The sequence below is a fragment of the Acipenser ruthenus genome, chromosome 1 (genome assembly GCF_902713425.1).
Source record: "Acipenser ruthenus chromosome 1, fAciRut3.2 maternal haplotype, whole genome shotgun sequence".
Taxonomy (NCBI): domain Eukaryota; kingdom Metazoa; phylum Chordata; class Actinopteri; order Acipenseriformes; family Acipenseridae; genus Acipenser; species Acipenser ruthenus.
Genome location: NC_081189.1, coordinates 90292996 through 90437174, shown reverse-complemented (window position 1 = coordinate 90437174; position 144179 = coordinate 90292996). Strand labels below are relative to the sequence as shown.

The following is a 144179-nucleotide window of genomic DNA, read 5'->3' as shown; positions in this document are numbered from 1 at the left end:
AGTAATAAAATAATGACTTGGATAGCATTATTGAAGATGATTTATCAGTATGCACTACTATGAAGAGATATGTGATAAATACAGTGAACAAGGGGTGGGGCAGTACTGAGTGTCCTGTTGATATGCAGTGCCTTTTAAATAAAATACTGTGAATAAAATTACTTTTAAACAGCATGTGTGAAAATAAATTGGACCTGGCGCACCTGACAGGCGCTGAATAAATGGACCGCAAAGGGTTAATTTATATTCCCTCTCTGAACTAAACTCAACCCGAGTGAGAGATCCCTGCCTCTCTTATGCAGTTGTTCCTGGGCTCGATTGCTTGTTAATCATTCAATCGGGCCCCGGCACATTCTGCACGTGAACTGTTTTGGCAGGGAAGGCAATTAATCCTTCCCTGCTGACTTAAAACACCCGTGCACACATCAATTTTAAACAATAATAACACAATAGACAATATATAAAATGCACACGGGTGGGGTGTATACTGCCATAATGTCTTAAAGAAAATATATGGGTTGTCAATAGGATTTATTAGATTAAGGCCGCTGATTCAACAAAAAAGCCTTTGAAATACTATAAGCTACAAATGACAAGAAAATAAAAGCAGCCTAAGGGATTACCATGTTTATATAATAATACATAATTGGAAAATGTATTCAATTTTTAGTTATTGGGGAGGCCCTGTTTTCTGCTGCAGTGCCCAATTTTAGCACAAACCTCACGATTTGATGTTGTGCGGGCTATGTTTTGCCCTGGTTTTGTTTGGTGTGTTTCAATGACAACTTGACAGACACTGTCAAACCTGAGACCTAAATCACTTGGACCAGGAAGGCCAGGTTGGGTAGCAGTGGCCCTTTTGATCCAGGACATAGTGGTCAGAAGAAATTCTGATAAATGAAAACCAATACCAACACGTTTGTATTGCAGTAGGAAGAATTAAGTGGATTTTTTTTTTTAAACCTGAAAAACGCATAATAAAAGGCTTGCAAACAATGATGTGTTGATTTCCATTACACGAGAGTAGATGTTAAAACTTCATGCTGATTTGAACTCGGCTCTCGCCAAGATAAGCACCAACTAAGACGTAGCTTTACAGTAAACTAATGTGATCCATATGTGTCTCCATCCATTTACGTTTCCTTCCATATGATGATGTAGATATCCTTCTGTCTGGTGTTAATGGCTGAAGTGTAATGCTGGCTCCAGGGATCAGCTTATTTTGCCTCCCTGGCGCATCAGCACACACAACGGCTGCGATGCTGGCTCCGGGGATCAACCAAAGTGCGGCCTCCCCAGCGCATCAGCATGACAACCGTCTGGATTGAGCTAAGTAGGGTACATCTCTGGGGTTTTCAAGTGGGCACCTTCCATCCTCAGTGTTTCGTCGACTAGCCCACGACACCTCAAGAGGGCTCGACGGTGATTCTGGCGTCCCAGCATCACCCCCCTCCGTCCCCCACTCAACTCAGCCCAGCTTACTTACCTGTCCCCAGCCAGAATCTTTCCGTCTCAACCACAGCCAGTTGCTGCTCCTCTCTGCTGCTTCAGATAAGTTCTTCACTGTGCGACGCAACTCTTGGCCACTGAATCCGACGTCTCTGAGAAACCGGGTTGTAGAGTGTGCCACAAATCCTCGACAACCCACTTCCACTGGGTAAACCCGAACTCTCCATCCTCGCTGTTCCGCTTCAGTGGCTAGTTGAGCATACCGCAGTTTCTTCCTCTCATACGCCTCATCTACAGCATCCTCCCATGGCACTGTTAACTCTACCAGGTGAACAAGGCGTGCTGATCCAGACCACAAGACAATATCTGGTCGAAGGTTAGTGGTGGCAATCTCAGGTGGAAAAATAAGCCGTTGACCAACATCTGCCAGCATATTCCAGTCTCTAGCAGCTTCCAGTTGTCCTGGGCGAGGATTGGTTTTAACACCTTTTCTTGGTGGTTGCTCTCCTGGGCGGAGGAATGTTGTCTTTTGTGTGTAATGTTTTGATGGAACAGGTGGCAACTTATTGGTCTTGTTACGCTTGTCTTCCAATGCTAAGGCCAAACATCGCAGCACCTGGTCATGGCGCCAAGTAAACCGTCCTTGGCTAAGAGCCACCTTACATCCTGTCAAAATGTGCCTTAATGTTGCAGGTGATGAACACAAAGGACATGAGGGATCCTCTCCTACCCAGAGGTTTAGGTTCTGTGGTGATGGGAGAACATCATATGTTGACCTGATGAGGAAACTAATCCTGCTCTGTTCCATTGACCAAAGGTCTTGCCAGCCAATCTTGCGTTGTTCCACACTCTCCCATCTCATCCATTCTCCCTGTTTGGCCTGGGAAATGGCCTTTATACACCTCATCCTCTCCTCCTGCTTTTGCACCTCGTTGACTACCAGCTTCCTCCTTTGAGCTGGGGCCGCCTTGTGCCATGTAGGAGGAGTTGAACTGAAACCAAGACCCCCTCTTCCATGCTGAACTTGCCCCATGATATCACCAATTCGAAGGGCAGCCTTTGCATCTTCCACAGCTTTCTTTGCCGCCCACTTTCTTCCAGTTTTCAACACAGGTGCTGCCTCCCTTACGCATTTATCGCGTGACTCTACTAATGTCATTTCCAGTCTGACCTTGGCGCACTTAAACTCCTCCGTTAGAGCAGAGACTGGTAGCTGCAGTATTCCTTTACCATAAAGTCCCACTCTGCTGAGGCAGCGTGGAACTCCCAACCATTTCCTGATGTATGAACTGATTAAAGCTTCCAGCTTCTCTACTGTTGTCAAAGAAACCTCGTACACAGTCAGTGGCCACAGCAACCTCGGCAGTAGACCAAACTGAAAGCACCAGAGTTTTAGTTTACCTGGTAGAGCGCAGCTGTCTATGCTCTTCAACCCTTCCACTGCTTGTTGTCTAACTTCTCCCACACAAACTGTGTCCTTTAGATTCCCGTCGTACCATCTCCCAAGACTCTTCACTGGCTTCTCAGACACTGTTGGTATTGCCTCACCATTAATGAAGAATGTTTTATCTACTACTTTGCCTTTAATTATAGAGATGCTCCTTGATTTAGTGGGCTTGAATTGCATTCGTGCCCATTCAATGTTATTGGTTAATTTGCCCAATAATCGATTAGTGCAGGCTACTGTTGTAGTCATGGTTGTCATGTCATCCATATATGCTCGAATTGGTGGTAGTCGCATTCCAGAAGCCAAGCGCTCTCCTCCTACTACCCATTTTGATGCCCTAATGATTACTTCCATTGCCATGGTAAAAGCCAGTGGAGAAATGGTGCATCCTGCCATTATTCCAACCTCTAGGCATTGCCATGTAGTGCTGAATTCTGAAGTTGAAAAACTGAATTGCAAATCTCCAAAATAGGCTTTCACTAAATTTGTTATTGTCATCGGTACACTGAAAAAATCAAATGCTGCCCAAAGTAGTTCATGTGGCACTGAACCATATGCATTAGCCAAATCCAGGAATGTCACATGGAGCTCCTTCCTCTCCTTTTTAGCTGATTGAATTTGTTGCCAGATCACATTGATGTGTTCTAAGCAACCTGGGAAACCTGGAATGCCCGCTTTTTGTATTGAAGTGTCAATGAAGCAGTTCTTTAATAGGTAAGCTGACAATCTCTGAGCAATAATGCTGAAGAAAATCTTGCCTTCTACGTTTAATAGGGAAATGGGACGAAACTGACTGATGCTTGTAGAATCTTTTTCTTTAGGTATAAAGACTCCACCTGCTCGGCGCCATGCTCTTGGTACAACCTGTTTTTCCCATGCCACTTTCATCAATTTCCACAGAATTCGTAGAACTCCTGAAGCACTCTTGTACACTCTGTATGGAACTCCATTAGGCCCTGGAGATGATGAAGCCCTTGCTTTTTTCACAGCTTGCTCTATTTCTTTCCACTTAGGTGCACAGTCCTCCATTTGGTATTCTGGTGGATTGATAGGTGGGATGTCTGACGGAACTGACATAGGCTCCTGCCTTTTTGAATCTGTATGTGTTTCCTCCAAATATCTCTCCAGCTCAACCTTAGATGCTTTTAGTGTGCCATTCTTCTCACTGGTGAATAACTTCTTTACAAATTTGAATGGGTCTTTATAAAAGTTAGCTCTCGCACGCTCCTTCTTTTTGTAGCGTTTCCGTAGGCGCTCAGCTCTGCGCAATGTTGCAAGCTTATCTTTTATGACCTTTTGTAAGAGATTGAGTCCCTCCTTCTGACTTTGTTCTGCTCTTCTCCATTGGTTCCTCAGCTGTCTCCTTTCTCTAACTAAGCGTTCAATCTCCTGCTGCCGTCTAGACTTTCCAGGAATAGTTTGTACTTTTTCCTTCCTTTTTTCAACTCCAAACCTCTCACTTCCATATGCGTAGATGATGTCCCCAAATTTATCCAGCTTCTTTTCAACTGTTCCACTTAATCTTTCCAATGCAACGCAGAGATCTGTGTTTACTGTGTCCCATGCAGTTTTCTCACAAGCTCTTGGCCATTTAACTCCAGGCTTGTGCCCGTTGAGGTTCTTTTCTCTCTTATGCTGGTTTGTCTGACCGGGTTCACAAGGATCATTAGGTTCATCACTAACTGTGTCCATGCAAGTCCTCCTCACATCTATGACAGGGGTGCTGATATCCTGCGAACTGTGGTTTGCTTCCTGTCGCTGGATTTCATTCGACTGACTTGACTGACTTCGTAAGAAGTACTGATCAATGCGAGGCCCTTGTCCCTTCTCCCTCAAGCATTTCATTCTCCCTTGATGAATCTTCAAACCCCTGACCGTTGTCGCCTTGCTCCAGCCGCAGACACAAACCTGGAGTTCCATGTCTTTGTTAACTGCAGATCTTGAACTAGTCTTTTGTGAAGTACTCTCCATACTCATATCCGTTTCCGTTCCTAAGTCGTTAACCGTGTTGTCCAACGTTGAGTCATCTTCCGCCCCCGCTCTCGCAGACTCTAGGGGTATTTTTCTCTTTAATTTCTTAGAAGCCTTGGGCGGGTGTCTCCAGCATCCTGTAAACACAGAGCTGGATACTGCCGACAAGGGTAGCTAACCCTTACCAGCCCCAATGGGGTCTCTTTCCTCCTGTCAGCTGTCTCTCCAGGCTGTCACAAGGTCTTTCCCTTGTTGCCAGCTGCACTATTCACAGCAGTCACTGGACGTATCCAGATCTTCATGATTTCCATTACACGAGAGTAGATGTTAAAACTTCATGCTGATTTGAACTCGGCTCTCGCCAAGATAAGCACCAACTAAGACGTAGCTTTACAGTAAACTAATGTGATCCATATGTGTCTCCATCCATTTACGTTTCCTTCCATATGATGATGTAGATATCCTTCTGTCTGGTGTTAATGGCTGAAGTGTAATGCTGGCTCCAGGGATCAGCTTATTTTGCCTCCCTGGCGCATCAGCACACACAACGGCTGCGATGCTGGCTCCGGGGATCAACCAAAGTGTTATCAGTACTTATGCAGCTTACTACAGGAAAACCTACTTGATCTAAATGCTCTTTTTTGCACCATATTTCTGACATTTTTCCATTGCAAGCTAAAAAAAATGTTGGTCAATTTATATGTAGCTGTGTAGGAAGAGGACATAATTATTTTGAACATTTTGTGAGAAAGAAAAAAATAATTGAACAGCCTTTTATTAAAACATCAATATTTATATACTTAAATGTAAATATATACCCAGAACATTAAAATACAAATTGTAATATACTTTTTTTCAATAATGTATTACAGCCAGGACCTGCAGTAAATGTATGTATGTCCTAATGCAGCAACATTAAACATATACAAAAATGCAATATACAATTGAACTTCTGATGTGTACAATGTTTAATGGAGAAGTAATTTTGGTAGTCTTTTAAACAAAATAAAGCTCATCTAGAGTAACAACCTCAAAACAATGCTAAAGATTTGCTGAAACATTTAAAACAGTTACTGTAACATACACAGATTTGTAATGTGCTTAAAGCTATTGACTGCATCAAATTTCAGTCCCGTGCATTTACACAAATGTTTGTGATTTTAGAAAGGAACAGCAGCGGCCCCAGCTGTGCTATGGCATGTATGATTTGGTGAGTCAATGAGGCTAGCACACAAAGGGGTAGATGTACTAAGATGGGCCAGTCACAGCGCAAACATACCGCAATTTGGATTTTCGTTGCGACAATTTGCAAAGTACACATTTTGTGTTATGTACTAAGAGAAAATATGTTCATGAAAACAGACGCAATATACTAATTTAAATATTTGTTGCGTCTTCTTAGCAAGATCTCTAACATTATACATTGCGAGAGTCATGTGACATTGTTAAAATAAATAGCGGGAGTGGAGCTGTGTTTTGCTGCAGCAGAGGGTGCACGAAGGATAACATCTATACATGTAAGGGTGCAAGAATCAAAATAACATGGCGTTTACATTGTTAAATGTAAACATCATCTGTACAATGCATTCTGTTCCGTCTTCATTTGACCTATTTTATATACTGTTATATATGCACGCTACACTCTCCCCTCCCAGCCTCAAGTCCGCCCTGGACTTGCTACCCAGGCTACAGTCCGACGACTGCGTACCAGGGTACCTGCATCCCACTCTGACACCAGGAACCAGCGTTCCTGGTTCCCGCAGGCAGGCGCATCACACAGGGCGAGGCAATCCACACACAGACGGAGGGCGGGCACGAACCCTGGACCTCTCGCACTAAAGCATAGTGCCGATACCGTTGTACAAAGGAGCCAGCTCCCTTGCAAGGAGCGCATATCGGGCTTATGTCTTTGTGTGCGATTATGTCACCTACCAGCCCTACTGCTGCCTTCCCCCATGCACGCTACACTACAGTAGCATCTCACTAACCCGGACATGTTTGTCCGATCCGACATAAAGAGTTATCGGGTTTAAAAACAATACAATAAAATTGCACGCGCATACATTTACAGTTCTCAGTTTTAAGTATTTTAAATATAAATCATTGCACTGAAATAACACTAATGTGTTTTGGGTAGGCTACACATTACATTATGTAAAAATATAAATCTGTACAGTAGGCCTATACAGTATACAGTACAGTAGTAAAACCAAATGAATACCTAGCACACTTTCTTTTTACTTTAGCCTACCGGTAACACAAAATAAATCATGCTGCTGCATTTTACACATTGATGTACAATGCAAATAAAATATTATTTTAAATTGAAACTAAATGATTTTGTTTTTTTTATTTTATTTTAATTATTATTATTTTTAACTTGGCCTACTTAACAACCTAGAGAATTAACACACAGTAGATCATGGTCCTATACAGATGCTGAGAATGAGCTGGAGGGGTTAGTGGCACATGTGTGCAGTCTATTGCTCCCAACATGCTGGAAAAACCAGAAACGTCATAGAAATTTGTTTTCAAGGCTTGTAAGTACACCCTGACTAGTTAAAATTAGGTAATTAGGTGTTCGCCTCAAAAATGCATTGAGCACAACTGGCATGAGAAAAAGCGAACTGGGAAATGCCAGCAACAACTGCGACTTTTTAAAACATGCTTTCAAAAGTGTCACAATTGTCTGCAGTTTTAGTACATCTCATTATAATATTTGAGAACCCTGATCACCCCCTTTTTGCGAATTTATGCAGGAATGCCCATAATTACATATTCATCTAAGGCTGAACTGCAAAGAAAAATTGCTGCTGCAAAGCATTCCCTAAAAAGTCGCTAACAGCATTGCACTTGTTTAGTACATTTCACCATAGACTTCCAACTCGTTTGTAACTGGTTTGCAACTAATGCGACAGGCGCCACACTTTAGTACATCTACCCCAAAGTGTCTTGGCTTGCCACCTGAAATGGACTAACTCTTAGCATTTCTTCACAGTTCCCTTCTACACAGTGAGGCAGAAACTTTTAAAAACTATAAACTCATTTACCCAAAGTTTAATAACAACCTTGGGCTGAGAGACAAAGTGAGGCAGCTGATTCTGCAACTAGTAGCAACTGTTATTTCAATCATGTTTCCTATAAGAGTGTCCGGGCCCAATTTTGATCAATGTCATTAGCACCTGATTATGGGGTGCTAGATGGGCGCAAACGAGCACAACCAGACTTTGCCTTGTGAAGTGATCTTTGTACCATGTTTTGCCCCAAGTTTCTACACCTGCGCTACCGCAAGGTGTTGACCAGCAACTTAAGGTACGGCTTTTAAACTTTTCCAGGCAAAATTGTATTTGTTTTTGGTCAATTTGCATGGCTTTTTAGCTTGAAGACGATTTACCCAACCTTTTAATTCATGCCATGTTTTGGCCGCACACTTCCTATAGCATGTAGAATGTGTGCGATATGCGAGCTACGTCACATTCCTACGACAGTTGAGAGAGAATTTGGAGTTTCTAAACTGCATGGGATCCCCGCCACTGTGTTTCTCAAAAAAAGTCACAGTATCAACTTCATGGATCATCTCAGCCTACCAACTATTTATTATTATTATTATTATTATTATTATTATTATTATTATTATTATTATTATTATTATTATTATTATTATTTTTATTTATTTATTAGCAGACGCCCTTATCCAGGGTGACTTACAATTGTTAGAAAATATCACATTATTTTTTACATACAATTACCCATTTATACAGTTGGGTTTTTACTGGAGCAATCTAGGTAAAGTACCTTGCTCAAGGGTACAGCAGCAGTGTCCCCCACCTGGGACTGAATCCACGACCCTCCAGTCAAGTGTCCAGAGCCCTAACCACTACTCCACACTGCTGCCCTATAAGCATAGCTTTCATTATCCTACTACACATGGCCTCTAAATTTAAACCTGGCTTTGGTGTACCAGAGTCTGATAAAACCTTGAAACACTCATTTTAGTCATGACTTAGTTAATGCAACCAAATTATATCATAATTTTTAAAAAAGGGTTCCATACACACTTACATATACATAAATGACAAACAAATGAGTTAAAATCTATCAGAGCAGGCATTGTCTTAAATTATTTGGCAAAAGTAAGGCCTGCTGTGTCAGATAGTAATGCCCTTAGAGAATGAAAACCTTAAAGAAAGGTCTCAGTAGTTTATCTTCTTCTGACATTTTTGATGATGAATACTTTTTTGTGAGCTACCTTTTTTGCTTTTGCCTCAGGTTTTCCTTTTTCTCATTTCATTTCATTTTCACTTTTTTTAATATCAGATGCTTCCCAAATCCTGTAGTTAGGTGTCAAATAGTGTCTACTCCGTATTCAGAACCATGGCTTGAACACCTTTTTCATACCAAATCTGTAGCAAGGTTTGTGAACCCCTGCTTAGCAGTCTCTTAGAAGGAATCGCTAACCAAGTTGATGAACAGTCCTGTGGGATCCTGCTTTTGAAGGATGGGGCTAAGGGAATTGAACATAGCTGATGTAGGCTGCAATGGGGTTAAGCAACTTCAGTAAAGAGTACATCATTTCTTTGCTTGATTTTCTCATATAACTCGTTAAAATATATCCTCTTTACAGACGCCCGCCCGCTTAGATTGAAGATGCAAGATATAGAAGGGGCGTACCTCCAACAATATGAATATTTAGGTTTAAACTTAAAATGTGCATAAGACATTGTCACACTTTGTAACCTAGGCAGTCAAATCTGCTGTCCATCTAAATGCTGTTGTTTCTTAGCACGTTCTCGCTTAAGGTTTTATTACTGGCTCTTATTCCACCCTAACCCACCAAAATAATCGATGTATTTATTTATTGCCGTTATATGGGTCTTGCCATGCATATTCGTAAACCTGTTCTCGTCCCTCTCAACATGTCACGGAGCGAGCAGGTAGGACAGATGAACCGTTAGAATATTTTCCTCTGACAGTTTATGGCCTTGGTATGCCAGGACGGCAGTTCCCCAGATAAGAGGAAATATTCTTCCAATTGACTTTCAAAATAATCAATGTGGAAGTTAGTTGCCATGGATTAGTACTCAATTGTTAACTGAGGGAAGAGTAGCTTTTCTTGTTTTGAAATCAACACATTATTGAATACCTGCCGATAAATACTTCTTATAAAGGCAATTCCGAGCACAAGTTTCTGCACACCCATATTGTTTAAATTACTTTTGCTGGATGTATAAACTTTCATCTGTTCATCTGTTTCATCTGGCCACCTCTAATAACACAATAAAGAAATGGTGGATGAAACAGGGTAATAAACTACACATTCTCACAAGACTGAATAAACAGCTAGTGCTCTTACGTTTTAGTTATAATATATAATTCCGCTACTAAGAACATGTCCTGCAGTGCTACAGAGCCTTCAAGTTTTCATTCCACCTTAGCTTTCAACTACTTAAATTAATTGATGGATTAATTAGACCAACTTAAAACTTTTTCTCAACTCTTATGCTGTTGATTGAGAGACCTATAAATCTACTTAACTGTAACCTTGCAAGACTGAAATCACTGGGACATTTATAGATTACCATTTATACAGTGGTCAAAACCATAATTTTGACTATGTACAAGTGTACACACACACAATACATTAATTGCATCAGGAGAATCTATTTTTGTGATGCTATATTTTTGTGATCCTACAACTTAACTTAAACAAATCTGTTTACAGCAGAGGACCCCAATCTTGGTCTTGGATGACCGCAAACCAATTTTACCCCACCCAGTTCTGATCAAAAGAGACTTAGAAAACCTCCAGGACCAGGATTGGGGACCCCTGGGGCCATGTGGCAGGGCAAAGTTGTCTTGCCCCTTTAATGGAAGAGGTCACGTGATTGGCGACCATTCTGGCTCTGGAGTGGAGCTACAGACCAGAGCTGGAATGGCCGCCAATTAAACACATATGATCCCAATCACCAAATGGAGGATTGTATTATTAATTGTTTAATTGGCCCAGCTGGCCAATATAAAGCGGGCTATGCTGCAGCACGGGAAGGAGGAAGAACAAAGGAGAAACACTGAGGTGCTGGGGGCGGTGTGTTTGCTCTTTCCATGACTGTGAGTTTTGTATGTTTAGTTTAAGATATTTCTGTTTTATTTAAATCTTTGTTTTGGCCATTGTGCCCTTTATTTTGCCGTGTGGTGTTTCTTTGTTTTATTTATGTTTTGGTTTATTAAAAATAACCCCCCATTTGCTAAAATACTCTGAGTCTTGAGAACGCCAGTATCCTCTGCCATCTTGTCACAGGCCAGCAGTGACATTTTCTGAAAAAACAAATCAAAACGATCCAGATAAAATAAATCTGGAACACAAAATATTGGAAAACAAAATCCGGATCACTGTTATCCAGATTGAAAGTTTTGAGAAACTGGCCCTTGGTATACATTCTTACTCCAGGAACAGCAAAAATAAATGAAAATTACAGTCATCATAGAAATTTTGTCAAGACATTGATGAAGATAAAATTAACCTTTCTTCTTTTACACACTTCCACAAAATTGTTTGATAGTCGGCTCCCTTCATTATTTTGAGCAGTAAAGTTAAAGACAGGGCAGTGGACAGTTAAGGACCTCAACAAATACAAATAAATGAATATTTTCAAATAAAACACCATTCCCACCATATTTAACCATGTGGGACTATTGATCACTGTTCAGAGTTTGTTTATTTTCTGTAATCTTCAGCTGCTTCTCTCTGTTGCACTTCTTCCTCAAGAGTCTCTTTATGTCTTACACTGTCAAGGATGAGAATTTAGAAGTCACATGCCCTGGAAAAACAAAACAAAACCAAACAACATGTAGTCTCTTCAAATGCATTGCATTCATAGCCAAACTGCAAAGAGCATTTTATAACATTTCACTGTTCCTTTTACCCTACACAGTTCATTACAATGCAGTGTTTTGGCGTTTCATCAAAAATGGTAAATTAATTAACTAACAATCTTAATCTTTAATCAGCATTCGCCTGTTACATTTTAACCCTTAAATCTGGTTTATTGTGTATACATACCGATTATTGCATCAACTTTTTCTGGATCCAGGGGTGGTTTGGATTCCAGCTCTCTATGCTCTCCAGATTTCCGGCCAGTTAGACTTGATTTAGCTAAGGTTTCCTTCCCAAACACCAGGACAGCCACATTACCAATGTACTCCGAGGGGCTTGAGCTTTTCAAGCACTTCGGTTTACATGCTGGGATGCATATTTTGGAGCCTGGTTGCAAAGGTACCTTAAAATAAATTTAAAAAATAACAAAAGATTAGCTTTCCTCCGATCAATAAATTAACTAGTCACTCTTAGAAATGTGAATGTAAAAAAAACAATGTAGATATTCTGTGTGGACGTTTTAAAATCAGTAACTGGTCCCTAATACTGGAAAAAATGCAATCACATAATTAAAAAAAAAAAAGATCACAATAGAGCTATGTCAAACGATTAACTGACTATTAGGATGGTGTTTTCTGGGAGGGGTATAGAATACATTTGCAATTCAAGAACAGCTACAAGTGATTGTGTTGATTAAACAGCAAAAATAAAATGAGGGAAACTGATTCACCTGGCAAGAGAGGAGAGGAATTCTTCAGATGACCATGACTTCAGGGTTTATCTTTCTCTCTAATATAAGGTTAATAATAAAAGTTTCAAAACAAAAGTATATCATGCATATTTTTACTTAAAAGTTACATCTTAAGATCTCACATAATTTGCCCTCACACCAAGGGCACAAGGGCATGTAACCGGTGTAACGATAATATAACTGCCTTTTCTTTACTTTGATGCCATTTCAGGCTCTCGGTAAATGTAATTTAAATATTTTTGTTTTTTTTTGTTAAGACTGATATAAGCACACTTTTTTTGTTAGCCATTTCAAGAACTTTGGTAATAAATTGTTCATTAAAATTGTCATGTCTTTTTTGTAACATAAAGAACAAACCCCCAAAAATGCCCACCATAGTAAGGATAAAGATCACTTTTAGAAACCAACTTAATTGATTTGTAGACTCTACTAAAAGGTTGGCATGTGACTAGAACAGTAGAGTTTGACATGGAAATCGACATGAAGTAATATCGTCAAAAATATCAATGAAACCTGAGTAATGCTGGAACTAACTATAAAAATATTTATGCCATTAATGGAATATTTAGCAAGTATACATAATACTACTACTGAAAGATCTAATGCAACACAAGATTAAACACCATGACCTGAAAGTAATGGAGGAAATTAGCATTGCTAAAATACCTACAGTTAATACATTTACATCAGTTTTTATTTAAGCAGCCCATATGGTTCATGTTTAAACGGTTGCTTAAATAAACCACCCTGGAACATGAATTGCCAAATGATGTAATTCCTGAGGTCTTGGTTGACTTTGGCTACCCTTTCTTCCTTGAGTCTTTTATTTTCTGTTTTAAGCTTTTTAACCTGCTGTTCTAGACTTCTCTTCCACCTTGCATCATCCTTGTCTTCTGAATCCAGGTCATTGGAAGACTAAAATACATTTTAATTTAAACCATGGGCTAAGGGGGTACCCATTAAGCCTAAGTACCAATTAAGCCCATCTGCTCTTATTATTACTTCTCCAAAAATGAATACATCATATTTTCTGTTCTTGATAACCTTGATTAATTCACTAGACTGATGTACTCAAGTTATTTTTAATTTGAAGCTGATCAGAGCTTTTGTTTTTGATATATCAATGACAATGTGCCTTCTCTTCCTTGAGGTCATTTTCAAAGACACCAAAAAACTTCAATCCTTGGACAACCCAAGAAAATAACATTGTTAATATTTTATAATGGATCTGAAGGTGTGTTTCATGTTTTTTTTATTGTAAAAATAAGGGATTAATGTTATATTTCTCAGTCAGGAAATATGTGTAATTAATACTTTTAGAAAATAAATGGCCAACTAAAGTTTTTTTTTTTTGCTTTTTAGGAAAGGCACATATGTTCGACCTGAGGGTAGTTGTATAAGTTTTAATTTGTTTATACTGTAATCTTTATATTCTGATTACTTTTGTCCTACTTTATCATGAAATGTAAATTATATTTTAATGATTTTACAAAATGTACCCCCCCCCCCCCCCCAATTGTATGCTTTTACCAATTCTTGTATTGGGAGACCTTCTTAATAATTGTACTGCACTTTTTTTTTAATGAATTATACTTACTGTATATTCCTTGTTTTAATAGTCGGCTAATGACTTATTATATGCAAAAAACAATGTATGTGTATGAACTAGTCTTGTATTATGTTAATAAACGTGGTTTTACTTACAGTATGTAATTGGACATTTATTTGATCTAATAACGACCAAATTATAAAGTGTGGATTAAAAATAAATAAATGGGAGTGTAATTCATTTAAATCATTTTACTTGCAGTAAACCCGAGCTTCATATTTATTATTATAAAAAGATTTTATGAGCTTAAAGGGTACACTTAGCTACATTATCAGTTTTGTATCAGTATCATAGTAACAGTGAAAGCAACCTTCTGTAAATACTGTATTTCTATGTTAATACTTATTGCATAAACACCACATTAAATATAAACACCTATGTAAATAATGTAGTGTAAAAGTCTGTAGATGGTACAATAATTAAAAGAATCTACTTTTTAATACTTCTAACATTTAAAACTACAGCAAATATCAGATGTAATACAGCTCTGCATTACAGCTATCGCTTTCCAAATATGAATGCTGTTATAATATATTTTGCACTCAATTTATATTGTATTCTACACCGTCCTACACCGTAGTACACTTTGATAATTATGGCATCTTTATTGCATTATGTCATTTACTCATTCTTTCCACATCTTTTAATTCAACATTATAGCATTGATAATTGTAACTGTCACAGGAGCTGCCCCTGTATAAATATCCACAGAGAAATTAGCAGCCCAACGTGATTTAACCCCTTAAATACACTGTTACTTATTCAACTATAATACATACTTTGGCATGTGTGCCATGTTTGCCAGCTGCTTTGACCCTGAAATCAGTGTTGGGCTGAGCAAAAAACAAATGAATATTGAGCTGCCCATCTATGAATATCCAAAGAGGAATTAGCAGCCCAACGTTATTTAACCCCTTAGATACAAAGCCAATCATTCAGTTTAGAGAAGATCAAAGTCTGAATAAGAAACAGCGAATAAGAAACAAGCGAATAAGAAGCCAACTTCAGCCTTGTAGAACCTTTGCTATTTAGTAAATGAACCACTTCCAGACTTCTTGCTACTTCTGGCGCTGAATTCGGCAGCCATCTTGTACCCAGCCGTCGTTGTCGAGTTCTGGACATTCAGTTACTGATTTGCTGATTTTTTTTTTTTATCTTCATCATTTATTAAATCGGTTCTTCCAACCTCCACCGACTTGTGTTGAAAGTAATACAAAGCAAACGCCATATCACACATCTTTAACACAAGGTGCGTGCTGGAGTGTTGTGTGTATCTAATACTAACTGCCACTTCCGGCGAATCTCACATACCTGCGCCTTTAAAAAGTATTAGCCCTTATTATTATTCTGAATTATTCTTGAATTACAATTATGATAAATATTAATAATAATGGATTTATGTATTATTATTGTTATTATTAATAAAAAGTGCAGGTCTGAGTGATTTGCTGGAAGTGGCAGGTATTCATTAGTACTAGATTCGATACCACAGTGAATGTGAAACAGCAAGATAGGTGATATGAGCAAAGATGAGTCAAAGAAGAGGACCATACAAAAGATACCTGGCCCATCCTGTCTGTGTAATTCTGTGAAGAACAAAGTGTAGATGGAATAAAAAAGATAAGTGGCTTGACATATTGCACTCATTTCATCAGAATTGAGACCATTGGGTTATAAATGGAATAGTCTGGCCGGGCGCCTGCAGCTTGCCTGTAAGCTGCCCAGAGCGCTGTTGTCCTCCGACGGTGTAGCTCTGGGTTGGCTGCATGGCGGGCCTGCTGACTGAAAAGAAGTGGTCGGCTGACGGCACACGTTTCAGAGGACAGCGTGTGTTCGTCTTCACCACTCCCGATTCAGCGCGGGGGTGGTAGCGGTGAGCTGAGCCTAAAATACAATTGGCCATTTCAAATTGTGAGAAAAAAATGGGGTAAAATCAATTGCCAACTACTAAATTAAAAAAAAAATGTGTATCCTCACCTGTAACTATATAAATATGGATAAAAAAAAGAATGAACTTTCTGGGGTTCAGAAAAGAAAAATAGCAAAAGCTGAAGAGGACAAAAGAAAAAAACTTGAAAACAGACATGGTGAAGTGGCTTTGCCAATCAACTACAACTAATAATGAAGATAGTGGTAGGCCAGGCCCTGCGCCTGCGGTTACAGTAAGAAATGCTACCTGCTGTCAACGTGGTCCAGGGTGAGTGTTCGGTGCAAGCAGGCGGTGGTGAAGTATCCTCTGATTCTCTGGAACTGTGACCCCAGAACGAAGATATTATCAACACCACGGATCCTTCAGACTGGCCCTCTCCGACCAATGTAAGTAATTCTTTCTACCTCAGTATGACAGAGCAGGGGCCTATACAGTGTCCAAATGGGCCGTTTCCAAGGACAGGTAAAAACAAAATATGTTTTTTCTGAGCATATTGCTATCGGAGATTGGCGAATGGGGAAAAAAGTTGAACGGGACTGGCTTATGTATTCAAAGAAATCAAACAAAGTGCACTGCTTCTCGTGTATGCTGCACGGAGGAGCGACAGAACAGGGAAGCCGTTTAGTGAAAGGTTTTAATGCCTGACATCATTTGTCAGGTATTCTTCAAAAACATGAGACTGGAACCAAACACACACAAGCCTACCTGGCTTGGAAGGAAACTGAAACAAGACTGAGACTTGATAAGTGCATCGCCAGTCAATTGCAGAATGCTTTACAAGTAGAGAAACAAAGATGGAGAGCAGTTTTAACAAGGGTGCTAGATTGCATTTTATTTTTAGAGGAAAGAACTGTTGGGTCGCTATGATAGTGTAATGGCTGATCATCTGCAAAAAACAATTGCGAAGAAAGGTGCAACAACTTACTTATCGTGGTGTACGCAGAATGAATACTTCAAAAGCATTGCAGACAGTGTAATGAACAAAATCTGTGAGCAAGTGAAATCTGCCAAATGTTATGTCATTGAATTACATTGCACACCATATATATCGAAGCAGGAGTAAGCTTCAATAATTGTCCGGTACGTAAACATTGATGAGGGAAATAAAGAAGCCACAATTGAAGATTCTTTCATGGAGTTTACTACAGTGAGTGACATGACTGGTAAAGGATTAGATTCGACGCTTATAAATATGCTTCACAGTCAAGGAATCGATACATCAAATTGTCATGGCCAAAGTTATGACAGTGGATCAAATATGCGCGGAATACATTGTGGGGTTCAGGCATTGATACTTCAGAAGAATCCCAAAGCTTTATTTTTACCTTGTGCAAGCCACAGTTTAAATCTACTGCTCTGCGATGCAGCTTCATCTAACAGGGCATGTATGAATTTCTTCGGCCCAGTCCAAAGGTTGTACACAATATTTGCCTCATCGGTTAAACGTTGAGAAATTTTGAAAGAATATGTAAATATTACATTGAAGCTACTGAGTGAAACAAGGTGGGAAGCTAAATTGGACTCAGTTAAACCACTTCGAAATCAACTTGATGATGTAGTTAAAGCTGCGGTTAGGCAACAGGAGAGCAGTATAGAAGAAATACATGATGCTGCACCGGGGTGCAGCGTGGGTGATAGTCTGGCCTTGACCGCGTACATCTCTCCTCAGTACCCTTGGTGCTTGCACCCTCAGTGCTTGGCATCCTCAGTGTCTCGGTGCCCACGGTGTACCCTCAGTGCTTAGATGCTCCATGCCTTGGTGCTTTGGCACCTCGGCACTTCAGTACTCAGGCATTAGGTGCCCCCGGTGCTTCAGTGCACACAGGACCTTAGACCCTTGGTGCCCTTGGTGCTTCGGTGCTCCTGGTGCCCCGGTGTTGCGCGCCTTCGGTGCAAACGGGCCAGTAAGCTACAGCTCCTGTATGCACATTTAGGACGACGACAGGTTATCGTTACGTACGAACCCCGCATTCCTCCCTAAAGTGGTTACAGCTTTCCACTTAAATCAGTGGAGCTAGAGGCTTTCCATCCCCCTCCTTTTTCTTCGGAGGAGGATAAAAAACTAAACTCACTCTGCCCAGTTTGGGCATTGAGATGTTATGTTGACAGGATGAGAGCTCTGTGTCAGTCTGACCAGCTCTTCATCTGTTATGGTATAAGGACCCTGGGTCAGGCCCTCTCAAAGCAGCGGCTCTCTCACTGGATTGTGGACACAGTATCAACTGCATATACTAATGCCAACCTACCCCCAATTGGGTGGGTGGCCGTGCACTCTACCAGAGGAGTGGCTACATCATCGGCCCTCTTTAGAGGAGTCTCATTGTCTGACATATGTACTGTGGCTAGCTGGGCTACCCAGCATACTTTCACCAGGTTCTACAGACTTAATGTGATGAATCCTTCTATGCCTTCATTAGGCACAAGGGTCCTTGAGGTTGCATGATCACACCGCTAACCGTGGTTTTGCAGTCTCGAGACACTCCGTTCAAGCTCCCTCGCGATGGCTTTTGTATACTTTTCCCAAAAGTATTGTTGGTGGTCGTCTTCAAATAGAAAGGGAACTTAAGGTTACGGATGTAACCCTGGTTCCCTGAAAGAGAAGATGACCGCCTTTGCAGGGTTCGATGGAAACAAGGAAGTGAGCTCCGTGGAGTGACTATTTGATCCCTCGGGAGGCGGGACCGAGGCCATCACTCCCCGAAGGGGCCTATCGGCAGCTCTGATATCGTCGTCTCCTCTTTCAGGGAACCAGGGTTACACCCGTAACCTAATGTTTTCAACACTATTTGTTAGTTTAGTTAGTTTGTTACTCATATATTTGGATATATATACTGTATGTATATATACAGTGCCTATAGAAAGTCTACACCCCCTTTCAAAATGTTCACCTTTTGTTGCCTTATAGCCTGGAATTAAAATGCATTAATATATATATATATATATATATATATATATATATATATATATATATATATATATATATATATATATATATATTATTAAATTATTTAAAAAAAAAAAAAAAAATAGTCGCAAGAAGCACTGCTCGTGTAAGATATTAACATGATTTCATAAATCAGCATAATTTCCCAGACTATGTCTCCGGTCAATGTAGTACCTTTATAGCTTTCCATTGGTAACTGTAGGACCCATCTATAATATACTTGTTCCCATAAAACCCTTGCTGTCACTTTGGCAGTTGCTGCTTCAACCTTTATTTTGCTCTGTGAGCTTTCTTTTTTGTATTTTTTGAATACATATGTGCTCTGGCACTTAAAACTGCAATCTACCGTCTCTGACCTTCTTGTTTGTATTCCACCACCGGTCTTGTCATACATGGTGTCAGAGTGGGACGCAAGCGCCAGTTGGAGTATTACTGCAGACAGTTTAAAAAAAAAAAATGGAATGGAAGGAATCTGTGTACAAGCAGCAGTGCCGGTTGGAGGCAGAAGGCGCTCCGGTGTTTAGATCATGTGGGGGCTTTGGGCACGGCTTCCAGGGGTGCTCACGGGGAGACCCCCTACTTCCACAGGGAGGTGGAGTCACCGAAGGAATGACTGCGCCTGAAGGACAAGACTGTGGGACAGTAGATAACATGAAATACCAGGTTGAAATCCTGGGCAAAGATCCACCCCATGCAAGCAATATAAATATTCAAATGAAGCAGAATCATATGTGCAAAGCACAGTGGACTCGTTGATACAGCAGGGTGTTATCAGTCCATACCTCTCCTCAGTACGCCTCCAGATTGCTGATTCGGTTGAGCAAGCTTTTGATCCTTACACCAGATACCATACTGGGTTTGCTATGCATTCACAAGAGCAGGACTCACTATATCAGTGCCCACCTAGTTATTCAGCACAACGGGCTGAAGTTGAAACAGTTTTACAAACCTTGATTACACACAGTGGCCCTGTTAACATCTATTCTGATTCAGCATTTGTGGTTAATTCCCTCACTGAGTATCTCCCTATTGAAAATAAAGGGGAGGGGTTACAGCAGATGGAGAGCCCAGTGTATATGCACCCACACTGCAACACATATGCTGAAAGTAGGTCAGTAGCATTTATCAAAATTAAAGTTTACCAAAAGCCAGGCTTATCAAAGGAGGCTGATGGTAATATTAAGGTGGATGCATTAGCCAGGGAAGCTGCTATGACTGGAACACCATACACCTCCCCCGTCTGCCTGTATCCTACTGCTGCACTACAGCCGAAGGATCCCCTCTGTATTGCTGCCCTTCCCCGCACAACAGCACTCCCTTCCTCTTATTCTAAATACTCCACTTCCCTACATATCCAGGACTCCATTCTCTTTTACAGTGGTTTGTTTGTCGTGCCTCATGGGTTGCGCACAGAGCTCTTGCATCACGTGCACAACCAGGGGACCACATGGGTTATTCTAAACCTATTGAGAGACTAAGCAATACAGTATGGTGGTCCAATATGGATAAAAATAAACAGGAATACTGCACCAACTGTTTAGTATGTATACAGATGAACCCAGGAACATACACAAGGCTCGGTTAAAACAGTTTGTCTAGCAGAAAGTCCATGGACTAATCTCCAAATTGACTATGTAGGACCACTACCTGCAGCAAAAGGTGGTTATAAACATCTCTTGGTCATAATTGACACCTTTTCAAAATGGGTTGAAGCATTCCCTATTAAACAAAACAATCACGTGCCACAAAATCAAAAGAAAATCCTCACCCAAGTAAAAGTATTATAGTGAGCTTGAGCCCTACACAGATGCATGTCTCTCCCCCCAGCTGCTGTCCCTTAATGGGGCTTTTAGCTCTAATATCATGTGGCTGTTTCCAATTAGCACAAATTATCAAATTTGGGAACAGTCACATTCTAGGGATGGGAATTTTAAACATTTAAACGTATAAACTCTAAAGAAGTGGTAAGATATTTGACACATGTCACAAAATGCATATTTTGTTCTGCATTAATTTTAGTATTTTATCATCAGTAGTCCGTCGTGTATGAGACTGCTCTAGTGCCACTGTAAGGGCGGATAGTATAAAAAGGAAAGGGTTTGGCAATTGCCTCCAAGTAGCTTTCCTAATTGGTGCAACAGAAAGATTGACACTGGGCCGGTGTGGCGAAGTGGTTTGCAGAGTACAGGTGTAGGAGTGATGTGGTGCGCAAGGAAGAGACAGACAGTGATAATCCAATCAGAAAATGATTTATTTTGTAATCCAGGTCTGGTGACCTTTAACAATAATCCCAGGGAATACCCAGCAATATGTATTGCACTGTTCTATAAAACGGGTTTGCAGTCCCAAATGATAAACACAGTTATTACATCCACAATATACAAACACGGTCACCAGTCCTGGGTGAGTGCTGTATTGCTCATGGTGCAAATACAATATATCGTGCTACAGGTGTCTGGGTTCGTGCTGGCCTCTGGCCTCTGGCCTCTGGCCTCTGGCCTCTGGCAACAGCTCCGGAACGTGTTAGCCATCTACTAATAACAACAAGTAACAATTAGTGACGAACAAACAAAACACTCACGAAACGATACACAAATACTGGTCCTTCCAGGTCGTTCCTTAACCATAAACAAAGGAACAGATCACGTTGCTCCATCCCCTATTTGTACCGTCACTCATGACCCCTTGGTTAATGATTGCAACCACTCCTCCAATCCGTGGCTGCCACATCGTTTCCCTTCCGGGTCGATGGTTTAGTGTACCGGAGCTCCGCCCCCTTTCTAGATGACCGACTTCCTTTTAACCTGGGGAATTAATTGTCAGGCCATCCAGTCCAGGGTACTCTGTTCCCTTTACTTAGCGCCTTCACAGGTCAGGAGGGAGATTTACCACCAAGAATCATTCTGTTTCTGTCACAGGCAGGTTTTATTCTCGGTCGATCTGGCGCTTCATTGGTGCACTGTGTGTGTGTGTGTTCATGCCTGTAGTAGGTGTGGTATGGTATCAATTCCATGGCGGGGTAATATTGTTAATGACAAGTGTTTTTTCTCAGTTTGTTCTATATTTAAAATGGCATCACTAAACAAAGGAAGCCAAACGTTTGGAAGTATTTTGAGGAACCGGATGAGAAAATCATGGTATCTAAATAATTATGCCAAACAAAATTGCCATACCACAAAAACACAAGTTCAGTGCTCACATTTTTAAATGAAAACATTCAGAATTATTGTGGATGGAGCTACTGATGTCAATAAAAAGCAAACATCCATAACAACATTTGCTATAGATTTGGCTGAACAGGACGTGATCACGTTATCCCCTATGAGGACAGTTCGTGTGAATCGTGAATGCAGCAGTTTTGAAATCGATATAAGATTATCCCAATACTGTGCCGACCCATAAAACAATAACAGCGAGGCTGGAAAAACTTACAGAAAATGCTGCAGCTGTTTATACAAAACTTTCAAAAGAAGAAAAAGTTGCAATTACCACAGACTCGTGGACCCCATTCCCCAATCTTCCCACAGGTGGAAGGCTTTTTTCACTTGAAATTGTTCTGTAAGCTTTTTGACCGAACGGCCGTTTATGTTTAGTACAATTTTTATTTGTATGTTGGAACTACTGCACTAACGTAGAGCACCACTGAGACACACTTCAAACAGGTAGGCCAGGCATTTCTTTTTACAATTGTATGTAAAGTTGTGTGGATATTTAGTAATACTTGACCATATACAATTAACTGTACAAGAAGGCAAACATTATATTAATTACTTAATATATTACTTGATTGTGTGTTAGATTGGCATTTAAAATAGGACTTGTGGCAATGTTTGGGAGGTTTATGTACACAAGTACAGTATGTAGAGGAGAGTGGCATTTGATTTGGGTACTCGGAAATTGTAATGCTCAAAAATCCCACCGCTACTATCAAAGACCGCAAACTTTTAAATCTCTGAGGCAGACTTTTTAATATCAGTCACAGTGCTCATTAACATTCCAAAATACTGTGCTATTTTATCCCTGGTAATTACTTTTTCCAGAAGTGAAAGTATTTCCAACTTTCTTTCAATTGTAAGCACAACTCGCTTTCGCTTTCCTGTAGCCATTTTGCATTAGCACTGTACAGTGGGTGATGTTTGTCTCTTTTTAATTTTTTTTTTTTAAAGCATATGATTTTGGGCAAAGTTACTTATAAAAAAAAAATAATAGGTTCCTGCTTTTTTGTTGTTAAATGAACCTTTAAGAAACACACTATTCTAAAAACATTATACTATCCGGAAATTACATCTTTGCATAGAAAAGTCTTACACGCTGGCAGCGCAATGCTGACATCAGCACGGGGCACTACGGCAGTGGCGGTGTTGGCGGTGATGCGGGGCACTCCGGCAGGGGCAATGCTGACAGCATCACGGGGCACTCCGGCAGGGGCAATGCTGACAGCATCGCGGGGCACTCCAGCAGGGGCAATGTTGACAGCATCGTGGGGCACTCCGGCAGGGGCAATGCTGACAGCATCGCGGGGCACTCCGGCAGGGGCAATGCTGATAGCATCGCGGGCAGTTGACGCCAGCAGTGCGATACTCTGCACTCGGGCAGGCAGCACCTTCCTCTCTGGCACTCAGGCATACAGCACCTTCTTCTCTGGCACTCAGGCATGCAGCACCTTCATCTCTGGCACTAGGGCAGGCAGCACCTCCCTCTCAGGCGCTGGAGATGGTACTGGCTCCTTTGCTCGCCTCCAGGAACGGCCGCTCCTCCCCTTCTTTTGTTTTGGGGAAGGCAGTTCCGTCTTCTCCAGCCTTTGGGCAGGCAGCTCCTCTTCCTCTTGGAGGGGGCAGCACACCACCCTGTGCCCGAACTCCATGCAGGCAAGGCACCAACCTTGGTCCTGGAGGCCACTGAGGAGGTCCTCCAGTCTGCCATCCCACCAAGTCTGGGATGTGTCGGGGTTCCATCTCTCCGTCTCCTATCGGCTTGTTTCACGCTCTCGGGCTCAAACTATATCCCAGTACTAACACCAACATAGCATTTCGCAAGAGGCAGAAAACAGGAGAGATGCTTGGTTCTTTTCAAAGCTGTATTTTGTGGTTCTCTCACACACCAGAGTCCACAGCTCTGTCAGCAACTCAGGATTCAAACAATGACAGACAGTGACACAGATTACTGGGCATAGCCCTTTTTATACACTTAGCTCCACCACTGTATGTAAAACAGGGTGTGGAGCTTACACACATCTCAGTGGTCCTCGGCCGCAAACTTTGGACCAATGGGAATACACACAGACAGGACCAATTACAGGGATACACAGAACACAACAAGCAGGGCTAGAATTACACATCAGAGGTAAACCCAGCAGTGGCTGGAATACAGAGAGGGAAACACAAATACAGGAGCAAATGTATTGTGCTCTTACAAATATAAATGAATGGTAATTGGTAAAAAACCATAGAAAAGCAATATGTTATTTCCTATCTGGCCCACCCTTATGTGCCATATTGCCATTCTGTAAAGATGTCATCTTCCCTGTTTGTTACCTTGGTAACCAGGTTTCCTGAATTATTCATACATTTTCTCTATAACCTGTACTTTTAAGCTTATAATATAACTGCTTTCCTTTCCCTCCAAGGGACGAGCCTTAGAAAATAAATTCTGCTTGTCTGCCCAAACTTTGTCTGGGTTTCCCTTTTAATCTCCCAAGAGGGATCTCTTAGAATTGAAGTAATAATGGATTTGTTTTTATACATTGCACTGTAGCAGAGGATGGGCCTTGGGCCAGCTGAAGAACGTGGCCTGAATGGTCAAGTCCTTCTTCGTTCAGGTACTGCATAATCAATTCATCACAACTGATCCAAAGCAAATAAATTATTGTTGTTCGTTTATTCCTTATTAAAGAAAATAAATGTGACTTTAATTACTATGGACTAGAGGCAGGAATTGAAATTTGTGCTGATGTATTGCATTTAGAGAAATGTTATGACTTGAATAACATTATGCTAATATTGATGTGCCCTTGCTATAGTCTGAAGGAAGTGTTTCCTTGTGAATGGAGAGTTTTTCAGTGGGTATCTGTATTTTTTTTAATGGCAGGTTAATCTTTGATGAGTATCTGCCTATATGAGCTGGCTACAGAAACACTTGTAAAATGGATTTCTGTTTTTTTCATTCAGACCAGTCAGTGCTTTGATTTTTAATTAAGAAGAATTTGTACAATTAAGATATAATGTAGTTTTGTTTTACTTATTTATTGTGCAGTGTATCCTTCTTCTTTCCACCTGGATTAGTGATTTTGACTAATAGTATAATATTTTGTTAAGTCACAATGAATAGACTTTACATTCTGGAGCTGTCAGCAAATTCAATCATTAACGTCTTGGTGGAAATACTATAGGCCTAATAATAAAAAAAAGTGCAGGACATTTTTGTAAATTTCAATTGCATGTTGAATAAAGAATGACTTTGAGTTTGCTGTATTCGATTCTCTCCATCTTTGGCAATGTAGCAATATCCAGTTATAATTTATTTAATTGATAATCTGTTCCAACTCTCTATTTCAAAAACTATATAAAATAACAGACATGCCCAGCAGCATAGAGCAGTCTTGTAGGGCTTACAAATAAATTAACTACAAATAATCTTGCATCAAAGGGGCTTTTTATTAGATCAAATATGTACATAAAATATTAATACATTACTGGCTATGTGGGATTAGAATAAACCTGTGTGATCTTTTAAAAGGGGCAGTAGAATGGTGATCAGAACAAGTTAACTCTTCTACCTTTCTCTGTATCAGTTTAGAAGATGAATCAACATTTGCAGGCAATAAAAAAATACAAACCATTTTGAATGTTTTGCTTTTATGTAAAGCATGTTGCAGTCAAAAAATATTGGTTAGTGAAGACCTGTGCAACATTGTTTGCTGAGCAATGTTAGAATAGTTGACATTTATTATTTCCTACAGCAAAAAACTGTAGACTGTAATAGACTTACGATAAAACTGCAACATGTTCAGCTAAAAGAAAGCATCATAACTAATTTAAATTTCATTCCACTTTTTTTTCACTAAGAAATGTTGAATATAGAATAATAGGTAAGATACCAGTGAGTTGGAAACCAGGCAGTGATTTCCTCAAGGGCTTCCACTGACGCCATAAACATGGAGGGAAACATAACCTTTCCTCAGAGATACTGTTTACATTCTCTAAATCTTTTAGGAAACTTGGAGATGGAAATCTGCTGCACAGCTTCTTCTCCCAAACAGCGAACAAAGTGATTGCTTTTTTAGCAAATATTCCTCTTCAATTTGGGCACGCTTGGATGCTAAATGACCTGCCACTCAAGTGCTTTATATCTGCTAGATTTTTATAATGGTGACTAGAACTGACTTGCAACAAGGATAGGCAGCTTTTACATTAAATAATACAAGCCAAGGATGTGCATGACAAAAATAATCTGTCCTGTGAAGGGAATCTTATTTATACAAAAGTTAGTGTTGTATATCATAGGAGTGTTTTGTCCATCTTTTGTAGATCTACAGCTGTTTAGATAAATTAAAAAGTATATAAAACCCATGTGTAACATTGATGAAGGAGAGGTTATCATGCACAAGCATACAGTATGACAGTCTCGGAGAACAGATACGGTTTATTATTATTATTATTATTATTATTATTATTATTATTATTATTATTATTATTATTATTATTATTATTATTTCTGATGTTATTTACCAGACAATAAGCTGGCAGGGAGCAAATTATCACATTGGTTTGTTTTTTGTGAGTTTCTGTATTCAGCATAAGTTGATCTGACGGGTTTGTCATTTTCCTGCCTGGAATTCTAAACCTACAAACAGATGAGATTAAATATTTGCTGTAACAGATGGGCAACGTTTTAAGGTAAACAGGGTGACCTTTTTGAATAAGCTTCCTAATACTATTCTCTGCATAATAAATATTTGGGCATATGGCAACGGTTTTCATCTTTGTCATAATACATGTAAGCAAGATGTGTTAAATGAAAGTAAAATGTACACGTTTATACATATAAAAGAAACTGCTTCAATAATTACACTATATAATGAATGTATGTACTGTACCTGGATTTTGAAATGTACAGCTCTACATTAACAGAAAAAAACATAATAATATATTATACAGCACTCTTTACAAGTAGTTTAATATGTTAGTTATATAATTATTGTTTTGGTCGTGTTGTCAAGCAGCTTTTTTTTTTTATATAAATTTAGTCGTCGCCAATTATTTTACCCCGATTTTCACCCCAATTTAGCATGCCCAATTATTATCTGTATCCCCGGCTCACCGCTCGCAACCCCCCCGCCGACTCGGGAAACGGAGGCTGGAATACGCGTCCTCCAAAGCCGTCATTTTTCGCACTGCAGATCCACAGCAATGCCACCGTAGTGCCGGAGAACAACACAGATCTGGCGGCTGCAGAGCCACAGGCGCCCTATCGGCCACAGGGGTCGCTGATGCGCGGTGAGCCGTGGATTCCCCTGCCGACCTAAGCCCTCCCTACCCGGGCAGCGCTCATCCAATTGTGCGCCGCCCCCTAGGAACTCCCGGTTACGGTCAGCTGTGACATAGTGTGGATTCGAACCTGCGATCTCCAGGCTATAGGGCACATCCTGCACTCCGCGCGGAGCGCCTTTACTGGATGCGCCACTCGGGAGCCCATAATTGTCAAGCAGCTTAAACAGTTTTCCATGTTTAAATTCCATGCTCTGGTTTCATCTATCTTGGTATTTCTAACTATGCCTAACTACGCATCCAGTATATGTATGCTATGTTCTGGTTTTTCTGAACTTCTCATTTGAAATATAGCGACGACTACTACAGTACAACTAATAATAATAATAATAATAATAATAATAATAATAATAATGATAATAATATGCACATTCTTATTAATCTCCATCAATAGTTTCCTGATCAATTTATTTCAATTATGACTAAAAGTAAAAACAAAACAAAAAAAAAAACATCTCTGTGAACCATTTGTCATTAAACTTGTATTGTTTCTTTGTATTTCTGAGTGAAATTGCTGCATTTTAATATTTTATTATTACTTTTAAATTATGGTTTATCTAAATATAGGTGTGTTGTGCATCATAAACTGTTTATGTTACAAAATTGGTCACAAACAAAAAAAGTATTTTGAGTCCTTTTGTTAATGGTTTTGTAAAAAGTAACAATCGTATTTTCCTTCAGCAAAACATTGCACTATGGTCGGGAGTAAAACTGGTTCTGCTCCAGGAGGAGAGAGTGGGGGCTGTATACTTTCTAGTCTCAGGGCCCAATATGCCCACATCTGACCCAGGAGGAACATCAATTACTCCCATAAAACTGTCTTCAAAGCAAGAGTAGGAGGGGTGGGTGAAATCACTGTATTTTATCTGGTGCAGGCTGTGGTGGGGGATGGTTTCGGGACTTGTAGAATAATTAAAAAGTACTGCATTGTTCATTACACAATACAAATATGTATACAACTTGCATACAAGTTTATTCTTTTGTGTATTGCAACACTGTGCCAGTCATAGCCATTTTACAATGTTGCATCCGATTTGAATTTAAGCATGGGGGTTGGGTGTTAAAAATTACTGCATTGGTCATTCCAAAATACACAGGCCTCTATTCATCAAAGTGTTGGTCCAAACATTCCTTACTAAGGACAGTTCTCTGACTGTTCTCTGACTGTTTTTTGTTTGTCTAAGCTTTATTTCACATTTCCGACTGCCGTGTGACATCACTTAGTTAAAAAAGCGACTGTTTTTCACGCTCAGAAAAATCGCTTCTACCACACGTTTGCCTCATTTGTTTACATTGACTACAGCAATCAGAAATGGGACAATTTTTACAGTCGGAGTTAACACTGCCTCTGACCTCTTATAAAAGAGTCACATAGCTCACATCCAGGTATTTTGATAAAGGCTTATGACCGAGTTGCAGCTGTTACTGTGATAGGAAATATAATTAAGAAATAGTCAGCTCCTGTATGTTGCACTGGAATCTTTTTATTTATTTATTTATTTATTTATTTTGTTTTTACTTGAGAAGATACAAAAAAGATATCTTAAACTTTTCAATGAGCTCTCTTTCACCACTCATGGACTAGCCCTACCCTACTGTACCATGTGTTCATATGTTCTGTAATAAATATGATAAATCTGCTTGGAAAAATCCTGCTTTCTGATTGGTTAGCTGTGTTCTATCAGCCATACGTTAATCCCACACAACCTTTCAACAGACACATCACCTTTGATTCAAATTCCTCTGCCACTGAACTGTCCTCATTCTATAACATGTAATATCTGTAAGTATCCACTAACTTTAAAAAAAATCACACAGAATCAAGATTTGATCTTTTTAATGGAAAAACTGTTGAAGAATGGTACGAAGATGAATTTCCTGAACCAGACAAAGTACCAGCAATTCAACTTTCTTTAAAAGAAGAACAGCACAGTTAAATTAACGGAACCAGAACTGAACCAACTCGAATTTGAGCGAAATGAAAAGAAAACACAATAAAGGCTTCAAAATGGGCTGTGAATATCCTGCAAAACTGGCTCCAAGAAAAAAAGTGGAGCTCTTACCTTTCATTTACTTTCTAAGGACGAGTTGAACAGTCTCCTCAGGGGATTTTATGGTTCCATAAGGAATAAAGATTGAGAGCAGTACAGCATATTAAGCTTTATAATTCTACAAGCTGGTATGAATCGCTTTTTGAATGACCCACCGTACAGCAGAAAAGTGAATTTAATGGAAGACGCAGTATTTAACAATGTTAGCAACATATTTGTGGCAGTAATCAAAAAACTAAGATGAAGTTAGGGTTAGGGTTTAACATACAGCTTAATACAGCTTGATCACTGCGGTAGAGAAGGTCAAAGAGAATGGACACCACCTTCCTTCGTAATAAAAATTAACGGAATTGGATATGCCACAATGACTTTCAACTGAAAAACTATAAATTACAATAACTATCTCAAGTTAAACTGAGAGAACCAACAAGGTTACATGTTGGCATACCCAAGTGACCAATTATGCCCCGTTAAATGCCTTAAAAAGTACATTGAAAAAATCCCTATCGATGCCCCAGCATTTTACTTATATCCCAGAAGTATTGATCCAGCTCTTGAAGCACAATGTGTCTGGTATTCCAGGGAGCCCATGATGCTGCTTCTCAGTAAACTGGCCGGACTGTCTAACCAGTACACCAACTATTCAGTGCGTAGTACTGCTGTGCATCTTCTCAAGAGCACGATTCAATTAGAAACAAATCATAAGTGTTACAGGACATCAGCAAGAGTCTTCCTTGAAAAACTACTGGGCCCCTTCTGAGAGCAATAAACAGACTTGTTTGAAAATCCTGACCTGCAAAACTTAATGTGACACAAGTTCCCGCAAAGCACAAACCGAGCCCCCATTGACTTTGCTGCTTTCACCTGTAACAGCATCCCTTCTGGCAGTACAGCAAGTAATGCAGTTAAAATAACTCCAGCCAGAGCTATTGCAGCCTTGGGGGAAAGCACAAAGTCAGACGACTTATGTTGCTTGATCCCTGGGAAGGGACGACCTGAAGCCGCCGGTTTCATGTGGGGCACAAGGCCACATGTAACAAACAGGCTGCGGTGCACGACATACATGTAATTAGTAAAAACTAGGACTGTCAAGTGATTTAAAAAATTAATCACGATTAAAAAAAATGTATCTTAGCTAACCTTGGTTTTAATCGCATATTTAATTGACACAATTACTGCATCCATCTCATTCATTTGTTTTATTACTGATGCTATTATTATTATTATTATTATTATTATTATTATTATTATTATTATTATTATTTTAAAGTTCTTCTTATTACCTATAAGGCCTTACATGGTCTTGGACCTTCTTATCTTCAAGATCTGCTGACCCCACATGCCCCTGGTCGTTCCCTGAGATCGGAAAATGCTAATCTTCTGACAGTCCCTAAGATTCGTTTGAACTCTGTCGGAGCCGGGGCATTTAGTTATAATGCCCCTCGCTTTTGGAACTTGCTCCTGATTCATATCAGGAATGCCAGCACAATTTAATCTTTTAAATCCCGTTTGTATTAGACACAGGCTTTTTTATATTTATTTTGTAAAGCGCCCTGGAATGCTTGCATGAAGAGCGCTATATAAGTGAAATTTGTATTATTATTATTATTATTATTATTATTATTATTATTATTATTATTATTATTATTATTATTATCCAAAAAACAACCCAGCATAAAAAAGAAACCGTTTTATTTAATTACTTTCTGTGCTTTGCAAAGGGCTTTGTTTATTTATGTATTTATTTATTTTTCGCAAAGGGCTACTGTAACAGAGTGATGTGTTACATGTGTGGGTCGTCACTGAATAATCATGAGGCAGACACAGAGCATTGGCGTTGGCGCGCTGCACAGGCGCGCAGCTTTAATTTTAACACAGGTGCTGACACTAGGGTACCAGCAATGGTAATACTAGTGTCACATTTTTAATAAAGAAACGAAAAGAAAACAATATTAAGCTAATGGCCCCACTATACGAGACGTCCCGCTCCAGGAACCTACTACTCTACGGTAACCCTCTCTATACTGTTATCACCATCCCCTAAACTGACCTACTACTGTTGCTTACAAAGGCTCGGCCTCCCAGCGACTCCGTGCCGTTCCAACGGTCCTGACTGGGCAAGCGCCTTCACACGCACCGTCTTGCAGTCAAGGGGTCCCGTGTAGTTCCTGCAGAGCGGACGCTGTCCTCCTTGATGTAAATAAACACGCTTCCCATCAGTGCCCGTCTGTGCAGCTTCCGTGGCCCGTCCCCCAGCCAATCCGGACCTCCTGATCTGCTCAGCGATGGCGAGCCTACTGCCCAATCGATTGCTTAGCAACGCTGCACACACCTGCGCAGGAACCAGCAACAGGGCTCCCTGTCACAGCTAAATTTTAATGTTTTTATTTGTAGTAGCTTTAGTAGTTTTTTATAACCTTGTGTAGTGAATTAGGTATACCATTTATTTAAATATAAATTAGTCTGTAGTCGCCTTGTTTAAGAACGTCAAAATGTAAGAAATGAGACATACCATATTTAAGTTCTGGACCATGTAGAACTCGGATTCCCTTGGACAATAACCGACATTCATACAACGTGTCAGAAATATAAAACAATAGTTTATTTAAGAATAAACAGGGGTGCACAACTAATCTAATATTACAGAAAGGAAAGGTTATTTGTTAGATATATGCATGAATATTATACAGTTCATTGATTGCATAGTCAAACGATTACAACAACCATAACATCATTAGCATACATGGTTAATATACTAATATTAAATATGGCTTATCACTCAAAGTGTCTACTTTGCATTAGTATTTTCAATACCTGTTTCTCGTTGTAATCGATCATGTCAATATGCACAAGAATTAATTCAACTTCCCATTCAGAACGGAATCCAACATTCCAGTACGTAATTTAGCAAATTAGTTTTACTGTGTTAATTTAGTTTAGACGTGATGTACCAAACTAATAATATGTTATCAACCTCAGTTGATTATATATTCAAATTAACTCAGAAATGGGGCATTTACGAGGCAACTCCTTTGAGTTGCACATTTCAACAAACAAAATACATTTCATACACACTCTAAAACAGGAAGTTATATTCTATTCCTAGAATAGTTTATCCACTAACTTGATACCATTTACTACAGTTACATTCTCGAGTCATAAAGTATTTAATATTAGATATGTTGAATACTTATAGATTTCCATATAAAGAAGTCAATCTTTGTAGATGAATACTGCAGCTCTATGGATCTGAAATTCCAATGAAAGAAGACGGTACTTTGCTGTATGCATTGTATTGCGTAGGCTCGCAATAAACAAATAGTTATTTTCAAATGGAGATCGGCGTGTTGATCTCCAAGTCTTGCAACATGATCTTTGTTATAGACAGTTTTTCAACTGGGAATAGTTCCGTTGGTCAGACATAACTCAGTTCAGATAATGCGTTGCAATTGAAAAGTTATATAGTTTAAAGGAGTTTTCTTGTTGCAATTCTCTCTGGATCTTCCAAAAGCATAACTGATGGCTTCGCTGCATTTCGTTTTGTGCAGCTACATGGAAACAAAAACCCGCTTTCTGATTTATGCAGTATCCTGTTTACTGATTCAGTCTCTCGTAGGACAGACGGCAGGGCCCTTCCTCAGAAGATGATTTTAGCCATTATTAAGAACATTGGTTCTTCCTTGTCTTCCATGGATTTGAGCAATTATGCTCCCATGACTTCAGTAACTTTCTTCAGAACAGTTCAGCTTCCATTTCTCCCTCAGCACTCCTTCTGATTGTCAAAGTTCAAAGACTTGTTCCTTGTGTGGAGAGCGCTCTCTCTTGCCTGGAGCGCTGTTCCTTCTGTGGGGCACACTTCTAGTGCAGGGAGCATGGGCAGCACGTGTGGGAAGCTCTCAGTGTGGGGAGTTCATGGGCAGCACGTATGGGAAGCTCTCAGTGTGGGGAGCTCATGGGCAGCACGTATGGGAAGCTCTCAGTGTGGGGAGCTCACGGGCAGCACGTATGGGAAGCTCTCAGTGTGGGGAGCTCACGGGCAGCACGTGTGGGAAGCTCTCAGTGTGGGGAGCTCACGGGCAGCACGTATGGGAAGTTCTCAGTGTGGGGAGCTCATGGGCAGCACGTATGGGAAGCTCTCAGTGTGGGGAGCTCATGGGCAGCACGTATGGGAAGCTCTCAGTGTGGGGAGGTCATGGACAGCACGTATTGGAAGCTCTCAGTGTGGGGAGCTCACGGGCAGCACGTATGGGAAGCTCTCAGTGTGGGGAGCTCACGGGCAGCACGTGTGGGAAGCTCTCAGTGTAGGGAGCTCTCTGTCTTGCCTGGAGCGCTGTTCCTTCTGTGTGGCACACTTCTAGTGCACAATCTGTTACTTAGATCTTTTGAACTCTCAGATGTTGTAACAACTCTTTTCTGCTTCATATGGTACATAGTATGCTCCTTAGGAGGACAGCTTGCAAAATTACAGAGACTACATTGGAAATCTCCCCTTAATTGAGGACCAGAGATATTTGGAATGCACAAAAATGCCAACTTGGCTTTCCAGGTTTGTGATACATTTATCAAGCTTTATTAAAACTCCCCTTGTAAATTGAAAATTTACAAGGGAAGTAATTGTATACTTTTAATAATACTATGGATAATTGCTAGAAATTCAATAATCAACTCGTCCCTGCTGTGTTTTTAAAGATTTACAATAGTTTTAACAATCACGTTCCTGATCAATGGGCCAATGCCCATTACCTGTGTGATTTGCAGTTAAGTAAATGTTTGATATGCAATATATGATGGTGGGTTACTTAATTGAGGTGGCGTGAAAATACTGTAGCTGGAGCTGGTAGATGATGAAACTTCAGTCAATTAAGCAAGTACAGATGTTTACATATCTATATTCTTTCCACTGCAGCAGGACCTGTCAACCACCTCAGAATGCCTTACAGGAGGCCTCTGCTACGTAGCTTAGCATTCAGTAGAAGTAAAGGCAGAACAGAATAATACATTCTGACAGCATGACATGCACTTGCGTGATACCTTCCAGAAAGAGAAAAGCATTGCACGCACCACATTGCTTTTGCCATTTGGATCAGCCTGCAGGAGGAAACAAATAAACTCATCCTTCAGCATTAAATATTGTATGGTTTTCTGGGTCGTACAAATTATGACCTCTGTTTATCCCTCACTGTAGTTTTGGATAAAGATGCATTGGATATGCAACATTTCACACAGTGCATTATTTCCTATCTAAAAGTATTTATTTTCTAAACCGAATTTACTGTAATGTACTTCTCAAACAATCACAATATCATAATGGTCTATTTACACAAAATATTTGGAAAGAGTGATTTACACAATGCAATGTTAAGAGTAGTTTCATTGTGATGTGTTATTGTTACAGTATTTTATGGTAACCCTTTAGGAATGACTTAGGAACGGAAACGGATATGAGAATGGAGAATACTTCATAAAAGACTAGTTCAAGATCTGCAGTTAGCAAAGACATGGAACTCCAGGTTTGTGTCTGCGGCTGGAGCAAGGTGACAACGGTCAGGGGTTTGAAGATTTATCAAGGGAGAATTATTGTTGCTGCTGTGTATAATGGCATTTAAAACAGGATTCATTAATTCGACTTTTTATATATCTGCCCTGTGGCAAAGTGGTTTGTAGTGCACAGGTGTAGACGAGAGGCAGTGCTGAATAACAACAGTCCAACAACAGTTCAAGGGTGAAAACAAAGCTTTATTAATTGCTTTGAAATAATAAGACTAACTATACACAACGATGTGTACAGCCAGTCAAAACCATGGGATTGAGTCCCAAAATAATAATAACAAACAAACACTTTAAAACACCGGCATGATCACCAGTCCAACAGTGAGTGCTCGGGGTGCTGGTGGTGTTATGAATGAGTAAACAGTGATTACAGTGGTGCAGTGCAGTCTGGGTTTGATGCTGGCTTATCAGCGTCAGCTCCTGGATATTTAGCCATCTACAATGACAAACAAGAACAGTTAAATAGACAGACAATACAACACTAAACACTCATGGTTTTTCGTTACTCCTCCAGGTCATTCTGTAACCATAACAGAGGAACAGATTGCTTGGCCATATCCCCTGATATACCTTCAGTCCCGCCCCCTTCGGTAGCTAGTCCAATCACGTCTCCTCCAATCCATGACTGACACCTCGCCTACCGAATTAGGGTGATGACTTTGTATATTGTGGCTCCGCCCTCTTCCTGTATGGCCGACTTCCATCTGACCCTGGAATGAACTGTCAAACCACCCAGTCTGGGGCACACTGTTCCTATTACTCTCTGTCACACGCCCTTACTCTGGTCCTGTTATGTGACAGATTACTGTATATGTAAAATATGATTACAGATAACCAATGGGATTGCTTTTCATTTAGCAGAAACAGTCTCAAGCACAAACCTGTATTTTAAGCAACTGGAAAGCTGTACAGTATACTAAATTAGCATAATCCAATATTGTTTTGTTTTAGCAATAATGCCTGTCTTGCTGAAACAAACATTTCAACATGATTTTTTTTTATTTTTTTATCAAGAGACATAATATTTTAATTGTGTTTTAAGTTTTTAGGTGAAAACTTAACACACCAAGATATTTAAACTGGTGTGAGTTGTAGTCAGTATTTTGCCCTGAAAATGCCTGCACATATTGATGTATCAGCAACGATGGGCATTTTCCATTACGCTTGCAGGTGGGGTTGTATTGCTATCGACATGGTGTGAAAGGAATCTGCTCTGTCAGCCCCCTCTGATCTGCAGACACCACTACTTTAAATGTTACGATCAAAACTTTTGGTTACCAGCAACTTCCATTGGGATACTTCAACCTTTGTCTAAATTCTTACTGTTTATTTTTAGTACTACCGTATCCATCTCTTAGAAACCTTTTCCTTCTGTGGTCCTGGAGGATGCTGTGGCCTCACAACTCACTTAAGGACCAGTATCCGACAGCTTTAGAACCCCCCAAAGCACAGAAACAGCCCTTGTCAAAGCAGTGAGCGACGTCTTGACCAGCTGTGATTCAGAATAACCTTCTTAGAGGGTGGTTAAAACTCTCCTGTCTGTGAGATTTTCTCCAGAATGCCCAGGGCTTCATTCTAAGACTAATATTGTTTCTTATTTTCATGGTGCTATAGAGGGAGCTTATTTGCTGGTGTCATTTGAGCTTTCACATGTAAACTGATGATACACATTTGTTTCTGTCTGTGGTCAGCTAGGCATCTCAAGGGCTTTTTCTGCACTGTCTGTCATGCCAACTGTGGCAGGATAGCGTCACTGCCCAAAGTGTTCCTGGCAGGAATTAGATACTCAGAGACAGAAAGCTGCAGGTAAAGCACACGTTTATTCACAAAATAAACCGAACAAAACAAGAGAAAACAAATAAACTGCACGAGAGCCCAAATAAAGATTCCGACAAAACAAGAATATGTAAGCTGGGGGCATTCACCTTCACTACTTCAAAACTACACACAGTTTCTCTCGTCTCTCCCAAACAAAGGATTTTATCCCCCTATATACAGGTGGCCATTCCCCAATTAGCACCCAATCGCCTAATTGTGGAATGGCCACATCTGTGAAAGCCCTATTTACACAGACAGGGCTGCCATCCTGCCACAACAACAAACAATAAATGAACCTAAACCTAACCAAAAACAAGCCATATAAACTATAAATAGACTTGTGCTGATTATATTACCTGTTGTGCACTTCACCATGTAGGTGTCAAATGTGCAGTTAAAAAAAACACATGCGATAACACAAACATGTACCATATTCCTTCAAATGTAAGATGCTGCCCAAATTTCCCACCCTCAACTTGAGGAAAAAATAAAAAATCTAATAAAGATACATTTACAAAGATACATTAACTCATAAGAAAATGACACATGGAGGTAGTTTGCAGCCGTCTGCTGTCACACAGAGCATTAGTTATGTGCTACTTCTCATTTCCAGTCATGATTACTCGCACATGTTTTTCTCCCTTTTTTTGAACTGTGGTATTGCTTGGCAAGTAGAAAAAATATGGTGTCTGATTAGAACTGTGCCTAACAATGAAACGCTGAAATTGTTTTTTCTTTTTGTTTTGTTTTTGTTTGTTTTTTTAAATTTAGTTGTTGCCAATTATTTATTTTTTGTATTGTTTTCTCCCAATTTTGGAATGGCCAATTATTTTTAGGCTCAGCTCACCGCTACCATGCCTGCGCTGACTCGGGAGGGCGAAGACAAACACATGCTGTCCTCCGAAGCGTGTGCCGTCAGCCGACCGCTTTTTTTCACACTGTGGACTCACCATGCAGCCACCCAAGAGCTACAGCGTCGGAGGACAACGCAGCTCTCGGGCAGCTTACAGGCAAGCCCACAGGCGCCCGGCCAGACTACAAGGGTCGCTGGTGCACGGTGAGCCGACGGTGGCCAACCTGATGGGTTCTTAATTGAAATGCAAATATATAATTGAATAATTATAAATTAACCAATATTGTTGTCCGTCCGTCCGTCCCCTCCCTGCTCATCTGCATCAAGCAGTCAGGACCAGCTTTCCAGTTGCTGACACTTGGAACTTGTGAATTCACTTCAGCAGTGTATTTGGGGTTGAAACATCTTACTGGCTGCAAAGCATGTCTGTCAATAAGGTCCTGAAAGGGTGGGGTTAATCTCACTCTCCACCTGAAATGACCATGAAGATGTAATCCTATCTGAAAACAAGGCATGCAAATAAAGCTTTCTTTAACCTAGTGGTCCCAGATGTCACTTTAAAGTTGAAAATAAAACTACTCATTTGAGATCTATATAGTGACTAGATGTTCCTGGCAAGGACAATTGATGGAATTATTTTGTTAGCTATGGTAACTGTTGGAAAACATGGAACAAGTATTGAATAGCAGTTTGCTACGCATGAGGAATGACGGCTGTATTCATGTTATTTTTCTGAAAAGTGATTTAACATTGGATAGAAAAAACTGTTAGTTCCAAAAATGCAAGCACTGCTGTGATAGATGAAAGCTGCAATATGGTAGAGAAGTTAAGATTCTTTTGTGTCAAAGCAAATGGCTGGCCAGCAGCACATGGCTGTACAAACAAGTCCTTTGATCTCCAGCCCTGACATGAAAGAAGTTTGCCCTTCGGGAGTCCACTGGGGTATAAAACTAGTTAAACAGGTTTTTGCTTAGAAAATACAGCTGGTTTATGACGGGGTCATAAAGCTAGTTTTCAAGGGGACCGAAGGAGCCAGGCTCTAAGACTTCAGAGAGATCCAAAGAGATAGTGCCACTGGGATCAAAGGGTCTTAGGCAAATCGGAGAGATAGGAACAAGGAAGGTGACAAAAACCAGATGTATGGACCTTTGTGGCACCAGGGTCTGAAGACTGCACTGAGTTCAGAGATCTCTTGAGTGCTTTCTGACCCCCAGTTTTACAGTATTTCTATTCTACATTCTTTTGGTATATGTTATTTGAAATCACGTCTTCCAAGGGAAACATTACTTTAAGGAGTTCAAGCAAATAGAACAATCAGTTCAGCTGGAAACATAAGGGATGATTATTGGACTATGCCATTTATGGTGGTTCAGGGAAATGCTAGATAAAGCCCTTTTCTTACTGCCTGCAGTGTTTAGAGTAAATCATTTCATGCATAAAGAGAAAAAAACGTAAGCTGTTTAATAATTTGACTCAAGCATCAGGCAGACCAGAAAAATTGGATTAAACTATGAAGGCTAAATACTGCTCAGAGGGCCTGAGAACTTTATTTATATTACCCTTCAACAGGGTTTGGGACATGCACAACGACACTGTGGGAGGCATTTTTTACATGTTTTATCCGACTCAAACCACTTGATGTCCATTAATCAACATTTGTCTCCTCTTCAAATAATACGTAAAATATTTAAATGAACAAGCTGTCATTTAACTATTTTCCTGACAGCAAAATGCTTATGTAATTAGGCATTTATTTCACACATTGCTCAGACCCCTTACTCACGAAGCTGGTACAACATCTTGGCAGTACCTACTGTATTTCTGAAAACAAGGACAGGCTTTAGCCTTCTAGTGCCTGCACTCCCTTACTGACTGGCAGGCCCCTGTAGACACCCTATGATTATTCTGTGCATTTACCTACCTTTACCATAGTAATGCTTCATTTTTTTTCTACCTGATTTACCATTCTTGTCTGTGCTTTACCACGCTTCCACTATGCTTCCACTAAAATACACACTGTGATTTTAGCATGGCATGTGGCAGTAAGTGTGCCCCAGAGAATGTGAATAAGAGAATAAGATGTTGCCCTGTCTAAGCTTCTGGACCATTGGATGCCTGTGATAGAGAGAGAAAGGATCGATGCTGTAAATCTCCATCCCGATTAGAAAGGGCGCTGTGTAAGGGGGATGGTAAGCTGCCTCCTAGATCCGCCACCTCGGTGGTAGGTGGAAACCGGAAGGTGACCATATTAGGAGGGACGCATAGCTGCAAGTACTCAGGACGATTCCATTGCAGTCAGCTGCGGGGCAGCCCTCTATTGGAGAAACCATGGCGACGTGTTGACTGCAGGGAGGAGTTTGCTGGGTACAAAGGGGAAGCAGCTACGTCAGTTCCTTCTCTTGCGCTGAGAAACTGAGCCACCAGCCGGAGCTCTTTGTTCGGATTACGTGTTGTTTGTTGTGTGTTTTCAGAGGCGGAGTAGGAGCGCGGGACTGCAGCCACGGAGCCAGTTCCAGATCACAGAGCACTACCTTCCCTTCACCAACATCAGCACACCCCGTGTGGATTACAGAGCACTCTCATGCACAGGACACTCGGGATTTCATTGTGGACACTTTCTGTTTCGGTTTTGTATTTTTGTTTGGTGTGTCAGCCAGCTGTGTTCCCCCCAAATACCATCGCTGGTAAAGGGGAGGTTTATTTTAATAAACACAGTCGTTTTGGGAGAAATACTGTTTCGGGACTGTTTATTTATTCAATACACCACTCACATCCGTCACAATGCCCCACATTTGCTATAGCACAACCTAGATATGGTCCACGGACCTTTACTCATTACAAAATAAGAGGCCAAGTAGAAAAGAAAAGAGAGTCAGAGTCATACAATTGAGGTTATTCACATAATGTTCTTTGGTGCAGTGAACTGAACTGTGTGACTTATTACACTGGTCAAGTACAGTAAAACAAAGAGGAACATGCCCTGAAGGTGTCCTCACTCGATCTTCCCCAAATGAATTCATACATATAGAAATGGCAATAAACATGCATTATTGTATTTGATCATACAGCTGTGCAAAACCATGCGTAATTTTTTTCAACCAGTTGCTCTCACTGAAACCTGGCTGTCCCCTGATAACACTGTAACTCCTGCTGCCCTGTCCTCTCTCTACATCCTGTCCCATACTCTGCGTCTCACTGGACGGGGAGGTGGGACTGGTCTTCTCCTCTCTCCCTCCTTACTCTTTTCTGTCCCCTCCAACCTCTCTGTTAATACCTTTGAATTTCATGCAGTCCAACTAACCTCTCCCTGTCAATTCCTGCTAATTGTACTGTACCGTCCCCCTGGGGCCTCTCCCTCACTTTCCAGATGAACTTGACTATCTACTCTCCTCCCTCCCCGCTCTGTCTACCCCAACTGTCCTGTTAGGTGACTTCAATATCCATCTCTCCAACCCCAGCCACTCTGCTGGATTCCTCCCTCTCCTGCACTCCTTCGACTTCTGTCTCTCTCCGTCCCCTCCTACCCACAAAGCTGGCCGTCAACTGGACCTCACCTTCTCCAGGGCCTGCTGCCCCTCCACCCTCTCTGTCACCCCCCTGGACCTCTCTGATCACTATTTCATCTCCTTTTCTCTGTCTCTCCCCTCTCTCCCTGCTCCTCCTACCCCCACTGTCACCTCTCGCCGTAACCTCTGATCTCTCTCCACCTGTCCTTGCCTCCACTGCTCTCTCTCACCTCCCTCCTATCGACTCCTTCTCACAATTCTCCGTAGACTCTGCTACCTCCACCCTCTTCTCCTCCCTCACCTCCTCCCTCGACTCCCTCTGTCCCCTCACCTCCCGACCTGCCCGCCCCTCCCCTCCCCAACCCTGGCTCTCCTCTGCGCTCCGCTCAGCAAGAATCACACTGAGATCTGCTGAAAAGAAATGGAAGAGAACCAAACTCCCTGCTGCCTTAGACCTTTACCGCACTCTCCTCTCCTCCTTCTCCTCTACTCTCTCCTCTGCTAAATGTACTTATTTCCAATCTGTAATCCAAGCCTCCACTAACAACCCACATAAACTATTCTCTACCTTCTCCTCCCTCCTAAACCCTCCTCCCCCTCCTCCTCCCTCCTCTATCTCCTCTGATGACTTTGCCTCCTTCTTCTCTTCTAAAATCTCAGATATCCGCAAACTCTTTAACACCTCTCCCTCCCCCGCACCCCCTCTTGTTCCAACCCCTACACCCACTGCATCCCCTACTAACTCACCCTCCTTCTCCACCTTCTTGCCCCTCTCAGACTCTGACCTCTCCTCCTTGCTCCAGGGTCACAAACCCACCACGTGTGTCCTGGACCCCCTCCCCACTCACCTGTTTCAAGCTGCTGCTCCTGCTCTACTCCCCTTCATCTCCTCCCTCCTCAACACCTCTCTCCTTTCTGGTCTTTTTCCCTCTGCCTTCACGAAAGCCTCTATCACTCCCCTCCTCAAAAAACCTACCCTCGACCCCACCTCCCGCATGAGCTACCGTCCTGTCTCCCTCCTACCCTTCCTCTCCAAAACCCTCGAGCGGACTGTACACCGCCAGCTCTCTGCTTTCCTGTTGTCACAAAGACGGCCGGAGTGGGTGGCGTCAGACCAGAAGCAGGAAGTAAATAAACAGAGACTTGGAGTTTGGTGGAGCTGAGCGAATGGTTTCGCTCAGCATTTAATAAAACAGCACAGAAAATAAAAGGTTTGAAACAACAAAAACACAGGACACGGCACTTGCGCCAAAATAAAGAGACAGACAAAACGGACTAAACACTAAACAGACGGTGCAGGACAGACAGACGAACACGGTGAGTACAAACAAAACACTTATTATATTTATAATTACGCTTTTAACTCTCCTTCTCTCTCACCCGTTCTCCACTCTCTGAACACCTAACCCTGAGTGCAAGAAATGTGCGTCTATATATACTATTGTGCTGGGATTCAATTACTAATTAATTATTCACTTGAATCCCAGCACGTGAATTAATTCTGTGCAACCCCGTGCTCACATATTACATTTAACCAGCACGTGAAGTGATTTGTGCTCTTCTCGTGCCTAAATACAAATCTACACTTTTTAAATACACGTGAAACACAGACCCGTTTATATCCCGTGTACCAATCTATACAACGACATTAACACACGCACGCAACACACAAATGCACACAGGGACGGGGCACATTGCCACATATACCCCCCCTTGTGCGCAGCACACATGGCCTCAACGGCCACCTCCCCCCTTAAAAATCCAGCAGTCCAGGACAAAGTCTCGGGCTGGGAAGGGAGGCTTCAGTGGGCCCATGGCTGGCCATGCTGTCAGCACCCCTGCCGGTAGTGGCACGGCTGACAGCCTGTTGGTCCACTCCTGCAGCGAAACTGCTGCTGGGGAAAGTGGTCTCCTGACCTCTCCCCCTGTCTTTGTAGCCGGTAGCTCCCTTTGGTGGGGCTCCGACCACAGTACTGCCGGCAGCGAAGAAGCTGCAGTGGGAGCAGGTCTCCGGACCTCCCCCACGAACTCCGGCAGCGAAACTGCTGCAGTGGGAGCAGGTCTCCGGACCTCCCCCACGATCTCCGGCAGCGAAACTGCTGCAGTGGGAGCAGGTCTCCGGACCTCCCCCACGATCTCCGGCAGCGAAACTGCTGCAGTGGGAGCAGGTCTCCGGACCTCCCCCACGATCTCCAGCAGCGAAACTGCTGCAGTGGGAGCAGGTCTCCGGACCTCCCCCACGATCTCCGGCAGCGAAACTGCTGCTGGGGTTGGTGGTCTCCAGACCTCCTCCCCCTTCTTCGTGGCCGACAGCTCCCCTTTCTGGGGCTCCGGCCACCGTACTCCCCATGGTGGAGGTACGGGAAGCAGGGACAGCTCCTGCTGTTCTGCTTCTGGCAGTGGCGGAGGCAGCTCCTGCTCCTCTGCTCCTGGAAGTGGTGGAGGTAGAGGCAGCTCCAGCTCCTCTGCTCCTGGCGGTGCTGGCTCCCTCTGCTGTGGCGGCTGGGCATGTGCACGCCGTGCTGCCTTCAGCAGCATAGCGAGAGGCTGCTGGGGGACACCAGCATCCTGCCCTTCTCCCCCCAAAAAATTTTCAGGGGGTTGAGCCTGTAACTCCTCCCCTTCTGGCTCTTGGGGCTGAACCAGCAGGCATTTTCCCTCTGCTGGTGGCTTGGGTCCCAGGGCTGTGGAAGCCCCGACTTGCCTCCCTTTGGGCTGTGGACGCCCCGACTCCTCCCTGTTGGGCTGTGGATGCCCCGACTCCTCCCTGTTGGGCTGTGGACGCCCCGACTCCTCCCTGTTGGGCTGTGGACGCCCCGACTCCTCCCTGTTGGGCTGTGGACGCCCCGACTCCTCCCTGTTGGGCTGTGGACGTTCGGGCTCCCCCCACTCAGGCGTAGGACGTTCGGGCTCCTCCCACTCAGGCGTAGGACGTTCGGGCTCCTCCCACTCAGGCGTAGGACGTTCGGGCTCCTCCCACTCAGGCGTAGGACATTCGGGCTCCTCCCACTCAGGCGTAGGACATTCGGGCTCCTCCCACTCAGGCGTAGGACATTCGGGCTCCTTCCGCTTGGGCTCCTCCCATTTGGGCTGTGGATGCTCAGGCTCCTCCCATTTGGGCTGTGGAGGCAAAACCAGCAGGCATTCACCCTCTGCTGGTGGAGATGGGGACAGCAGGTACTCACCCTCTGCTGGTGGAGATGGGGACAGCAGGTACTCACCCTCTGCTGGTGGAGATGGGGACAGCAGGTACTCCTCTGCTGGTGGTCCTGCTACCTGGGCTGCTGTTCCATTTATGGTTGCCTCCAGGTAGTTGAGGACAAACTCCACACCCTCCTCCAAGGTGTTTGGGGTGTGTTCCTCCTGATAGGCCTCCCATCTCTCACTGTCCATCATCCACAGGGCCTGGACGACTATGGGCAGAGACTGGGCCTCCAGCCCAGCATTCTCCAGCATCCAGTCCCGCACTTTGATGGCGTCTTCTGCCATTTTTTTTTTTTTTTTTTTTTTCTTTTTTTAAATCCAAACTGCGGTTCCTGCTCTGGCCTGAGTCCTGGAGGCGCTGTCGATCCCACGCAGGACACCACGTGTCACAAAGACGGCCGGAGTGGGTGGCGTCAGACCAGAAGCAGGAAGTAAATAAACAGAGACTTGGAGTTTGGTGGAGCTGAGCGAATGGTTTCGCTCAGCATTTAATAAAACAGCACAGAAAATAAAAGGTTTGAAACAACAAAAACACAGGACACGGCACTTGCGCCAAAATAAAGAGACAGACAAAACGGACTAAACACTAAACAGACGGTGCAGGACAGACAGACGAACACGGTGAGTACAAACAAAACACTTATTATATTTATAATTACGCTTTTAACTCTCCTTCTCTCTCACCCGTTCTCCACTCTCTGAACACCTAACCCTGAGTGCAAGAAATGTGCGTCTATATATACTATTGTGCTGGGATTCAATTACTAATTAATTATTCACTTGAATCCCAGCACGTGAATTAATTCTGTGCAACCCCGTGCTCACATATTACATTTAACCAGCACGTGAAGTGATTTGTGCTCTCCTCGTGCCTAAATACAAATCTACACTTTTTAAATACACGTGAAACACAGACCCGTTTATATCCCGTGTACCAATCTATACAACGACATTAACACACGCACGCAACACACAAATGCACACAGGGACGGGGCACATTGCCACACCTGTCCAACCACTTTCTACTCGACCCTCTCCAGTCTGGCTTCTGCGCTGCTCACTCCACTGAAACCGCCCTCCTGTCTGTCACCAACTCACTGAACTCTGCCCGAGCTGCCTCCCTCTCCTCTGTCCTAATTCTCCTCGACCTCTCTGCTGCCTTTGACACTGACGATCACTCTATTCTACTATCCTCTCTCGCTGACCTGGGAATCTCTGGCACTGCTCTTGCCTGGTTCTCCTCCTACCTCTCCAACCGCACTTACCAGGTAACCTGGCGTGGAACAACCTCCACACCTCACCCTCTCTCAACAGGAGTCCCCCAAGGGTCAGTCTTGGGTCCTCTCCTGTTCTCTCTCTACACCCGCTCCCTGGACCCCCTCATCGCATCCTATGGTTTCTCATACCATTTCTATGCTGATGATGCTCAGATTTTCCCTGACCACATTCCGGCGCCTCCTCAAGACTCAACTCTTCAGAAAGCACTTGTAGAACTCCTCTGTTTTTCCCCTGGGACACATATCACCCTTCCTTAAATGCGCTTTACTTGCTCTTATCTGCCCCCTATTTTACTGCATTTAATCCTGTACTTCAGAGTACTATAATCTGTCAAGTGTTTAATCTGTTGTATTTTGTATTTAATTATATCCTGATGTAACTATCACTGACACTGTTATCTGCTGTATTATTGAATTCTATTTTGTCACACTTGTACTTGCTTGAACCAAAGTCATTGTATTCATCATTGTATTTATCTTGCTCTTAATTGTATTATTACTTGCACTGTGATTCTTGAAATGTATTTGTTTATGACTGTAAGTCGCCCTGGATAAGGGTGTCTGCTAAGAAATAAATAATAATAATGAAAGTAACCATGCAAATCATAATTGCAAATAGAATATGGTGAAATATAAAAATATAAAATCATAAAATGTATTAAATAGTGTGAATGTGTAACAATCTACATTGTGAATGAATTAACACAGCAATTATGACAGCAGAATTCAATGTATCTTTACCTGAAAAGAGAATATCCTATTTTTACTTTACATCCTATTTAACATACACACAATCTCCCCATTCTAAAAGTGAATATAACCCTTTAAATTGTTATTTCTATATTATTGAAAACTTCAGTCCTTCATGGAGGGAGGTATTTCTATATTACCCTTATTTTAGCAAAGCTCCACCAGTTACCAGTCAGCATTGTAAGATTGATTTAAATCTGTCACTAACAAAGCTTTTATTGGCCTTTGGCCCTGTTGTTACCAGATATATTGCCTGAATTACATAGCTTGTTACTTGTCTTTTCACAGTGCCTGCTGTCCAGCTGAACACACCAAATAAGCTTTTAACTACACTACGACTATGCCCCAAAACAATGAAACCTGATTCTCAATGACATACAGTACGTGCGTCAGAAATCAAATCTTGAATAGTTAATGGTACTAGTTACAGCAAACATTTTAACTAGTGTTGGGTTTATTTGAATAAAACATAGTGTATTTAGGGGGAAAAATGTATAACAGAATTCTTAAACAGCTGTCAAAATGATCACACAAGCGAAACAAATGCATAAGTGGCACCTGGAACAAATTGCACAGAAACACAAAGGGTTTTTCTGTCCTGTTTTTATTATTTACAGTAATTTAATTGGGGCACCATTTAAATCTTACTAAAGATATAGTTATTTACTGTAACATTGTATCAGTTGCATATTTATTTTTCCTAAATTACTGTAAAGCAACAGTTTGTAGAAAAAAGCCCAGTCTGCATTTTCTGTTATTTTTAAAGCGGATGTGTGGCAAGGCAGACATATTGTAACAACATTAGCTCTAACATAAAAAGTGCAAGGGCTAATGGACTTTGTTACACTATAATATACTGTGTATTGTATGGTTTCTTACTGTGTAATCAATGAAAGCAAGAGGAGGGATACTGGCTACTGAAAGAGAATATGGGCAACCAAAAGTATACATTTTGTCACAAAGGGTATAAGCCCAAAATTTTGCGTTCAGCAATAAAAGCAGAGATGCTGATAACAGAGCAAATGCAAGAAACAAGAGGCACGTGATGCTGCATCAGAATGCGATTGTATGCAGACTTTCATTTTAAATGACAAAAGTTGATTTCTAGATAATTATCTATTTACAAAATTACAAATATGTATGATACATTATTTTGTCAGCTCTGTTATATTTAATAGTAAATAACAGTTTTCAATATTAAAAAATATTGCATAAAATCGTGATAAACTAATCAGAATATCATTTTCAAACAAGGTTACTTTGCAGATAAACCTTTTTAATAAAGTCGACACAGCATAGAGTGAAATGGAAAACTTGGTGGCATTTTTACCTGTAACATAACACAGAAATAAGCAGGTTCATTAAAAAAAGTAATTGAATCTACCGAGAAAGATTCTAATGCTTTCTTGACACATTTAAGGGTAGTTAAATATAATATTTTAATATGTAATAGTTGTTCTCCTAAACTAGTGTATTGAAATAATATTGCTCTAAATAATTACTGTTAAAAAGTTTCCTTTCTTACTAAAGTCCATAAAACCTACTTCTCTCACCCCCCAAAAAATTGCAATGCAGTTATCTTCTCCCTTATCTTTGTATTTGGTTTCCTGAGGAAGATAATAGAAAAATCAATTCTCTAGATTGAAATGCCCAGCTGCTATCTGACAAGCAACACTCTCAGAGATCAGTTCCCACTGTGAAGAAAATCTTTCTTCTTACCTCATAGAGGAAGTTAAATGTATACTTTCTATTAAGGGTTAGTGTAAGGGCCTAAAAAATCTTTTCATGTTGAATTGAAAACTGGGGTGATTGTAACAACTTTCTTAAACCTGTCACGACGTGACCTCAATATAATGATTGTGTTCAATAACATTGTGGACAAGTTATTGAATTCTTTAGTGTGTTAAATTAATTTAAATGGATTTGGAGAATGACTTTTCTTGGATCAAGATCTCCATCTACTTAGCAGCTCAGCATCATTTTGAACAGTGGGATTCACCGAGTCATTTTGTGACATTGAATATGAAAAGGTTATGCACTGCTTGATCTCTCAATTACTAATTCATTATAGGGGCTCGAAGGTGCCACTGTGGTTATGGTTTCAAATTAATTTCTATGTGAAACTCTGATTTTCAATCATTAATATCTCGACAATGGTATAGGGTAGCGTGATGTCATTTGGACCATAAACACTTTGTGACATTGTCTCTTTAAATCTTTAAACAGTCTTTCAATAGGATTAGTATTTTAAAAGATAAAAGAGGGGTAAAAATGTAAAAATGTCCCTGAGTACAATGCTAATTATAATGTATAGTATATAGTTATTATAGTTATGCTATAGTAATTCTAATTTGGATTTGTAGTTTTAGAGTTATTTAGATTTTAATGTCAATTTTTATGGCATGGACATTTTAGTGTTTGAGAGGTGACAGGTTTCAATCAGGTCCACTCAGAAAGACACACGTTGTGCTGACAACTAAAATGCAAGAGTGGGATTGACTGTGGTTTTAACCTTATAAGGTATTAGAATAGCGCGAGTGAATGAATAGCCACAAGGGTTTAACTGTAGCCAATTCGCTTTGTACACGCAGGGGCGTCATCCTGTAGTTGTTTGTTAATGTGTTTGTATGTCAAACAGTTTTTCTACTCTGATGCATTAGGAGCATCAACAATTTACTCAAAGCCTTCTGGGAGACAGTCAGCATGGTTTTAGGAAAGGGAGATCGTATCTAACTAACCTGCTTGATTTTTTTGAGGATGCAACTTCGACAATGGATAATTGCAAAGCATATGACATGGTTTATTTAGATTTCCAGAAAGCTTTTGACAAAGTCCTGCATAAAAGATTAATCCTCAAACTGAACGCAGTAGGGATTCAAGGAAATGCTTGCGCATGGATTAGGGAGTCGTTAACATGTAGAAAACAGAAAGTACTGATTAGAGGAGAAACCTCAAAATGGAGCGAGGTAACCAGTGGAGTACCACAGGGATCAGTATTAGGTCCTCTGCTATTCCTAATCTACATTAATGGTTTAGATTCTGGTATAGTAAGCAAACTTGTTAAATTTGCAGATGACACAAAAATAGGAGGAGTGGCAAACACTGTTGCAGCAGCAAAGGTCATTCAAAATGATCTAGACAGCATTCAGAACTGGGCAGACACATGGCAAATTACATTTAATAGAGAAAAGTGTAAGGTACTACACGCAGGCAATAAAATGTGCATGGGAGATACTGAAATTGAAGACGGAATCTATGAAAAAGACCTAGGAGTTTATGTTGACTCAGAAATGTCTTCATCTAGACAATGTGGGGAAGCTGTAAAAAAAAGATGCTTGGATATATTGTGAAACGTGTTGAATTTAAATCAAGGGAAGTAATGTTAAAACTTGACAATGCATTAGTAAGACCTCATCTATAATATTGTGTTCAGTTCTGGTCACCTCGTTACAAAAAGGATATTGCTGCTCTAGAAAGAGTGCAAAGAAGAGCGACCAGAATTATTCCGGTTTAAAATGATTCAAGCATTCAAAATTCTAAAAGGTACTGACAATGTTGACCCAGGGGACTTTTTCGACCTGAAAAAAGAAACAAGGACCAGGGGTCACAAATGGAGATTAGATAAATGGGCATTCAGAACAGAAAATAGGACGCACTTTTTTACACAGAGAATTGTGAGGGTCTGGAACCAACTCCCCAATAATGTTATTGAAGCTGATACCCTGGGATCCTTCAAGAAGCTGCTTGATGAGATTCTGGGATCAATAAGCTACTAACAACCAAACAAGCAAGATGGGCTGAATGACCTCCTCTCGTCTGTAAACTTTATGTTCTTACTAGTGTTTTCGACTACAGTGCACTCCATTTATAAGAATCACTGATATAAGAATCAACCGCATATAGTGATCAAAACCACTGGGATAAAATCATTCCTATAATAACCAATGTAAAATAACGTGCTTATAAGAATCAAGCAATCCGCTTATAAGAATCATCTCGGGGCAAACTGACTACATGTAATACAGTACTTGATCGTGCAATGACGTGTACAGCTAATGGATCGTGCAATGATGCAGGAAACACTGCATTGTTTGTAATCAAACGTGACTGCGCCACTGCATTGTGCAGGTATGTTTTTTGTGTTCTCTGTTAGTGAAAATGTGTTTCAATAAAGTGAATACACATTCATTGAATACATACTGAGTACAGCAGTGTTATTGTGTGATATGCATGTAGAGGGAGTGGGATTGCGGCACAGTGAGGAGGAGGGGACGGGGGAGGGGAGGAGGGGATAGGGGGGCGGATTGCAGAGGTTTGCATCTCCTCTTAGTGAAAAACTGTGAGATTTGCATCACAACAGATAATAATTAAGTCACAGTTGCTTAAATGCAGTGGTAGTCCTGACAGTAAAATACTGTACTGTAATGTAATTTTAATTCAAAGGCCGTTACACGTAGCACCACACAGCAGTTAAACTAGGCACCCTCACGAGACCATCGCTTCTCAAGTATACTGTAGTAAAATAAGATTCTGCAGCCTTGAGTAAACATAATCGTGATCATATTAGTTGATTACCTACGAGGACTTGTTTTGATGCCTGCCGACGCACTGAGGCGCTTTTGCTAATTGTAATGTGACATGGCTGAGGGCAGTGTGAAATGATCAGGATGGAGTCTTGATTTACAATTTAAAACTGGTGTTGTTTGTATTTTTCTTACAGTGAGGTGGGGAAACAACCGCTAATAAAACAAACAAACAAAATAAACCTAGCTTTCAGTTTCCTGTGCATACATGCGGGAACCCATGACATCTAGTGGTCAACCCATTACACTGCAGGGAACAAAGCTCTTACTCTCAAACTAACACACTGATTCTAAAGCACTTGACCACAGTAATCATATCGGTCAGCTTTTAAGAATCAACTGCTTATAAGAATCAAATCATCTGGGATGGAAGTGATTCTTATAAACGGAGTGCACTGTATTATAACAACCTTGACTTGCATAAAGAAGGAAAAACATTGATTAAATAGCTCGTATCACTTGATTTTCAAGGTGTGGTATCTGAAGCATAAACAACAAGTACAGAGAAACATCATCTGTAATTGACAAACCCAGGACTGGAAGACCCAAAAAACTGTCTAACAAGGATGAGCAATACTTGAGGACAATATCCTTGACAAATAGAAAGAAGACAAGCGTTGAATTGACACCATTTAACAAAAACTTGTTTTTTTCAGCTCTTGGGGAAGTTAAGCAGTTTTGCTTCCCTTCCCTGAGAACTCTCTATGGTTGGTTGTATAATATGCGATAGAAAGGACGGCAGGTGAAGGGTGATTCATTTTATAATCAACTTCTTTACAAAGGTTTGGTGGAACTTAGATTTCAGTGTATATATAGTCATGCGAAAACATGGTAATGACTGAGTAAATACCAATATTAAACAGCACAGGTTACATTGGTGTACTAGATGTACTTAAATGTTAGACATTATTCCAATACTGTAGCATAGGCTATTTCCATTTTATTACATCATGTAGTAAGATTTTGCAGACAAGGTAATTTCTGTGTCAAGGCCATTACTGGCTCATGTGCTCATGTAGGTACGTTGTAAGAGCACAAACCATCTGTATCTTCACGTTTATTGCAGGTTTTAATACACCAATATTCATGCTCTGTAATCTAAAGTACCACTGAAGGTTCTACTTCATAAAACAAGGACGATTAAATTCACAGAGCTAAGCCCTGTTTGCTTTTAATGGTAGTCTTGATTGTACTATCCTTACATATCCTCCTTCCCAGCTAAAATGCACAGAGAGAAATTGTCTGTCATTTTGACAAATTATTTCAAAGCATTACAGGCTGAAGTAATTTGCCAGTTCAGTTAAATTGGACAGCTTAATTGCTAATGGGGGCATTTTGTCCAAGGGAAGACAAGACTGCTTGTTCCAATGTAGTTAATGTTGAACAAAAATACTTTTTTCAATCAGATTCTGAAATGTCAGGTCAATTCCTTCAGAAGAAATGCTCTGTTTTGCATTCCTTTAAAGAGGTTATGGCTTTTGAAGTTCAGTTTAATTATGGTTTGTAGGCGATTTGAATTGCTCATTCCGACTGATTCTAGGCTTCGTTTTTCAAAAAGAATTTTAAAACTGTATCGGAAAGATTTGTCTGAATTGATACGTAGAATAGTCACCTCACCAGGTCTTCCAATTCCCTTTGATCATTCCCACCAAATCACGTGCAGTTTACAACAAAACTATAAACTACGAACAAAACAAATCATTGAAGTGCTGCATTTGAATGGGAAATGTCATAGACAAATGCAATTGCCGAATTTACTTCTTCCATTCTTGAACTTAAATGTGCTTTTGCAATATAAACAGTAGCTACAGTATATTTGAAGAAAATCACAATTTATTTTTTTCTGACTCAGGACCAATATAACCATTAACATGTCCTCTGCTACACTCTGTCTCCAGTGCAAGTAAGACATTTATCAGTAAGAAGATACCGCGTTAATAAAATCTGTCAGATAAAATGATACACTATTTTAAGATTCTGTCTATAGTGGAAAACACCTTAACTCAAACTTCCTATTGCGGGAGCCCCCTAAAAACATATGTATGAACATTATTTTTTTACATTTAAAGTTCATTCAGATATTAAAATACATAAAAACAACAAGCTTCAATTGTGTACCTTCTTTAAAATAAAAATAAATACAATTGTTATTTAATGTCAGTTTCATTTACTATTTTTTGCATATAGTACATCACACCAAGAAAAGTCTGAACTACAATATATCTTGGATAAGCATTATCAAAGCGTTGCATAACAAATTATAACTACAGGGCACATGTTTATAAGGAGAAGTCTTTCAAATGTATAAGTATCTCTTCACTTTGAGTTCGAGCGAATCAGTTGGTCGACTCGGCGCCGCCTGCTCTTGCTACAGTGTGCTGTTCAGTGGACTCTCTACAGGTATGACCTCTGTTTATGCAAACTGCACCACATCAACAGGATTGGGAATCCCAAATGTTATGAGGCTTTTAACAAAAATCTAAAAATGTATGGTGAAGTGATGTATGCTGATTATTGGCATTAAATCCCATTGAACTTGTGATTTAGCAATTAAAGAGCTACATGACTGCTTCGTCACACTGAAAACTTAATTATGTTCTTGAGGTTACAGCAGTCAAGTAATTGGAAAGCCCAGCTGGGTAAGTAGTGTACATCTTCTTGAAATCATGAGAAGTATGCTAGGGAAAGCAAACTACTTGCCTTTTTTCTTTCATCTATAGTACTTAACATATTGGTGCTAGGAATATATCACCAACCCATTGGTTGGGTTAGAGTTGAAAGATTTGATAGGAATGAATACGTACCTAGGAACTGTACAGTTGAGTACGGTAAAGCAGTGTATTGTGTAATTAAACTAATGTTAAAGTTTCCTCTTAAAGAAACAGAACTGAAAGAAATAGTTAAACTGTAGGAAAAAGGCAGTATCAAGTTACAATAGTTTGGCCTCCTTTTACTGGAAGCATTCCTTAGTTTGCATGTAGTGGTTGTTCCAGTTGTTCTTAAACGCAAGACTGTAAAGCACATGACGACTGAAGTTGTTGACAGTAATAATAATAATAGTGCCCTCGCCCTTAGTGTAGTGGAATAGCTTGCCCTGACTCATTTTTATTAATATTTTAGAAAAGCTAGAAAAGTACATATAATTAAACACATTTTTAGAATATAATGTGTAATCCATGTATACAACAATAATAAATAAACAAAATACCTAAAAAAACTGGTGTGTGCGCTAATTTAAAAATTCATTATTGTAATTTGCATGGCCCCCAATACTGTTCAGTGTTGACAAAATAAGATTCCCAAATGACTAGAACGTTGTTTTATAGTTTACACTTCTGTGCAATATACTTCTTCAGAAACCATAAAGTTTGCTTACCAGTTTGTTTACATTTTCTAAAGGCACACAATCTCCCTTCGTGACTTCAAGTAAATTGAGGTGTTTATTATCCATAGTTGTATAGAGTATGGTTCAATTCTGTATATTTAACTATGGATTTCAAAATTTACTGCATACCATCTGCAGTATATTTGACTTATCTAGTTTGTTATATTTTCACTCCATATTGCAATATGCACATCATTTAGACAGTGGATGCTGCTTCCTGGTACCTAATCACTTCATGATTAAGTACCAGGGCAGCAGTGTGGAGTAGTGGTTAGGGCTCTGGACTCTTGACCAGAGGGTTGTGGGTTCAATCCCAGATGGGGGACACTGCTGCTGTACCCTTGAGCAAGGTACTTTACCTAGTTTAGTCCAGTAAAAACCAACTGTATAAATAGGTAATTGTATGTAAAAATAATGTGTAAAAAATAATGTAATTGTATGTAAAAATAATGTGATATCTTGTAACAATTGTAAGTCACCCTGGATAAGGGCGTCTGCTAAGAAATAAATAATAATAATAAAGACCACCTGAGGATGTTCCGAGATAGGGGTAGAGTGGATTGATGTGTATTGCTTTCCCACCTGAAAACAATACATATTGACATAATGTGATATCTTGTAACAGTTGTAAGTAGCCCTGGATAAGGACGTCTGCTAAGAAATAAATAATAATAAAATAATAATACCAGTCAAGTAAAATTTTGTGGCATGATTTTATGCAGTTTTTTGTACACCACATAAAATGCTTTATGTAGTGCACAAAATACATTGTGTCTTTTACACAGTAAAATAGCAAATATGGAATTAGGCAAATTAAATTGATTTATGCTCTTATCCACACATAGAGCCCCAGCACTTGTCTTCCATAGAACATAAACCATACCTTTGTAATATGTCCATTAAGTACATCCTGTATGTAAAATATGACAAGTATTTGGAAACATATTTCCAAACAAAATACGTCTATTCACTTCAGTTCAGTTCACCACAGGTACCCTCTAATTCACTAACATACTAAGAAAAATATGTTAGTGAATAATGCAAAATAATCAATTTTCACATTTGTGAAATTCATGTTGTAAAAATATTTTACAAGTTTCATACATTTCTCTTTTATACATTATGTTGTTTTTAGCCATAATGGAATACAATAGCTTCAGGTTTCCTGGTGCCAATTTAATTTCTTACAATTACAAAAAAAAAAAATCATGTCTTCTTTTCATTGGACTGTTCTTAGAGGCAGGAAAAATCTCTTATTTGGTGACCCCTTATTTTTATTTCTGTGTTAAATGTATTATAGAAGAAGTATATTTTATCCTGCAAAGTTTAAGAAAAACAGACAATGGAGTATTCATATTTAAGAGTAATGTTATCTGTTGCATATGTGTGACAGCTATATAAGGTATTCTATAATTATTTTACTTTATCACTGCTATTTCATCACTTCCAAATCCTTGTATCTATTAATCACGACACACTAATGATCTAAGCAGAAACTGCAATAGAAAAAAAATAGATTATTTTATAGATTTTATTAAGTAAACATTTAATAAATATTGAGGTATGTAATGTTTTTGTCACAAGTGATTTTTAAATGGGTTTTTGCGTACTGTTGTTTTATATTTTTTTACTGGAATCTGCTCCTCTCAACCCCCAGTTGGTTTTATGTGTGTTGTGGCTGACTGTGGGTAGAGCATTTTCTTCCCAGCAACTGTAAGTCCCACCTGGTTAGCGCCACAGCCAATGGCAGTCCAGGCAGGACTATATAAGGGGCTGTATTTGAAAGCAGAACAGGCACATGGAAGACAGGAAGAACCAGGCGGAGCGCACAGCCTTGGGGAAAAGCTACTGAGGAAGATTTACTGTTTGGAATACTTCAGGAAAATGAATGCACTCCATCTCAAAAGGTCTTTAATTAATTGGTTTATTGGAAAATTAAGACAGTTAATTATTTGTCTTTGAAAGGGGCATGGGAGCTTGAGTGAGCGAGAGAAGGAGATATCGAGCGAGTGTGTAAAGGTAAAGATTAATGAAAAGTGAATAAAGAAGAGTGTTTTACCAGGGTAAATGGGTTCAGCCTGTCCCTGTTGAGATAGGGTTGTATCTGTTTAGTTAGGGCCCAAAAAAGGTCTACATTTTTGTTTTTGTTTATTTTGTTTTGTTGTAAACAATAAACGTATGCTACCACATTTTTTGACAATTCTGGTGTGGTATACTTGTGGTATACTGGTATTGGAAGAAGCACAATATCTATGAGGATATCCATACTAACAAGGACTGTCTTCAATATATATATATATATATATATATATATATATATATACAGTGCCTTGCAAAAGTATTCAGACCCCTGACCAATTCTCTCATATTATTGAATTACAAATGGTACATTGAAATTTCGTTCTGTTTGATATTTTATTTTAAAACACTGAAACTCAAAATCAATTATTGTAAGGTGACATTGGTTTTATGTTGGAAAATATTTTTAAGAAAAATAAAAAACTGAAATATCTTGCTTGCATAAGTATTCAACCCCCACACATTAATATTTGGTAGAGCCACCTTTCACTGCAATAACAGCTTTAATTCTTTTGGGGTAAGTATGTACCAGCTTTGCACACAGTGGCGGAGTGATTTTGGCACATTCTTCTTGGCAGATTTGCTCCAGGTTGTTCAGGTTGGTTGGACGACGCTTGTGGACCGCAATTTTCAAATAGTGCCACAGATTCTCAATGGGATTGAGATCAGGACTTTGACTGGGCCACTGTAGGACATTCACTTTTTTGTTCTTGAGCCACTCCAATGTTGCTTTGGCCTTGTGCTTGGGATCATTGTCCTGCTGAAAGGTGAATTTCCTCCCAAGCTTCAGTTTTTCAGCGGACTGAAACAGATTCTTGTGCAGTATTTCCCTGTATTTTGCTCCATCCATTCTTCCTTCAATTTTAACAAGATGCCCAGTCCCTGCTGATGAGAAGCATCCCCACAGCATGATGCTGCCACCACCATACTTCACTGTAGGGATGGTGTGTCTTGAGACATGGGCAGTGTTAGGTTTGCGCCACACATAGCGCTTTCAGTTTTGGCCAAAAAGCTCTATATTGGTCTCATCTGACCACAAAACCTTTTCCCACATCGCAGCTGGGTCACTCTCATGCTTTCTGGCAAACTCCAGACGTGCTTTCAGATGGTACTTTTTGAGTAACGGCTTCTTTCTTGCCACCTTCCCCTACAGGCCAGTGTTATGCAGAGCTCTTGATATGGTTGACTGGTGAATATTATTCCACTCCCAGCCACTGAACTCTGTAGCTCCTTCAAAGTGATTGTTGGCCACTCTGTGGCTTCTCTCACGAGTCTCCTTCTTGTTCATATATAGTCTTAAGTATATATATATATATACTGTGTATATATATATATATATATATATATATATATATATATATATATATATATATATATATATATATATATATAATTTTAGCTCAAAGAGCCAGCTGCCCAACGTTTCGATATGTTGTACATATCTTTCTCAAGGGAGCCTGTGTTTGAATGAAAACATTGGAGGTATTTATAGGTTTTTGACAGCATGACAACTACTTGTTATTGTTTACATTCAAATCCATGATTTATTCTTACATGATGTAATGGTGTTCTATATATTGTGACATCATTTTTACTTCTATCTTTGAATCTGTATTAATTCTAATTAACACTACTTTATATAAACTTATATTTTTATTATATCATGCAATGCTGGCTCTGAGGATCAGTCTAGATTTGGCCTCCCCAGCGCATCAGCATGCAAAACTTTTGAATGAATTTTGTTTATTTATTTAAATGTTATATATTTATTGAAGTTAATTAGTTCATTCTTTTCTGTTGAGTCCCGCTGGCACAATCGTGTTCAGTCTATTTATCTATTTACTTTCTTTTATTCTTCTATATGTCGCATTGTCTAATTTGAGCTGTTCTAATACTACAAACTTTACGTCATTTATGTCATGTCCCTGACTGGTGAAGTGCTGTACTATTGGTTCACTCATTTTTTTATTTCTAATTAATGAAAGGTGGTTCTGAATTCTTTTATATAAAGTAGTTCCAGTCTCTCCAACATATTTGATTTCATCACATTTTTCATCACGCTATTCCATAAACGACATTGCTATTTTTACAGTAGGTATTAGTTTTTAGTGGATATGTGGTGTTCTTATGTTTAATTATATTTTTACTTTTGTCTATGTATTTACACACTTTACATTTACTGGTGCACATGTTCGTAGAACCTATTTTGTCAATTATTCTTTTATGTTTACTGTGAACTAAAATATCACCTAAATTAGCTTCTCTTTTGAATGCTACAACTGGGGCCTTAAGAAATACTTTTTTTAATTTTTCTGAATTATGTAGAATCCGCAAGTGTTTCCAAACTATCTTAGAAATATTGGGCAAAAGTTTAGAGTAAGTCATTACTAATGGGACTCTTTTGACCTTTTTATCTCTATTTTTATAATCTAGTAGATCATCTCTTTTTAGTTTATCCACTTTTCTTAACTCCATCTCTATAATTCTTTCTTTGTATCCTCTTTTTTTAAGATTTGTTTTTAATACATTTCTTTGTTTTACATAGTCACTTTTTTTAGAGCATATTCTTCGTATTCTTATTCCTAGACCCTTTGGGATTGCCCTTTTAGTGTGTATCGGATGTGCAGAGGACATGTGTAAATACTGGTGCATGTCAGTAGGTTTACAGACGAGGTCAGTCTCAATTGAACCTTCTTCAAGTTTTACTGTGGTATCTAAAAATTCTATTTCTTTCCTTGTCCATCAAAGGTCCACCTTAATATTACTGTGTATTTCATTTGCCATTTTATGAAACTGGAAAAGAGATTCTTCTCCATGTGTCCAAACCCCAAAAATATCATCTACAAACCGAATGTATTCTAAAGGTTTTCTTTTCGATTTTCTAAGTAATTGTTCTTCCCATTTCCCCATCTATGTACTGGCAAAATGCATTCCTAATTTAGATCCTATTGCTGTACCATCGTTTTGTTTGTAATTCTTATCAACAAATGTAAAATAACTGTTTTCTAAAACTGTGTTGATCATGTTCAGTACCTCTGCTGTAGGTATTGATTTATCTAGTCTATTATCTAGTGCTTTTTGACAAGCTTCTAAAGTTTCTTTACGAGGGACACTTGGGTACAAGGATTTTACATCCATGCAAAATAAAATTGTATTCTCTGGAAGGTTGTGTTTTATTGATTCAAGTCTTTTTAAAAATTGTGTTGTATCCTTAACATAGCTTGGTAATTTCTCAACGTGCGACCTAAGTTGTTTTTCTGCTATTTCAGCTATTATGTGTGTTGGATTATCAATTGTACTGACTACACCGTGTAACAATTGTTTTTTTTTTTTTTTTGGTTTTGGTTCCTGGGCAGTAAGTGTTATTTCCTAATTGCTTATGCCTCAAAAGTATAGAAAATGGCTATTATTCCCCACAAACTTTGCTTTTGTGACCAGGACAGTGATATTTTGAAATTTACCTATTTTCCAGAACATTCCAGATAGATTCAGTGCCGAGTAAACTTGGAGTAACTTCTAGAACTTTCTAGAACTTTCCAGTAATATAAATAGTAGTATAAATACAGGGGCCTTAAGCCCACCAGTTCAGTTTAGTTCCAGCTACCTAAGTGAATACATATCTGCATTTTTCTGAGATGGCATCAAGGTCATAGGAGACTTCAAAATGGTGGCATTCCTGGTGGGTCTCCAAGGCGGTTTTACCAAGTTTCCCTGCTATCTTTGCCTTTGGGACAGCAGGGACACCAAGGCACACTACCACAGGCGGGACTGGCCACAGCGGACCGAGTTCTCTGTGGGGAGGAACAACGTCAAGTGGGAGCCACTGGTGGACCCCCGGAAGGTGCTGATGCCACCATTGCACATCAAATTGGGCCTTATGACACAATTTGTCAGAGCTCTAGATAAGGAGTCGGCAGCCTTCAAGTACCTTCAAGACTTCTTCCCTAAGCTGTCTGAGGCAAAGGTCAAAGCCGGTGTCTTCGTCGGACCACAGATAAAGAAGATCCTGGAGTGCAATGAATTCCCCAAGAAGCTCACTAGTAAGGAGAAAGCGGCTTGGAACAGCTTTGTCGCAGTGGTTCGGGGCTTCCTGGGCAATCACAAGGCCGAAAACTATGTGGAGCTGGTTGAGACTCTGGTGAAGAACTACGGCACAATGGGCTGTAGGATGTCCCTCAAAGTCCATATCCTTGATGCTCATCTTGATAAATTCAAGGAGAACATGGGAGCGTACTCGGAGGAGCAAGGCGAGCACTTCCACCAGGATATACTGGACTTTGAACGCCGCTACCAAGGACAGTATAACGAGAACATGATGGGAGACTACATTTGGGGGCTGATTCGTGAAAGTGATTTACAGTATAATCGTAAATCTTGAAAAACTACTCACTTCTAAATCTTTTGTAGTCATTTTTGTATTACTTTATTATAAATACATGTTAATTTGGATTCATATTTGTTTTTTTCTGACTATGTGAATGAAAAAACACAAATTCGCCCGTTTTCTCATTGGAAATAGGTACATTTCAAAATATCACTGTCCTGGTCACAAAAGCAAAGTTTGTGGGGAATAATAGCCATTTTCTATACTTTTGAGGCATAAGCAATTAGGAAATAACACTTACTACCCAGGAACAAAAATTGTGTTACATAGTGCTATCATTCGCATAGGGTGATTTTCTTTGTGCATTTTAGGATTTCCTCTTGCTAGGCCTGTTCTTGCATTATGTGGCTGCATGTATTTTTTTAATTCTTTTGATATAATTCCTTTATTGTATAGTCTCTCCGCAATTTCCTTAACCTCTTTTACCGATTTATTGATCTTATTGCTTTTAACTTCTTCATATGTATCTGTATTATTTAATTAACATTCTACAGATTTCATATAGTCATCTGTGTTCATTATCACTATTCCTGAGCCTTTATCTGCTGGTCTTATTATTATATCATCATCATTTAACAACTCAGTCATAGCTTGTTCTTCAATATTGGTTAAATTAAGTTTACATATTTTCTTTAGTCCTACTATTATTTCTTGTTTAACTACTTCAATATACATATCTAACCATTTATCTCTTCCATCCGGAGGAGTCCATGTGCTTGTACTATTAACCTTAATCCCATGCTCATAATTACCCTCTGAATCTGAGATATTTTCATTGAAAAAATATTCTGCTAATCTCATGCGTCTCTCCCACTCCTTTAATTCAATGGCCAGTTTATCTTTATCGATGTATCTTTTAGTCGGTATAAATTTAAGTCCTTTACTCAGTACCACTTTTTGTGATGTGGTTAAAGTTTTACTTGATAAATTAAATACTATGTCTTCTGTCTTCTCTTTTGTGTATTTGGTACCATGTCTATTTTTGGGTCTCCTATCTTTCTGTTTTGAATTCTCTGTCTTAGTCATGTTTAATTCTCTATTTTGCATTTTATTATTTACTTTAACCTGGTTTATAGTCTTAAGTATTGCAATATATTGTAATATAGATCCTCAGTCCCAATACCCACCCCTACTACGCACTGGATTTGCCTGACCTACGGACAGTATTATTGGATATGCAGTTAATGCACTATCCTTGCACTATTGCACTACTAATATGTAATTGTAGATATAACTTGTTGTAATCTTGCATTGTAGCCCTGTACTGTCCTGTAACACCTATAAGTTGCCTTGGAAAAAGGCGTTAAATAAATAAATGAATAAATTAATAATAATAATAATAATAATAATAATAATAATAACAATAACAATAACAATAACAATAACAATAACAATAATAGTCAGACCGAAACATACTTGAGATCTACATACTTGATATTTACAGTCTGCTGCTCAAGCTAACCCATCGCAGACCTGGCAGTATGAGAACAGGCATTATCTTTTGCATCAGAACAAACTCAGGGCCAATTGTACCAGCTAATGGTCTTACTACAGGGTCCAAGACTGTGTCTGTGTGACCTTCACTGCAGATGCCTCTTCACACCACAAGTGAGTCCCCTCCAAAACAATGTTGAACTGAGCAATTCGTTCTCCTCGGGCTCTCCATACTTGAACATGTTGAACAGATTAAATCTTGATTAATCAATTAACAAAACAGGTGCCCAATGACATATCTGGTGATCACGTCAGTAATGAGGGGACACTTTGGTGTTGTGGGGTAAATCAAGGAGCTGTAGCTCTTATTCTTGACCTTAAACCAGTGTCATGCAGTCATTTTCTCACAGTTTGGTCACTTATGGTGACTCCAGTTGCTGTCTTGAAGTGGATATTGAGCCCATGAGCAATGCACTGGTGATTCCTCTGTGCTATATTTTATATCAGCCACTTTGTGGTTGACTGCCCATGACCTTGTCTAGAATGTCTCATGTACAAATGTGTGATTTAATAATGTGGCCACAATCTGGAAACAGAAGGGTAACACCAATTTCCCACCTGCATGTCTTTGTCTATCCCCAGATTCCAGCTCTGGTAGTCTGGATTTGAGATAAACAAATCAGCCAACACTTTGTTGCCTCTGCCGAAGTATATAAATAAGATGCTGTTTAAAGAATCTGACTTTAAATTGTGCTGAAAGAAAATATAAAGGCTAATAACCCTAAACCACAGTAGAGATGTGCTTGTATCCTTTAATAAAACACTGAACAACTATTATGTACAGATACTTTCAATAAAAATGAGGAACCCATCTATTTTTACAATGTAAACTAACCTGAGGCTACTTCATTAAGATGTTTTGTCACATCTGACAAATATACAATGCAATAATGGACACGTTGCAATAGGAATATTGAAAACAAGGACATGTACATGTTCAGTACAGCAATAAATCAAGGTAGTACACTTTGCTGAAGTACACGTACTGAGGTTACATTAGAAACATCAGCAGAAATATTAATATTTCATACATACAACCATACAGAAACCCATATGAAACCTGTATTCAAGTCAATATTGATTTGCTATCTATTATAAACAGGATAGATATATTGTGTTTTGACTTATGTACTTTATTTTGTGTGTGACTACTTTATAAAAGACACCAAAGTAAACATAGATACATCCAATATCACTGCAAAAATTTCAATGGTTTGCATGTACTTGTGCCTTACATAGCAAATGGTCTTTTTACAAGGGAACATTCTGGAACTGGAACACTCCCACAGTACTTCAGACTCTCTCTTTAGCTTTTACCTTGGACTTTTCCAAATGCTTCATTCATTCCACTGTATGTAACAAGAACCCCCCAGTTTTTCCTCTATTTTTTTTCTTTAAAAAAAAAAAATACTACCTTGACAGCTCCTGTTGGTAGTATTAGTGAGGTAATGTAAAGTTTGACTTGTTTGGTGTGGCAGATTGCGCCTATAATCTGTAACTGCAGTGTGAAATTCGATTTACTTTAAAGTCAATAGAAGGAAATTAGGACTATAAAAATGTGGTCTTAAATTTTTGTTTTGTTTTTTCTGCTGTGATAAAATAATTCCATAAGTCTTGACACTTTAATCTTGGAATTTGAGAATTTGAGAGTAGTTTTATCTGAAAAAAGTTAACTATAAGGGAGTTAATCTTGCACCTGAAATATTGTACCGGTGCTGTTTAGCCTGAAACGGAGTTCAAGTGGACGATTCATCATCTTATAATGTAAACTTGATTATCCTTTTGAAATGGAAAGACTGTGGAAACAATTATTTTAGCGACCTTTTTCCTAAAGTAATTTTCAATTGAAAATACTCACACAACACTCATACTGCTAAACCTGACTTGACCTTATTCTAACCCTGTTTTTGAAGCGACAATGCAGTGTCCGTGTAAAGTTCTGCACTGGTGTAACTTTAGTATTGCGTATGAAGAATGTGAAGGCTCTTGCACATAGGCCTGAAGGAAGGCAAAGGAAAACAGACAGGTGTGTAGGGTTATTCAATTGATCCATGATAAGCCATTTGTGTATCTCAATTACAACTGAGAAATGTATTCATAATTCTAAACTTGTGAAGTGCTGTATTTAATGTTTGTGTATTGCTGCGCATACAAACGGCATTTGCAGTCTTCATGTTTAATAGCATATGTGCTTACCCTTAAGAAAAAAGAAAAAAAAAAAGGTATGCATCGGAACTTGTGCAAGTATTCTAAAAGCATGAAGTTAGTTTAATTACAGTGTGTGCAATTAGACTGACAGTATTGGGAAGGTAGTCGTTGGCATGACAACGTCTGTGTTGCCATGCAACCCCTTCTGCTAAGTTTTTGTACAAGTTAGAATTTTCAAAACGTACGGTACATTGGGAGTGTGTGTTTTTTTTTTTTTTTTTTTATAATATTGTGATGTAAATAGTTCTGTTCTCACCCGATAAACTTTTGTTTCCAAACGCATTAGATCATTTGACGGCACAGATTAATGTTATGATCCATACTGTGTGCTATGTAAGTTAAAAAGCTATATCTTTTCGGTCTGCTTAGCTCATTCTAACATTAAGTACAGTTGGTGCTGCCTAATCAGGATACTGATAATCAGGATTTCTGCTTAAATGGGATACAACTCTGGGTGACGGTTCTTCCCAATGCTATTTATATTGTTTAATTGGGCCATCCCTTCGTTTAATTGGGATACAGTATTTTCAAGATGAATGGAGATTGCTTTTCAGTGCAAGACACGTACTCAGTGCAGTGAGTACGTGATTATGCTGTGATGTGTAAATTGCGTAAACCACGTTGAACTCTTGAAGGAGCTGGAGTCTCCTGTGGCTTCTCAGACTGCTGTTGCAAAGAAAGTTGCTGTGTCAACATCGCAGGTGCCTCGCCTTGTGATAAGATGTGCCTTCATTCTTTTTCATTTCATGTAGAAAAAAACTGTGATTAATTTTGCATCCCGATAAAATGACACAGACTGTACCTCCCACACAACCTACTATTTTAAAATGGTAGGTTGTGGGTTCCCTATAGTGTTGTGGTCTTTTGTAGAATAGTTAAGCATGAAAAAGCTAATTTGCAATATTAAAGGAACTGTAATGCTTTTGCCAAAACATTAATTTTCAACCAATACATTTAGTTTCATATTTAGTTTAAAATGATGACGTTACTGAAGTTATGAAACAATCATTTCAAAATCCCATATACCGTGGGAAACCCAATTTAAAATTGTCCATACAATTTTTCAAAACAGAAACTAGGTTAGATACGAGCACACAGAGCGATTGCACAATACAAGCTGAGATAATAATCATTACCTGACTGATATAAGGGTGCCATACTAAGCATCTACACATGGAGTATTGGTTAATAAAAGTTTAAAAAATAAAAAAAAGGCAAAAAAAAAATTCCATAATAATATCACAGGAGCAAAGCTACTTTAAATGTTTAGTAAGAGTTACTCATTTGGCAAAACATCACTGAAAAAAAAAAAATAAGATCTTATTAATTAATTACAACCATATTTAATCACCTCTACAAGGGGTGGCTGTCAAACTCCCCCAAAGCAAGCAGTAAGCTCATCAACAATGATGAAGAAATGTCTTCAAAACAGTTTTCCTCTTGTCAACAAGGTATGTGGAAAGTACTGTACAAAACACATAAAAGTGCTATTGATACACAAATCTCCTTACAAATTTGAACACCCTCAAAGTCCATAAAATAAAGAATAAAGATTGTGGTTTTATGCTTACAGTTTTAGTATTAAAGGTAAAACTTCATGAACTGCCCAGTTATCTTCCAATAATTCCCTATCATAAAGAAATGGTCAGTATCCTTTATATGTATCCTTTATACAGTATCCAGTATATTTTAACTGTCTCATTTAATTTTGTCTGTGTCCTCTAAGTTTGCTTTCCACCTCCCAGCTACAATGTGAGACAGTAATCATTTCCACACAACATAATTCTTGTCTCCCTAAAACAATCCCAACACATTTGTTAGTTAGATCAGTGTTTTCAGCAGCTATAATGTTAACTAAAATGTTGACTTATTCATCATAGTATCCTGGCTCAAGGAGACATTTTTACATTACAATAATGAGCTTGGCTTGAATTTGGCTATAAAAGCCCTCTACATAGCAAAGAACCAGCATCTCCTGCACAGCAATGTAAAACACCACCAGCAGTGCTGTAACAATCAAATGAAAGCTTGTGAAGTGGGAAACATGGAGACTTTAAGAGGAGTAAAGCGAATCTCAAGCACAGTTTTTGATCAAGCAAATTTACCAAGAAGTACAAGTGGTCTTGAATGCACTATAGTTAGGGGATCTGGTTTTCGGTTTTAACCGATAAAACACCTCAGATACAAACAACAGCCAATGAAACACACGAGTTACTACTATACATATTTTGACAGAAAAAAATGCCCAAGCGTTTTGGAAAAGTAACCGAAAACAATAATTTCATACACGAATTTACACAACTCGAAAATAGCTAAAAATAAGCACCGAAAAATGAAATAAATAAAAACCTAAGCCTTAATTATAGCATTTTGAAGCTTCCCCTTTAATACACACAGAAAATAATAAATAAATATGGTATTGATAATCCTGATTTGTGTAGTAAGGGATTCACACATTGACAGATCATTTGCAAACTCCCCTAATTTTCAGAAGCTGCAGTATTTCCTTGTTAACATGATTCATATTTTATGATAATGTGTATATTTACAATTAGTTCGCTTTTTTCAATTCTTGTGATTACAAACTTTTTTTTGTTTGCATGTATTATGTAAAGTCCTTGGAAACAGCTTCTATAAAATTAGGGGCTGACATTAATATTGTAATAGTGCAGATAATGGAGAAGAGTGAAAATGCCACAAGACACAATCTGTCAACAACAGCAGCTGCAAATTTCCATTCACTGCAGATTGCTTCTGCTTCATCCTGATCTCTGAAGCGACTAGCAATGTAATTCACTTCCTCCAGGATTTTAGCAATTTCTGGGATGTTTTCTGAGAGAGTCCTGGTGGTGGTTTGATGGTCCTCTGTGGGTGAGCTGGTTGTCCTTCCACACATCACCCCGGAATCACTGCTGGGGGGGCAACAAGGGCTGTCCACAGCATGGTAGCCAAAATACATATTCATGTTCCCGTTGGTCGATTGCTGTCCAGGTATGACATTCATCTCAATACTGCTGGCACTGGAATGCTGCACATGGGGATTGTATTTGTACGTGAGGTGCTTTCTATCTTCCCCAGGCTTCTTCATCCGTAAAAACCAAGCACACCAGTTTAGAAGCACAACTCGTATCTGCAAAAACAGGAATGGCACATAATAAAGATGGAAAGAAAGAGAAAACTGAGCAGTGAGACAGCAAACGAAACAAAGGGATTTTTGTTGTAAAATGGTGAAAACTTACATGTTCCCCAAGGTTGTAATTATTATTATTATTATTATTATTATTTTTTAATTATGATTTTTTTTCATTACTTATTAATAAAAAGATATGTAAATTATCTGCAGAACATGGAACCTATTAACGTTGTTACAACTGCTGAATACTGGCAAAGCTGTCAGCATATAGCTCCTGGTGTTTTTTTGCTGTTGTACAGTTTGCAGTTGCGTATAACTATTTTTTGCATTTTCTAGTAAGAACTGTTATTTCTAAAGAATGATCACATCCTGCAATAGTAATTTCATAGTCTGTTTTACAACTGAAATAGTGGGTTGGCATAAAGTCGGTAGAGGGTATACGAACATGCTGTGGTTTATCTAACTGATGCAGAGTACTCAAAAATAACTGCCCATAGGGGGTGCTGTTGAAGCACATATCAGAGTTAATTAAATATGAGAGTTCACATCACAAGGGATTTCAGTGGTGAATGAACATACATAGATCTCAAACACACAGCTTTAAGCTGCTCATCATTAATAATGTTTTTTTATTATTTTTTTATTGTAATATTGTATTGGCTTGTTCTGTGCCAGTAAAAAATAGCCACATGTATAAAAGATAGTCAGCATTGCCATACATTAATTAAAAGGATATCTGTATAATTTCCAGTTCAGTCTTCACTGTGTAATGAAGTAAAATCACCAATGGGAACTACACACATTAAAAATAAAATTTAACCCAGCATTAACCTTCATCTGAACCAATTTATCCAAACTGACTTCTTATCTGAACGTTTTAAACTCCTACTCCCTGTGGTTGACATAGAGCAGTTTGGAAATTAGATGTGTGTTCACTGTTGCAAAGAGAAACATTTGGAATACTTTTATTTGAAATGTTTTCTTAATGAAGGACCGTTCCTCAAGATCAAGGATGTCTGTATTGTGCAGTTAATGCAATCACACCGAGAGAGGGGTCAGCTAGTGCCATTTATTACCCATTGTGGTTGTCTTAGAATTTTGTTGTCCGTCATTGGGCGGCCCTTAGCTGACAAGTTGAATTGCTTTCTGGGGCCAGTTGCTACAGCGTTTAACCATATACAGTGCCTATAGTAAATATTCACCCCCCTTGGACGTTTTCACAGTTACAACCTGAAATCTTGATGCATTTAAATGGGATTTTTTTTCCCTTTGATTTACACAACCTACTCAACACTTTCAATGTGTGAAAAAATGGGTGTGGTGACCCTCTGCCTTCCAGGACATGAACTGTCCCTCAAAGAGCCGGTTTCCTGGTTTCTCTGGACTAGTCTTCTGGTTTGTTGAAGCAGAACATCTCATTCTCCGAGACAGGCCACCTTCAAATCATGCCGATAGCAAGCAGGCGATCTTCATTACTCAAGCGGGGCATGGTCGTATCTTTCACTGTTCTTGCGTTAATTAAAATCATGTCTTTTCGAACGGCTGTTTATACAGATTCTCAATCAACTCATTTTGGCAATTTAAACTCAACTCGAACACCAAACACTGAGCACCTGGTGTTTTTATTTAATGACATGACTTGAGCTCAGTAATTTGTTATCCCAAGGAACAACGTTCCTCAAACAATCAACAAACCTATCTGTTCCCTATTTAAAATGTAAATAACATTATGTATGTGCCCAATGAGCTATTGATGACTGCTGAGTTTTCATTGTGCATCAGTGTATGTATATATATATATATATATATATATATATATAATGGGGATCGATTTTATTCTTAATACAAGGATGGTAAAATGTGACTGATGTGTATGTGAGTGTCGTATAGCCGAGTGCTGACTGTAGTACAGTTGTAGATGCAATTACTAACACAAATGTTTTCTTTGTTCAAAAAGCACGAAAAAACAACTTCGAAGCTGGAATGACTTGTTAATAGTATACTGTATAAATAAAGCACAAATACAAACATGTTAATCTATCAAAAGATACCCCATTTGGTTTGCATGGTTTGCTTTAAAGAAATGCATCTCACAGAGGAAACTGGCATTGCTCTCTTAACCAGTAGCTTGTTACCCTTGTCATTAGTTTACCTTTCAACGACTCAATATGCTTTAAATGTACTCATTAGCAAGGTACTTCAAACTATGCATTTATTTTCTCTAGTTTGGGATTTATTCCTAATTCCATACAGATATGTATGCATATCTTGCTGAATCCTGATGGATAAGGAGGATATGAATGAATCATTTTTCTATTTCACTTACCCACTTTGGCATCTTTCCTCCATGGGGGTCATGGTGATGGAACTGTAGCACCAGCACTGTAACTACTACAGAAAGGCCTACAATCACCATTGTGCTTGCGAAGTACTGAGCTGAAATGATAAAACAGTAATACATTATAGGGACTTACACATAGTTGTTTTATCGCTTGATTATGGTTCTCAGATATGGTGAAACGTCAATTCCAGATTTCTCAAAATATTAAAATACCAGCACACCCTATATCACAGAATGCATTCAAATGAACTACGACTTTGGAGTTACATGTTTATAGTCTATTGATTTTGTACCATTCTACACAACATTATAGCTAGGGATGATCTGTTATGCTGTTGAAGCAGTACAGTTTCCAGCAGTGGGGAAGAAAGTGTCATGAATGGAGCATAATCTATTCATAAGCTCTAACAGCATTTCATAAGAATTCTTAAAACATTTCTGATACTTGATATCTGAGTTGCTTAAACTTTTCAGCACTCTACCTAACTTTACAGAAAGCTAACCTTAACAAATAGTTCCAGTTTATAAATATTGGTTTGCTGGTCTGCAGTTTTAGTTGTGCTATCTTTCTGAAGTTTTAAATGGAGTAGAACTGTGTACATTTGTTGAAATAGTTAATTCCCCAATTCAACAGAAAAACCCCACAGCAAACCCTTCCACAATAATCTGCTCAATAACCAATCAATCAATTCCTTTTTTTATACTTTGGATAATTTCATCATTATTTCAAAGCTGTCTAACTAGGATGAGCAATACTTGAAGATAATATCCTTTAGGAATAGAAAGAAGACAAGCGGTGAATTGACAACAAAACTGGCAGAAGGCACAGGTGTCGTTGTCCATCCATCAACAGTCCAAAGCACCTTTGACCATTGTTCCATAGTCCAATATCTGTATTCTTGTGCATATGGTAGCCTTTTAGTCTTGTTCCCTTTCTTAACAGAGGTATTCTTACTGCAAAGTATTCTTTAAGTTGCGATTTCAAGAGTGACCTTTGTACTGTTGATTTGATAAGCAATGACACCTGTGCCTTCTGCCAGTTCTGTTGTCAAATCAACACTTGCCTTCTTTCTATTCTTTAAGGATATTATCTTCAAGTATTGCTCATCCTTGTTAGATAGCTTTTTGGGTCTTCCAATCCTGGGTCTGTCAATTACCGCTGATGTTTCTCTGTACTTGTTGATTATGCTTCGGATACCATACCTTGAAAATCAAGTGATGTGAGCTATTTCACTAAATGTTTTTCCTTCTTTATGCAAGTCAAGGTTATAATAGAATATAAAACACTAGTGGAGGCTTTGAGTAAACTGTTGATGCTCATAATGCATTAGAGTAGAAAAATGCAACATGTCTAAGACTTTTGCACAGCAGTGTGTGTGTATATATATACACACACACAAATATTTTCACAAAGTCATTCAGATACATTGGATCCAAATTAATACTATAAATAGTGCTAGTGAACATGGAAACACTAATAAAGGTTGAAAGCAATCCTCTCATTGGGATTAATGACAAACAGCAAATTGTACATGTTTTGTAGACAAAAGCCAAATACATAGTATTGTCAAACAATATTGACACCTACCAATGCTGTAATTCACATAATTATTACAAAATTCTTCTCAACCCTTTATCACAAAGAATTATTGTAAAAAAGTAAAATATTCATTCCTTTCAGTCTGCAGCCTTATTGTGTGATTCAAGTACAGTTTTGTTGTTCTAATACAATTAAGCAAGAAATTCACCAGAGAGGTTGCCATGCAAAATAAGTGATATTTTACACCCCTTTGATAGATGTATTAGTACTACTGTTTTTGATTAACAGCTAGCTGGTGAAAAAACATGCAACCCAGGTATAAATATTACTAGTCAGGCTTGTTTTCTGAATCTTATAGTGTTACCTTGCGACTGATTGCAAATCTTCTCTTGCTGGCTTTTATAGTTTCTAAACAGATTCATCACTATTTTAAAAATCCCCTTTTGGCCGTTAAGGGTAGTCATGATTTATTAGCAACTGAAGCATCTCCTGCTATTTCATATTTAGAGGTCATATTATTTGTCGACATGTGGTGGGATTCCTTGTCAGTAATAATGATAATCACATCTATCTGTCTGAATTCCCAGCGCTGACTGTCTCTGCTATCAAACTGTCTCTCTGATACTTGGAGCCTACGGGCGCTAACAAATTCGAAGCTCCTGCATATCCCACAGAGGTTTGATTGAATTGAGAGCTGGAGACTATGGAAGGCTAACAAAAGCACAGCCACATCAAGACAGCTAGCAGAAGACATTCAAGGAGAAAGGCTTTTTGCGGCTGCCTCTCTAGTTCTTGTTTGCCTGCCTATATTTTAGGTGCATCAAAGTAGGCTAATGACAATATAACCTTCCTGTATCCACCATGACTAATATATTACAATGCATGAGAATCTGTCACATGCAATACAAGAGCCACACAATCTCTTTGAGCCTTCTGTACATAAAAAGGGCTGTGATGTTACCTTTAATTCAGTGCTTTATAAAGGTCTTTTGAGGTTTGACTATGACTTAGGGTTGTGTAAAAGTTGCCAGTCATGGAATACTGGTTATATTTTACATATTGTCAACTCTGTTTGCTGCTTCCCTTGAAACAATAGAAACAGACTTCAATTTCATGTGACCTAACAGCGGTGACACTACGGTATTAAAACAACTGTTTATCAAGGTTTTAGTTCGTTTCAATCAGCTTTAGGAGCTTAACAGCTGAAGGTCAAGATAGCTCTATTCTCTTGTAACTCGTGGGGGAAAATGTAGCACATATTGTGACGCTATATTGTGACTTAAAAACTAAGATGATTCCTGTGTAATGTGGATTATATCTGCTCTGTTAACTCAGGAACTATAAAATGTGCAAATGGCAGTCCACTGCTGGTACAGATCATGTATTATATCTTGAAACTTATATTGAATGGATAAGATGATACCGTAGATATAGTCAACCCTAATTAATACAAATTTCAAGTTACCATAACATTGAAATCAAATTTCAGTAACAGTACAATGAAAAGTATTACACATTTAAAAGTACTGTGCATTTTATTGAAAATACATCTGTAAGCAAACTTTTAAAAAGTATAAATTGTAAATGAACTGCACCTGAAATCTGATCACAGGCATTTTTAAACCACAAAAGCAAGGCACCCTCAACATCAGGTACTGAGCAAATCGGAAACGTGGATGACTTGCATCCACAGTTTGCTGTTCATAGACTTGTATTTTTTCAGAATGGTTGACAAAGTGTTTGCAGGAATGTTGAACTACTTTCTTTTCCTTGTAAGGTGGGGCCAGATCCAGATGCCAGATGTTCTTATGAAGAATTACCACAATTCCGGCTCCTGTGTGCTGTCATTTCTGGTCCTTCCCTAAGCTCCACCCACTACCCTCCCACAGGCATGCATGAAGATTATGCTTAATAAAATATGTTACAAACAAGTGTAACAAAACCTTGCATCCCTTGTGTGTCTAATTTAAAAATCCAAAGACATTCCTGCAGCAATCATTCAAAACAATAAATTGTTGGCCCAATGTTGTCATGAGTGGTGAGTGTGGTAAATAGCTATATTACGCTTTTGAGTTATGGAATTACTAAGCCATGACTTTAGTCTTCAAAGAGGGATGAAGCTCCGCTCAGATCAGAGCCTGGATCGCAGAGCAGATCCCTTTAGTACAACCGACTCCTGAGGCAGCATTGAGCGCTAGAGCGAGTAATGCAGATTTAATGAGAGGGATGAGAATTGCCTTTGAAATATATTTCTAGAAATGTTGAGGGTTTCCCCACAATTTAAATACTTAAATTGAGTTTTGCTATTAAAGTGATGCAGTATTTTCTTTATGGTAATTGTTTATTATTAGCTTAAAAATGTTTAGTAAAATGTGACCAAGAGTGAGTTTTTGGAACATTGATAAATAGAGATGCGAGAGTCTGTGTGATGTATTTAAACACGCAAAATAATTTAGAATCAGTACCATATCATGATTCATTAATAATTAATGTATAATAATTGTGTAAAAAGTTATTGGTAATGTATTTTTATTGACGTATTTATTTGCACAAGGCATAAAGGTCATTTTGCTGTTTTAAGTTTACTGTTTCAATTTAAAATGAAAAGTTAAAACTGTAAGTAGACAGAAACCTAAGTGTGATAACATTAGTAAATAACACAAGTTATGGTGAATTACAAACAAACTCTTTTTCTGTGTTTTGGATACAGCAACGTAGTGCATCCTCCTCTATCTTTGTCCACCCGTTTGCCATTTTTCCACAACATTACTGTGATCTCAGGCTGTATACAAATTTGTCAGCCAGGGTCTTTAAACTATGCGCCAAAAGCGTTCACTTCTCATTGGCCAGTTTCCCTAGTGTGTGCTGCTCCAGGAATGGATTAACATTACGGATCAATGGAGCCTGAATCAGATCCTCGTATTAAAACATTGTCTCATGATCCAGCTCCAGTGATCCCGGATCCGATCCCATTTTCCTTCCCATTAACTTCTACTGACTAGTGACTATACCAATAAATTATCGAAAAATAAAACTTTTAGTACTCCTGCAATGTGAGGGGGACATTTCCCCCATCATTGAAAAAGTGAGGGGAGGCATGTCCCCCGCGTCCCCTATGTAAATTATGCCTATAGCTGAGACACTGAAAAGTTTAAAACTACCATCCATATGAACCAAAACATTTTCTGATTAAGTCTACAAGGGGCAATAGTCTACTTAAGCCTCCTTATGGCATCCACACTATTAAATTAATATAAAGCAAACCTACCTATAAGTGGAACAGAATCAGATGTTGCTGGCATGATCTCAGCTACCAGAAGCATAAACACTGTTAAAGAAAGTAGCACAGTAATCCCTGAAAAAAGAAAGAAAAAATAATAATTTAGAACCAACATGCGTACGGGACCATTTATTAACAGTGTAGACTCTCACTAATCCAAACCAGTTGTGCCATACAAAAATACCTTGCCTAGTTTTATTTTTCTGATACTCTCCCAACTTACATTTCAGTGTAGGTCTCAAAATTCAATTTTAAAACATGGTATCTATTACACAAGGGGCCGGACCAAATCAAACCCTGATCGCTCTTGCGAAAGAGTGTTTATGCGATATCGCTAGTTTCCATATCGCATTTTCTGTACCACGAAACCAAAACTAGCCATTTCCAATCCGCGAAAGGGGCAGAGAGACGTTTCGCAGGAGTAGGAGGGATCGCCGAAAGCAACATGAAAACAGCTGTTGACCAATCCCCAGCCGGTATCTGTGACATTTTGAAGGGGCGGAAACAAGGCGGTAACATGCGAAAAGGCAGGCGAAGACAGCCAGGGCAGAAAAAAACAAAAACAAATCTGTGTTGTACTACTTTTTGTTTGAATATCAGTGAATGAATGCTATTACATACAACTACTACTAGTAGTAATAATAATAAAAATATGTTTAATAATAATAACAATTATCTGCTTTTATTTTTATTGTGTAAAATACGGACGCAAGTTTGAAAGGAAAAACACACACACAATTGGCAATTACCTCGTTTCCATGACGTCTGCAGCATCGTGCTGCATTGTTCTGTCACTGTTATGAAAGCGTACCATATTGTTTTCATGACTTTTGTAAAAAAACGTGCCCTGGCTTGTGTCAGCACCATGAAATGCCAGCATCCTCATACCCGACTGGCACGGTGCTGCCCAGAGTCCTGTTGTGCACAAGGCTGTATAGTAACTGCACAAGAACGAAGATTTTTTTAAAAAAATGGTTAACAAAGAAACTCCGTGTGAGTATTATAAAATTAAAATGCTGATTAAAAAAAACAAAAAAACACTTGGGGGCAAATAGAACATCCAAAAACCAACGTAACACTGTCGCCAGGATCAATACCGGTACATATTATATACAATAAGAAGTCAAATGAAATGCTATCCAGTGCCGTGAAAAAAAAAAAAAAAAGTTGATTGTAGATTTTTAATTTTTTTTTTAAACGTATAGTTGTATTTTATTATTATTATTATTATTATTATTATTATTATTATTATTATTATTATTATTATTATTATTTCTTCTGTCAAAAACCCAAAGCAAATTTAAAAACTTCATCTTGATGCTTCTGAGATGACCTTTATAGGTATTATGTAATTTTGTTATCTACACGGATTTATACGTTTCGTGAGGACCGCTTGCCATGCTGACACGGTATAGCCAGAATGTGCTCCCTTGTACTGGAACGGTGGGCTTGTTCTTACATGCCAAGCTTTTGGGCTTCATAATGTAGGCCAACATGTTGAAGTACTTTATGATAGTAACCAAATGTTTAAAACTAAAAGTTAATATCTTTAAAGCGGTTAAAACATTCATACGTTCTTTATTAGTATTCTAGTTTGTTTACATTTGTTAGCCCTGGGTTTGATCGAAGTTCAATGTAATGGAGCACTGTGCCTTAAGAAATGAATAACTTTGAACACAGGTAGGTGACGTTTCAGATGACGTGTGAATATGTCCACGGACTTGAAAGAAAAAAGTGTACCGTCCGTAGAAAAAATAAGAAAGTAAAAGAAAATATATCTAAAGATAAAAAATATAAAGATAAAATATCTAAAAAGCTTTACCATCACTGAAAGAGACACTGCTTCAAGAAAACCTCTCCATGAGTAGAAAAGAGTTTATTGTTTGTACGTATTAAAGAAATAATATGTATTGCTTTATTAACATTTAACTCGAACCGTGGCAAAAAAAAATAGGCTAAAGAAAACGGTCTTGTGTGTGTTTCGTTTAAGTGTGCATCAAAAACAACATATATTATGATAATAGGAATAATACATATACTAATTCATACTGTAAATTGTTAATTTTAAATTATTCAGTGTTGTGTGCAAGTGTTCTATATGAGGTCAGTGGAGCATCTTGAGGCATTGTACCAAGGACGGCTGGAGTGGGTGGCGTCAGACCAGAAAGGAATACACACAGACAGACGGAGGTGATGAGAAGCTGAGTGCAAATGGTAGCACTCAGCGTTTATTAACAAAGTAAAAGGTTTAAACAGAACACAAAACAGGACACAGCACTTGTAGCCAAAATAAACAGACAGACAAAACGAATTAACACTTAACAAACGGTGCACGGAGACAAACAAACACGGTGAGTACTAAACACTTATTATTATTATTTTCCTTAATTTTATGTTCTCCTTCTCTCTCACCCGTTCTCCACAACCGAACACCCAACCCTGAGTAAGTCAAACGTGCATCTATATATACTGTTGTGCTGGGATTCAATTACTAATTAATTATTCACTTGAATCCCAGCACGTGAATTCATTCTGTGCAACCCTGTGCTCACATACTATACTTTAAATGAACGTGAAGTGATCCCGTGCAGTCCCGTGCCTAAATATAATTATACAATTGAAATACTCGTGCTGCACACACCCATTTATATCCCGTGTACCAATGACTATACACCAACATTTAACACACCACACGCAACATACAACACATAACACACACATGCACACAGGGGCGGGGCACATTGCCACAGGCATGTACTGTTTTTGGGGTTTTTTTGCAAATATGAGGATGTTTAGTGGTTTTTTTTTTACTATTTGCTTAATCTGCAATAGCTTTCGACAAGATCGAAGTTGACTATAAAATCCGGTCCTGTGAAAGTCTTGCGATGTGATTTATAGCTGGAATTGAGCAGATTTGGGCGATAGCAAACCACTCCCCCTTCTCAACCCACTTGTAGTCAACAAGCGATAGCTGCTTTTTGAAGGACGAACAGGACATGTTTTGGTTCCGCGAGATTTCGATTGGAATTTTTCTTGTGTTTTATTACTGCGAATGCTTTCGCGTCCTCGTTCTCTAAGTGCTAACTTTGATTTGGTCCGGCCCTAGGTTAAAGAATGCTCTGTTTACAAGCCTTGCTCTCACATTATCTTGCACTTCCTTGTCCAGTTCACCTGTAGAGTGAAATTGCCCCCACCCCTTTTTTCTGTCAGTAAACAACCAGCTGCTTGCTCTAATGACTAAATGTTTTTGTTTTTGCAGCCAGTAAGATGCTTTGACCTTGAAGGCACTCCACATTTCTGACCTATATAGGCAATGGAAGTGCACTGCTGTTGTACTTTAACCCTATTGAAACTATTTACACTTATGATATTAAACTTTGCATTACATTTCCATTATGGTATTGTGATTTGGATTAGCGAGTCTTTTGAAGCACATGTTACTTAGTCTACTCCAATTATATTACAAACAAAAACATCCCCAGTACCAACTGATTTTTTATTTTTATTTTTTTATACTTAGTACTGTACTACTTTGAGCCCAAATATTCCTATCATATTCCTTGGAATATCTTCTTTTTTTTTTTTTTTAATTTTATTGGAAAAAAGGCCATATGAGCTATGACTAACTCGTTTACCAAGGTGTCCAATAACAATCACGTAAAACACAGGATACAATTTAAAACTCTACACACACACACACACACACACACACACACATAAACACAGAGCTCTTCTTTAAATATTGGAACAACTCATTTTTAAATTGCTGATGGGAGGTCTCTGATCTAAGTCCCATCAGCAATGCATTCCAATCTGAGACTGCAGAAAAGGCAAACGATTTCCTTCCATTTGCACTTTTTACCTTTGGTATTTTAAAATATTTGGTTCCACAAACATTTGGTACAGGTAAACTCCTGGAACAGATTACTCAAGTAAACAGGCAATTTATTAAGCACCGCTTTAAAAAGAACCTGATTCCAGTGAAAGTTCCTTCTATTATCAGGCGACAACAAGTTTAATGACTATAATCATACTGTAGTAGCTGAAAATGTTCATAGTTGCTTAAATATGATGCTTAAATATGAGGGAGATACAATATTGCTTATATCCCTAAACTTTTGTTGATTTTGTATATTAAATACATACTGTGAAACACTTCAATTCTGACAAACTGTGATATCTAAAATATTTTTTATCTCAACTTGTCAATGTTCTAAGAAATTCTAGAAGACTGTTCAAACTATGGGCTACAGCAAAAGGCTTTTCAGAAATTTTATGGTGTCCTCATTAAATATTTGCGATAGGAGATACAAGTTCAGCAAAGAAAGTAGTCATATGGCTTAGAGTCATTGGTTTCCATATATGAAATCCAGTAATAAAAAATACTAGTCTTACCTAGTGATATCTTCTCTCCAGAGTCAGCTGGCAACAGAAACACTAGTAAGGCCAGGCCTGACATGAGAACACAGGGGATAAGAAGGTTCAGACCGTAGTAAAGAGTACGCCTGCGCATTGTTACTGTGAAAGTCACATCAGGATAGGGCTCCTTGCAGCACTCATAATACAGCTCGTTCCTCTTTGCTGGTACACCTGCATACAGGTAGGGAACATAAGTTATATTTATTCAGATGCCCTTATCTTACTATTATATAACAACAATCACACAACAGTCCAGAAGTCCAGTTCTTTTATTTTTATTTTAAAGTAAAATTTCAAGCCAAATTAAAAAGGTTTGGATATTCTTTTTAAACCATATGTAACACTTAAGGAATAAGAATAAGATAATGTACAGTATATGTGAGCATAACTGGGCACCCAGAATACCTACTAAATAAAATGGATAAATGAAGGTAAAAAAAGAAAAGTAACAATGTACCCAATAAAGGTGCCAAACCAAAAGCCAGAAATAAACAGAGCAGAAATTCAAGTGAGGCTTGAAAGTAGTGTTAAGTTATTTGTGTTTGTTTTAACATTTTAATTGGTTTTACTAACAACTAATAATTATGCTAATTATCTTTTGGGGTAAAGAACTAAAAACACAACGTTACAATCTGGCTGTATTAAAACAAAATGAAGAAGCAGCTCTCAAGAGATTCTGTGAAAACGTATTGTGATCCACAACTCCTAATTTCTGGATGGCTGGAGACAAATGGTTTGAGTGTATTGCAAGAACATGTAGATAAGACCCATGTGTTTCAGGGGTACGTATGCTAAGGACACTGAGCCTCAACACATAAGGCAGGTATGAAAATATTCCCTTTCTGCTCACAAAAGGTATCCGAGTGTTGGCCTGTGGATGTACAAGCAGCACAGGTGGTTCTGTGATGGGATGAGAGCAAACCAGTTTATGACAAGTGTTATGTTAATGTTCATTGGTCCCGTTCGATTAATATTTTAGACATAGGAAGACTTACCGCTGTATATGCATTCATTGCCACATAAACCTTTATAAAAGTTTACCACAGTAAATTTGCACAGTGATTTTGCAGTCTTCCCATACCTTTTCCCATGGTTATACTGCATAGTAACAAAAGTCTACTATGGTTTGTCATGTTATATATATATTATGGCGATGTCAAGAAGGACACAAGGCAAGGAGTTCAAGGCTAAACTTTTAATTTTGTTTTAGCTTCAATAACACTATGTAACACAATTTTTGTTCCTGGGTAGTAAGTGTTATTTCCTAATTGCTTATGCCTCAAAAGTATGGAAAATGGCTATTATTCCCCACAAACTTTGCTTTTGTGACCAGGAGTGATATTTTGAAATTTACCTATTTCCAATGAGAAAACGGGCGAATTTGTGTCTTTTCGTTCACATAAAGTCAGAAAAAAACAACATATGAATCCAAATTAACATGTATTTATACTAAAGTAATACAAAAATGACTACAAAAGATTTAGAAGTGAGTAGTTTTTCGAGATTTACGATTATACTGTAAATCACTTTCACGAATCAGCCCTCAAATGTAGTCTCCCATCATGTTCTCGTTATACTGTCCTTCATTGACAGCTCATCCAGGAGCCTCAAAGCCGTGCTGCTCCATAATGGTAACAAGTACCCGTCTCTTCCCCTGGCTCACTCGGTGCACCTCAAAGAGGATTACAACAGCATCAAGACCTTGCTGGACGCCTTGAAGTATGATGAGTACGGCTGGGACCCCCGGAAGGTGCTGATGCCACCACTGCACATAAAATTGGGCCTTATGAAACAATTTGTCAGAGCTCTAGATAAGGAGTCGGCAGCCTTCAAGTACCTTCAAGACTTCTTCCCTAAGCTGTCTGAGGCAAAGGTCAAAGCCGGTGTCTTCGTCGGACCACAGATAAAGAAGATCCTGGAGTGCAATGAATTCCCCAAGAAGCTCACTAGTAAGGAGAAAGCGGCTTGGAACAGCTTTGTCGCAGTGGTTCGGGGCTTCCTGGGCAATCACAAGGCCGAAAATTATGTGGAGCTGGTTGAGACTCTGGTGAAGAACTACGGCACAATGGGCTGCAGGATGTCCCTCAAAGTCCATATCCTTGATGCTCATCTTGATAAATTCAAGGAGAACATGGGAGCGTACTCGGAGGAGCAAGGCGAGCACTTCCACGAGGATATACTGGACTTTGAACGCCGCTACCAAGGACAGTATAACGAGAACATGATGGGAGACTACATTTGGGGGCTGATTCGTGAAAGTGATTTACAGTATAATTGTAAATCTCGAAAAACTACTCACTTCTAAATCTTTTGTAGTCATTTTTGTATTTCTTTAGTATAAATACATGTTAATTTGGAGTCATATGTTGTTTTTTTCTGACTTTATGTGAACAAAAAGACACAAATTCGCCCGTTTTCTCATTGGAAATAGGTAAATTTCAAAATATCACTGTCCTGGTCACAAAAGCAAAGTTTGTGGGGAATAATAGCCAGCTCTCAGCCCCTTTTATAAGAGAGCTGGAGGGAGGCAGTGCCCGTTCCAGCCAATCCAGAACGGACACCTCACCTGGCTGGAATTTCCCTAAATGGCAGCTGGATGGAAATCCCCCAGCTCAGGGGTCTCAGCCCGGGCACTGGAACATTCTGGAAGGAAGGAGGTTTATTCTTTTTCTTTCTTTATTAATTTTTTTATATAACGCCTTTCATAGTGGACCACCATCACAAAGCGTGTTTTACAAGGTACGAGACTAGGGTGTGTGAACTATTCATCAGTTGCAGAGTCACTTACAACAACGTCACACGCAAAAGACGGAGCACAAGGAGGTTAAGTGACTTGCTCAGGGTCAGTGGCTGAGCTGGGATTTGAACCGGGGATCTCCTGGTTACAAGCCCGTTTCCGGGTTGGTGATGAACAGTCAGCACGCTGGCCCCGCCCATCTCTCCAGCCCGCCTCGGGACCTGCCGTTACAATATATATACACACACACACACACACACACACACATACACACACTTTACCATACCTCTATTTACAATTCTTTCTGTGTTTTACCATACTTTCACCATCTTGTATTACACTTTGCTATGCGTTTACCATATTCAACTTTAAAAAGGGAAAGGATAATAACACAGGATCTTTCACCCACTTAGAGAATGGAAGTGCACTTTTACAAAACAGCCTGTCGGTTGGTCTCAAATCTTTTAAAGTAGAAACAACATAAACAACAAAACATAAGCAATGAAATGAACCGAGTAACATGAAGACAAACATGACATTACATCTTTGAGACAGTAATGATCCTGCATTATGCCACTTTGTAATTAGTGAATAAGTACAGGCTGTCACAACGTTCTATAACAATAACACAAGACTCCCAAGGCGGTTCTAAAACCATATTCAGCAGTGATTAAGAACAGCAAAAAAGCCACTGAACACAGGCACTTCACGCTGTAGTCCATATTGCATTCATTTGTGTATTGCTACTCCCAAAGTAATTTCACAGTAAAAGCAACAACTTGATTTTCATAAATTGGTGATTATAGACAACAGGAAAGAACATTTTATTTAATTGACTTGGGACAATGGTGATATTTAAAATAACTAATAAGTGTTTTCTATGTTTGCATTAATATCAGTTTACCACAGGCTTTTCTTTTTCCAGTCCAGATTTTTGGTCCAGATGACATTTCCCCAATTGATGCTTTAAAGAGAAAATAGCTTCAAATGCCATATATTTGTTTTTTTACAGTCCTCTTTATGATGCTTCTAATCAATGAGTGGTTCTTATTTCAATTACTCAAATGTGGTGTCGTTCTTTGATCTGAGTTGAGAAGGAGCTTCCGAGTTGAAGTTGCCAGATTGTCTTTCACCATAGGCATGTACCACAGGTTGATCAACAATGTGTCTGTTTAGGCTAGCGGCACCTAAGGAATCAAATGTCATTATGTATTGCTTTCAGTTTTACATGTAAACACTACCTGTGTGCTAGATGGTATTGGCTCAAACCATTTTCTATTTAAATTTTAAATTTTAAATAGACGGGGCCTCATTTATGATTCCCGTGTGCAGTTCTGTCCCCATCCTATTTACTATTCCCATTTCCATGCGGAAAACAAGGATTTAGCGGATGCAAAATGAAAGGGGTGGAATAGCGCACCCGCCTCATTTACATTGAATTGATGATGTTTACATATGCAAAACAGCATATTAAATACAGATAATGAGCTGCCATACATTCATGAGCTATTCACGGAGGTCTGACAAGGATTTTGCACAGGCAAAAATTACCCAAAAGCTCCGCCGACTGAATGCTGCCGCAAAGCGGAGATCATAGATAGCAGAAGCTGTGTACCGATTTGAAATGGCTGATATTTAAGAAGCTGTGTACCGATTTGAAATGGCTGATATTTAAGAAGCTGTGTACCGATTTGAAATGGCTGATATTTAAGAAGCTGTGTACCGATTTGAAATGGCTGATATTTAAGAAGCTGTGTACCGATTTGAAATGGCTGATATTTAAGAAGCTGTGTACCGATTTGAAATGGCTGATATTTAAGAAGCTGTGTACCGATTTGAAATGGCTGATATTTAAGAAGCTGTGTACCGATTTGAAATGGCTGATATTTAAGAAGCTGTGTACCGATTTGAAATGGCTGATATTTAAGAAGCTGTGTACCGATTTGAAATGGCCCTGTACAGCCATAACGTGCTAATGTGACACTAGGATTTTAAGAACATAAGAAAGTTTACAAACGAAAGGAGGCCATTCGGCCCATCTTGCTCGTTTGGTTGTTAGTAGCTTATTGATCCCAGAATCTCATCAAGCAGCTTCTTGAAGGATCCCAGGGGGTCAGCTTCAACAACATTACTGGGGAGTTGGTTCCAGACCCTCACAATTCTCTGTGTAAAAAAGTGCCTCCTGTTTTCTGTTCTGACTGCCCCTTTATCTAATCTCCATTTGTGACCCCTGGTCCTTGTTTCTTTTTTCAGGTCGAAAAAGTCCCCTGGGTCGACATTGTCAATAACTTTTAGAAGTCTTGTTTGTTGAAGACTGAATAGATTCAATTATTTTAGCGTGTCTGCATACAACATGCCTTTTAAACCCGGGATAATTCTGGTCGCTCTTCTTTGCACTCTTTTTAAAGCAGCAATATCCTTTTTGTAACGAGGTGACCAGAACTGACAACAATATTCTAAATGAGGTCTTACTAATGCATTGTAAAGTTTTAAAATTACTTCCCTTGATTTAAATTCAACAGTTTTCACAATATATCCGAGCATCTTGTTGGCCTTTTTTGGGCTAATTGTAAGTAGACGAAGATAAAAAGAAAATATGCTGAAATAATTTAGTTTCAATTTAAAATAATATTTTATTACGTGTCCTACAACAATGTGAAGCATACAACACATCAGCAGGGCTTGTTTTGTATTACATGTAGGATAAATAGATTGAAAACATACAAATACATATGTGTGTGTGTATATATTGTAAAGGAGACGCTCGCTACACAGGCTGTCTCAGGCTCTTTTCCCTTTAAATTGACCCAAACACAGGAACTTGAAATTCTTTTTTCCAGCGCGGTTGCGCTAATTTTCTTTATTTTTAGACACATACACAAAAAGAAACAAATACAAACAAAAACCTAGCTCCACTCTGGAGTGCTAACTAACTTACAGGAACACCCTGTCTAACCCGGGACAGCTAAGCTGTTTCCCCGTCCTTACAAGAACACAGCAAAAATCGTACACACAGTACCTTTTCCCTTTTAACGACACACAGTCGGGCTCTTCACACAGCAGCAGCCCTGAGCAGACTGACTGCTCTCCTTAAGTACCCTGCACCTGGCTCTAATTTACAATGATAGCCAGGTGCAGGGGATAATTAACAAAAATTAACAATTAAATTAGGGTTTTTCAGCCCATGTCCTTCTGGGAGGTGTAGTCCTGTTTTCACCCCAGACTACACTATCTTACACTTCCTCCCCCATGTGTGAAACACACCGGCCATTCTACGGCCACCTCCCCCCCTAAAACACAACCACCCACCCTCAAGTCCAAAGATTGCCATCTTCTCCCGATCCTTCGGGTGGGCTTGAGGATGGGTTAATTCCTCCGGCGCTTCAGGGTAGGGACGACGACCTGGCGATGAGGGACCCAGACAGGGTGACTGGGGCAAAAGCTGTGCAGGCCGGTGAGCTGTCGGGAGCAGCAGCAGGCAGAGGCTTGAGGCTTGGCCACAGTGCAGCGATGTCTGAGCCGCCAGGGGGAGTACAGCAACAGGCAGGGGGAGCCTAAGTGACGTCTGCCGATTGCGCCACGACGTCTGGGGCTTCAGGGTGAGTGGAGCAGGGGACCAGGTGAGAGACTGTGCCTGGTGGTGCTCTGGACTGATCTTCAGGCCCAACAGCTGGAGGTCCGGGCACTCTGACCAGGTGTCCAGGAGCACAGGTTGCTGGACCGCACTGTTTTGTGGCGGACAAGCTCTCAGGGGTGGAGGTTGAGGCTGTGGTGGCAGTACAGACCTCACCTCCTCCCCCTTGTCTGAAGCCAGTGGTTCTGGAGATGGTAATGGCTCCACTTCCTCTGGCTCCGGGAAGGACTCCTCCTCCTGCTCTGGACATAGCACCAGCTCCTCTGGTGCAGGAGACCGCAGGGCTTCTCTCTCCAACTTCCATCTCTGAAGCAGCAGCTCCAGCTCGTTCGGCTCTCGTTCCGGCAGCCCCCTCTCCAGTCTCCATTTCTTGTTCTGCTCCATTTGAGCAGCAGTGTTTTTATTTATTTGATCAATTAACTCTTTTAAATCCATTTTACTGTGTTTTGAGCCAGAAGGGCACTTCTGACACCATATGTAAAGGAGACGCTCGCTACACAGGCTGTCTCAGGCTCTTTTCCCTTTAAATTGACCCAAACACAGGAACTTGAAATTCTTTTTTCCAGCGCGGTTGCGCTAATTTTCTTTATTTTTAGACACATACACAAAAAGAAACAAATACAAACAAAAACCTAGCTCCACTCTGGAGTGCTAACTAACTTACAGGAACACCCTGTCTAACCCGGGACAGCTAAGCTGTTTCCCCGTCCTTACAAGAACACAGCAAAAATCGTACACACAGTACCTTTTCCCTTTTAACGACACACAGTCGGGCTCTTCACACAGCAGCAGCCCTGAGCAGACTGACTGCTCTCCTTAAGTACCCTGCACCTGGCTCTAATTTACAATGATAGCCAGGTGCAGGGGATAATTAACAAAAATTAACAATTAAATTAGGGTTTTTCAGCCCATGTCCTTCTGGGAGGTGTAGTCCTGTTTTCACCCCAGACTACACTATCTTACAATATATATATATACAGTATATATATATATATATATATACACACACACACACACACACACACACACACACAAATATGAATAATAAGCTAACTAAACTAACAAATAAATACATAAATACAACCTCATAAGATAAGGATACACCTACCCAATACCTGAAGAAAAAAATGTAGCGAAAAATGTAAATATATTCTTAACCTCAAAACAAAAAAACAAAAACAGGTCTGACCTACAAAATTGAACTCGGATCACGAGTTGTAGTCCTGAGAGCTAAACGTTCTACATATACGCAGTATGAAGTAGTGGTTAGGGCTCTGGACTGTTGACTGGAAGGTCCTGGGTTCAATACCAGGACACTGCTGCTGTACCCTTGAGCAATGTATTGCTCCAGTAAAAACGCAACTATATAAATGGGTACCAGCTTTGGAAAAAAGTGTCAGCCAAATAAATACATTATTTTTATTATAAATAGGCGAGAGCACCATAGTGCTGATGAAAAACCCACCCGAATCGACCTTTATTTCTCATACCTTACGAAAAATACCTACCTTCATTCATAAAACCGCCCGGAACACTCGGCTCCGAAGTTCCATTTGGGATGAAAATGATGCACATAATAAAACTAAGTATAACATAATACTACTGAAAAAAACCTACCCAACCGACCTGTAAATACCTTTATTGATCAAACAGTGTTGGAAGCATCGATTGTAAGTCGCCCTGGATAAGGGCGTCTGCTAAGAAATAAATAAATAATAATAATAAAAGAAGCAAATTTCAACTGTTTGACACAATGTTACAATATTCATCACAGTTGTAACTAAACATAGTTAGTACATTTTTCTGTAGGTTCTGTCTGGCTTTAACAAAGTTGGGAGGTTACATTGTAACAATTAATCTTGATTAATCTTGTAACATTGTGTCAAGCAAATGAATTGAGTTCTAATTCTGGTACCTATTTATACAGTTGGGAGACTGTGTGGACCAGTGGTTAAAGAAAAGGGCTTGTAACCAGGAGGTCCCCGGTTCAAATCCCACCTCAGCCACTGACTCATTGTGTGACCCCGAGCAAGTCACTTAACCTCCTTGTGCTCCGTCTTTCGGGGTGAGACATAATTGTAAGTGACTCTGCAGCTGATGCATTGTTCACACACCCTAGTCTCTGTAAGTCGTCTTAGATAAAGGTGTCTGCTAAATAAACAAGTAATAATAATAAATAATAATAACGGTTGGGTTTTTACTGGAGCTAAAACATATCTCCCCCCCCCCAGTGCTTTTAAATTGTTTCTACATTATGTTTGTTGACCCCAAGCACATTTATCTGTATTTTAGTTAGTTTGTCATACATATATATATATATACACACACACACACACACACACACACACAGGCTTAAACAGTACAATAGTAAAATCAAAAGAATAACTAGCAGGCTATTTATTGTGTGTCTATCCTACATGCAATACAGTGCAAAACAAACCATGCTGTTGCTTTGTAGGCTTTACATTGTTGTAGGACACGTAGATAATAAAATATTATTTTCAATTGAAACTAAGTTATTTCAGCATATTTTCTTCTATCTCTCCCTCATATTTTTTTCAATGGTACACAATTCCAATCCCATTTTTGGTAATACTGTCATTCTGCTGTTTTTTTTTTTTTTTTGTCCAGGTATTATGCAAGTTATGGCATTAATTTCCTCACTCTTATGAAGGCTGAAACACCTTACCTACTAAGTCCCATTCTCCATTTGGAATGTATGTGGAAATGTCCACTTCCAGCATCTGGAGATCAAGAAGCCAACCATTGTGTGTCCAGGAACCAAATTTCAGATCACACTTTTGTACATCAAAGGGAAACCAGCGGACATCAATATAGCAGGTACTCTTCAGAATGCCTAGATTTTAACAACATAAAAAAGTTATACAACTGAAATATTAAAAAAAGATTATATAAAAGCTGTAGAGAAATTGCTTCATGTTGTGTATTTTAAATGTTAATTGCAACTTAATATGGGTATAAATGAGCCATCTAAATACAGGGTTATATGATGGCTAACAGATGTGTAAGAGGGAATATCGAAACAAGTAGAAGTGAACTGCTTTACTCTTAATATATAAAGTCCCAATTAAGAGTTCTCTTTATGACTAGCATTTATTTAGTTCATTGTTATTTTCATTGAAAAGCCATTAGTGGCAGAGGCATGTGGCCAGTCCGTTGTGATGTCTCGGTTTTGAATTTATTGTGAGTTCACCATTTTAAAGAACCCTTTCAGTTGAAGAAAATACCAAAAGGAGCCTGAGGTATGCTTTTTTAAACCAGGTGATGTCAACTGTACTGATATTGAGAAAAAAAATGGTAGAAACTACAATATGGTAAGGTTGATGTCAGGAATGGCGTTTATGATGTGTGATGGCTTATCCTTGGATGTCTAACTGCCAATAGGTAATGATTTCTTGTTTTTGCTATTTCTTACATCCAATAGGGGCAGAGTTTTACTAATGGTGTCTTCTTGAAGCTTGATGCTTTCTATGGTATTGGGTGTTGCTCTCTCAGTTACTTTTATATTTTTAAAACAAGAAACAGATCAACTCCCCAACCAGATTTGATTTCCATTACACAAGAGTAGATGTTATGATTTCCATTACACGAGAGTAGATGTTAAAACTTCATGCTGATTTGAACTCGGCTCTCGCCAAGATAAGCACCAACTAAGACGTAGCTTTACAGTAAACTAATGTGATCCATATGCGTCTAAATCCATTTACGTTTCCTTCCATATGATGATGTAGATATCCTTCTGACTGGTGTTAATGGCTGAAGTGTAATGCTGGCTCCAGGGATCAGCTTATTTTGCCTCCCTGGCGCATCAGCACACACAACGGCTGCGATGCTGGCTCCGGGGATCAACCAAAGTGCGGCCTCCCCAGCGCATCAGCATGACAACCGTCTGGATTGAGCTAAGTAGGGTACATCTCTGGGGTTTTCAAGTGGGCACCTTCCATCCTCAGTGTTTCGTCGACTAGCCCACGACACCTCAAGAGGGCTCGACGGTGATTCTGGCGTCCCAGCATCACCCCCCTCCGTCCCCCACTCAACTCAGCCCAGCTTACTTACCTGTCCCCAGCCAGAATCTTTCCGTCTCAACCACAGCCAGTTGCTGCTCCTCTCTGCTGCTTCAGATAAGTTCTTCACTGTGCGACGCAACTCTTGGCCACTGAATCCGACGTCTCTGAGAAACCGGGTTGTAGAGTGTGCCACAAATCCTCGACAACCCACTTCCACTGGGTAAACCCGAACTCTCCATCCTCGCTGTTCCGCTTCAGTGGCTAGTTGAGCATACCGCAGTTTCTTCCTCTCATACGCCTCATCTACAGCATCCTCCCATGGCACTGTTAACTCTACCAGGTGAACAAGGCGTGCTGATCCAGACCACAAGACAATATCTGGTCGAAGGTTAGTGGTGGCAATCTCAGGTGGAAAAATAAGCCGTTGACCAACATCTGCCAGCATTTTCCAGTCTCTAGCAGCTTCCAGTTGTCCTGGGCGAGGATTGGTTTTAACACCTTTTCTTGGTGGTTGCTCTCCTGGGTGGAGGAATGTTGTCTTTTGTGTGTAATGTTTTGATGGAACAGGTGGCAACTTATTGGTCATGTTACGCTTGTCTTCCAATGCTAAGGCCAAACATCGCAGCACCTGGTCATGGCGCCAAGTAAACCGTCCTTGGCTAAGAGCCACCTTACATCCTGTCAAAATGTGCCTTAATGTTGCAGGTGATGAACACAAAGGACATGAGGGATCCTCTCCTACCCAGAGGTTTAGGTTCTGTGGTGATGGGAGAACATCATATGTTGACCTGATGAGGAAACTGATCCTGCTCTGTTCCATTGACCATAGGTCTTGCCAGCCAATCTTGCGTTGTTCCACACTCTCCCATCTCATCCATTCTCCCTGTTTGGCCTGGGAAATGGCCTTTATACACCTCATCCTCTCCTCCTGCTTTTGCACCTCGTTGACTACCAGCTTCCTTCTTTGAGCTGGGGCCGCCTTGTGCCATGTAGGAGGAGTTGAACTGAGACCGACCCCCTCTTCCATGCTGAACTTGCCCCATGATATCACCAATTCGAAGGGCAGACTTTGCATCTTCCACAGCGTTCTTTGCCACCCACTTTCTTCCAGTTTTCAACACAGGTGCTGCCTCCCTTACGCATTTGTCGCGTGACTCTACTAATGCAATTTCCAGTCTGACCTTGGCACACTTAAACTCCTCAGTTAGGGCGGAGACTGGTAGCTGCAGTATTCCTTTACCATAAAGTCCCACTCTGCTGAGGCAGCGTGGAACTCCCAACCATTTCCTGATATATGAACTGATTAAAGCTTCCAGCTTCTCTACTGTTGTCAAAGAAACCTCGTACACAGTCAGTGGCCACAGCAACCTCGGCAGTACACCAAACTGAAAGCATCAGAGTTTTAGTTTGCCTTGGTAAAGTGCTGCTGTCTATGCTCTTCAACCCTTCCACTGCTTGTTGTCTAACTTCTCCTACACGAACTGTATCCTTTAGATCCCCGTCGTACCATCTCCTAAGACTCTTCACTGGCTTCTCAGACACTGTTGGTATTGCCTCACCATTAATGAAGAATGTTTTATCTACTACTTTGCCTTTAATTATAGAGATGCTCCTTGATTTAGTGGGCTTGAATTGCATTCGTGCCCATTCAATGTTATTGGTTAATTTGCCCAATAATCGATTAGTGCAGGCTGCTGTTGAAGTCATGGTTGTCATGTCATCCATGTATGCTCGAATTGGTGGTAGTCGCATTCCAGAAGCCAAGCGCTCTCCTCCTACTACCCATTTTGATGCCCTAATGATTACTTCCATTGCCATGGTAAAAGCCAGTGGAGAAATGGTGCATCCTGCCATTATTCCAACTTCTAGGCATTGCCATGTAGTGCTGAATTCTGAAGTTGAAAAACTAAAATTGCAAATCTCCAAAGTAGGCTTTCACTAACTTTGTTATTGTCATCGGTACACTGAAAAAATCAAATGCTGCCCAAAGAAGTTCATGTGGCACTCAACCATATGCATTAGCCAAATCCAGGAATGTCACATGAAGCTCCTTCCTCTCCTTTTTAGCTGACTGAATCTGTTGCCAGATCACATTGATGTGTTCTAACCATTAGGCCCTGGAGATGATGAAGCCCTTGCTTTTTTCACAGATTGCTCTACTTCTTTCCACTTAGGTGCACAGTCCTCCATTTGGTATTCTGGTGGATTGATAGGTGGGATGTCTGAAGGAATTGACATAGGCTCCTGCCTTTTTGAATCTGTATGTGTTTCCTCCAAGTATCTCTCCAGCTCAAACTTAGATGCTTTTAGTGTGCCATTCTTCTCACTGGTGAATAACTTCTTTACAAATTTGAATGGGTCTGTGACAGGGTAGCGTCGTGGGCCCAGGTGGTATTGGGCGGGCAAAGAGACTCAGAGACAAGGAAACTGCAGTTAAAGCGCTGCTGCACAGTTTAATAACAAAAGGAAATCAAAACACTGCTCACAGAGCAAAAATAAAACAGTTAAACAAACACAAAACTGTTCAGGCTGGGCAGAGCCTTCACTGAACTTGCACCTTTACCAAAAATACAGCAACACACCACCAAACTATTCACTCAGCAACTCTCACCACCAAACAAAGGATTTTCTTTTTTTATAGCATGTGGCTGGAGCCTAATTATCAATTATTCAATTAGCTCCAGCCACATTCTCACATGTATTTTGGCAGGGATAGGAAATTAACCCCATCCCTGCCAACCACCACCAAATCACCACACAACAATATTTACAGGCAGGGCTCTGCCCTGCTACAGGGTCTTTATAAAAGTTAGTTCTAGCACGCTCCTTCTTTTTGACCCTTTGTAAGAGATTGAGTCCCTCCTTCTGACTTTGTTCTGCTCTTCTCCATTGCTTCCTCAGCTGTCTCCTTTCTGTAACTAAGCGTTCAATCTCCTGCTGCCGTCTAGACTTTCCAGGAATAGTTTGTACTTTTTCCTTCCTTTTTTCAACTCCAAACCTCTCACTTCCATATGCGTAGATGATGTCCCCAAATTTATCCAGCTTCTTTTCAACTGTTTCACTTAACCTTTCCAATGCAAAGCAGAGATCTGTGTTTACTGTGTCCCATGCAGTTCTCACAAGCTCTTGGCCATTTAACTCCAGGCTTGTGCCCACTGAGGTTCTTTTCTCTCTTGTGCTGGTTTGTCTGACCAGGTTCACAAGGATCATTAGGTTCATCACTAACTGTGTCCATGCAAGTCCTCCTCACGTCTATGACGGGTGCTGATATCCTGCAAACTGTGGTTTGCTTCCTGTCGCTGGATTTCATTCGACTGACTTGACTGACTTCGTAAGAAGTACTGATCAATGCGAGGCCCTTGTCCCTTCTCCCTCAAGCATTTCATCTCCCTTGATGAATCTTCAAACCCCTGACCGTTGTCGCCTTGCTCCAGCCACAGACACAAACCTGGAGTTCTATGTCTTTGCTAACTGCAGATCTTGAACTAGTCTTTTGTGAAGTACTCTCCATACTGATATCCATTTCCGTTCCTAAGTCGTTAACCGTGTTGTCCAACGTTGAGTCATCTTCTGCCCCCGCTCTCGCAGACTCTAGGGGTATTTTTCTCTTTAATTTCTTAGAAGCCTTGGGCGGGTGTCTCCAGCATCCTGTAAACACAGAGTTGGATACTGCTGACAAGGGTAGCTAACCCTTGCCAGCCCCAATGTTTAACACAGCACATTAAGAAATCAATTTTTGTGCTATGAAGGAATCTTAATAGAAACATTTAACAAATAATTACATTTAACCATCTGTGATACAAAAAAAACCCACAGATGACCAGTAAAATGCTCCAGTTCAGCTGATGTAAACCCAGATAGAATTAAACAAATATATTCCTATAGCAGGGTTGCGGCAGGAAAGAGACTCAGAGACTTATGAACTGCAGTGAAAAGTGCTGCATGCGCACTTTAATAAACAACATAACACAAATAACAAACAAAAGGACATAAGGACCAAAATAAAGGTTTAACAAAACACCACAAATCTTGTCCAGGTTAGGCTGAGCCTTCACTGAACTTTTACAAGATCACACGATCACAAGATCACAAGATCACAAGAAACACTCACCTACTCCCTCTCCACAACCACAGGCTTTCTGCCTGCTTTATGCAGGTGGCCATTCCCCAATTAGCACCAATCTGCATTAACTGGTGAGTGGCCACACCTGTGGTTGCTGGCAGAGACATTAACTCCGTCTCTGCCACACACCTCTCCTCATATGCGTAGCACACGTGGACTCCACACAGGCAGGTACAACAAGTAGTCTCCCTCTAGAGGTGGAGGCGGAAGTGAAAGATAGTCTCCCTCTAGCAGTGGAGGCAGGAGTGGCATGTAGTCTCCCTCTATGGAGACTCTGGAGACTGGTGCGGTTCTCCCTTGGTCGCTGGAGACTGGTGCAGCTCTCCCTCGGTCACTGGACTCTCAGCCTTATCCTTCTTGGGCTCTGGACACGCGGACTCCCCCCTTCTGGATGCTGGACATGGCGATGTTGCTGGGCTTAGCGGACGTGGACATACAACTAGTTTTTTTGCCTGGCTCCCCTCAGCAGCAAGTGCAATGCCTGCTGAGGTTTGCCCAGCTGTTGTCCTGTAGACTCCGAAGCCAGCGGTGCTTCTTCCTCTTGCGCTGGAGACAGCGGGGCTCCTCCCTCTCACGCTGGAGACAGTGGGGCTCCTCCCTCTCGCACTGGAGAGAGTGGGGCTCCTCCCTCTCATGCTGGGGAATGTGGGGCTCCTCCCTCTCGCGCTGGAGACAGCGGGGCTCCTCCCTCTCACGCTGGAGACAGCGGGGCTCCTCCATCTCGCGCTGGAGACAGTGGGGCTCCTCCCTCTCGCGCTGGAGACAGTGGGGCTCCTCCCTCTCGCGCTGGAGAGAGTGGGGCTCCTCCCTCTCGCGCTGGAGAGAGTGGGGCTCCTCCCTCTCGCGCTGGAGAGAGTGGGGCTCCTCCCTCTCGCGCTGGAGAGAGTGGGGCTCCTCCCTCTCGCGCTGGAGACAGTGGGGCTCCTCTCTCTCACGCTGCAGAGAGTGGGGCTCCTCCCTCTCGCGCTGGAGAGAGTGGGGCTCCTCCCTCTCGTGCTGGAGAGAGTGGGGCTCCTCCCTCTCGTGCTGGAGAGAGTGGGGCTCCTCCCTCTCGCGCTGAAGAGAGTGGGGCTCCTCCCTCTCTGCGCTCCATAGGCCAGATACCAACCTTGGTCCTCCAAGCCAGCAAGGAGGGCGTCCAGACCATCCCAGGTGACTTGAGAGGCATAGAAGTCCGTCTCTGGCTTTCGGGCCGGCAGCTGGTCTTGGGCCTTTAGGCGGCCACTCATCAGCCGACTCCCTCATCTCTATGGTACGCCCCCATAAAGCATGGGTCTTCGTAGAGGCACTCTTTCGTGATGTGTCCAAACTCCCCGCAGGCTATGCACCATGGGGCGCCTTCAGTCTGCTACCACCATTGCTCCTCGTGCCAGTCTTTATTAGAATCCATAAAAAAAGAGTCTCCCACTTCTTACACCATATGTTGCAGGGTAACGGCAGGAAAGAGACGACTCAGAGACTTATGAACTGCAGTGAAAAGCACTGGATGCACACTTTAATAAATAAAATAACACAAATATCAAACAAAAGGGCACAAAATAAAGGTTTAGCAAAACATGACCTACTTCCTTTCCACAACCACAGACTTTCTGCCTGCTTTATGAAGGTGGCCACTCCCCAATTAGCATCAATCTGCACTAACTGGAGAGTGGCCACACCTGTGGTTGCTGGCAGACATTAACCCTGTATCTGCCACAATTCCCTCTGAATTTCTTTTTAAAATGCTTTCAATTAACATTTTACATCTTAAATGGCAATACTGTCCTCGGGGAGCATTCCCTGGATATGGAGATAAGAACTTAAGAAAGTTTACATACGATGCATTGCTATTCTCCTCAGGGAGCATTCCCTTGGTATGATTATACATTGCTATTCTCCTCAGGGAGCATTCTCTTGGTATGATTATACATTGCTATTCTCCTCAGGGAGCATTCTCTTGATATGATTATACATTGCTATTCTCCTCAGGGTGCATTCTCTTGATATGGTTATAGACTGCTAGTGCAAACCTAGCCATAAGGAGGAGTCCCCGCCATAATAAATTGATTCCAAATCACTGGGTCTAACTATTTAAAAGACCTAAAAGAAAGTTACTTACCTGGTGGGATGTACTGACATGCCCCAGATGAATTTACAAGGACATTTGTGTGGAAGGTTGCATCAAATCGTTCATCTGCACTGAAATTAGAAGAAAAAAATGTGCGGTTGGTTCTAAAGGGCATGAATACAATTCATTCTTTGATACAGTAAAATATGTTTATACTTTATATGAAAACACGACATAGTATCAGTATCAGTTTGCAAATGTATCAGGACCATTATGCTATATTGGGTTCCAATTCCATTTTCAATGATCTGGAAACAGGGTTCTTTTCTATATATGTCTATATTTAACACTTTGAATTTTACCAGCTAGCCACACAGCTTATTTTTGTTTTCTTATTATTATTATTCACCAAGGTAAATGTGTACAGCTTTTTTTAGTATGTTACACAATTCACTGAAAATAAATTAACTTGATTCTGATACTGCGGCGTATGTATAGACAATGGTACTAAAGCTATAACATATATTTCCAAAGCTAGTAAGTACAAGCTGTACAAAATGGATTGCGTTTCACAGCATATTTGTCTTGGTTTTTTTGTCGATGACATCTGTTTTATATTCAAGAGAATCAGAACCACGAGAGATCTGGTTGCAGTGTCTCAATGTCACTGTTATAGATGAGATGCTTGATCGATCATGCGGCAGTTTGTCTGCATCCCAGGAGCCACCAGATATGGAAGTGTCTGTGCTAGCCTCAGTTGACTGAAAATTAAACAAAATACTGCAACAGATGTAACCCAAAATAGTACGACTGCTTTATGGGAACAGTTGTGTGAGAATATCAATCAAAATAAGCAAGGACATAAACCTTACTGGGATGAAAAAAGCTGAAGTTTAATTATTTTTTATTTGAGAAAATAAAAATTCCCCCCTTACCCCAAAAGCTTGTAGCAGTTTTGGCAAAATGAAATTGTGGAAAAAACTACCCTGTGGTAATTAAAATTCTAAACAAACATGCCATTTAAATGTTTTTTTAAGGTCTCCATCTTTACTTCAGTTGGACTAAATAGTAATAAATAAGGCAGCAAGCTGACTCTGACATTGGCATTGACACAACAGAATGAGTACCCTTACAGGGGCACAAGCCTGCAGAAAACACAGTCTTGAAATATGGGTTCGATTATAGCATTATCTACAGTAAGTTGTCACTTTAAGTGCTTAACACACTGTGCTCTCTGACAATCGCTGTTCAAAAAACAATTCCTCATGATTTTATTGAGCATTCCCTTGGAAAGGTGCAGCAAATAAGCAATGTTGACAAGGAAAAGGTTAAGCCAGGTTTAGTGGAACATTGTTTCTATTGGAATCCTTGCTCCCAATAGGTTCTTTGAACCCAGACCTTTTTTTATTATCAATTTCAGTACAGGGAGCATTAAGGCACGACAGGGCATTCATGAGGCTGATAGTTGTCATGCTAAGGCAAAGCAAAAACCCAATCAGTGTCTTGGAATACCTTAATGCGAACATAAAATGATATTACATGTTTTCCTAAAAACATTATTTAATATAGTCGGTCGATTATTGTTTTACTACTTAATGTATCCATATGAAAAAAAACCAAAAAAAACCCCAAAAAAACAGAAATGGCTTCTATGTTCTAGTAAACTGAAAATTACCAGCTCTGCATGAAACCATAATCTTGCACTACCTCTTTTTATTTATCTAACACTCAATCATAATTTTATTGAAAAGAAAACACTTCAAGCCAAATTCACAAAATATTTTTGTTGTCGTTAGTACCATTTCTGTTTTAATATCAGTGCTAATACCCTTCCTCAGCAAATGATCTAACCCACAAAGACCAGTCAGAAACCCATTTCATGACATCAGCTGTAACACATCGTTTGTTACTGTCAATATTGGTACAGTTGATGTCACCTACTTTAAAAACTCATAACTGAGACCATAAGCGGCAGAACCGTGGGGGCAGGGGGGGCACTTGCTCTTTATGGCATGTAAGAGGTATATCTGTATATTAAATAAATTGATCCGAGATTTCCTTTAACCTGTAAATGAGTCAACACAATATTATTTTCTGCTGAAGATAGAAAATCTCCGTTCTAGTCACTCCCTCTAAATATTGTAAGTGTCAACAGGCCACGTTACATGAGCGTTTGCTTTTCTCAAGACATCTGTTTCTCATTAAATAAACGTGGACATGGTGCTTTTTAGTGTTTACATGTAAAGCCTCTTATTTCCCTTTGGAACACCTACTTTTCCCTGAACGCTATGCAAATGAAGGAGAGGGGGAGGGGGGTCAGATTTAAATTAGCCATGCTGACAGCCCACTTAGATTCTCATGCTGTTAACCATGAAAGACCCCAAAATACTGTTTACATGAGCAGTGAAAAGTTTCACGAGAGGCTGTATTCCAGAGTGCTTTTGTTTTTGTTTTCATTTTAAAGACTTGCTCATATTGTTTTCTACTTGTTTAAATAATTATTGTTTATAGGTATTGTGGCAAGCTGTGGGGAACTATGGTTTATGAACACGCCAGTCTGGCCGAGGACGTGAGCGCTGATTACTGTTACCTATTGCTGTTGTTTACTGTAAGTTTTATTGGCGGGAAACTGAGCCGCAAAAAAAAAAATCTTAATAGTTGGAAAAAAAAAAAAACTATTTGCCATATTGGTGCTTTAAGTGTTTACTTCAACTGACATCAATCACTACTCTTCTAAAAAGAAACTACCACTGCCCAGTATTTTTGCTGTCTGTACTGAAGAAGTTTCAGTGTGTTCATACCTATTTATATTTATTATCAACGTATAGTTCAAGATGTAAATCCGCTGCATTAGACGTCTGTCTGATTTATTTTTATTTTTTAGTAGATAAATCAACTGCAGAATTAAAAAAACAAAAAAAAAAGATATTAAACAGCAGCAGCACAATGTTAGTATTTTACAGTAAAACTACTTTGTACACATTTTATTTCTTTTTTTACAAGTACAATATAATAATAAAATAGCAGCGCGGCATTGGGGGTGGGGGTTTGACGACTAACTCAGCCCCCCCCCCCCCCCCCCGGGAATTTGAAAACTCGGCGCCTGTGCAGTCAGTATTTTATAGTTATAAAAAGGAATGGAAAACTGATGTTTTTTCATTCGGTTCTCCACATGATGATGTGCAGTGTTTTGGCAAATTAGGTCATTTGCAATTTGCTTAAAAGGAATTCACTTGACAAGCAAAATGAATTACACTGGCGCTGATAATTACTAACACCCTCTACACAACAAACACAAACTTGCATGTTCTACCTTAATATGTTTATCAATACATAAAGGAACATTTGAATAAAGAAAATCTCACTAAAATTTCCTAGGGAAGGCAAATATTTCCTGCTATAAATATAATACATTTTCAATTACATGATATTGAGTACACTACCAGAAAACAAGACTAAACATTTATTTATTCTTTTTTTTTTTTAATTTGAAGGATTTTCTAAGATTAGAGAATGTTTTGAAACACAATGCATTCAAAAGCAAAGGTTTCATGAATACCAAAGATTATTTAATTTATCAGTACAGGTTGTTTAAGTTAAAACTTTTAAATAACTGCAAAATAGTGTTAGCTCAAATTTAAGCAGTGATGTGTGATTATTAATTAAACCAGTACAGGCACACACAGAGGGTCCTCATAATCTCTTAATAAGTACAAGGTTATGGTGAATTGCATTCTGAAATGTTTATAGGAGTGTAGGAGTAATAAAATACAAGCTTGGTGAAGACTGATGCAAGGACAGCTGAGGAAGCAATGGAGAAGAACAGAACAAAAGTCAGAAGGAGGGACTCAATCTGTCACAAAGGGTCATAAAAGACAAGCTTGCAACATTGCGCAGAGCTGAGCGCCTATGGAAACGCTACAAAAAGAAGGAGCGTGCAATATTTAACTTTTATAAAGATCCATTCAAATTTGTAAAGAAGTTATTTACCAGTGAGAAAAAAATACACTAAAAGCATCTAAGTTTGAGTTGGAGAGATATTTGGAGGAAACGCATACAGATTAAAAAAGGCAGGAGCTTATGTCAATTCCTTCAGACATCCCACCTATCAATCCACCAGAATACCATTATTAGGGCATCAAAATGGGTAGTGGGAGGAGAGCGCTTGACTTCTGGAATGCGACTACCACCAATTTGAGCATACATGGATGAGATGACAACCATGACTACAACAGTAGCCTGCACTAATAAGTTATTGGGCAAATTATTATTACTATTATTATTATTATTTGTTTATTTAGCAGACGCCTTTATCCAAGGCGACTTACAGAGACTAGGGTGTGTGAACTATGCATCAGCTGCAGAGTCATTTACAGCTACGTCTCACCCGAAAGACGGAGCACAAGGAGGTTAAGTAACTTGCTCAGGGTCACACAATGAGTCATAAATTAACCAATAACATTGAATGGGCACGAATGCAATTCAAGCCCACTAAATCAAGGAGCATCTCTATAATTAAAGGTAAAGTAGTAGATAAAAGGTTCTACACTAATGGTGAGGCAATACCAACAGTGTCTGAGAAGCCTGTGAAAAGTCTTGGGAGATGGTACGACGGGTATCTAAAGGACACAGTTTGTGTAGGAGAAGTTAGACAACAAGCAGTGGAAAGGCTACCTTTTGAATCGTGATCATGGGGCAAGTTCAGCATGGAAGAAGGGGTCTTAGTCTCAGTTCATCTCCTCCTACATGGCACAAGGCAACCCCAGCTCAGTGGAGGAAGCTGAATGAGATGCAGAAGCAGGAAGAGAGGATGAGTTGTGTAAAGGCCGTTTCCCAGGCCAAGCAGGGAGAATGGATGAGATGGGAGAGTGTGGAACAATGCAAGATCGGCTGGCAAGACCTATGGACAATGGAACAGAGCAGGATCAGTTTCCACATCAGGCCAACATATGATGTTCTCCCTTCACTACAGAACCTAAACCTCTGGGTAGGAGAGGTTCCCTCATGTCCTTTGTATTCATCATCTGCAACATTAAGGCACATTTTGACACGATGTAAGGTGGCTCTTAGCCAAGGACGGTTTACTTGGCGCCATGACCAGGTGCTGCAATGTTTGGCCTTAGCACTGGAAGACAAGTGTAACATGACCAATAAGTTGCCACCAGTTCCATCAAAACATTACACACAAAAGACAACATTCCTCCACCCAGGAGAGCAACCGCCAAGAAAAGGTGTTAAAACCAAGCCTCGCCCAGGACAACTGGAAGCTGCTAGAGACTGGAAAATGCTGGCAGATGTTGGTCAACGGCTTATTTTTCCACCTGAGATTGCCACTACTAACCTTATTGCCAGATATTGTCATGTGGGCTGGAGTAGCACGCCTTGTTCATCTGGTAGAGTTAACAGTGCCATGGGAGGATGCTGTAGATGAGACGAATGAGAGGAAGAAACTTCGGTATGCTCAACTAGCCATTGAAGCGGAACAGCGAGGATGGAGAGTCTGGGTTTACCCAGTGGAGGTGGGTTGTCAAGGATTTGTGGCACACTCTACAACCCGGTTTCTCAGAGACGTCGGATTCAGTGGCCAAGAGTTGCATCGCACAGTGAAGAACTTATCTGAAGCAGCAGAGAGGAGTAGCAACTGGCTGTGGTTGAGACGGAAAGATTCTGGTTGGGGATCTCAAGCACAATAGAAAGAAAGCAACGCTAATGTACGGGTAATTAAGCTGGGCTGAGTTGAGTGGGGGACGGAAGGGGGTGATGCTGGGATGCCAGAATCACTGTCAAGCCCTCTTGAGGTGTCGTGGGCTAGTCGACGAAACACTGAGGATGGAAGGTGCCCACTTGAAGGCCCCAGAGATGTACCCTACTTCGCTCAATCCAGACGGTTTTCATGCTGATGCGCTAGGGAGACCGCACTGTGGTTGATCCCTGGAGCCAGCATCGCAGTCGTTGTGTGTGCTAATGCACTGGGAAGGCAAAATAATCTGATCCCTGGAGCCAGCATTACACTTCAGCCATCAACACCAGGCAGAAGGATATCTACATCATCAGATGGATGGAAGGAGACGCAGATGGATCACATTAGTTTACTGTAAAGCTACGTCTTAGTTGGTGCTTATCTTTGCGAGAGCCGAGTTCAAATCAGCAGTTTTAACATCTACTCTCAAGTAATGGAAATCAAAATAACAAAGTGAATGATGAGTTTTGCTTTTACTTTAGAACCATTAATAACATGTTTACATTGTTTCAAATATCACAACATTAGTTAATAATGCATTAAGGCATGACAGGGGATGGGTTGATATGATTTAACCACACACTTAAGGCATTATAAGGCACAACGTGAAGCAGAGTGCTTTTAACCGTTAAATGTGCGGTTATATCATGTCAACCCACCCCCTGGAGTGTGTTAATACTATTATAAAATGATTGTACAATTATTAGATGTATTTACTTTTTAAATCAACACAGCAAATTAAAAAAAAAAAATCTTTCCAATAAATATCACTACGCACAAGAAAATAGTTCCAGTGAAAAGTAAACATTTGTTTAAAAGTGTTTTATTTTAATAAATTAACATTAGTTTATTCATAAATATAATAAATATTGATTAAAATGTGTATTAAAAGTAAACACTTTTTGTATATCAATTACATTAACATATTACTTGCTAATTTATAATTTACAGAATTGATTTTGCTGTTAACTTACAAGGCCCTAAATGGATTAGCACATAGTTATTTGCAGGAGTTACTGACCCCGTATCTTCCAAACCACACTCTAAGATAACAGGATGAGGGGCTGCTGGTTATTACTAGGATCAACAAAAGCAACATGGGGGGTAGGGCTTTTTCTTGTAGAGCTCCTTAATTATGGAATGCTCTGCCTTTGTTTGTCAGGGAAGCTGGGACTGTTACAGTTTTCAAGTCAAGACTAAAAACACACTTTTATAAAATGGCTTTCTTATCTTAGTTGGTTTTAATGTAACTTTAAAATTGCTGCTTTTGTATTGTGTATACTGTTATTTAAATATGTTATTTAAATGGTCTGATTATGGCAGTTGCATGTGTGACATGCTATACAAATGTATTGTGGTTTGTTCTTTTTTTCTGCTATGTACTGTACAGTGCTTTACAATACTTTTGTATAAAAAGTGCTATATAAATGCAATAAATAATAACAATTTACTATTTCATTAATGGACATAGACATTTAAACTTAGTAAATTACATAAATACATCTGATACAACTTTAATTATAGATCTATGATTTTTGGAGTAAATGTTCACTTGAAAATTGCCAGATAAATGTGCAGTTTAAAAAACTGCCAGAAGGGGAGCTGCAGGTGAAAGCATCAGCATCTATGTGAGAATGCTTACTTTGTGCCATGCAAGAACTTTAATATTTTTTATTGTTTAGCTTCTCCAGCTCTGCTGGTGTTACTGGGGGATAGTGTGTTGTTTTATCTTTTCTACTTTGTCTTCTTTTTTAATTACTGCTAAGAATATATTGTTAGCACTGTTACATTCTGTGTCTTTCGCTAAATTCACTTTTCAGCTGTATAGTGGTTTATTAAAGTGATTGACACTAGCTCGCAGATTTATAAAGTTTAATATGCGTATTGCGCTCCATCTTTATTCTCCGTGGAAGTGACATAAAATTGACTGTTGAGCTCGTCCTTAGAAAGTACATTAAATGTAAGTCTATCTTTTTCTTGGAGGCAGTTCTGTTGGATATTCACAGCCAATTAAGAAGCCTTTATTGTGTTTTTTGTTTTTCTCTCTCTCTCTCGTTTTGGTCAAGTTCCAGTTCAAATTAAGTTTCGTTATCTTATTGTGCCTTTTTTCTTAAAAAAAAATGGAATTACTGATACTTTGTCCGGTTCAGGACATTCATCTTCGTTCCATTCAACTGTTTTTTCCATTAAAAAGATTATAATTTGATTCTGGGTCTGCCATTTTATTAAAGTTAGAGGTTATTTATAGATATCAAATGTTATATAATTTGTACAGGTAAGTGGCGGAGGAATTTGAATCAAAAGGTGATGTGTCTGTTGAAAGGTTGTGTGGGATTAACGTATGGCTGATAGAACGCAGCTAACCAATCAGAGAGCAGGATTTCTCCAAGCAGGTTTAGAATCATTTTTCACACTCACCTGTTATTATAACGTTACAACTGTGTTTTTCAAGAACGAAAGGGTAACGTTGGCGACAGTGATATAATAGGAGTGCATGTCATTTTGGTTTTAAATGTTGTGAACAACAATCAACTGACATTAACTACTGTAGCTCCCCAGATTTTTTACTTTGGGAAGTAGCCGAAGTGGGGGGGGGTGGGGGTGATAGAGAGCGAGTGTGCCAGTGTCACGCAAAATGTCTTCTCCTGGGACTAAATTTCATAGATCAGTCAATGAAAAATTGTGCCCTGCACGGACTAAATCTCATACATTTTAAAGAAATATTTAGGTTTGCAGGATGAATTACATTTTAAGCATTATTATTTAGGAATTACAGTTAAAAGGAAAGGTTAACTGCTCAGCTTCACATTTAAAGTTGGTTTGAAATGTCTAGGTGATATGGTTGCGAATATCAAACCAATTTTACCACTGGCGACACCAAGTTGCTGGTTTGTTTAGAACCAGGTTTGTGCTGTTAAGCAAATGACACATTAAGTTTCAAATTGTGTATTCAAATGGGGCGGGGCATTATTGGATTTCATTTAATTACCCTGACAATGATTCTAAAAAAATGTTTTGACGATTTTATATCTCTGAAATTCTTCGATGACTGTCCTGGAAATCGCTAGATTTGTAGCTAGTCACGTTTCACAAAAATTGTCGCCAAGTCAACCCTTAAAGATTTAGCGACAAATTCGCTAAATTGGCAACACTTGATATGGCATAAAGTGATGATGTAATGCTTTTATTTATTGTATTTGTATAGCACCTTTTATACCATGGTATCTCAAAGCGCTTTACAGAAAGTATGCAACATCATCATCAAAAAACAAAAACAAACAAACAGTACAACCACAAAACTGCTTAAGGTAGAAAAGTGAATGACTAAAAATTAAAAAAAACAAAAAAAAAACATGTATTGATATAAAATAGAATGTTTTTCAGATTACAACAAAATGCATTCCGAAACCTGTACACTAGGCGAGGAGTGCAAGACAATAGTTTGGTAAAAATTGGTGCAAAATGAAGGCAGTTATTGTGTTCACCCAGTATAGTGTGACAGACGAACTGACATGATCAGTGTATAACAGTCAGCATTTTTTGAATGACCCAAAAAATCTGTTACTGTGAAGACAACAGAGGAGGACACATTTTAGAGACAGTATGCTACTTTTCCAATTCTGGAAACAGCTCACTTTTATTTAACAGCATTTTTTTTTTATTAACCAGCAAAATAAAACAACATTTACTGCTTTGTTGTGCCAAAGCTTTTTTTAATAGTTTTAAAAACTAAGACATATACAAATATATGTATAATAAGTAGTACATAACATGACTTAGTCGTGATGACTGTAAGCAGATTTTGCATCTTCCACAGCTTTCTTTGCCGCCCACTTTCTTCCAGTTTTCAACACAGGTGCTGCCTCCCTTACGCATTTATCGCGTGACTCTACTAATGTCATTTCCAGTCTGACCTTGGCGCACTTAAACTCCTCGGTTAGAGCAGAGACTGGTAGCTGCAGTATTCCTTTACCATAAAGTCCCACTCTGCTGAGGCAGCGTGGAACTCCCAACCATTTCCTGATGTATGAACTGATTAAAGCTTCCAGCTTCTCTACTGTTGTCAAAGAAACCTCGTACACAGTCAGTGGCCACAGCAACCTCGGCAGTAGACCAAACTGAAAGCACCAGAGTTTTAGTTTACCTGGTAGAGCGCAGCTGTCTATGCTCTTCAACCCTTCCACTGCTTGTTGTCTAACTTCTCCCACACGAACTGTGTCCTTTAGATCCCCGTCGTACCATCTCCCAAGACTCTTCACTGGCTTCTCAGACACTGTTGGTATATTGCCTCACCATTAATGAAGAATGTTTTATCTACTACTTTGCCTTTAATTATAGAGATGCTCCTTGATTTAGTGGGCTTGAATTGCATTCGTGCCCATTCAATGTTATTGGTTAATTTGCCCAATAATCGATTAGTGCAGGCTACTGTTGTAGTCATGGTTGTCATGTCATCCATGTATGCTCGAATTGGTGGTAGTCGCATTCCAGAAGCCAAGCGCTCTCCTCCTACTACCCATTTTGATGCCCTAATGATTACTTCCATTGCCATGGTAAAAGCCAGTGGAGAAATGGTGCATCCTGCCATTATTCCAACCTCTAGGCATTGCCATGTAGTGCTGAATTCTGAAGTTGAAAAACTGAATTGCAAATCTCCAAAATAGGCTTTCACTAAATTTGTTATTGTCGTCGGTACACTGAAAAAATCAAATGCTGCCCAAAGTAGTTCATGTGGCACTGAACCATATGCATTAGCCAAATCCAGGAATGTCACATGGAGCTCCTTCCTCTCCTTTTTAGCTGATTGAATTTGTTGCCAGATCACATTGATGTGTTCTAAGCAACCTGGGAAACCTGGAATGCCCGCTTTTTGTATTGAAGTGTCAATGAAGCAGTTCTTTAATAGGTAAGCTGACAATCTCTGAGCAATAATGCTGAAGAAAATCTTGCCTTCTACGTTTAATAGGGAAATGGGACGAAACTGACTGATGCTTGTAGAATCTTTTTCTTTAGGTATAAAGACTCCACCTGCTCGGCGCCATGCTCTTGGTACAACCTGTTTTTCCCATGCCACTTTCATCAATTTCCACAGAATTCGTAGAACTCCTGAAGCACTCTTGTACACTCTGTACGGAACTCCATTAGGCCCTGGAGATGATGAAGCCCTTGCTTTTTTCACAGCTTGCTCTATTTCTTTCCACTTAGGTGCACAGTCCTCCATTTGGTATTCTGGTGGATTGATAGGTGGGATGTCTGACGGAATTGACATAGGCTCCTGCCTTTTTGAATCTGTATGTGTTTCCTCCAAATATCTCTCCAGCTCAACCTTAGATGCTTTTAGTGTGCCATTCTTCTCACTGGTGAATAACTTCTTTACAAATTTGAATGGGTCTTTATAAAAGTTAGCTCTCGCACGCTCCTTCTTTCTGTAGCGTTTCCGTAGGCGCTCAGCTCTGCGCAATGTTGCAAGCTTATCTTTTATGACCCTTTGTAAGAGATTGAGTCCCTCCTTCTGACTTTGTTCTGCTCTTCTCCATTGGTTCCTCAGCTGTCTCCTTTCTCGAACTAAGCGTTCAATCTCCTGCTGCCGTCTAGACTTTCCAGGAATAGTTTGTACTTTTTCCTTCCTTTTTTCAACTCCAAACCTCAGAACAAGTCCATAAATTTAACTACTCTATCTCTGCTAAAGAAATAATTTTAGGGCAGCAAAATCACCTCTAGCTATGCAAACATAGGAATGAAAAGTTTGTTGCTCTTATAAAAAAAAATAAAAAAACAAAGCTCCACGGCACCATGCCCTTCATTTTAACAAGAAAATGTACTTAGCAGAGAGGTAGGTAGTAAATAGGACTAGCTGCTTCTGACAGTCTCATTCTGCCTGCAGCAAACACTATTAGCATCTAGGTTGTTTTTTTTTTTTTTTTTTAAAAAAGCTCTTAAAATGCTCAACACAGAGAAAAGCTAAATCCATGATCTCCCTCATTTTAATAAAAAAGGCTAACAGGGACATAGCCAGGCACCCACATGCTAGCATGATACTTTATTACTGTATATTCGTAGAAAGCTCTGATAATATCTAGACTAACTTGGAGTTTTGGAACACCAGTGGCAATTACCAGTGGCATAAGTGTCAATGAGGGTAAAACTACTGGGGTGAATTTAGAATCTAGAAATGCACCAGGATTTGAAGGGTAAAAGAAATGTAATTTTAAAAGCTACCGGACACGCTGCAGTTAATGCTGATTCTGTAATGGAATCCTTGCAGGTGTCCCAGATAATGCAGTTTTAGGTGGAAAGGGAAAACCCCACTGAGGGAACATCTTTAATATTTAAGGTAGGTTTTAAAAAAATCTTGAATGGATTGGGATCACTGTAATAAATACCTTCATTCTGAGTATACTTTCTAAAGGGTCTTTCCCTCCTAATTACCATGATGTACAGTTACTGGAGGGGTTCTGTAATTGACTTCCTTCATACAACAATATGAGGTAGATTACGTATAGTTACTTCATCAAGTTTCACTAAAAGTTATTTCACACACAAAGTGTGCAAACTAAATAATTAACAATTCAGTTCTATGTGAACGTGTTACAATTAATTACTTTAGTTCCATGAAAGGAAAATACAACTGGAATTATACTCAACGGTTCCTTGAAGCTTAGACTTTTGCTCCGCTGGTTTGGAAACTCAATCTGTTGAAGTGTCCAGTACAAAAGCTCTCCTCTCAGCAATGAAGTCTTCAATCCTACATTGGATCAAACTCGGCAACAAAGCTTTCAATTCTTGATAGAATCAACAAATAGCTGCAACAGAGTCTTCAGTCCTCGGTTTAGGATCCACAACAGCGCCCGTTCACTCTGTCCTCTTCGCTGAATCTTTTAGCTACGCAGGTAGCAGGGCCCAGTTTCTTTTGGATACTGTGGTTTTAGGTGTACAGCAGACCTAGACTGGTTTGTCTGATAACAGTCACTGTAAGTTTACGGCAGTCCTTCAGCCGGGCCTCAGTCTCGTTGCTTGTGGTCGTTGACTCGCTTGCAGCTTGCTTCCTCGTCTTGAGTCCCAGAGTTGCAGCTTTGCTTATCAGAGTGACAGCACCTTGTTTAGCATTTGATGTGGAGCGCCAAATGTTTAGTTTTGCTTGGATGTTTTTCACTCTGCTGAGTAGCTACTTTCATGAGGTCATTTGTGTATCTTGTCTCTTTAAACTCCCAGTCCTTTGATGTTTTAATGTCCTTTTCAACTGGGACATCACTAGTTTATGTCTTCCTTGCGTAAAAATGATTGTTGTTGCACGTGTGAATTATCTGTACATAATTCAATTGTCTGCTCAGCCTAATCCAGTCCAGACGCTAGTCACCTAATCAGTAGGTCACATAGTTCCGTATGTCTGCAAGCCAGAGGCCCCCTTCTCAAGACACACAGTTTCATTAATGAATCTGGTTACATTTCTAATACACGTCCATGTTTTATTATCATATTCAGGGAATATGTCCCACGGTGCATTTAAAAAATAATATCCAAGTTAGCCGTCCAGCAAGAAAAAATGATCAAGCTGTGTTTATCTCACCCATTTGAGAGAAGTGTAGCAATGAGATCTTCGGAGTTTTAGCATCCAAATGAAATCATCATTCTTCATTAGTTTGTAATCCACAAGGGAAATGCACGGCAATGCAGGTACACAGCAGCAGTGCAGTGAATCATAAAAGCATGTTCAGTGAAACAGAACGAGGCCGTTCTCTCTGAACTAAGTTAACCTGATCTTAACCGAACTTTCTTTCCTTTCACGCGCGAATACAAACTATTGATAAAGAAAAATAACAAACAAGCAGCAGTGAACAATCCTCAAAGCTAGGCAGTCGAGGCAGCAAACCTGCACGTTGCTAAGTATTGTAAGTGAACTTGCCTCGCGCACTGAATGCATGCTTGCACAGGGCTCCCCTGGGTCCTAAACCGTGCTAGGTACAGACAGGGATTGTAGTAACCACACACCGGCCATGACTTTTGCATTAATTAAAGGTTTGCTGTCAAGGTTTTTTTTTTTTTTTCGTGTATTAGTCGACCCCCCCAACTTCAGGATTGTGTTTTGGGGTTAAATTTCTCACCTTATACTCGAGCAAATACGGTACATACTGCTTTGTAGTTGTCCATATACTTAACAAATAAACTGACAAATTTGAAAAATGTGACATTTTGAAATCTAATATGAAATACTGTGCTATTATGTCTTCTGGTAGACTTTTGCAATATCATTTTGTAGTTTATTTGATTACATGATGTTAAATAAAAAAAATGTAAACTATGTTCATATATATTGTAGCAGGGCAGGGGCCCTGCAAGTGTAAAAATGTTTGTTTTGTGGCAGGGACAGGGTGAAAAGCCTTCCTGCCAAGCTAATTGTTTTTGTTTAATTTAATTGTTTAATTGTATTATTTGTTAATAGTTTTATTGTTTTGGCAGTTGGCTTGTTATTGTAAATTAGAGCCAACTGCCAATATTTAAGGAGAGCAGTCAGTCTGCTAGAGGCTGCTGTGTGAAGAGCCCAACTGTTTGTCATTTGTATTGCAAAAAGGTACTGTGTGAACCTTCTTTTGTTGTACTTCTGTGTGAAACTGAGTGTGTTGTTTTGATGTCAGGTAAACAGCCTAGCCGCCCTACTAGTTAGTCAGGGACCTGTTCATGTACAGTAAGTGCTCAGAAGAGCTAGGTGTTTATTTTGGTTTTTGATTTATTTTGTACCATTAAAAGTGTGCAATAAAGCACTGAAAATCAAGTTCTGTTTCTGGGTCACGTTTATATAGTGGCACAAACCCAATAATAAGGTCAATACTGGTACAATTATATATATATTTTCAATGATGTCTCAATCCTAAAATTCTAGGTGATGCAAAACTTTTGGCCATAATTGTACAGCAGAGTTGTCAAAGCCCAAATGTACCTGAGATCCCATTATTGTCTACTGTACAGATTGAATAATTTTCAAGTACATTTGAATTTTTTAGAATTACTTAGATAATCTAACTGGGATATAAACTGCAAATAAAAACTAATGTTCTTACCACAAAGCTTACCGGTAATCTCAATCATGAGGTAGAACAGAAGGAATTGCTTTGGAAAATATATTATCAGGAGACATTTGTTGCTCAAAAGGCTAGATTGAATGAAAAAACTACATTTTGTACTGTATCATATAATTATGTAACATCATCATTTACTATTACTTTGTGGAATTGTGCACCAAATTGTTGAGAATTGTATAGATTTATTTATTTATTAAGTACTCTGAATCACCACCATTTTTTTTCTGTTGGCATTAAAATATGCACGTTGTTGCTTAATTATGCGTGCATGTGTCACTCAGGGGTAACTGGTGTGAATAGGCCTTCAACTGGCAATCACTGAAATGCCACAGATACACGAGGAGAGGCTGGACACACAGGGTGTGATACAAATGCTGAAAGTGGACTGTCTCTGCCTTGGGGAGCTGCACCTCCACGGTAAAGGCTCAGGTAAGGCTTTTTTTTTATTTTATTTTAATAAAGTTTAATAAATACACTCTCCATGGTGGTTAAATCAAACAAGGCAGCACAGCTAGTGGTTATTATTATTTTTTTATTTAGCAGATGCCTTTATCCAAGGTAACTTACAGAGACTAGGGTGTCTGAACTATGCAACAGCTGCAAAGTCACTTACAATTACATCTTACCCGAAAGACGGAGCACAAGGAGGTTAAGTGATTTGCTCAGGGTCACACAATGAGTCAGTGGTTGAGGTGGGATTTGAACCGGGGACCTCCTGCTCAATGCTCTGGCAACAACAACACTACCCCCCCCCCCCCCCCCCAATATAACATCCACTGGTTCATAAGTAGGCTTGCTACTTCTCAATTTTAAATTGGTAAAGCTTGTTAAATGTCGAATTCCCAAGAAATTAGTTCAACTGAAATAGATTTATATAGGATAAACATCTGGAAAACCACTCACTATTTTTTATTTTCTTACCAAAAATAATCATTTAGAAGTCATCTCTAGATGGTTTTTATACTTGCTGTCTGTCCCGTCTCCGTTCCGCTGTGAGTAGCTAGGGGTCGCTGTCAGTCATCTCAGTGGTCCCTTAGTAGGCTACTGTAGTTTCACTGTCAGTCATTTCATCCTGTTCCGACAGATCTCATTGACTGAAGGAGCGCTAGAACACTCTCATTAGTTTAAATGACTGCCAATCATCAAGAGCTGCACTGACTGTGCACTTTCATTTGCCAGCTACAGCGCTTGTCATTCAAAGCGTCTGCTTTGAAATTAGTGGGTTAAGGTGTAGGTAAGCTTTTGGTATAGGGTACTAGTTTGATTTGAAAATGGGGCACAACAGGAAAACACTAAATGAGTACTGTGCACAATACCCTGAAAACCATGACGGCTGAAGTCTCTGCCGCAGAATGAAGCGGGCCCTTCTGCCTTGCCTTCCAGCTGTGCTAAAGCAGGAGAGGGGCAGAGCTCAGACTCCGAATGATAAATGCAAGTTAGTTCTGTTCAACTATCTACTGTTTGTTCTGTGTGTATTATTTTTACTCGTAAATTTGCTATACATTTATGTAATGCACTTCTATATGCTGCATTTTCTACGGTTTATTTGAGACCATTTTTAAATTTGGGTAGGATCTTTCTTTACGGGTATAGCTCCACTGTGACCAAATGTTAATTCATTTTTTTTTTGTATATATAAACAGAACATTTTCTTTGTCAAATGTGCAGAGCATTAGCCACTTTGTAACACCTTCTCATGTTTTTAAACATTGCAGCATTGAAACCGTATTAGGATTCTGAAGGACTTCTTTCCTTTAGGTTAATGTTGTTTTCTTCTAAGTTGTTTTGAGTAAATATCAATACAACTGGGAAATTCATCACTATCATGTAATGAACCTCAGTGTTGTCTTTTTCAAATTGTGAACTGGTAAAGCTGTTTTTTTCCCACCCCTAGTCCTTGGCATTACCTGCTATGCTGTACAGTACTGTACATCAAACTACAGTTTACATCAACAGCATAAAGGTTTGATGTATATTTGAAACCGTCAACCGTGATTATTGCAGTGAGAAAATGGATTACAGAAGAGTAATCTTTTTGGCTAAAAGAGGTACAGATGAACAGGGAGTTCTTAAAGAGCTACTGCTGTATAAAAGAGAGAAAAAAATCCAAAACAAAGAAAAAATGACCAGCCTACATACCGCTTCAGTGTTTGTGTGGTCATTAGTCATATGATTTTGCATTTTAATGTACAAAAATAAGTGCTGTCACATCCTCAAAATATTTAACCTATTTATACATGTATTTATAAATATAAATTACAAATACAGTTTATAGTAGCGATATACCCGCCTCCAGAGTCTGGAGGTGAGATGTCATTATTTTTATCAGCCACAGTCACTGAAATATCTTTAGCAAACATGTCATAATACAGGACGGAGTCAAGTCGATTTATTTTTTTTTATTTTTTAAGAATAATATCACTACAATCATAGTATGCTACATTTGTTGTAAACATATGGCTCAACACTTCATGATTAAAAAAAAATGCAAATATATGATTGGAAAATAATTTCCAAAAACACACATCCAAGGTCAACTCATGCATCTAGTTTCCTGTGAGTGATAGAGCTTTAGGTGTTGTTTCTCTGTGGCACAGATTTGTCAAGCTGTTCAACATTTCCATCTTTCCTGGGTAAATAAAACACCTCGTCCGGCTGAGCCTATTTGTTATATTGTAGTAAAAATACTGAATGATAGCTCTTGTACAAAATAGAACAAATATGTAGACAATGCATGATGACTTGTTGCTAATCAGGATAATGTTGTAAAATGCTGGACATAATAAATGTCACAAACCAGTATGCCAGCAAGAGAAAAGGCTTCCATCAATTGAATCAATTTTATCAGCAATATGCTACATGCAGCAGACCTCCTAAAAAATGATTACAGATAAAAAAAGCCCTTGAAAATCCTTCCTATGATTTAGGCATTAGTATTTGACACATTACCAGCTAGATAACTGAGTGTGCCGTGTCGCGAGGCATACCCTACAGGTAATGATAGATGTCAGGTATTAAAAGTATTACAACTGAAAAAAATATATATTTGTGTCAAGACATTTTTTTAATTACTATATTAAAGTAGTTCAAAATTAATTAAAGTTTGATATCACAGCCTGCCCCTCTTTTTAAAAGTAAAACCAGCCTAAGTGTTTTATATTCCAAAACCCCAAACCATTACCTAAGCTGCATCATTAAATTTACCCCCCTGAAGTGTAATATTGTAAGTGTATTTTCACGTTTTACTGGATAGCAGTGATACTTTTTATAAGTTAACTGAGCATGAGCATTGTGAACTGATGTAAACAGGCACAGGCCTCATGTCAGGAACGTGGATGCTTTTAATACATTCCTGCACTACAATTGCTGCAAAAAAAGGAAACTGAATGACTTTTCATTAAGAGACTGTGCTGTGCTAAAATGAACACACCATTTGTTAAAAGTACATCAAATGATTTGAATGAATGAATACAGTTTTCAGAACATGGTACTTTGTCTGTGACATACATACAGCATTTAATTATTGAAAGAAAAAAGGGGTATTTTGTGAATGTACAAATGTACATTTAAATAAAATAAGTTATAAACTGTTTTTCTGTGTTTTCAAGTGCTTCTACCAGCTGGCTGGCACAGGAGCGGACACGTAGACTGCACGTGGAAAGAGCAACAAAAATTGCAATGCCTAAACGCGGGTGTGTGTTTTGTGAAGCCCTAATAGACAGTGACAGACAAATCTTCAATATGCATCGATAAAGAGTACAGCAGGAGCAGGAACGAGACAATTATAACAATTCTTGAGACTGTACCATTCACATTGCAAAATATGATATAAGAAATTTCCTTTCATGGAAATTACAGCAGTCCCTCGCTAATACTGAAAAAAAACTGTTATATTGACACTAAAGACAGGAAGAAAATACATAGAAGAACAGATATGAAGGCTACCAAATCATAAAAAATAAAGTACATGATTAAAAGACGGCACATATAATCATACTAACTGCAATCGATCGGTTAGTAAAGGGCGAGAAGCTTTTCAGAAATACCAATGGACTTTGCTTCTGCAAAGAAAGTACATAGCTTGGCTTATATCTGCACTAGCTATTTAGGTGATGCACTTGTGTTGCTATATTAAGCTAAAGAAACAGAGTTAACCTGGGGCAACTTGAAATATGAGCAAAAACCAGATCAGTAACCAATCCACCTAAGCCTTGTAGCTCTAATGGGACAATCTATCTCATCTCTATATTGTATACCCAGTAAATCTTAATATTAATGTTTTGTTTTAAATGGAAAGTGTTTAATGGGATGTATCATTTAATTATATAACCGAATTCCACTTTCATTTTTAAGACATTAGTTCTATCCAAATATATTACACTTTGTCTCCTAGTTTCATTACAGCCATGAAAATCACCTTCAAGGTAAAATGCACCTAATATACAACAGTTAAAAGTCATTACCACTGAAATTTTCCCTTTGAATTACAATTTAGACACATGAGCAGCATGGGAAATAGTAAAAGAAGTAATTTTCTACATGGATTTTAACCATAAAATATAAAAACTCAAATGTGGGGCTGGTTTCACAGACCTTGATTGGCAGACTAGTGCAAATTAGACTTTGGCTGGGACCAAATCAAAACTTTGACAACCCGCTAATCGCACTTAACAAAACTTTTTTTTTTTGTAAGTACCTTATTTCTTCTACTCATAAAATGAAAATGCTATTAAATACAGTTTTGTTATGTGCAATTAGCGGGTTGTCAAAGTTTTGATTTGGTCCCAGCCTATGTCTTCTTACAACTACTAGTTAACTGTTTGTCACTAGTATTTCTAAATATTTTACGTTGGGCTGTCTTACAGTTATGGATGACTCACCTATTATACAGAAGAATATCTGGAACCCAAATCTGGTCAGAAGGGAAGCGCAAGTTTTGAACTCCTGGGTATTCAGACTGATTCCAGGTAAGGTATATGTCAGTCCAATACTGTAAACAAGAATGGAACAGATTCATATATGTCTTCATCAAAAACAAATCTAGGTAGAGTAGCACCCTAACCTTTCATCAAATGTTATGATCAATGATTTAATCCTGATTATTATGTACACTGATCATTTGGAAAGTTACAAGTATAACCAAGGATATCAAAAGCATTAATTAAAAGATGTACTATTTTCTATCTTCCAGCCACAGGTACTGTAAATGCCAATCATGCAGTCACTGAATCTATTTATTTTTAATTAATATAAAATAATTTAGAAATAACAAAGACTGAAAAAAGAATACATTACAAATCGAGTGTCACTAGTAAATATCTTAACAAAAAACATCTATTTTCTATGACACTTTTGGGAAAAGGTGGCAGGAAGTTCATAACACACACACACACACACACACACACACACACACACACACACACACACACAGATAGTAAAATATCCTTTGATGAGCCTAAGTACACCATTCCAACTGCTGGAACACAGTACAGTTTCTGAACAGAAAAGCATTTATGGTCTTTACCATATTACTAAATAATTAATGTGATAACAACATGTCAAAGAAGAGTCTAGCCAAAAATCTAGGTAGTTAAGAATATTCACCATTTCCAGCTTGGTACCATCCATTGCAACTACAGTATTTCAGGGAAATCGGTTAACTGTTAAACATCACTCATGGATATACAGAAAAAATAATTATGAAGGAAAAGATGAAATACCGCACCACATTGAGCATGTCTTGCTTTTGTACAACTTCATTATGTTCCCTTATAATAAAGAACACAATGAAAACCACTGAAGCAAACGTTAATATGGAAAAAGCAGTATCATAATAAGTCTTTTGAATCTGGATTATAATACTTGCAAATGAACTGGAGAGGGAAAGAAAAAAGGTGCTTACCAACTGCAACCAAGCATTTGTCACCAGCACTTGATTTTTTTCATCCTTAAATAGAAACAAATCTCATTACAACATTGAAAATACATATGAATTGCTACACATGATTAGAAATATCAGAACTTTCATCCACTGAGCAGGAAACTCCATTGCAGGGTACTACAACAAAGTATAATGTCTTGCTTTAAAAAGGTCAAATTGAAGAAGAACACAACATTGGAAACTTAAAAACTAGTTTACCGTGTCTGTACAGTAGTGTCCTCAACTGTGGCACTAAAGCCCCTTTCACACTGGCACAATCCTGTGTAGTGTGAAACCACGTACCTGGGTCGTATCCGGGTTGACCTCGGGATGTGTGTCGACACACTTTGACCCGGGTTGAGCGAGACAAAATGCATGACAGCCATTCATGAGCTGACGCGATAACTCGGGCCCCTTGATTTTCCATTCTGGGATTGGGCAAATTCCGTTTTTCAAAATAACCAATTCCGATTTTTGCAGTTTTTACCAATTTATTAAGAATTAGCAACATAATTTGAACATAAATAACATTTTTACATAAAAAAATCTATTGAATTATTTTTATTATTATTATTTAAGTCCTTGAGATACCGTAGTCTTAAATCAGTCCACTAGTAACAATGTACTGTAGGTCAGTCAACAAATAAAAGGTGTTTTGAAAAAAAGCTTATTGCTGGCATTACAATATACAGACTAGTCAAAAACGAGGGGCATTATTACAAAAGTATACAATTTTCATAAAATTACAAATTAAATATAATGTTCAGGACACTTATTTCTCCCATCTGTAGTTTCATCTGCAACAACACAGACTGGTTTATGCTGTACTTGCTGTAAAGCTGCTTGGATGTGTTTCTCATATACCCTGGACATACAGAGTTGCCTTAAGGGCTCTTCAACTAGTTTTTTAAATTTAAGGGGGCCAGACTGGAAAAAAGTTAGGGAGTAGGCGGGCCAGAGTTTTTTACTATACACATTTTTAAGCAATAATAAATATTATATAACTTAATGTTCATATATCGAACAAGACTTACACATTTTATCATATGAATAGTACTTTAATAATAGAACAGTGTGAGAATTTAGCGGAGTATCATTACAAACATTTTCAAATGTATGTGACATATTAATAATATAACTGAAGAAGAGATCAGCGCTTCTAACTACTGTGTCCTCTGGATACGTATTTCCAAAAGCTCCTTGTTTGGTTTCAAAATGCCTTTTCATATTGTATTCCTTAACTACTGACACACATTCACTGCACAATAAACACATTGACAGTTGGTAAAATAATAAGTATTTATTGGTCCACTCATTGTTGAATCTACAATTTTCACCATTTTCTGTTCTTACTAGTTAAGAGTAGAGAGAGCCATGTTATAGCAACACGAGTAAAAAACACGAGTACGTAGTATTATTAAGGACTTAATTATAAATTAGAAATAATATGTTATAAAACGTTTCACCTCAACCACCGTGTCGTTTCCTTGTGTTGAGCGTGTGACGGAGTAACAGATTTGCAATGATAACTAATTTTTTTTTTTTTTTTTTTTTTTTTTTTTAATCGGGGGGTTGACGATTGTTTGTTTGATTTGGTCCGGCCCAGGCAGCATTAACATTATACTATAAACCTGTAATGGGGATTAATATTTTTTTTTTATAATTGTACCTTAAATACCTGAATAATTTAAATTATACCTGTCATCTGTACTATCAAGTACCAATCAGTTAAGTTCTGCATTAAGTTCAATTAAGTTCTGCATTGAGCTGCTTGGAAATTTGCGGCACCTTAAATTTCAGGAATTGTTTGATTTAATGCTACCGAAGAGAAATCATTAAGCTGTACCAATACTGAGCAACTTGATAAGAGTATAACATATCAGTTAAACTAATGTATTCTTGTTGTTGTTTAGATTCCCTTTATATACCACTTTCTGGTACGTTTGTTTTATTTAATGGTTGATTGCACTCTGGTGAGCTTGTAACTACCTTCGAATTTGAAAGTGTATCAATAAATACTTCCTGTAAAAACTGTTATTCAATTGCACTGTTTGTGTATCTTATAAATGTGACGCGGAGGCACTCAAATTTAGTCTTTTATTTTGATTGTGTAAATGCATATATATATATATATATATATATATATATATATATATATATATATATATATATATATATATATATATATATATTTGTAAATCAGAGAATTTTTTATTTTGGAAAACTAGAATCCAGAAACTCTGTTAAGGCCACATTAGTGCTTGTAGCTTCTTTTTTAAAAAGTCACTAGGATGTGATAACTGAAAACGAGATACAAAGTTGTTCTAAACAGCAAGAAAAATAAATTAGTTGGGACTTGTGATGCTCTTTATGTACAATATTGTATTCTCCTGGGATCAGTAGCCTACCGACATCCGCTGTTGAGCTGATGGGTGTAAAGAGGTGAATGACATGCCAGTGGGATCAGAGGACGTCCCCTGACATTCAGGCTTGATGCACGCCAAATGTAATTGGATCCCTTGTACCAATTAATGCAGAAACTCTGGAATTCATTGCCTTCAAGCATTGGAATGGCCTCTTTTACAATTCATTTTGAATCCCCTCATAAATATGTAATTGAAATCTGACCAGGGCTGTGAATCCTGCGAATACGAACTGCCAATTATTTTACTATTGATTTTTTAATATAACATTTTTTGCCACCTTTCTTGCCAAGACCCCCTTGTAAATGAGATGTATATTTCAAAAGGTTTTATGCTGGTTAATTAAATACATTTAATATTTGAATTCCAAATATATTAGATACAATAGTTGACAATATTGTGTTTATGTATGTGAAATGGGCGCTTTGTTAATTTGGTCTGTATTAATAGACATGTGTCTTTTGTCAATTTCTAAATTGTACTCAATTCCAACTAAATTGTATGCAAACACAGTTCATATAGAAACCCCCAACTTTCAAGCTACAGTATGATTACACTGGGGTATGCATGCAAGCAGGAATTTTCCATACAAATGTACCTGGAAATGTGTTTATTAGTCTGTTTTATACATCAAGACTTTACATTAATACACCACTAGATTGAATGAATGAATGAATGAATTAACTACACAGAGGCAATCCTATATCCTCATACATTAAACCTAGCGACTGCAGCCAGAGACGGTTCCAGTTGAATAAATCCGCAGCCAAGCCTTTCTGGACATGCAAAATGTCTGAGATGAGCTTAGCCTCATTTGTTTCAGTTATTCTTTTTCTCCAATATGACGCTGTATATATGTTTGACAAGGGTCATAAAAATCATCACGAAACCATCTTATTTGTGTATTATGAATTAAATAAAATCATGTATTAAAAGGAAAAAAGGGGAAAAGTCCAAACAAAATTCATATCCTCACTTATGCACCAGTGAATTCACTAAACCTTAACTACCTTCCTTGGTCTGGAAGAATGTGCAAAGGTGCCTTTTGAAGAAATAAAACAGCCTTGTGAAGAAGAAAAATAAAAACAGTTCTGTGGCGACTGGCCCGGCTGGATGAAGGCTTGTCGGCTTCTGTTTGGTGAGCCTTCGTGGTCTGAAAGTTTAGCACAGAGGGGAGTTCTATCTTAAAAGTTTCTAGAAGCATCAAGGTAGCGCCATCAGTTTCTGTGGTCACACAGGCAGCGATGAACTTTTGGTATCCCATATGGGAACTTCAGGATCCACAATTCCTTTCAAATTAACCACAGAAAATATACTGCTGCACACCCTTGACAATGCAAAACCTAAAGGGAGGACTGTTTACCGTTTTGGAGAAGCATGAAATCCCAATTTTCAGCTCTTGCCCTGCAGTATATGAATTCCAAAACTACAGCTGTGTTTAAATAGACATTAACGAAAAGGATAGTGTTGTAAAATTCTCAATTTACAATCAGAAATAAATTTAAAAATAAAATTTCAGTAATCAGATCATTTTTTTACAAAATCGGACGAGGAATACTTGTTAAAATTAAAAGGTAAGCATAGTCCTGTTATGGTTGTTATTGTTAAAAAAAAGAATTTTACATTTAACAAGGAGCGTGTGTTAAAACACATTAAATACATGAAATAGATGGTTATTTAGCACAAATATTAAAATATTACATTAATAAGTCATTCCATGAAATTGTCTGTATTCTGTGTGACAAAATCCTTAATTATAATGTAAGAGTTCCAAAACTATGGCTATTACTAAACTATCAGCTGTTTGCACCTTGTTACTGAGTGATTACCCCTGTACTGTACCATGGCTATTTAATCCCTATAAGCAGTTGGGTTTACAGTTTGAAAAAACAGCACTGACTGCAACGGCAAGCATGGCTGGAAAGAGAAAAGGAAAGAATTTCAGTCCAGCTTTTCTGTAATATGGATGGCAGTGAAAAATATGACTGACAAATCGCTAACCCCACGTTGTTTAGAGGAGTTCAGAGCCAGTGCATTGCCCCCTGCAGAATTCCCAGTGAAGATCAGCATAACCACCTCTCTGTTGATGTTTCGCTACAGTCGTTACAGTACAGTCATGTGATAGACATAAAAAAAATTATAATTGGGAAACTACTAAAAGTATTTGTTAAATGTTTTACAAGTCATTATATTAGATGGTGTCTTTAGACTATTGAAAAGTGTAACCATTTTGCAAACTCACTTTTTCATACCATCTGTGCACAGGTTTCACGTGTCCTGGTTGAATCACAGACAACCTTCTTCAAAAAAGGAAAGGAAAATCTGACTGACAGAAAAAGCCTGAGAAATCATCCAGTACGCACATCTTATCAGTGTTTTACCTTGAAGAAACTGTAGAACTTCGCAGAGGCACAAAGTTATGTCATCCTATAATATACACGTCTGGATTCAGTACTCTAACCTTTTCAGGTTTCAAAGTGTTCTAACAGTACCTGTCAACTGTGTAGATGCAGAATTATCCGGTTTAAAATAAAAAAAAGCGCGTCCTAATCTGGAGCAATACTTATTTTCTATTTAGAAAAGCTTTGAGAAACCACACACCACTTAGCACATTAACTAGAGAACACATTTTCTACATTATGTTAAGGAAAGGCTGCTCTGTAACAGATGTGACAACTGGTGACATGCAAGGCCTCTTCTAGGTTTTGTGCTGCTGGGGCGATGATCTGACTCGAGAACATGAGTGTGGAGGGACTATTATATTTTGGTGCGGTGGAATAAAAGTACAGCCAGATGCCTACAGAGATTCTAAGCACCGTGGATACAGTGCCTTGCATAAGTATTCACCCCCCTTGGACTTTTCCACATTTTGTGGTGTTACAACCTAGAATTAAAATGGATTTAATTAGGATTTTTTGTCACTGATCTACACAAAATAGTCCATAATGTCGAAGTGGAGAAAAAAATCTACATACTTTTCAAAATTATTTACAAACAAAAAACTGAAAAGTCTTGATTGCTTAAGTATCCACCCCCTTTGCTGTGACACCCCTAAATAAGCTCTGGTGCAACCAATTGCCTTCAGAAGTCACATCATCAGTTGAATGGAGTCCACCTGTGTGCAATTAAAGTGTCACATGATCTCAGATTAAATACACCTGTTTCTGGAAGGCCCCAGAGTTTGTTAGAGAACATATCTAAACAAACATCATCATGAAGACCAAGGAGCTACCAAAACAAGTCCGGGATAAAGTTCTGGAGAAGCACCAATCAGGATTGGTTTATAAAAAAATATCCCAAACTCTGAACATCCCCTGGAGCACCGTTAAATCCATTATTAAAAAACTGAAAGAATGGCACAACCGTGACTCTGCCTAGAGAAGGCCGTCCACCAAAACTCAGTGACATTATTAGGACTAGGACAGCAACAATCATTTCAACTTTGTATTAAACACATGGCATCCCAAGTATGAGATTGGTTGGACATATAAATATTATTATTAACATCTGTATTTATCAGACACCTTTATCCAAGGCAAGAAACAGAAACTAGGGTGTCTGAATTATGCATCAGCTGCAGAGTCACTTACAACAACGTCGCAACTGAGGGTAAGTGACATGCTCAGGGTCACACAGTGAGTGAGCTGGGATTTGAACCTGGGACCTCCTGGTTACAAGCCCCTTTCTTTAACCACCGGACCACACAGCCTCCTGTATATAGTGGTTTAGTACTATGAAGTCTTCTGTATTGCTTATGTAAAACATACTTGGAAAATAAGTGTACACAGTGTACAAAAAGACAGAACTAAGGGTGTGACGCAAGTCCCAGATACTGTATGTACTGTTTTAAACCTTTGACGTCTTTCATATACCAGGCTACCACTAATGTGCAGCCCCTGTTGTAGAATCAATTCCTGAGGGAGATGACAGGCAGAGTAAATGTGCCCTCTTTTAATGTTACTCTATGTGACAAGAATATAAGGCAGGGATTACATATAAGAAAATGTCTAACTTTCATTCAAAGGAAAACACAGTACACTTAAGGCACTTTTTATGAAGGTAAAGGTAATTAATTATCACTGCAGTTACCTAGAACATGCTGTACATAGGGAAATATCAGAAACTGTCATACATGAGGAAATGTCAGGCAAGATAAAATTAAGGAACATAGGACATTTAAAATTAACTGACAATGTTTTAGAAGTAATGGATTTTGACACTATCCACCATTAACAATGACACAGATTGAATGCTCTGTGAGGAAAGAAAATGATTGTCAGTTTACTGCAATTAAGATAGCTCTGGAAGAGACCATAACAAATCAGTAGCAGCACTCGTCAGGGTCAGTTAAAAATGTTTGTGTAGTTGAAAGAATCTGGCGGCAGTCCAATATTTTATGACTTACTTTGGAGTTTACCAAATACGACTGATGGCAGCAGCGTACGGCTGTGGCTGTGGGATCTAATCTTAGTCAAGAATGGTCTGATTTACCATTAATGCATTTCAAGTTAATAAAGCCTCAAACCACCTTTCTTGAATTCAGAGAAAGCATGAACTCAAGACTAAATAGTTTTACATGGATTAATAAATTATTGTATTCTCTGAAAAATGTCTGTCTTTCTTCAAAGCAGTACAGCAAACAGATAGTAAAAAAAGAAGGATTTCTCCTGACTCACCACATCAATAATTTGCAGCAAGGTCATCCCCAATTCTACAAGCAGTGGCTGGGAGTCATTCAGCACAGGACGCTCTAGGCGATTGTAGTTTTTCAGCAGCTCTCTGTAGAGTTTCCTTTGGTATTCACCCTGGTGGGATTCTTCATGAAACAAAAAGAAACAGAGTGATTAATTAATCAAATCCCTGCTGTATATTATTTTAAATAAAGTGTTTGGTTTATTACTCAAGCACACAACCGGTCAAATTCAGAGCCGTTCCAGTTGACAGGGAAATTATATTTGTATAATTATACCCGTTTATTATTACTCTATCAGCACAAGAAAGTATGTGTTCAAAGCAACATACTGAAACCATTTCATTCTTGTGAGGTTTTTTAGGTCCTTGTTTGAACCATTTTAAAACGGAGTATGAAAACAAAATCCACTCTGGACTCTATGGGGGGGGGGGAGTTGCCATTTCTGCTTTCTTTTCACTGCCACTATAGGACTACAGTCCAGTGACCTGAAGATATAAATCAAATATTTCAGGCAGAAAAAAACAGCAAATACTGATGTAATACACAAATGAGGCAGTGTTCACAGATGTTCAATTTGTAACCAATATCCCCATATGCTGTCAAATGGATGCGAGGTAGAGATTCACCTTGCGATCTTGACCAGAGAGGTGAGAATCAGATATAGATTTTGATAAAATTGTGTAAGATGTGATAAGTTGTGTGGCTTTTGGCAGGGATTGCTGTTTTGTTTGTATTTTTTTTGTCAACAGAAAAAGCTACTTGACACACTACATAAACGTTGAAAGTGGCTCTAACATTTAGCATGATGATCAATCAATTTATTATATAGGACATATATACTGATCTACTTAAACCAATACAATTGTTGAAATACCTAAATAATGCGCAATCTCCTTGAAAACGTGTCAATTAAGACATCTACTAAATGAATGGCAGTCACATGGTTTCAACGTGTGTTGATCAGTTATTTAGGTAGTGTGGATTGGGAACTAGTGGACAGTCATTTAAGTTTTGTTGGATAACTGTGCTTCCTCCTCCCCTTTCTAGTAAACACTTGTTTTATATATATATATATATATATATATATATATATATATATATATATATATATACATATATATATATCTATATATATATATATATATATATATATATATATCTATATATATATCTTTGAGCTAAATATATATATATATATATATATATATATATATATATATATATATATATATATATATATATATATATATATATATATATATATACTGTTCTACATTGTCACTGGCTGAAAAGCATGTCAATCATTAGGGGATCTAACTGGTTGGTTAATGACAGGAAAGAAGGCATAAAAGAAGTGGGGACAATTTCATTCTCTAGGAGAAATAACCAAGGAAATGAAGGACTACCTCAAGTGTAACAGGGCCTTCTTTAACCAAGTATGTTACCCAATATAATTTTGGTTTATGCATACTTGTATAAGACATGTGTTTCTTTGAAAACTGCACATGTAAGGCCTTCACATTGAATGCAAGTGCATAACAAGTGAGATTAATTCAAGTGTATTTTTTTTTTGTTTTGGCAAGCCTTCAGTAGCTCAACCTTTTGAGGTGTTGGTATCAGTTTGTATGATGTTAGCCAAGTTCTAATTTACATTATGTTCATTGGAAATGTAATGGTTTTAAACTATCTGAATACACTGACTAATTACTCAATGGTTTTTATCAAAACAACAGCTGTTCTATTGTCAAAACACTTGTACTGGCAAAACATTTTTTTTTTATGATGCCCCCAAACAAACATCAAATTTTTCAAGGCATTTTAATACACACTATTCAAAATGAAATGAAATGATAAAACATTCAATATCACACCAAAAAAAAGTTGTTAAGGCATTTGGCTGTTGGACTGTTAACATGTTTTTCAATACATTGTGACAGAGGCTGAGATGTATTTTGCACCAACTGCCCCCTTTAAAAGCAGGTACACCCATTTAGACCAGAGTTATGAGTCATGTCACTGCTCAGGTGATTGTTTGTTGTTGTTGGTTTGGGAATCATTGAGATTACTAACTTGATCACCAGAACTGGGAGTTCTGTCATTGGGCACCTGTTCTGATTAATCAAGATTCCAGCTGTCCACTAATGGTAAACATGCTTGAGTATGGAGAGCACAAGCAGAATGATTTGCTGAATTCAACATAGCTCAATATGACCACTTTGGAGGAGACTCACTTATCGTGTGGGGAGACATCTGCATTGGAGATTCTCTTATTGTGATTTACATATTCACAGCTCAAAAGGTACACAGACACTGTCTTGGAAGTTGTAGTAAGCCCATTAGGTGGTGCAATTGGCCTTGAGTTTGTTCTGATTCAAGATAATGCCCGTTGTCACACTGCCAGGAGTGTCGTGGATTATTTTCCGCAGGAGCCTATGGATGTTATGGACAGGCCAGCAAGAAGTCCAGACCTTAATCCCATAGAACACCTTTGTGACCTTCTAGGACGTTGTGTTCGTCAGCATTGTAAGCTTCTCGTTTGACATCAGAGAGGTTGGTGTTGCACTGATTGAAAATGGAACAGAATCCTCATTATGTCACCTGCCACCTGATTAGAAGCACGTCCAGTCGATGTAAAGATTGCATCAACACCAAAAGAGCCCATACTCGACACTGAGACATTCATATGGACCATTGTTCAAACTGTATGACATTTCTTCTCAAAAGACCAAGCTTATAGGCATTTTGATGCGTCACTGATGTTACACACATAATACATGTATAATTTATCAGTTAATTTCAGTGTGTAAAGAGTGCTCCCTTGAAATATTCAAATTTGATTATTATTGTTAATTGGGTTTTGTTGAACTTTAGTTTTGAAATGCTGTTTCTTTCATTTTCATTTCATTTTTTTTTTTTTTTTTGAGTAGTGTACACACATCAGGTAATCACTTATGACCACTAAATACTGGTACTTATTAAAACGTTTGCTAATTTTCAACAGAGCAAATCTACCAAATACAATGTACAGTTTGCTGTCAAACCAATAGTTTTAACTGTCAGAATTCTTCCATTTTGCAAAAGATAGTGACGGCTCCTTCTAGTTTGATACAGTACGTCTTCTTACCCCCAAAGTCATCCCACTATTACATAAAGCATATCAAATCTGTTTCATCCTCTAAGGGGTTCTATTACATTACCTGTCACTACATCCATTTGAATGACTGGCTTCTGGGTTTTCCCCCATATACTTTCAAAGCTCTTTTCACTAGTAAATGGACTATTATATTATATACCAAACAAAACTCATTCAGTGGGATTTATTTATAAATTAGGGCTTCTGTTTTTCGGGTTTTATTAATTGTATTTTTCAGTGCTTATTTTTAGCTATTTGAATTTTATGTAAATCGTTTTTTTTCGGGGCATTCGTTTTTGATATACTGTATGAAATTAGTGTTTTTGGTTACTTTCCAAAATGCTTGAGGGTTTTTTTGGTTTTTTTTTGTGCCAAAGTATGCATAGTAACTCGACAGTACTTGCACATTTTAAGTTGTACCTTCTTTCCTTTGCTGTCTTCCACAACGAAATCCCTATGGTCACGGGCACATTCTTCTGGGGTTTTTGTGTGTAGGCATTTTTGTACATTTCACCACAATTCTGTTTTAAATCCTCCATGTCTTAATAATACAGCTTTAAACAGCTTTCTAACAAGCCTCCATCCTGATTGTAATCTTGTTTTAAATCTTGCAAGTGGAGCCTCCAATGAGAAATGTATGACCTGTATTCATGTATGTTGAAAGAATCATTTTGAATATGTTATTTTTAATGCTGATTTGGTTAAAAGTTTGTGAGATTTCTTCAGTGATTCTCGCTAGATGTAATTTACAAGAGAATAATAGAGTTGAATGATGTATTTTATTATATACATACAACCGTGAAGTTTCAGTTTGTATTGCTGTTTCTTTTCAAATATAACAATAACTACAGGCAAAGGCATGACCTTGTCTCTTGAAAGTCACAAAGGCTTCACATCAGTTGTAATGGTTCTTACAAATATACTTAGGAAATCTTCGACCTGTATATGAAGCTCTTTTTTTTAAAAAAAGTATCGTCAAATAAAATATTCAGTCTGCTTAAGGCATAAAATGCAAAAAATAAAATCCCATCATATTGTTTTGAATTGCAGAGCTCAATATCCAACCTATGGCTATGCATCCCTAAGTTACTATAAAACTGTTGCTCAGTGTAACTAATATTTGCATTTTAGAAACAGAAATTTTAAAAAAAAAAAGATATTAAAATCAATAGTATACTTATAAAATACATTACATCATACACTGTTGTGGTAAGAAAAAAACACTGTGGCAATTGCTAAAATGGTCTTTTTCCCTAAACAAATATAGATTATGTGGTTCCAAACTTAACAGTATATGGGTGAATGTGCCAGGCACCAGTTGTCGATTCCAATGTGATGCAACTGACTACAAGTGATCAAATGCAATGCATTTACCTGCTGAACCTGGTGCTTAGACTATGAAAACAAGCTAAACCTTCTATACTTCATCATCTTAGTCTGTACAGTGGGGGCTCTATTCTGATGAAATGAGTGCAATCGTAAACGCTGTGGTTAAAGTACATTCGCGTCTGCCCCACAGGGAGTGGATTCTCCAAAAATGTGATTCTGATGAAATTAAAAATCCAGCGCAAGTGCGTTTAGTGGCGCAGTGACAGCGCCCAGCCAATCAATGCTGAGTAGGTTGGGAAATCTGCTATCCAATCAGGACCAGACAACAAACCCTTTAAGATACCGTTAGGTCCTAACATTTATTAGAGAAATAAATAAAATAACAAGTTTTAGTAATTTAAAATAATCTAGTTATCTGCAGTATGTGTTAATCCTGAGCGTGCTGTTTGTTCAATTATGTGTTCACAGTGTGTGTTCATAAAGTCAAAGCCTCTTTCTCCTGGCTTAAAAAGAGATGCGACGTGCCTGTGTTGTTACTGTGATATGCTTAAATAAAGTTGCTGAAACTAATCAGACTGCGTGCAGTTGTTTGATTTCAGCTCATCATTCAAAACGGAGACTAGTTTCTATAGTATTGTGGTTACTGTATTGCCACTGACAGCAAACACTTTCTCGATTATTTTAAAAAAAATTTTTTTACTTTAGTTATACTAAATTTAAATAGATAGATAGGACAGTGAGGAAGCAGAATATTTTACATTTTACATTGTAAAAAAACAACATTGTATTGTAAAGTTTGAATGCTTGTAATGTCATATATTTCTGCTATTTAACTGGTAATGTTGCCTCACATTTTGCCACTTTTGATTCAACAGCTAAATTACCATTTTACAGGGTGTTATCAATTTTACTACAGCTAATACAATTTTCAAAATGTTACAATTTGCTCTCTGCCTGAAATTAACATTCATTATCATACCTACCTCTATTTCAGACAAACCTGGTGTTTAGCCGGTTACCATCAATCTAGGTTAATAAAAATATCTACTAACATATTCCTTAATTATTTTCAGTTGCAGATGTTTATGTATTGCTGCATTTTACAGAGTCTATGACCAGATCTGATTTAATCAAAAAGAAACACTGATATTATCAAGTGGAACATCCTTCTAATCATGTGGATAAACTCCATCAAAAACATCTGTTCCCTTTTCAGCATTGGCATAAATCATTCATCCACTGTGCTTGTTTCTTTACCACTACTGCTAACAAAAGAGATTCTTACACATACTGTAGTTTTTACACCAACAGTAATGGACACAATATTCTATAATATACCTTCAAGAGCAATGGAATATGTTTTCTTAGGCCTTGTCCACACTACATAACCAATCTCGAGAACCATACTCAAAAACGTTTCATGTTTAGTCAGGCTTAATGTGTACACACACTATTTAAATAGTCTGGTTACATTTCCTAGGAGCACAATGGACTGTGGGACCTAATATGACATTATCCCACCATGCAATGTTTTTATGTTTACAACCCAGCAAATATGGAGCTCATGCCCACGGAAGACATAGCACTTCTTAGCAAGAACATTATGGTTTTTTTTCTTAAAAACACATGGTACATTTTATCATAATGTGCGTGTTTCATTCTGAACTCTGACTTTCTTCTTGACCAATTTCATAGCTCCAGATATCAATGTGCCTCGATTTCGACATCTGATCACGTCACTCCATCATGATCCAACATTTTACAACAAGCCTCAGAAATTGTATACGGTACAGGAGTATTGATAGTCATTCTCAACTAGTTCAGGCGCCTGTTTTGAGTACTGCATTTGTAATGTCCACACACCAAAACATATCAGAAAGCATGCAGTTTGGTATTACAGCATCCACACTTCTGACAAACCGCACTACCTGATGCGATCTAATTTTGAACTGGACTTAAGACTACCCCCTGAGGTGGTCTTGAGTCCGGTTCTCGGGTACGGTATTAAACGCTGTGTAGTGTAGACACTAACTGTACTTAGCACTTTTAAGCCGGTTTAAAGGCAACTAATAAGGTTTACAGGCATAGTGTGGACAGGGCCTTAGCCACTTCCATAGTGGCACGTATATAGACAGCATGATCTGACCTGGGGACCGTTTTCCAAAAGCTACTTGAACCAAACCAACGTCGTAAAACCATTGTAAAATCAACATCTGGAAACTGCAGTGTTTCCTGAACATCATCGTAACTCCAGTAGTTCTACATGAGTTCATGTAGGTCATCGTGAAATGTTCATGGAGGTATTTAATCCATTGCAACACCATTGAAAGCAGAAACATAACAGCTCAGCAAACAGAAAATTGCTGCTATACACCAAATACTGTGTTTAAAATCGTAAATATAGGCGCAGATGTCCTCATAGCAGGCTTGTCAATATACATTTTAAACCTGTTAAACATCCAGAAGATAGCAAAATTATAAGGTACAGACTGCCTCACAATGTAAAAATGAACATTAAAGATAACAATAATAGGTGGATAACCATTAAACAAAATGAAAAAAAGTAAAACACACTTTGAAAATGTTTTTTTTCTTAATATATATCGTTAATAATAATAATAATAATAATAATAATAATAATAATAATAATAATAATAATATTATTATTTGTTTATTTAGCAGACACCTTTATCCAAGGCAACTTACAGAGACCAGGGTGTGTGAACTATGCATCGGCTGCAGAGTCACTTACAATTACGTCTCACCCGAAAGATGGAGCACAAGGAGGTTAAGTGACTTGCTCAAGGTCACACAGTGAGTCAGTGATTGAGCCAGGATTTCAACTGGAGACCTCCTGGTTACAAGCCCTTTTCTTTAACCACCAGACCACACAGTCTGTGGAATGACCTGCATACACGATAATCATGATACAAATGATAAATAAAAGGTATAAGCATGGGGAAAGCATCAACTGCTAAATGTCAGAGGCTTCTATGAGTAGTTATGTTTTTTTTATTATTGCTTAAGTTTTAACATTATAAAATATAACACTGACAACATAGAGGGAGAAAATTATACTTGAGAGAGAGACATCTGTGTGTTTTACAGTAGGATCAAAATTAATTGGTATATCTAAGCTATGTATACCAAAACTACGGTGGCAAAGATGTAGCAAATCTACACAGGGACCAGGGGACTGAAACAGGGTGGTGACATCTAAAAAAAGCACTGCAGCTGTATCAAATAAATGGCAGGCATATCGTTGAGAAAGGGTCTGCTGGAAGTTACATTTTGTGTCGGAAATTACTTTTTGGGGGGAGAGGGGGAGGGGGGTTTAAAGCAAGGTTCTGGTGAATGTTGACATATTTACGAGTCAACGAAACTTCATTGCAAAGAAAATATAAAGACTAGACAGAAAATGCATTGTACGCTGTTTCTATTGTTTTGAAAGTCTGCTTTCTTCAATAGTGAGGTTTTTTTTTCAGTTACTATTAAAAACCATCATATCCTCACATAAAGTCTCATAATAGGCATTCCTTAAAACATGTTGTTTTTTTAATGGTCTGGTTTCATAACAGAAACATAAACCACAACAAGGGATGGCGGGGCAAACAGACGCTACGGCGCTCAGTGTTTTATTAAATAATAGAAAATAAACAGGTTTAACTAAACAAAACACAACAACAGAAACAAAAGGGCACGTTAAGCAAATAAACAAATAATAAATAGTTACAAGTAGATGCTGGTTGCAAAACCAGCATATGTAGCAATTGTTACTGTATTTCTTTCTACCTCTCTCCCCGTCACATGCCAGTAGACTTTTTTTTTTTTATTCCTTAGCAACCATAGATGATGATATTTTCACTACTCACCTGACCTAACCACACTCATCCACACACAAAGGAGAGATAATTTAGCACCAGTAGGCTCTCTGCTGCTAAACTTTCAAAACATTATATATATATATATATATATATATATATATATATATATATATATATATATATATATATATATATATCAGTGACCCCTGACCAATTCTCTCATATTACTGAATTATAAATGGTACATTTAAATTTTGTTCTGTTTGATATTTTATTTTAAAACACTGAAACTCAAAATCAATTATTGTAAGGTGACATTGGTTTTATGTTGGGAAATATTTTTAAGAAAAATAAAAAACTGAAATATCTTGCTTGCATAAGTATTCAACCCATGCTGTGGAAGCTCCCAGTTTACACCGATGAAAGAAATTGCCCTAACGAGGACACAATTACCATACCGTTGGCCCCATTAAAGCTGCTGTCACATTTTCTGGATAAAAAACCCACTGTTGAAGGATCATTAGTCAGACTGTGAATCTGAAGGAAAATGAAGACCAAAGAGCATTCTACAGATATACTTCTGATTTGCAGAAGTATTCACCCCACTGCAAAGTTTTCACATTTTGTTGGCACCTGAGTATACGCCATGACACTTTCAAATTACACTTTACATGTAGAATCTACACAAAAAACTCCACAATGATAAAGTTAAAAAATGCATATAGAATATAAATAAGTAAGACTTACAGAGAAAAACAGATTAATCTCATTCAACCCCTTTTCTACTGCAGCCCTAAATCAGCTCCGGTGCAAATGATTTGTTTGAAAGGTCACAAAACTAGTGAAATGGTTTCAGCCTGTGTGTACTCAAAGTGGTTTAACTTGTAGATAATTTCCCTCAGGTATATAAACACTTTCAAGCTGCAACTCACATAGTGATCCAACAAAGCAACCATAAAGACCAAGGAGCTTTTGAAACAAGTCAGGGATAAAGTGGTAGAGAGGCACAGAGCAGGAGAAGGGTACAAGAACATTTCAAAGGTGCAGATTATCCCTCTCAGCACAGTGAAGTCCATCATTAAGAAGTGGAAGATGCATCATACCACCCAGACACTACCCAGATCAGGTCGCCCTCCCAAACTGAGCAGCCGGGCAAGCAGGAAACTGGTTTGGGATGTCAATCTGAAGCCACCAATGACCTTGAGAGATCTGCAAATGGACGGGTGGCAAGAGAGAAGCCATTACTCAAAAAGCCTCATCTTAAAGCATGGAGTTTGCAAAAAAGCATGTAGATGATACTGTGGACATGTGGAAAAAGGTTTTGTGGTCAGACAAGACAAAAATTGAACTTTTTGGTCTAAATTCCAAGCGTTACATCTGGTGCAAGCCTAACACCAGTCAACACCATCCCAACTGTCAAGCATGGTGGTGGCAGCATCATGTTATGGGGATGCTTCTCTTCAGCAGGGACTGGGAAGCTTGTCAGGATAGAGGGGAGAATGGATGGTGCAAAGTACAGGCGAATCCTTGAAGAGAAAACCTGTTCGAGTCAGCCAAGACTCTGAAACTGTGGAGGAAATTCACATTTCAGCAGGACAATGACCCAAAGCACAAAGCCAAAGCCACACTGTAGTGGTTGAACAAGAAGAGAATTAATGTTCTTGAGTGGCACAGTCAAAGTCCAGACTTGAATCCAATCGAAAATTTATGGCAAGACTTGAAGATTGCAGTCCATCGACGATCCCCAACAGACTTATCAGAACTGGAGCAATTTTACCGTGAAGAATGGGCAAAGATTTCACCATCCTACTGTAGCAGAGACCTATCCAAAAAGACGCATAGCAGTAATTGCTGCAAAAGGTGCTTCTACCAAGTACTGACTTAAGGGGCTGAATACTTATGAAACCCATAAATTTCATTTTGTACATTTTCTTTGCAAGTTTTCCTGACATTTAACCTCCTCCTCATATAACAGTGTTCAGTTTAACCACTACAGCTTTGAATAAAAAATGTTTGTTTGAAAAACTGTGCACACATTATTTGTAATTCAACAAAATGTGACATTATTGGTAGGGGGTGAATACTTCTGCAAACCACTGTGTATATATATATATATATATATATATATATATATATATATATATATATATATATATATATATATATATATATACAGATGTGCTCAAATTTGTTGGTACCCTTACAGCTCATTGAAATAATGCTTCATTCCTCCTGAAAAGTTATGAAATTAAAAGCTATTTTATCATGTATACTTGCATGCCTTTGGTATGTCATAGAATAAAGCAAAGAAGCTGTGAAAAGAGATGGATTATTGCTTATTCTACAAAGATATTCTAAAATGGCCTGGACACATTTGTTGGTACCCCTTAGAAAAGATAATAAATAATTGGATTATAGTGATATTTCAAACTAATTCGTTTCTTTAATTAGTATCACACATGTCTCCAATCTTGTAATCAGTCATTCAGCCTATTTAAATGGAGAAAAGTAGTCACTGTGCTGTTTGGTATCATTGTGTACACCACACTGAACATGGACCAGAGAAAGCAAAGGAGAGAGTTGTCTGAGGAGATCAGAAAGAAAATAATAGACAAGCATGGTAAAGGTAAAGGCTACAAGACCATCTCCAAGCAGCTTGATGTTCCTGTGACAACCTCCCTGGGCGCGGCCGCAAGAGGAAAATCGACCCCAGATTGAACAGAAGGATAGTGTGAATGGTAGTAAAAGAACCAAGGATAACTGCCAAAGAGATACAAGCTGAACTCCAAGGTGAAGGTACGTCAGTTTCTGATCGCACCATCCGTCGCTTTTTGAGCGAAAGTGGGCTCCATGGAAGAAGACCCAGGAGGACTCCACTTTTGAAAGAAAAACATAAAAAAGCCAGTTTGGATTTTGCTCAAATGCATATTGACAAGCCACAATCCTTCTGGGAGAATGTCCTTTGGACAGATGAGTCAAAACTGGAGCTTTTTGGCAAGTCACATCAGCTCTATGTTCACAGACGAAAAAATGAAGCTTTCAAAGAAAAGAACACCATACCTACAGTGAAACATGGAGGAGGCTCGGTTATGTTTTGGGGCTGCTTTGCTGCGCCTGGCACAGGGTGCCTTGAATCTGTGCAGGGCACAATGAAATCTCAAGACTATCAAGGCATTCTGGAGCAAAACATACTGCCCTGTGTCAGAAAGCTCTGTCTCAGTCGCAGGTCATGGGTCCTCCAACAGGATAATGACCCAAAACACACAGCTAAAAGCACCCAAGAATGGATAAGAACAAAACATTGGACTATTCTGAAGTGGCCTTCTATGAGTCCTGATCTGAATCCTATCGAACATCTATGGAAAGAGCTGAAACTTGCAGTCTGGAGAAGGCACCCATCAAACCTGAGACAGCTGGAGCAGTTTGCTCAGGAAGAGTGGGCCAAATTACCTGTTAACAGGTGCAGAAGTCTCATTGAGAGCTACAGAAAACGTTTGATTGCAGTGATTGCCTCTAAAGGTTGTGCAACAAAATATTAGGTTAGCGGTCCCATCATTTTTGTCCATGCCATTTTCATTTGTTTTATTATTTACAATATTATGTTGAATAAAAAATCAAAAGCAAAGTCTGATTTCTATTAAATATGGAATAAACAATGGTGGATGCCAATTACTTTTGTCAGTTTCAAGTTATTTCAGAGAAAATTGTGCATTCTTCGTTTTTTGTGGAGGGGTACCAACAAATTTGAGCACGTCTGTATATAGACACACACACACACACACACACACATATATATAATGCATGGAACGAGGAAGGCTGTTCAGAGTTCTACAGACAAGTTAGAAGCAAGCTAAAAGACAAGTGAATGCAGATTTAGAGGTAAATAATAACAGCCCAATACTGCAGTAATAGACACTCCACAGTATTTCCAGCATTGCCAAGTTACACATTAATTATGAAGATTGATCATTTTAAGTTTAATACAACCTTATATTCTACAGTTTCAATTTGTATGCTGTGGTAATACAGTAAAAAATGTATTCTTTCTGTTATTAAATTCCATTCCTTTGTCAGCTGTACAGCATATCACAATGGCACTACAGGGCTACATAATTGTTATGACTCAGACTAAAACATTACCATTCACAGCAGGATTTTACATAGTTTTACATTTTAATAAAGGATCTATGTTTACAAAAAGAAAAGTACACAAAGTGTGTGTTGGTATTTGTTAGTGCAATGGCATTTCCCCCAAACATGTAAACTTTGCCAGCATACTGTAAGTAAACACTGTTAAATACCAACAACTGAACTTTTGTAAAAGGAAAAGATGATAATACTAATATAATGTTTACGCTGAGTCAGGCAAGTAATAGAAACATTTGTACTTGGTTTACTTAATGTCTTCTTAATCAGTCATATAAATTCAGTTCCTTTTGGCAATCTATTATCACTGCTATGAAGAACAGGTTTAATATTATAGGGAACATATTTTTACTTTTTTTATGAAGCACAGAGCAGAAAAAAGCAGTACTGAAACGTCAATGCAGCTATACTACATACAGTACTTCAGCCCTAACTAGTTTATGCTAATTAATCAAAGTCTCATGCACACTGCTGTCGCTCTCAGTTAATATTTAGATAACACTAGACAATTAATTTAGACCTCTCTCATCTTATTTGGCTATTACTATCATGTTCCAACATGCTCACAGCCTGTGTATGAATAAAACATGTTACTGAAAGCTCATTATTTCTATTTGTTGTCCTTTTGTTAATCAATTCCTAAATCAATGTTAAGTAAATTATAAGAAGTGTACCACACTTCTTATAATCCAGGTATTTCTGGTGAATTAAACATGTTTCTCCTAGAAAACATGATGCCCTTTCTTTTATAAAGCCTCAGCTGCTACTAGGTCATTCTGAGGGATTAGTTTAGAGCATTATTTGGCACTCACCTTGAGAGGTGCACCGATGCGAATAGTGTTAAGAGGTCACTGGCAAAGGAAATCCTATTATTTCACTCAAACTATTTTTTTATACAAAATCACAAGCCTGTATCTCTGTGTATTGCTATCATCAAACCCATCATCTAATTTTGTATGAAGGCTTTACAAAAACATATTGTACTGTATATTCAGAAAATAAATCTATGATACATGGACATATTGTGTTATGCAATGTAGGCATCAGTTACTTTGTCCACAACTTTATACATAAATGATCTTTCCAGCTCCTAACCCATTGTGGCTGTTTTAACAGATTTAAAAGCTATTGCATACTGGTCTTTCTTAATCAAGATCAGGTGTAAATGAAGTTAAACTAGAACTGGTTGGTTTCGAAGACCCCCATTAGCACTTTTAATAAGTAATCCAAGCTATTCCAGGTTAGTAGATAGATTCTAAAATATTATAGAGTTTTCAATTTTCCATGATGTGAATTAGTCTATCAATGGGAATTGTAATTTCAAGAACTCCTGTACTACTCCATTGACATGAACAATCCCGTGTTGCACTGATTCAATTAGAACACGACTATCGTCATTATGTGATATGTCACAGAATATTTAACCAGAAGACTTAATACTGTAATACATTTTTTGTTTTAAAAATAATTGGATGGGGTTGGTCAGGCTGCAGAAATAGATCTTGGAAATGCAACATATTTACGCTATTAAATTGTATTTATCGGTCCTACACCTTGTAAAGTATACTTCTGAATACAAATGTTCATTTGGTTATAAACTGACACGTTACCTGATTTTATTGGTGACATAAATAAATACATAGGGCCCACATTCTGAATCTTAAAAACAATTGAACAATGTATCAATCAAAATAATCCGACTGAAGGAGGATCAAATTGCAATCTGACATTATTCCAAATATCATGCAATACAATGTCTAGTCAGTTTATCCCCATTACCATATTTCATCTCAAACATATATCTATTACAAATTAAAACGTGCCATTTAAAAACAAAACACGAGACAGGCTTGTTTACCTGTGGACATTAAATAATAATAATAATAATAATAATAATAATAATAATAATAATAATAATAATAATAATAATAATCCAATGTTATGGGGAATTAGTGGTATACAAAGTTAGTCGCCATCATTTAAATTATATATCACTTTGAAAAAAAAGGTCAAACTGTTAAAAAAAAAAAATGTAAGCAACGTTAAAGTTCACAAAACACAGACAGAATCAAACTGACGCTAAACGTCAGAGAGAAGTACAAACAAAAAACATGAAATAAAGCCTTTTCTTTATGCATTTTACAATAAAATAAAGTAACACAAATGTCTTACCCCTAAAGCAAAACGATATCCACAAGTAAACTCCTGTGTAAAGTAATCCAAATAACTTGTGAGGCTGCATTTTTCAACAACAAGCTCAAGCTGTCTCTGTTTAGGAAAGTGTAATCTGAAAAGGATGGGAGAGAAGCATTGATGTATAAAGGCTTCGGGTGCAGCTGGATGAAGGGTTTAAAGAGCACTTTCACTTGCAGCTGCAGCTGGAGACTGAACCTTAATTTGAATAACGGTTATAAAAAGTTCTCCCTTTTAATAAATAAATACATACATACATACATACATACATAAAAAGCACCTTGCAATATTGTATATATATTAAACCCCGCCTGTATCTCAATAGTTACAGTACCAGTTTATTTGAACTATACAGGAATAGGCTGAACCTACTTTGTAATGCAATCGCCTACGGTATGTCATTTATTTGTCAGAAAAGTAGGCACTGCATTCATTTGTGGTTTCACACCTAACTGTAAGTGCTATTTCAAATACTGTTCCACCCACACGGTAAAAAAAGAAAAAAACGAGTACTCACTGCCAATCTGTATGTTTAAAAAGCTATTATCAGATCTACACACAAACAACAAGACCATCTCAACTGCCATTGTAAACCCAGTTTATTTCCTACAATCTCACATGTATGTTTTCTTGCAATTTATTTGTAAGGCAACCGATGAGACACGAAAGCGTTTGCAGTGTACATGCATACATATTTATGGGATTTATCAACTATTTCAAATCTGCCATATGATACTGTACATCTAAAGTAACTATATAAACCAGTTATCAGAAAGAATACATTTGCACACAAAGAAAATCATAAAATATTGCTAATATTTAAATGGATTCTACTGAGAAATTCTCTAGAGCAATGTTCCTTGACATCAATCATATTTAGTTTGTTGGAAAAAAATAATCTAACACTATGTTTTAGTGCTAAAATATTCTGCAAATTGAAGTCAGACATTTCTTGAATGCAAGAAGAGACTTAATACAGAATCAGGTTGTATTAATCAAAGAACATGGTAGACATATACCATTTTTACAAGACTTACTGTACTTTATATTAAAAAGTATAGGTGGAAAACAAATTCTTAAAAAAAATGTTGAAAACATAAGATGTTTTTTGTATTAGAATTAAATAAATTCAGCACATGCTTTGAAGTGAAGGTGCTCATGAGAAGATCTTATTCACTTGCAAACATTTATGAAACCTGACCAAGTTTTTATGATGAAAGCTGTTCCGTGACACTATTGTCTATGGATTTGATAAGCTAAAATATAAGACACACAATGAAAATTAGTGTTTTCAAAAAAACACCTTTAAGTGATACTTGAAAAACAACGATACTTGTGGGAATCTCCCCCAAAAGAAATGTTGCCGGTTCTGAATGTTTTATAAAAAAAAGACACTTCAAGATTACTTAAAAAGATCAAAGTTGAAGGAACTGATAGTGGTGTGAACAGCCCCTTTAAGTTATATAAGCTACAGTAGGACCCAAAATAACCTTGGAAAGACCCCAAGCCATGCATTATTAAATTACAGTCTAAAATCAGAAGGAAGGGATTTAACATTGAGGAGGCTAAATAAAAGTAAATACTGTGGTTTGTTCAATGAATTGAAATGTTTTTGTGAAGCAAATTGATCACTTTTCTAAATCTGATCAGTCTCACTTTCTCCACAAGACTGTTATGCTGTAATTAAGACATCTTATACTGTATTTGCATGTGTATGCTATTAAATTAGGACACATCTCTGCTACTACAAATTTGTATCCAGGCTGAATGCAGAATGCAACTATTAACAGTTTTTAATGGGAGCTCATATATATATATATACAGACGTGCTCAAATTTGTTGGTACCCCTCCACAAAAAACGAAGAATGCACAATTTTCTCTGAAATAACTTGAAACTGACAAAAGTAATTGGCATCCACCATTGTTTATTCCATATTTAATAGAAATCAGACTTTGCTTTTGATTTTTTATTCAACATAATATTGTAAATAATAAAACAAATGAAAATGGCATGGACAAAAATGATGGGACCGCTAACCTAATATTTTGTTGCACAACCTTTAGAGGCAATCACTGCAATCAAACGTTTTCTGTAGCTCTCAATGAGACTTCTGCACCTGTTAACAGGTAGTCTGGCCCACTCTTCCTGAGCAAACTGCTCCAGCTGTCTCAGGTTTGATGGGTGCCTTCTCCAGACTGCAAGTTTCAGCTCTTTCCATAGATGTTCGATAGGATTCAGATCAGGACTCATAGAAGGCCACTTCAGAATAGTCCAATGTTTTGTTCTTATCCATTCTTGGGTGCTTTTAGCTGTGTGTTTTGGGTCATTATCCTGTTGGAGGACCCATGACCTGCAACTGAGACAGAGCTTTCTGACACTGAGCAGTACGTTTCGCTCCAGAATGCCTTGATAGTCTTGAGATTTCATTGTGCCCTGCACAGATTCAAGGCACCCTGTGCCAGGCGCGGCAAAGCAGCCCCAAAACATAACCGAGCCTCCTCCATGTTTCACTGTAGGTATGGTGTTCTTTTCTTTGAAAGCTTCATTTTTTCGTCTGTGAACATAGAGCTGATGTGACTTGCCAAAAAGCTCCAGTTTTGACTCATCTTGTCAATATGCATTTTAGCAAATTCCAGTCTGGCTTTTTTATGTTTTTCTTTCAAAAGTGGAGTCCTCCTGGGTCTTCTTCCATGGAGCCCACTTTCGCTCAAAAAGCGACGGATGGTGCGATCAGAAACTGACGTACCTTCACCTTGGAGTTCAGCTTGTATCTCTTTGGCAGTTATCCTTGGTTATTTTTCTACCATTCGCACTATCCTTCTGTTCAATCTGGGGTCGATTTTCCTCTTGCGGCCGCGCCCAGGGAGGTTGGCTACAGTTCCATGGACCTTAAACTTCTTAATAATATTTGCAACTGTTGTCACAGGAACATCAAGCTGCTTGGAGATGGTCTTGTAGCCTTTACCTTTACCATGCTTGTCTATTATTTTCTTTCTGATCTCCTCAGACAACTCTCTCCTTTGCTTTCTCTGGTCCATGTTCAGTGTGGTGCACACAATGATACCAAACAGCACAGTGACTACTTTTCTCCATTTAAATAGGCTGAATGACTGATTACAAGATTGGAGACATGTGTGATACTAATTAAAGAAACGAATTAGTTTGAAATATCACTATAATCCAATTATTTATTATCTTTTCTAAGGGGTACCAACAAATGTGTCCAGGCCATTTTAGAATATCTTTGTAGAATAAGCAATAATTCATCTCTTTTCATAGCTTCTTTGCTTTATTCTATGACATACCAAAGGCATGCAAGTATACATGATAAAATAGCTTTTAATTTCATCAATTTTCAGGAGGAATGAAGCATTATTTCAATGTGCTGTAAGGGTACCAACAAATTTGAGCATGTCTGTATATATATATATATATATATATATATATATATATATATATATATATATATATAATGATTTCCATTGCACGAGAGTAGATGTTAAAACTTCATGCTGATTTGAACTCAGCTCTCACCAAGATAAGCACCAACTAAGACGTAGCTTTACAGTAAACTAATGTGATCCATCTGTGTCTCCTTCCATCTGATGATGTAGATATCCTTCTGCCTGGTGTTGATGGCTGAAGTGTAATGCTGGCTCCAGGTATCAGATTATTTTGCCTTCCCAGTGCATTAGCACACACAATGGCTGCGATGCTGGCTCCGGGGATCAACCACAGTGCGGCCTCCCCAGCGCATCAGCATGACAACCGTCTGGATTGAGCGAAGTAGGGTACATCTCTGGGGTCTTCAAGTGGGCACCTTCCATCCTCAGTGTTTCGTCGACTAGCCCACGACACCTCAAGAGGGCTCGACGGTGATTCTGGCGTACCAGAATCACCCCCCTCCACCCCCCACTCAACTCAGCCCAGCTTACTTACCTGTACATCAGCGTTTCTTTCTTTCTATTGTGCTTGAGATCCCCAACCAGAATCTTTCCGTCTCAACCACAGCCAGTTGCTACTCCTCTCTGCTGCTTCAGATAAGTTCTTCACTGTGTGACGCAACTCTTGGCCACTGAATCCGACGTCTCTGAGAAACCGGGTTGTAGAGTGTGCCACAAATCCTCAACAACCCACCTCCACTGGGTAAACCTATATATATAATATATATATATATATATATATATATATATATATATATAATAGCGGCTAAGTCTACATGTAATGTAAAAGTGTAAAAGTAAAAAAAGCTTATTTTACGTCATGCTTTCCAAGGTCTAATGTATTGCTATTGGTTAATATAGCCTCAAAATGGGTGGGATTCTGTGTGTATTCCACCTGCATTCATCCTCTGTCTGCCAAGTTTTACTGTATTTGTATTGGCTACATGATGCCAGCTTGCGGCTAGCCTCTACCACTCATAATTAGACTTAATCTTGACGTGTCTGTTGACAGGCAGGTTTTGGGTCACGTGTGGCTACTCCCCTAAGTTTCGATTTCCATACTGTAGGTTATAGATTTTTTTTTTTTATTTAATACACCATTTTCCTCGCTTTCAATTGAGGACAAAATAAGAATAAAAAATAACAATAAAGGTCACCCAAAGCCTAAATTGGACCTTCTTCAACAGGGAGGACCAAAACAAAAAACGAAATAGTTGAGTATTCGCAGTTTGGTTTTTCAAACCGGCTCTTCATCTTCCAAATATATTTTCTACAAATGACATCACTCAGGATTCATCAATCAAGTCCACAATGTTTTTGTTATATTCAGTTGCTTGACTTATGTGCTGCGTATACTATAGTTCTGTATAGCATTTCTTATTAAATTACAAAGTACCTTTTGAAACATGCAGTGTTTTATTGTGGATAATATATATATATATATATATATATATATATATATATATATAACATTTCCGGAAATGGTGAACTATTGAAAATTAAAGTTAAGTGCTTTATTTTATTGAAACTATTTTTTTTTTCAATCTGCCACAAATCTTTTTTAAATGGTTTCTTTAATATGTAAGAGCACATTGGCTTCAGATTTAATATCAGATTATATTATTCTTTGGGCTTTGAGACATTAAATGGAGTGGCATAGATTGTTTCACATTTTTTTAAGGTCATTCAGAGGGTGACTTTCATTTGAAGAAAAAAAGAGACTGTAATTACAAATACAAGGATCTCCACAATAGCATTCATAATACAGTTTATATGTTTCTATATATGTATATGAATGCCAGTTACACATATACAGTACCGTGTCTTTATATACTAAAAACTAAAATAAAGGAGAAAACACTGAGTATGGCAAAAACAATGCCATGAACATAGTCAAAACATTTTTAAGGCATTCACCAGGTAGACCTTTTTTTCTGTTCTTCTATAAATGGTCACAATTGTGTCTGCTTCCACTTAAAAGCAGGTACCCCCATTTAGAATGAGTCAAGTGGCTGCACTGGTGAGAACATTGTTTGTTGTTGTTTGGGAATCATGGCTTATAATGATGCCAGGTGGTGGCAGGCTTAATTTGCACTTCGGGACAGCAACTGGAGTCACTATAAGTGACCGAACTGTGAGTGTGGTTTGAGGTCAAGAAGACCGGCTACAGTTCCTCAATTGACCCCACCACTGAAGAGGTGATTACTTCCTTTTTTGTTCACTGATGAATCAAAATTGTATCTGTCCACAAATGATTGAGATAGTATAGAGAGCCTGAGGAGAACATTTTGCTCAGATCTTAATGTGCTTC

The 144179-nt window shown here is 38.7% G+C and overlaps 1 protein-coding gene across 1 annotated transcript; it reads right to left on the bottom strand.

Moving 5' to 3' along the window:
- Nucleotides 1–63193: 63193 nt before the first annotated feature.
- LOC117420432 (neuronal acetylcholine receptor subunit alpha-7-like) lies at nucleotides 63194–138511 on the bottom strand. Its single transcript, XM_034906531.2, has 10 exons — nucleotides 138403–138511; nucleotides 123782–123921; nucleotides 116665–116709; nucleotides 115643–115752; nucleotides 95997–96076; nucleotides 88437–88604; nucleotides 79353–79547; nucleotides 74946–75032; nucleotides 70123–70232; nucleotides 63194–67793 (listed from the first exon to the last, which is right to left on the bottom strand). The coding sequence occupies exons 1-10, from the start codon at nucleotides 138470–138472 to the stop codon at nucleotides 67269–67271; spliced, it is 1530 nt and encodes a 509-aa protein (XP_034762422.2). The 5' UTR covers nucleotides 138473–138511; the 3' UTR covers nucleotides 63194–67268.
- Between the last annotated feature and the right edge of the window lie 5668 nt (nucleotides 138512–144179).

Coding starts and splice junctions, on each gene's coding strand:
- LOC117420432 (XM_034906531.2), bottom strand. CDS start 138,472: ATGCAGCCTCACAAGTTATTTGGATTACTTTACACAGGAGTTTACTTG. Junction 79,548..88,436: donor TGGAGAATGGGACTTAGTAG/GTAAGGTGTTTC, acceptor ACCTGTATGCAG/GTGTACCAGCAAAGAGGAAC. Junction 70,233..74,945: donor TGATTCTGTTCCACTTATAG/GTAGGTTTGCTT, acceptor TTATCATTTCAG/CTCAGTACTTCGCAAGCACA.